This window comes from Barbus barbus, assembly GCF_936440315.1.
Source record: "Barbus barbus genome assembly, chromosome: 43".
Lineage (NCBI taxonomy): Eukaryota > Metazoa > Chordata > Actinopteri > Cypriniformes > Cyprinidae > Barbus > Barbus barbus.
The window spans coordinates 12,314,261-12,444,001 of record NC_136721.1 but is presented as its reverse complement, the minus strand read 5'-3'; the positions used below and the strand labels follow the sequence as shown (position 1 = coordinate 12,444,001).

The 129,741-nt window shown below is 36.4% G+C and overlaps 5 protein-coding genes across 12 annotated transcripts; all 5 read left to right on the top strand.

The window, feature by feature from the left end:
• Positions 1 to 12,542: 12,542 nt before the first annotated feature.
• LOC306862593 (junctional adhesion molecule 3B) lies at positions 12,543 to 43,011 on the top strand. The gene is made up of 9 exons (XM_079405484.1): positions 12,543 to 12,693; positions 36,630 to 36,698; positions 36,806 to 36,919; positions 38,209 to 38,361; positions 38,756 to 38,958; positions 40,039 to 40,138; positions 40,220 to 40,349; positions 40,595 to 40,649; positions 40,779 to 43,011. The coding sequence occupies exons 1-9, from the start codon at positions 12,645 to 12,647 to the stop codon at positions 40,812 to 40,814; spliced, it is 909 nt and encodes a 302-aa protein (XP_079261610.1). The 5' UTR covers positions 12,543 to 12,644; the 3' UTR covers positions 40,815 to 43,011.
• A 2,549-nt stretch (positions 43,012 to 45,560) lies between these two features.
• On the top strand, positions 45,561 to 52,878 carry LOC306862914 (E3 ubiquitin-protein ligase rififylin-like). Of its 5 annotated transcripts, none has more exons than XR_013783622.1 (7): positions 45,561 to 45,716; positions 46,830 to 47,005; positions 47,917 to 48,354; positions 48,439 to 48,649; positions 49,821 to 49,844; positions 49,956 to 50,739; positions 51,465 to 51,860. XR_013783622.1 is itself a non-coding variant. In XM_079406008.1 (6 exons), exons 3-6 carry the CDS (start codon positions 47,968 to 47,970, stop codon positions 50,138 to 50,140), a joined length of 807 nt encoding a protein of 268 aa, XP_079262134.1. In that variant the 5' UTR covers positions 45,561 to 45,716; positions 46,830 to 46,996; positions 47,917 to 47,967; the 3' UTR covers positions 50,141 to 52,878. The 5 variants fall into 5 exon arrangements, 2 of the variants coding, with proteins under 2 accessions (XP_079262134.1, XP_079262133.1); XR_013783623.1 differs by having other exon boundaries at positions 49,956 to 50,751; positions 51,372 to 51,860; XR_013783624.1 differs by having other exon boundaries at positions 46,830 to 46,996; positions 51,465 to 51,853.
• A 546-nt stretch (positions 52,879 to 53,424) lies between these two features.
• On the top strand, positions 53,425 to 88,376 carry LOC306862908 (dixin-A-like). 4 transcript variants are annotated; one of them, XM_079405998.1, is made up of 21 exons: positions 53,425 to 53,719; positions 61,061 to 61,190; positions 61,274 to 61,399; positions 61,484 to 61,733; positions 64,748 to 64,867; positions 74,282 to 74,388; positions 74,474 to 74,625; positions 74,716 to 74,805; positions 75,184 to 75,237; positions 76,025 to 76,075; positions 76,226 to 76,330; positions 76,444 to 76,497; positions 76,980 to 77,072; positions 78,706 to 78,777; positions 78,910 to 78,975; positions 79,058 to 79,219; positions 79,304 to 79,370; positions 85,547 to 85,655; positions 86,070 to 86,178; positions 86,903 to 86,982; positions 87,059 to 88,376. In XM_079405998.1, the coding sequence occupies exons 1-21, from the start codon at positions 53,687 to 53,689 to the stop codon at positions 87,063 to 87,065; spliced, it is 2,037 nt and encodes a 678-aa protein (XP_079262124.1). In that variant the 5' UTR covers positions 53,425 to 53,686; the 3' UTR covers positions 87,066 to 88,376. The 4 variants fall into 4 exon arrangements, with proteins under 4 accessions (XP_079262124.1, XP_079262122.1, XP_079262123.1 ...); XM_079405997.1 differs by lacking the exon at positions 53,425 to 53,719 and adding an exon at positions 55,923 to 56,189; XM_079405996.1 differs by having other exon boundaries at positions 86,903 to 87,153.
• Positions 88,377 to 89,124: 748 nt separating this feature from the next.
• Positions 89,125 to 114,255, top strand: LOC306861990 (putative ATP-dependent RNA helicase DDX10). Its single transcript, XM_079404554.1, has 18 exons — positions 89,125 to 89,362; positions 89,880 to 89,940; positions 91,826 to 91,956; positions 92,433 to 92,591; positions 92,684 to 92,804; positions 93,180 to 93,369; positions 93,451 to 93,577; positions 94,219 to 94,381; positions 94,571 to 94,655; positions 95,402 to 95,503; positions 96,644 to 96,731; positions 97,033 to 97,121; positions 97,675 to 98,011; positions 99,865 to 99,984; positions 100,058 to 100,222; positions 103,859 to 103,915; positions 107,473 to 107,621; positions 113,012 to 114,255. The coding sequence occupies exons 1-18, from the start codon at positions 89,177 to 89,179 to the stop codon at positions 113,211 to 113,213; spliced, it is 2,532 nt and encodes an 843-aa protein (XP_079260680.1). The 5' UTR covers positions 89,125 to 89,176; the 3' UTR covers positions 113,214 to 114,255.
• A 9,864-nt stretch (positions 114,256 to 124,119) lies between these two features.
• LOC306862280 (thread biopolymer filament subunit alpha-like) lies at positions 124,120 to 128,611 on the top strand (the record flags this gene model as incomplete). The annotated part of the gene is made up of 10 exons (XM_079405025.1): positions 124,120 to 124,654; positions 124,757 to 124,968; positions 125,814 to 125,874; positions 125,950 to 126,045; positions 126,174 to 126,350; positions 127,019 to 127,144; positions 127,230 to 127,343; positions 127,456 to 127,562; positions 127,636 to 127,928; positions 128,514 to 128,611. Exons 1-10 carry the CDS (start codon positions 124,130 to 124,132, stop codon positions 128,609 to 128,611), a joined length of 1,809 nt encoding a protein of 602 aa, XP_079261151.1. The 5' UTR covers positions 124,120 to 124,129.
• Between the last annotated feature and the right edge of the window lie 1,130 nt (positions 128,612 to 129,741).

Here is a 129,741-nt window from a genome sequence, read left to right as displayed (position 1 = left end):
AAATTATTTACTGCCACTTTTGATCGATTTAATACATCCTTGCTTTATAAAAGTATTAATTAAAAAATAAAAGAATATAAATAAAAACATTTAAAAATATACGATGAGTTAATTTGCTAAAACAGATAACTCCGTTTTTTAACTAGTTTCAAAAATCATGTTTTTTATTTTGCATTCCAGTTCATCTCAATCAAACTGCAGTTAGGTTATTTTGATTAGGTTAAAAAAGAAATTCAAAATACGTCTAACTAACACAATAAAACACAATAAAAACATGATTACATAATAAAAAACATGATTTTTGGAAAATTTTAAAAAAGATGAGTTTGTTTTTGCAAATAAATTCTTTATATGTATACGTACATTTTTTAAAAAGATAGCGTTTCATAATATGTATGTAGCATGTTTGCTTCCTGTATGACTCACTATTGCAACAACTGCTATTAAATGTAATTTATTCAAATATGTACCTTTTCAAAGGATTCATATTACATCGTATGGAGTTCATTTGCGTATGACGTTACAAAGCTGACCAGCTCCAGATGTGACCAGTTTCTCTTTCAAAAGAACTCCTTGAGTAAGTTAGCCTGTGAGCCTCAAACGTGGCGGGGGTTGTTTTGAAAGACACCAGTGAAACAGGTGTTACAATTCATCATCTGCACACCATATTATTACTTCTACTCGGAGAATTTCAATCCACCAAGGGCATTTTAGGGTTTGAGGAGAGCTGGCAGAGCCTTGAAAGGCCTGGCAACCTGGACAACCAGCCTGGAATTTGAACAACCGTTGGGAAACACTAAAATCCTTCCCTTACTGGGAGGCTCTTTTACAGAAAACACACTGCGGGCATCAACACACACTCAGTGGTGAATTTGAATCATCTGTGAAGCGTTATGTCAATGAGAAATCAGCAAATAAAATATAGTAATTAAGCAAAAAATTGTGGTAGTAATTGCAATATGTACAATCCGTCTGCTGTAACCTCTGGTGGATGTTTATGTAGCTATTTCATCCGTTTGTAACTGGTTAAACTCACTGTGGCAACTCAACCCCTCCAGCTGTAATCAAAGGTCTATGAGAAACTCCTCCCCATCAAGTTGCATTCTAGCTTAACACAGTTGCTATGCAACGCAGGTGTATAAATTTCCTCCCACAATGGAAATTAACTTGGGAGCTGCCAATGAACGAGAGGGCTATAAATACAATCCAGGATAATTATCATTGGTTCGTGATGTTTTCAGAAGTGTGAGTCTTTGGCTAATCTGTGCACGGGGAGATTAGACTAGCTGTAGACCCAGGTGTTCCTGTGTGTAGCATCTGCTCAGATGGCAGACATCCAGAGCCCTATCTCTCTCTCCATGCTCTCTTTTTCTGACTATTCTTTAGGGTCGGGAACCGAGATCCATGTCTTGTTCTTGTTGCTTCCGTTTTTGCAATCTATTGCCGACAGAATATCATACCAATACCATAGCAGCTTTTAGTGCTCAATAATGATGCAACACTGATAATCAATCTACAGCGCGAAACAGACATTGCGCGCAACCTATGTAGTCTGATTATGTAGTCTTAACCAATTTTTAGTTTCTTTTTAATGAATCAAAACATATAATGTAAAAATGTTAACATTTTTGTTTTGTTTTTTAGGAATTGTTTTGTATTATATAAGGACAGTTATCACACTGCATTAAAAAGCAGTGTTTCAAATTCATTTTTGTGAAAGAATGAAAGAAAGAACTAAAAGAATTGTTGATGGAACCATTAACAATAATTAAGTTCACACAAAATGAAAAGGATTTACTTCCCCTTATGTCATTCCAAATGTGTACACTGTAAAAAAACTAAAAGTTGAGCAAACTTAAAAGTTTAAGGCAACTAGCTTCAGCAGATTTTTGAGTTTTCTCAGTTTATTTTTTAGGAGATTTTTTAGTTTTCCCAACTTATTTTTTAGGAGATTTTTCAGTTTTCTCAACTTTTTGTTGTATTAACTTAAAACAACAAGTTGAGAAGACTCAAAAAATCTGATGAAGCTAGTTGCCTTAAACTTTTTAAGTTTGCTCAACTTTTTTTTCTTTTTTTTTTTTTTTTACAGTACTGTAAAAATTCAAAAGTTGAGAGAACTTAAACGTTTAAGGCAACCAGCTTCAGCAGATTTTTTAGTTTTCTCAGCTTGTTGTTTTAAAGTGGTCACACACACACACACACACACACACACACGATGCACAAAACTTGAACGGTCTTGAACGGTCAATAGCAAATACTTAAACTAATAACAAAACATACTTACAGTCACTGATTCAGAAGCGCAGATTGTCATAGCAAATTCTGAATTACCTCCTCTCCTAGGTTCACAAAACGGTCGTTCCATAAAATGCGTTGTGATAATATCTGGGTTGTGCTGTTGTAAGTAATTTTAATGATTACTAAATGCATCTACTTTCGGAAGGCCAAATAAAGTGCTTTTGCTTTCGCCTAGAAACACACAGTGTCTCCCTGACATGGCTGCATCAACACTACTGCAGTTACTGAAACCACACCTTCTTTCTTTGCGTGAACATTTGGGCGGCGTTACGCAAATATTTCCACATCTTGATGTAGACATGTGGGGGAGTGTTTGAATGAGCTGTTTTAGGGGGGTGTGGTCGAGTCTTAATTTTGATAAAGAATATCTCTTTGGTTTTGAGACTTTAGTCTTTGCAACTTCAGGAATCTATGCACAATCAGCTTGTAACACTCCAAAGACAAAAAATAAGTTGCGAAAACTCAAAAATCTGCTGAAGCTGGTTGCCTTAAACTTTTAGGTTTGCTCAACTTTTCATTTTTATAGTGTATGATTATTTTAAGAAATGCCCTCTTTAGCTCTTCTGACCACATGCACGCCTGACACGCTGGGAGCTCATGACAGCTGTAACTGTGGAGGGCCAGACAGTGCCTGAGTCTTGGCAGGCTGGATGAACAGGTGGATAAGACTAGAACTAGCAGACCCATCTGTGTATGGGGTTGGCCAAGGGCACACCTATATCACGTGCCAGGAATGTGAGACATCGTTCGGTGTTCAAGTGACTTAATCTATTTGTGACAAATACCTGGAAAGAGTAAGCATGGAGCTGTGAAAAAATGTTGGGCAATCACTGCTTCTTTTAAAGCAAAACCTGACATTTTGGTAGCTCACAAATCTATATAATTAGCTTCATAATAGCTGAATCATTCAAACTGACTGGTTTATTTATTTATTTTTAAAAAAGGTCCATTGGAAAATGGTGATATTTCTGCAAAATGATATTACATATTGCTTCTAGTACATTTTACAAAACTTAAGGTGAAATGTCCAGTGAGTGGGGTTAAATTTGAGTTCAGTTTTATCCAAAACACATGACCATAAATATATCACATTGGTTATTGTATGTAAACCCCACTCTAAACCTTACCGATGCAAACATGGGATAAAAACGAATTTTCTGAAGCAAACTTAACATACCATTTTAGCTTGCTTCTACAAGTCTTTAATTCTTTTATCAAGAGTTGTTTTTTTTCACAGGATTCAAACCTACTGTAAGTGCTCCGCATCACAAGGGACTATTTTCACATTTCCAGGGTTGATGACAGAAGCGGAAGTTGTCATAGTTGAGTAAGCCTCTAAAATGGTGTACTGAAACTACAAATATCATTTTTGCAAATTTAATATTTTCAAAAATTAATTTTGCTCCAACAGTAAAAGAATAAAAACACAATAGCATTTCTATAACTTTACAAAAGATGGAAATTTTGCTGTCACTCCCTCAGTCATTGTATTAGAAACACTCATTTACATTTACATTTAGTCAACGCTTTTATCCAAAGCGACTTACAAATGAGGACTATGGAAGCAATCAAAATCAACAAAAGAGCAATGATATGCAAGTGCTATGACAAGTCAGTTAGCCTAATGCAGTACACGTAGCAAGTTTTTTATTATTATTTTTATATAATAAATAAAAAGAAGATACAATAGAAAAAGAATAGAGCAAGCTAGTGTTAGAGGCCTATTCATGGAGTAGCGTTAACTAATTTAATGCCAGTGTAATAGAACACAAAGTGTAGTGTTATAAACAGAGATGGCAAAAGTACACACATCCTTTACTCAAGTAGAAGTATAGATACTTGTGTTTAAAAATACTCTGGTAAAAGTTGAAGTACTGACTACACTTGTTTACTCAAGTTAAAGTAAAGAAATATGGGCTCTGACATGTACTTAAGTAAAAAGTACCCATTACCACAACCTGTTTTAGTGTCATGCTGGTAACTGGACCTCACGTCATATTGGCACATTGATACAAAATAACTTACATTTAATATTTAATATTACATTTAATATTGTTAGCTAATGAATGTGACTGAACAACAACCATGTAGAACAGGGCAGGACTGGGAGAAAATTTCAGGCAAAGAAATCTCACACTCATCCAGGCCATCCCATACACCCACAACAAATTCTGAAACCACGGATAGCCTTATTTTTATTTATTTTTTTCTTTTCATAATAGCATTTCTTTTCTTTTTTTTTTGTATGGCCATCACATTTAAAAAAAAAAAAGTTTTAAAACCTTAGGCTGGGGCCATGCAAGATAATTAAAGGTTCTCTATTGAACTGCACCTTCACTTCAATTTTCCTTTTCAGTCTCTTCATTTTCCATTTTATCTCTCTACATCTCACTTTGTGTGTTTAATTTTTTCACAAATTTTCTTGTACCTGTCACTTTTCCCATCAGCCATCTACTGTCTCTACCTTGTTGCAAAACAACCACCTCATTGTATTCTGTTTGCAATAACATAACTTTATTTTAGTTCAATTTAAAGTATCACATTATGACCATGTGTTGTTGTTCTATCTTATAATGACTTAAATACTATAGATTTAACGAAACTATACTTTCTAAATGGCCTAAATGTCAAAATTAGTACAATAATAATTACATCATGACAATATCTTTAAAGAAAAATCCTAATACTGTACATGTTATTGCATTATCATGAGTCATATTTTTCTCTTAACAAAATTAACCATGGTTTATTATAGTAAAAGTTTTTTTTTTTTTTACTACACATTTCATGGTTAGACTATAGTTAGACTAGCAAAACCATGGTTAATTTGTTGTTACCATGGTTTAACTAGTAACCATGGTTTTTGGTTTGAATTTTTGTAAGGTTTGTGTTGTTATCTGTCCTAGCTCTCTCTAAATGTATTATAAAACGATGTTTTATAACATTTGTCTGCTAAATTACTACTGTAACTTAACAGTAGATAATAATGATGTTCTTTATCATATAGTATTTTGAGTGATGATAGTAATTTAGTTTAGTTTACAGTACACTATTATTAATCATCTGGCTGCTACTGCTAAGAGTTGCTAGCTGTTTAATTCTTAACTAAGTAAACAAACACAAAACTACAGCCTATTTACAGATGAAACTGACCTGCACTTGAAGTCATGAAACAGGTCAGTAGTTTTGCCTCTCTGATCCATTCCATTCTCGATTGTCTTGCATTCATTACTCTGATAGAAACCAATAGAAACCTTTTGTCAGTGACTTGTATGTATAGATATATTTGTTGCAAAAAACAGTTTGCAAAAATTTAGGTACACTGAAGAATTTTTTTTTTACAAGAAAATACTATTTCAGTCTTTCTTTTTTCTACTTTTTCCAATGTGTTACTTATTTCTTAGAATTGAAGTGAAAATTGTTTGAGAGTAAATCCTATACCAACATTATATCAACATAAAGAGATATGACTGTCCACAAGACTTCCTTTTCCAAGACAAAAATAGAGATTACACTCATTTTATTACATTCATAGACATTACCCGCACAATACAACTTCAAATTACAGTGTGAAAAGAAAGGTGTAAGAGGTTTAGTGCTTAATACCGTCTACAAAAGCTCCTCTAATGTCCTAGTATATTACTACCTAAGAAGCTCCACTCCGATCGAGAGCTTTACATCAAATAGATTCAGTGAATCTTAATCCCTCTTAATTTTATGTCTGTAAACCGGCAGTGCTTACACTTCACCTAAGTGAATTAAGCAATTAATTCCCTCACCCTGTGCTGGGCTTCACTGAGCCTACACTTTGATTTCATGTGATACCTACAGTTACATCCAGCTAGGTTCCCCACAATCATTTTTGTTGCTGATGGGGTCCGCCTGCGTCCTGTCTCCAGCCTGGCCCAAAGGGATTCAAGGGTTGTAGGGTTAGAGCTTCAGCCCCTCTCTCTTCCTCTCCCCTTGAACAGAGGCTGTAGGCACCTACACTGTCAGCTCCCATTACCTAATTGGAGTTGAGATGCAGCTGTCCTGTGTTTTTGCCTGCATGGCGTGCCTTGCTCAGCCTCACACAGATGCTGCATGTTGCAGACTTTAAAAGCGTCCGACAATCTCTCTGCGACGAGAGGGAGTTAACGGCCACTGAAAACACACCGATGGATATGGCAACAGCATTTAATGTAAACACTGGAGCTGTGTGAAGCTCTCTTATGCAACGTGAAATGTTTATGCGAGCGAAGAATTACATTGTGCTTTATTATGCAGCTGTCTTTCAAATTATGTGGAGGAGAATAACAACCACACCCAACAAGTGTCACAATCCTATCAACCGCACGTTGTGTCATTGGTTCATAATAGAAACAGCAGTGGTTGGAATTTGAATGACTGTACTCTAAATTTCAACTCGGATTCGTTACTGCACATTTTCAGTTCTCAGTATGCAGCATCCACTATAATGACTCTTATTTAGTTTCACCACAAGTAGGAAATGATCAATGTTCATTTTGAGCTGAGACATTGATCAGTCTTCTTGTTTTCCCTTGTGATAGTCCTCACATTGTTGTAGGGCATAGCTGAACTGGCTTTATTAGTGAAAATGGTTAAGTCCTATAGAATTTAAAGCTAAACATCTGTAGGGCAGGGAGTTGCTAACTTAATTATCAGACTTCCTGTTTAAAGCAGTACCCCACAGGACAGCTAACTATTATAAAAATGATATCCATTAGTGTTCTCATCCTGTATATGTAACGAAATCCGTAGAAAAATGGATAATGTGTAGCAGAAAATCACCGGTATACCTTTTACGTTACATCTAAAGACAATTCCTTCAGTCCTAAGACATAATACAATGCTATGCGAAATTAAAAATATGAGCAAGCACCAATATTTAAAAAATGAATACAGAAAATTCCTTCATATTAATATAGTGTATATGGCCTTATTTATTTATTTGCTGATTTTTCTCTGATTTGACCTCTGACCTACTGTTATAAACTATATTTAATATGATTTAAGTAGGGGCCCACTAGGGGGCCTCAGCAAGCTTCCAGAGGGGCCCCAATAACTCTTACATTTTTTAAATGTTTATTTAATTTATTTAAGTATTAACATAATATTTATTAATTCTAAATGCTTCTATTGTCCTCATTTGTGAGTCTTTTTGGATAGAAGAGTTTAAATGTTCAAATGTTCTGATTAAATGTAAATGCTTAATACATTTTTTTAGAACCCCTGGTTTAAAATGTATTTTAAGTTGGTTCAGGTGACTGAATTAACACCCACATTGGTGCTCTGCGTTGCACTGAATATCAGTGTATGTGCCTTGATATTATGAGTTTAAATTTCCTCCCTAGCTAGATGGGGGAGAGTAGCAGGATCCAATCCACTTGAGTTGAAATCCATTTTTCAAGAGGATTTTATAGTGTTCTTTTAAAAACTGAAGCCTTTAACCATGGGCCATTTAAGCTGCGTGAAGCCTGGATCAGTTTTCATATTTTTTGGCTGAAATCATTTGTTGGCAGCTTGACTAAATGTGTAATTTTACAGTGTGAGTCATCAAACAAGGTTAGCAAGAACAAAAAATCCTGAACTGAACTGTTTTCCCAATTCCTCAAATGTACTGAAAACGTTTACTCCCTATAATTGAATGTAACAAATTACAATTGCTTTGCAATGAGACAAAGAACGTTAATGGAATAAATTATAGCATTATCATGAAATTGTGTTTTTCAGTTCAATACCTTTGTCACAAGCAAATAAATAAATATATACATACAACATTAAACTGACATATATTTAAGCTTTTATTATTATTATTATTATTATTATTAGTTGTAGTACTAGTAATAATAAAAATAATAAAGTAAATAACAATAATAACAATAATCTTAATGAAAAAAGTATTGTTTGTTTAAATATACAATCATTATATGGTTGTCTTTTTCGGTTCCATGTCTGGCACAAGAAATTAAAATAATAAACAGTAATAATAATACCTATTATTATTATTATTATTATTATTACTGATAATAATAATAGTAATAAGCGTAATTATCACGATTAGATGGTAACATTTGAATGTAAAAGACTCGGAATGCGTTAATATTTGTAATGTTTATGCACATCCTTTTTTAGCGCAGTTGGAGGAAATAGCAGTGTTGATAGCGAATAGCAGTGATTGATGCCAATAGGGAAGTGGGGAAAATTGTTTAACTTAAGTGCATGACGGGAAGTGTGTTAACACGGGAAGTCAAGGAATTCTGCATGACTGGTAAAAGAGGAAAAGGAGGAACTGCACAGCTAAATACAGACAAGCATGTTTGCAGATACCTTGGTATTTACATGTATGTTTGGTGTTATTAAGTAAAACTTTTTTTAATCAGAAATGAAGGCCAATACAATACCATACCCAATACAAATTCTTTAAAAGATGTGATCTGAGATTAAGCAGCCAAGTCTTTGCTTGTTCATGTTTAATTTGTGTTTATTCTAGTGTGGAATGAATGTTGATGTATTTAATTTATACTTTGGTCTACAGTTAACCAGGCTGTTTTATCAGACATGACTACTGAGTCTTTCAGGTGCCTGAGGTTTTCCAGTAAACCATGAGTAATGCGCTTAAGAATACCTATTTAATTAAGATTCCAATGTAGTTTCACATGAGGTTCCTCAGAAATTGCCATGGAAAATGATCTTTGACAGATCAAACCTCTGTTGCTTCCCAGAATACCAAGCACATTTTCACACACAGAACTGCTCTCCTGTGTTCAGCGGCCAGGGTTTGCGGTGAGTGTGTGAAGATGTCGGGATATCTGTCTGAATGCACGCAAGCCACGCAAAGCCAGGGGGAATTCATTCATTTCCCCTGAGCTCACCACACTGTCCACACACACATCTGCCTCTCCTCTCGTGACGCACAGCTTTCACTTCTCATTTTCTTTGTTTGTGGTACAAAAAGAAATTGCATTAAAAGCCTAAAGAGGAGAAAGGTGTAACTGAACTAAAAGGAAAAATTATATTTCTATTCCCAGTTAGCTTTTATTGCTAATACTATTTTAACATGCACTGTAAAAACTTTAGAAATACTACAGTAAAAATCTGTGAATTGTTTAACAGAAAGTTCCCTGCATTTATTTCAGGTCATTTTACAGTAAAATACGTTTTGGAAATAAAAACAGCAAGTTGCATGATGTTTATTGCGTTATTTTAATGTAACAGTATGTATATTTCAATTGTATTTGACACTGCACCTTCTATGTACTTCCAACCTAATATCACGGCAATTCGTATGTATTTTATGAGGATTCAATTCGTACGAATGACCACCTCTAACCCCACCCCTAAACCTACCCCTCACAGAAAACGTACAAAATTGTTTAAGTGAGGTCATACGAATTTGTACGAATTAGATTTTGAGATAGCATTAGTAATTCTTTCTTTTTACCACGTGTTATTATGGAGGTTATCATTAATCTGTACATTTACTGGTTGTTTCAGCCCGATCTCACGGCAATTCTTACATATTTTACGAGGTGGCTAATTCGTACAAATTCGAACGACCTCACTCATACAAATTCATATGATTTTTGCTAAGTCGTAGGTATTTTATGAGTTGCCAATTCGTATGAATTTGTACGAATGACCTACACCTAACCCCGCCCCTAAACCTACCCGTCACTGGGGTTTAGACAAATCGTACTAAATCATACAAGTGAGGTCGTGCGAATTCGTACAAATTAGCCACCTCGTAAAATACGTACGAATTGCCGTGAGATAGCATTGGTTGTTTTGTAAAGATGTTTCCATTTTTACTGTATTTTTCCTAATTATCCTGGCAACCACAGCTGCCAGGGTTTTTATTTTTTCAATAACAGGATTAAGTATGTATTCATGTATTTATTTATTTATTTTTACAGCGTAGTAAAACTATGGCTATTTTTATGGCTATTTTCTAATAACGTGTAGGATAATGTCATTTTAAATCAGATTATTTTTGCTGAACATTTATGTTGACTTAATGGAGCTCTGACGGGTGCTGCACTGATTTACTGATATATATATATATATATATATATATATATATATATATATATATATAGTGATAAAAATTTATTTTTTATTTATTTTTTTGAGGAAAAATTTAATAAACAATTCAGTTTCTGGAGCTTGCAACCAGTAGTAGTAAGTAGCGAATGTGTGTAAACAAATATATCTATTTAATACAATATGTCCATATGATACTTAGTCTGTGTCCTTTTACAGCTTGTGGTCGTCCTGTAAATGTAATTTTAAATGTCTTTTTTATTTAATAATTTGTATTATTTATTTATATTTCTTGTCAAACAAGAGTGACATTGGATGTGAGTGGCCTTGACTGTTATACCCTCCATATAAAAGATAGAACATCAAGATATAAATACACTGCCTTGATATCTCTTCGTCTTCAGCCCCACTATAATCACTTCCCAACACATTGGTTTCATACTGAACGACATCTCTTAGTATGTGTCAAAGTGCTGCGAGTGGTTGGCAAAGCTAGAGTTTCTTGCTTTGAATAATGTCCTTGTAGTCGATAATGTCTGGAATTGGAAAAAACATAATGTGCCCTAAGCCTTCAGGATTTGCTCTTATCTCCCTTTGTCAGACACTGGAATGATTTTTTGCTGAAATGGTCGCACACAAACACACACACTCTATCCTTTCCATCAGACAGATTCACATAAACAGATTGTGATAACATCAGTTATTAACTAATGCTGTGGTATTTTGTGCAGATTGAAATCCTGAAATTTACTTTAAGATTATGTGTGCTTCTCAAAGTTCAATACTGTGCTTGATTTCCAACACATTGTATGGCAAAATACAATACAGACTATAGGGAAAACCCTGAACTAGACTGCCCTTGTGAAAAAGAAGCACACTTTGGCATACATTTTAAGAGTATTTATTACAGAAATAATATACTTTAAAATAATATACTTAAGTGCAAAGTGTGAACTGAAAGTAATGTTTTCAGACACAAATACATGTTAAAAAAATTTTAATTGTATTATTATTTAAGTTGAACTTAAGAATGTGTTTTTGACATACTTGTGGAAGTATAATTTCATAATCACTTGCTGTCTTAAATATGATTAAAGTGTACTGCTGAATACTGGCAAGTATATGGTAAACCAAAATATACTTTAATGTCAATTCTGTTTAAACGTGTATGCCATCTATTTAAATGACCTATATTTTTAATTATACATTTGTAAAGATAAAGATGTAACTAAAGTATATTTACACACTGGAGTACTTGATATGTGCTTTATATGTCAGTTGACAAATTAAATTAGTGTACTTTATAGCATGACAAAAGATTATTAAAACATAATGAATGAAATGTAGGCCTACTTTAAAACTAAATCATTTAATTTGAAAGTATTAAAAAGTGAATTTAAATGTATTAAGAATCAAAGTAATGAAAGTATAGTATCTTTAAGTACACTCAAATGGCCGTTTATTTAATTAATATTACATTATACATTTGCTACTTTTAAGATCTGGGGACAGTTGCACAAAAAAAGTACACTGCAAGTGCACATTCAAGCACATTCAAATTTTTCTTGGCCCGTGTTTCCCTCTTGATCATTTGTGAAATATAATAAAACAATGAGAAATTAGACTGGAAATATGTAAAGTCATTTCAAATAGTGTGTATTAGAGTTTAAAATGCTTAGGTAGTCTGTCATATGTGATATTCTGAGCAGTAATAAATGATCATAACTAATTTATGCTTCAACAATAAACGTGGAACAAACAACTATAATACACTATCCATTCACCACACTCACTAATTTTATTTTTATTTTCTCATTTCTAATTTGCACATACTTGACCTGTACATACATAGTTGTCTATATTATATATTGTGTTTTTGCTGCTTCGTACATTGCCTATTTGGTTATCTGTTGTTATTCTATGTCCTGTCCTGTTGCTGTCTTTCTGTTGCACTGTGGAGCTTCTGTCACTACAACAAATTCCTTGTATGTGTAAACATACTTGGCCAGTAAAGCTCATTCTGATTCTGATTCTGATTTGTTAGCATAACTATAAAAACATGATGCTCCAGTATAGGAACTGGAGCAACTTCAGCCATATCCTAAAAAAATCTTGAATATTCATGACGATGATGCTGTTTGTAGTCATAGAAACCCAACACAATAGGTCGACTTGCCCCTCTCTCTCTCTCTCTCTCTCTCACACACACACTTCTGTCGGTGAGCACGAGCCCTCTCCATCCTCTCCTAAAGCCCTTTACTTTGCGCATGTACAGCTAAACCGAACATTTCATCGACTCCAAGATGGCGTTAACACCACTGGCTTGCGTTCTGCTTCTCCTTTCCATGCAATGTGAGTACGCATCCCCACACTTTTATACTTTCTTTGTAGAAGAAGCAAAAGTTCTTGAAATGTGTTTCAGTTAACGTCCGTTTCAGTTTCACAGAAGTGCTCGTCTCTTCAAGCCAACTAAACTATTGAGCTAACCCGTTAGCTCTTTTAGATAAGAATTTAGATGTGGCTGTTGAATCCAAAGTGGGATAAAAGTAACATTTTGGTGTGGATGTGCCGTGTTTCGCGGCGTGAGCTTGAGGTTTTAGTTTTCTCTCGCGGCTGAGACTCGCATCCCGCGCTGCGTGTTTGTTCAACTAACCATAAATAAATCCGCACGCCTCTATAATTTTCTTATTCTACAGGTTACATGGTTAGGTATACATATTGCTTTTAAAGCTCAGCCTTTATAATCCCATAAAACTCACATAAAAGTTGTTTTCGCGCTGTTTTGATTCACTGGACCATTCGGCTCAGTTCTTTGTTCACGCTTTAAAAGTTTTTGAAATGGCATAAACAAATGAGAACTGAGTAGTGTTTTGGTGGTGGTGTTTTTTCCATTTTGCTTTTTCAAAACGGTAACGTTTTCGTTAGTTTGGGGTGTTTGTAACGATTAGAAACTGGCATGGAACAAGTAGCCTATTAAAGAGAGGGGATCAGGCGGCGCGCTTTGAACCGCATATTGCCTTCGGTCTGCACAATACTTCGGTCTTAAGTTTAGGGCTCGGGGAAGTAATTAAAAAGATGGCATATTTTTGTCCTATAATTTAATCAGAGGTTTCAGACTCAGTCTAGACCAATATCTTAATTAAGTTCAGTCAGAAGATGAGGTTTGTTTTCTTTCTGTGGACTGAAAATAATCAGTAGCTTCGATGTTGTAGCCTAAATAATTAATATTGACAGTGTGTTGAATTCGATTTTGAAGCCAGTGTAAGCTCTTTCGGTTATTCAGGTCATGTGATTTTTATTTTCCGTTTTTCTCTATTACATTTGTTTGATTTGAAAGACCTTTTTTAAAGGTTAACTTTAACCTTTAAAAACTGTGGAAACTGTTGTGGAACTTGTGGAAACTGCACATCTCCTGTGATTATTCTAGAGTGCTGATTGGCTTAATTATAGACTAAAGTACTAAATACTGCTGGTAAGTCTGCCTTGTGTTGTATACATACTCTAAAATGTATTATCTTTCTGATTCTCAATTACTGTTGTCATGACTAGTTGTCTCTTCATTATTTAATTAATTTATGTTTTTGAGAAAGGGAACAGTGTTTAAAATTTGTATTGCAAATTCAGTACTAGTAGTCATTTAAATATAAATATTTGACTAGTTTTAAAATGTAACACTTTACATTAGTGACCATGTTAATTTTTTTTAAAACATGCAATTTTAAGCATAACTCTGAGTTCCATAGAATTTTTCAGTCAGTGTAGTTTAATTTGGATTAAAAGTACTTTACAATGTAAGTCATCTCATCAACAGAACAACTGAAAGTCTATGCCAAAAGAAGTGTCTCTGTGCTTTGTTATACCTTATATGTTTAAAAGCCTCTGTCTAGTCTCTGGAGTGTATTTGTACAGTAGAAACTCTCCGGTGTCTTTTGCCAGCACATTTGGTGCCAAGATATGCTTTTCTGGATAGGATAAAATAGATTCAGGAATAGTACAAAGGTTGAGATCACACCCCATATTTTAGATGAATGCTTGGACGAGTGGTAGACTTCCATTTTAGTCCACATGCAGCGAACGCTTCAGACTTTTGGAGAAATGTGGAGTTGTGACACAGTAAAACATATTCACCATTGTGTCACCTATGAAAATCCTGATAATTGTCTGTTCATGAGGTTAGTACTTCAGATGTGATTAAATACAGCTTAAATACTGAAAAACAGTGAAAGTGATAGCTTGTCCCTAGAAGGCTGAGCGTGCTTTCTCTTCCACCCGCTGCTTCCCAGCAAATGGCTTTCTGGGGGTTCATGAAAAGCATGCTGGACCTTCTGGGCATGTCCATCAGTTACAAGCTGACATATTTGATGTGTTCAGTAAGCGACAGAGAGAAATATGCACGGAAAAGATAGCCGTTCTCTGTGTTCTTCACCCAGGGCTGTTGTGGACAAAGACATGTTGCCCTTCCGCACATGCTTATGTTTGTTTTAGCTGGAAGGTACCGCATGAGAAAAGTATGTTGTAAACAGCATCTTGTGTTTCTAAAGGCAGTTTATCATGGGAAAAATTCCAGACAGGGGGTCCCAACGTAATCCGCATGGGTACCAGGACAGGCAGGCTGTCGTGATGAAACATGCTGAGTCTTTGAGCAACAGGAAAACAGCACATGTCCGGTCAGCCAGACGGAGTAGCCCGGAGTAACGTGCAGAAACAGCTGAGCGGCTGTGGGTGCGAGTGAATGGAGGACCCCCCTGACACGAAGCTGAAATATGTCCCACTCAGCCCACCACAGAAACTCAGCATTGAGAACAAATGTGGAATGCTCACCCACAAACAGAAGCCGTCAGAATTCATTCACTTCATATGCGTAATAACAGACACGCAGAGGTGAAGCTGATGGAAAGAGAACAAAACATTTTAAGAACAAGCATTTTAAGTATTAAAAACTAAGTCATTTAAATAAAAGTGTAAAAAGGAATTCTAAGAGATTTTTATGAAATGGAAATCCCTCTGAAAGAAACATGAAAGGTGTTGCTTATCCTGCTTTTTATTAATTTGTATCTTTTGGTAAGCAGTGACAGATGTGGAAGGGAAAGCCTAGAACTAACAGATTCGCAAGTCAGGAATGTGCATTCCCTAAATGTCAATAAGAGTTCCATGTGTAAGATGGGCATTGATCAAAATAGTTCCTGACTGCTGTGCTGGATAAACTGGAGCCCGTGCAAAGGAGCAGGATTAGGACAGACCCCACTTTTATTTATATTTCGTGTCATTCCTGACTTTCTTTTTTCTTGGAGCACAAAAGTAGATATTTTGAAAGAGTGTAATTTTTATCATAAAGTGAAAGAAAAAAAATGGGTTTAATTTGTTCTCTTAGGGTCATTTTGGAATTATCCCTTGAAACAGTTGTGTCTTCCTTTTTTTATTATATTTGATTTTTGTCTCGTGACTGGTATTTCTAAAACAATGCATTTAATTATCATAATACATAATTAGTATTTGTATATTTTCAACTTCACCGATACAGTTCTTCTTTATTCATTCCAAGTTTGGGTGATAATTTGTGAATACTGAAGACTTTTTAGATAACATCCTGTCACTGATTTCTATTTTGTCACATCCTTCCGAAGGAAAAGACTGTGCAATTTTTTTCTCAACTTTGTCTTTCCCAGTAGGTGAATAGCTCCAGAGTGAATCAGTTGGATACTGTCATCTTCATGCAATAATTTCTTATTAGCCCATTTCAGGGACTGAGATAATGAGTGTCTCTCTCCCCTTCAGTTTTCATTTTCAGATAGACTTGTTACGTGTATGGAACGAATTCAAATTGAACCTTGATTTTTAATGTAATCACAAAGGTAATTATTATTGCTAAAAATAGAAATATGCAACAGATCATCTGACAGCCGCTGGAATCAAATGCTGGGCTCTCTATGGAAACTGTTTATAGGCTCACAAATGCATACGACAGTAATAGTTTGAATAGGACTGACATGATAATAACTGAAATTCTAACTGTCATATTTTCTGTTGTTTTTATATCAGTCACATATAGATTAAGGTGGTGTTCAAACAGAATGCGTTTTTGCATTTCACTGTGCTGCTTTTCAGTTATTTTTCTATGTAAACATGCTGTTGTTCTTGTGTCTGACGTCTTTGCAGCATCTGGTGCGTGACATGTCATTCTAAAAATGCACTGCTCAGATTAAAAACTTTTCTTTATTCCACTGCCTTGTGTCTCATGCATCTAATGATGTGTAAGGACAGAAAACAGTTCGATATAAGATCTTTGTCTCAGTTAAATGGAGTGGCATCTTCACTGAGTTCCTCCCAGCTAAAACATCTGCCATTTGCACACCTTGTATTTGATGTTCGCTATCACAAGTACAAATGTTGACAGATAGAACAGACTAAATCCCACGATTCACCTTGGTGACGATGATTTGAATCCCTTACAGCAGATATCAAGTTCTAAAGCGACTGCTATGAAGAGCAGATGACTTCGGTATGGTGATAACAAAAGACCCGCAAATGCATTTGTTGACTGTTTCAACAGAGGTTTTGAGGGAATAAGATGATGAGCTTGACAGATTTTTACATTTCCAAATACTGAGAAGTTCACACAAGCAAGAGCTAATTTTTGAGGTTAGTGACTGTGGGAGATGATGTGTGGCTGTACAAGAAACTCCGATACATGATACGAAACTATATCAACAAACAGCTCATCCACTTGGATTTATTGTCTCTCCATCAAATTATGCTTTGTCATTTTTATGACTCTAGTCAGACCCGCATACAGTCAATCATAAGAACAATTTATCCCCTGCTCGACAGCCCACTTTTTCATTGGGTTCGCACAGCTGTTCACCAGGAATGAGAAAATGTATTACCCTAGCCTATTTCATATCATTTTTTAACGATTTCCATTTGTAGTGCCTTTAAGCCTATATATTTTAAAGAGCAATAGCTGCAAAATGCCTGTTTTAAAATAGTGCCTCCACTCACTGTATCAAAGAATGATTAGCAGTTGATAAATTAAGGCAACAAAAATGGAGCAACCTTAATGAGAATCTTATTTGCAGTGTAACTCCACTCTGGGTTAAAACCCACCATTAGCACCAGATTTGTTGTATGCGTTTAGCCAACTGGTCAGATTGCACTGACAGATTGCGCTCAGACCATCTGGCGGGCCGGCTTTAAGGCCACCTCATAACGCTTCTCGCACTTACTTGCTAAGTTAACAGGGATGAGTTTGAAAATAAAACCAGGCAACCCTTAAAGCTGAGCTTGAACTTTTTATGACAGCCACTGGCGAATTAGATCTATTTCAAGATGCCATCTGATTCACAAAATGATATTAAATCTGAGCGTCTGTATTTAAAGATTAAGATAAAACTTAAAAGTCTTTTTTCAAGTCAGATTACCATCATTGTAGCTCCCCCATAGACTTTATGCACAGCAAAGTCAGACTGTAAAAAGCAAGTTACTCTTAAATACAAGCTTAATGGTTTGCCTATGTTTTGAAAGGGATGTTTGATTCCTCCAGTGGCCTCAAAACTTAAATGAACTTTGCAATAGTATGCGCTGAGTACAGCTGTTGTGGATTTGAGAGTGTGTCCTGAACAAGTAAGTGCCTGGGATATTTGTCATTATGCCAGACATTGGTCGAGATCTTCCCACCCAGTGGCTCAGAGGTGTGTATATAAGCCTATGTATGTATAGTATATTTCATAGACAGAATTGGTTTGTTTTGACTAATGGTTTTATGGATAAAGCTGTTAAGCAACTGTTTACTGACAATAAAGCATTTCAATCATGACGCCAATTAGTTGGCCAATGTGGCCAATGTGGTTTTTATGAGTATAGTGGTTTCCTATTTATGAGAATGAAAATTAAAGGGATAGATCAACCAAAATTACAATTCTGTTGTCATTTACTTATCCTCATGTCGTTGCACAAACATGTATGGCGTTCTTTCTTCTGTAGAATACAAAAGAAGGTTTTTAAAAAAGCGTCTGTTTTTTGTTCTTACATTGAATGTCAATGGACTGTTGTTTTGGACCCCATTGACTTTTGTTGTATTGGGAAAAACAGTTAAACCATTCTTCAAAAACACATACTTCTTGTGTTCAATGAAATCAAAAATGTAAATTTGAGTGATATTTAATGTAAACCTACTTTGTAATTCATGTTCTTCTATTATTCTATAGCCTAAGGCCCAATTCCAATTCTATTTTATACCCCTTCACCTACAGAGTGTCAAGGAGTAGGGTAGTATAGTCTCACTACTGTACCGTTACACATAATTATACGTCATCTAGCCCCTACAATACACACACCTATATACTGGTGTGCATTAGAGCCTTTGATTACAGTTTGATTACTGACACACACACGCAGAACACACAGCTCACACACCCAGGAACAAAGAAACTTGTCAACGCTGCCCCGCAAATTTTATTAATAACATAGTTTAAATACTGAATCGCTACATTATATTTTCTAGCAACGAGAGGATAATATAGCTGTTTTTGAAGTAAACTCACTCATTGTAAAGAGAGATGCACAGACTTTTATGTCTCTCTCTCTCTCGTGAATTGGCAATATTTGAGAAAAAGTTTTAGCAATTTCTAATTATTGCAAGGATTAGTCCCCCTCAATGTCTATTGTGGTTATCGCCCTGATCAGATATGAAAATATGTTGTGGCACTATCATGCAGTCAGTAATGATTTAACATTAGCATTTATTTTTGCCAACATTTCTTTGAATAACATGACTGTAAATATGAACACACGATTGAATGTAACATAAATCAAATTATTACTTTTCTTTAAAAGCTTTATTAATGCCAAAATTGCTTACATTTATGGGTCTTTTTGTTCGCTTAGGCAGCCATGTTGCCACTGTAGCCAGTTTATGCTGAGATAATTCTTATACCCCTTCATTTGACGTGTGGTCCTGAAAAATCTTAATTTGAAGGGCTATCTGGCCCCTACCCTTACCCCTACGCCTCCAACCAAAAGAGAATCAAGACACCCCTACCCCCTCTTGTGAACGGGCGAAACAGAGGGGTTGGGGTAGAAAAAGGGGTAGAAATGGGATTGGGCCTAAGTATCATGACAAAAATGTATTTTTTTTGCTTGTTTTCTGAAAACTGACAGTTATACATAGCAGTTTGTTCAGGGTGTCCCAAGGCGAACATGTTATCTCAGAGATTTGCCCTATAGCAGACAATACAGGCTATGTGTTTACATCACCGCTGCATATCAGCGTACACCAAAATGACCTTAAAAGGAGTCGCTAAGATAGGGTCCATGAGACGCTTCCTGCAGGAAACTAATCAGTCAGTAGCCTTTAAGAAGATTTGCTGGGACTTGAGACGTCCTAATAACATGCAGAGATACGGAAACAATGCCAGAATGCTGGATGTAATTAAAAGATCTTGTTGTAACCGAAGTGGAAAAGATGCTGCTGTTGTTGATGTTTACCGAAACACGAGCAAGACAGAGTACAAATACAGAAGGAATGCAAGAGTGTAGCTTTGTAACGTTGATTTAATATATACATTTAAAATTAAGTATAAGCAAGATTACAGATTGCAAGGTAGATGTTTTCCATATGCATTTTTATGCATTATCAATAGATTTAATATAGTTTCATGTAAGTGTATATCAGTATATATTAGAGTAGCAGTGCTCAGGCAAGATCTGGATTATAATTTTGTTTGTGTATCGATTTAGTATTAGATATACACTGATGTGTTTTTGCTAGCATTATTGCACTACATTAACAGCCTGTATCTGTTGTACTTGACCTCTTCATTGGCAAAGCTCTGGGAGTGTGCATGGCCTGGGGGATGTTCTCATAAATAGTAGAAATGATTGGCTGTAGCAATATTTCCTAATGCCCTATGATCATTTCTGACTCCTGAAAGTATTGAACTGCAATGGCATTTGCATAAATTGTCTTTTTAGAGGACAGAGAATTTCTAGTTATGCTGATGCTTCAATTGAATTTCTGTGAAGTTTAGTTTCAGTCATTTGCCTCCAAGCTCAAGGCACACTTAATACTTTCTCTTTTTTTCTGCTTTTGTGTAGCAAAATAAGTTTGCTATTTTTTACCATATTTTTATCATTCTGCAGTGCGCTTCTTGTGGATTAGATTATTGTGTTTAATTTCAAAGTGCTGAGCTAGAAGAGGCAGGAAGCCACATTGTCTGAGGACGTGTTGTGTAGTATCTTAAATTACAGCTTCCCTTTGTTGTCCTGTGGACTGAAGAACAAAGAGAACACTGATGTGTGGCTTCTTGAAATATTAAAACATGAAACAGTAGAGAAAGAATAGAGACAACAAATAATTTATGGCAAAAATAAGGCCCAACAAGACACACAAATAATGCCTTTTAGCTTAGTCCCTTGAAAGTACAAGCCCATTTAGCCATTGCATGCCTCAGAAGTGAAAGTTTTCCCCAAAGTTGAGAATAGATTCTTTTTTTCCTCTTTTCCACTGCACAGTGATCTTATGGTTCTGTGCACATTCATGGAATTTTCACTTGGAATCTCCATTTTTGAGCGGATGAAACTGCTATAGATGTACAGTGAAACAAATTCTCTGCTACAGAGTCATTCATGCAGAAGTGGGCAACCATGCAGCTTTATTTCTTATCAGCACCACTCAAGATCATTCCTCATATGTCTATGGGCAACATCCTATTGCTGAGGGAGAATATTTGCACAAGTCAAGACCATCAGTGCAATGGAAACACCAAATTTGGGGTAGAAAATGTAGGGTAAAGCACTTATTCTTGTATCAGTTTGCTGGATGTTTGATCTGGCCATATTTCAGGAAAATAGAGTGCAGTTGTCTATCAGAAGTAGACATCGCATGTGTTACACTTATCATGCGGGGGTAATTATATCTGCTGCTATCCAAAATGACAGATATTTTCAGCAGTTGAGGAAATACTATTCCTCTCGTAAAACTACCCTCATTAGTGCGTTTACATTGTATTCTCTCTGGACAGCAAAGGCTTAAAGCAGATAAGCGTCATGCAGTCGGGTCAGGACATTAGGAATTGGCAGGCACGCACATCTGGATCAACCGATGCAAAATGTATGCAATGTGTATAAATCCTTACAGTAAAGGTGGAGTTGTGTTACTGTAGTTTTCTCTGCTCTACATTTGTGGATTAGCTTGAATGCACCAACATTTGATGATGATAATTGTGAGATCTTGATAAAAACAGTTGAATGCACACTTTATCGGTTGTCAATCCTTTGCCAGTGTTTCCTGCACCACTTTTTTTGCTGAATTTGCAGTTTTTCAGCAAAAGTAGCCATATTTTACCTCAGTTTGCCCGCCAAATTGAATGTATGTGTTAAAATGGCCTGCTCCACTATTGTCCATATGGGTTGCAATTAATAACACCTGCGTGGACGGTATAGAGTCTTATAAACTGGTTCTTTTTAGAGAATCAAAACCATACTGCACAACCAGTGTAATTCAAATAAAAAACAAATTACTCCTTTGAGTGGGTCCTTTTGATGAGTCATTAAAAAAGCTGACGAGCTTAGGAGTTTGAATCACTCTGATGAATTCTCAGTACAACTAGCAGTTACCATTACCTCACATTACATTACCATTTACCATTTAAATTAACATTGCAACTGAAAAATACCCTTAGGAATCAGAATCAAATCAAGAAATGTGTATATACTGTATGCCCAGCCGTACTTTCCGATTCTTCTGGTTCAAGCTTCACTTGTAAGCATGGTTCTTTCCGTGATTCATTTTTTTTTTTCAACTATGCATGTTAACATCCAATACATAAACTAATGATTCTTATGAAAAGGTCCTTTTTAGGGAATCAAAACTATGCGGTACTACCATTGTACATTTTGTACCATTGTACAAAACTGATAAGCTCAGGAGTTTGAATCAGTCTGATGAATTCACTGTTTCAAACAGAGTGGTTAATGTGTCAACATACAGGTACCATTATAGTTACCATTACCTCGCATCATTATTACTTACCTTTTAAATGCACATTGTAAATGAAGTATACCCATATGAATCAGGAAATGTCTATCAATACCTATCCCTACTTTACAAAATTTAGTCAATAATTAAACCTTCGTTCATCTTCAGGATAAGATATTTTTGATGAAATCCAAGAGCTCTCTTACCCCTTTTCCACCAAGGCAGTTCCAGTGCTGGTTCAGAGCCAAAGCCTAGTTTCAAACCAGTTCTTTGTCTTTCGACACCCAAAGCACCAGCTCCGAACCAGGAAAAGCGTTTCGTAAGTAGCACCAAAACATTGCTGGGCTAGAAGGAAGAACCGCTTGCGTCAGGGGCTGGGGTTACCGTGACCAAACAAGACGAAACTTTGGACCGCCATATTTGAAATAGCAGCTAAACACAAACACGTTGGATTTGCCATGTTTGGATGCCGATGTAGGTTCGCAAAGCCATGAACATCAATAGCAACGCAACGTCCGCCATTGTTGATAGTTTGTTTAGGCTTGTTCGGGATGGATCGGCGCTGCGCGGATCGGTCGGTGTAAGGCATCGGGGTGCCTGCTTTTGGATCGCTCTCGCGGTGCTTTAGTGTGTTGTGTGCCGATCGATCGATCGTTCTGCGTGGCGCCGATGCACTCAAACAAGTCTGTTGTGTTTGGCGCTACGCTACGCTAGTGAAATGAAACGAAACATGAAATGTATTCAGTGACGTAAGACCTGGCTCTGTATTGGGTCTCTAGCCTGTGGAAAAGCAACCGGTTCTTAAAGGGCTCACCAGTCGAACCAACTAAGAACCAGCAATAGCACTGGCTCTGAACTAGCACCTGGATCCTGCTGGTGGAAGGGGGGTATCTGACCCACCATAGACAGCAAAGGTCCTACCGCGACCAAGGCACAGAAACGTAGTAAGGACGTCATTAAAATGGTTCATGTGACATCAGTGATTCAACTGTAATTTTACAAAGAAAAATTTTATACGAGAATACATTTTTGTGCACAAAGAAAACAAAAATAATGACTTTATTCAATGATTTCTTCTCTTACAGGACAGTCCTCCACCATCTACGTCAGCAGCACCATGAGCATGTGTCGATAATGGTGGAGGACTGTCCCGGAAGAAAATAAATATTTGAATAAAGTTGTTATTTTTGTGCACAAAAAATGTTCTCGTAGCTTCGTACAATTACTGTTGAACCATTGATGTCACATGGACCATTTTAACGATGTCCTTACTACATTTCTGTGCCTTGATTGTGATAGGACCTTTGCTGTCTATGAAGGGTCAGAAAGCTCTCGGATTTCATCAAAAATATCTTAATTTGTGTTCCCGAAGATGATCGAAGGTCTTAGGGGTTTGGAGTGACATAAGGGTGAGTAATTAATGACATACTTGGGTGAACTATCCATTTAAACTGGTTCGCTTTATTTGAATACTTCTGGCTAAAGCTCCATTTGTAAACGTGGTTCTTTGAAGAATCAAAAAAGTCAAACAGGCATGCACATCCCAACCACCCAGATCGGGCTCAGGTGCAGGACAACTGAGGAACTTGAACAAAGAAAAAGGAGAGAAGTCCGCACACTGAAAATAGCTGCTCCAAATTAATTTATTAACAGCAACATTTCGACCATCAGGTCTTCATCACACTCCTTAAACGTGGTTCTTTCCCTGGTTTATTCTTTTGAAACTGGTCATGTTTACATCAGATGTGTCTGTAATCTCCATCCTTAATCAGCGTGGCCTCCTGGGCCTTGATGAAGCGCCAAAGCAGTTGAAATGTCACTGTTGGTAAATCATGAAGGATTGTGAGCACTGTCCAAGTTCTAATGTAACCTCTGTGGAAAACCAAGAACATTTTATGATTTGAAATATGCTGTGTTTGTTTTTGCAAGTGTTAACGCTTCTGGCATATCTGCAAATGGGGAAAAGAGCAACAGAATCTGACTGTTGAATAGAAGTACACACCGTTGCTCCGCTGCTACAGCCACATGATATCATGTGCTTTCCTGTGGTTGCATCAAGATGTCAGTCTTTTACATCCTGGCACGGAATGTCCACATTTGTTTTAGATGTCCGGGCAAGCGGATGGGCATCGAATGCTCCACATTTTCGCCGAGTGAGCAGGAGCAAAGTGTTTCCCAAACAAGAGGGGATCTTCCTGAGCAGGTGATGAAGTGGTTCCTTTTGTGGAGGTCACTGCTTGCGTAGTGCTCAGATGGTGTGCGTCCCGATCCGTGAACCCCCAACTCTCACCCCACCTGTTTTACTGCAACATTCCCTCTCTGGCCACTTAGACGGCGTATGCGAACTATTTGAGTCTGAAGCATGCCTTTGCGAACATTTGTTGTTTCAGCCTAACTCGCTCTCTTTAAATTCCTCAGCCTTTTTTTTTAGGTGAAGCACAAGTATATATTACAGATTTATGCAAAACTCTCACTGTTTTAATTTGTGGTAGTGTTGACAATCAGTCTCTGAGGAGTGATCAGTCTTACACATGAAACTGAAGATGCTTATGCACAAAGCTTCTCAGTACAAGCTATAAAATTCTTTCTGTTTTATAATGGAATTTATATAAATATTTTGATTACATAAGAATATTTGGTCACACTTCATCTGTGCTAATTACCAACTGTTAACTATGAATTTTGCTTCAAAAAACTCCTAATTTGTTGATTATTAACAGGTTGTTAAGTTTAGGTAAAGGATAGGATTAGGGATGTAGAATATTGTCATGCAGAATATGTGCTTTATAAGCACTAATAAACAGCCAATATGTTAATAATAGGCATGCTAATAAGCAACTAGTTAATAGTGAGAATTGGTCCCTTACTAAAGTGTTAACAAATATTTTTCTAATGTGAAACACAAAAGTCTTTTTGATGCAATTACAGTGAATGGGGTCTGGAGAATTAATGCTTCAAAAGGCCATAAAAATAGCATAAAAGTATCATGAAAGTGGTTCATATGACATACAGTATGTCAGACTGTAAAGGTCACTGCACACTGAGTCCGAATTTTTCATCCAAAATTTTCGCACGTTAAAAAATAAATACAACCTCACGTTGTGTCAATCACGTTTACACACTGCCTCCAAAACATTCATATTTTTAAATTATACTCTGCTGTTCAAAAGTCTGGGATCAGTAAAGATTTTAAATTAATACTTTTATTCAGCAAGGATGAATTGAATTGATAAAAAGGGACAGTAAACATTTATAACGTTATAAAAGATTTCTATTTCAAATAGATGCTCTTCTTTTGAACTTTCTATTCATCCAAGAACACTAAATAAAATGTTTCCACAAAAAAAGTCCTGCACATCCATCTTTAACATTGACTATAATAAGAAATGTTTCTTGAGCTTCAAATCAGCATATTATAAAGATTTCTGAAGGATCATGTGACACTTAAGACTGAAGTAACAGCTGCTGAAAATTCAGCTTTGCCTCACAGGAATACATCAAAGTTTAAAATATATTAACATATTGAGCAGCTATTTCAAAATGTAATAATATTTCACAATATCACAGTTTTCTCTATAATTTTGATCAAATATATGCAGCTTCGGTGAACATGAGAGACTACTTTGAAAAAAAAAAGGTGTGTGGGTATATATAGCCATATAGGTTTAAAACAGAACATGATGATTTTCAATTTTGACTGAACAATCCCTTACAATCGGCAAACAAGGAAAGTTGCAACAGTTGTAGAAAGGCGATCCAGCCCTGAAAGTAGCTTTCCCTGGTTGACCTCTCACCTGCAGTGTCTGTCCAATCACTGACTCAACTGTTGTCTCTTGTCTCAGACCAACACACATTATCAGTGACCCTCGTGTCTGCATTACCTCTCTGGATCTGGCATGAGGATGAGCATTAATCTGACATCAAAGAAAACAGATCCAAAAGCCTTCCTCAAACAAACGAGTCGGTTAAACACAGTATAATTCATACTGAGAGTAGACCATCTCTCGTTTACATTAGAGACCCTTTGGAGATTCAAAAGCCCGCAAGACTGTCACAGTACTGTTCATGTTAATTAATTTACTCAGATAAACAGGCTTTGTGCTGCATTTTAGTGTTGCTGAAAACCTCAACGTCTGTGTTTTTGGCTGTTTTCCAAATGAAAGGCTTGCATAACCAGCTATATACAGTATTTGCACAACTGTGTTCATGGATTGATTGGGTTTGTGGTCCTGATTTAAAACCCTGTGTGCTAGTTCATCATTGGTACTGAAGCAAAGCGAAGTTGCTGGGGAGAGAAGGCATATTTTATGGTGTTGTTATAGAGCCAGAAGTGAATGTGGCCTGTATTTGCACATTTGCAAATGAAAAGAGAGAAGTGGTCATGAAGGAACATACCTTTTACTCTACTACTTGTATAGCAGCATATAAGCTGTTTTTCTATTTGTATTCGAATCCAGTTATGAAAAGTAATTTGATGTAAAGAGAAAATTGTATTAATTTAAAAAAATAAAATACATTGTGTGCAAGACATGAACAATAATAAAAAAAAGACTATTGACTACTGATACAAACCACCATTATTCTTCAGCCAATTTTCATACTGATTTCATTTTTAAATGCAATCTATTTTATAACAGATGCATGTGGCAGAGGTAAAGATTTTTGTAACAGCAGCAACAACTTCAGCTCCAACTGTTCAGAGCAGCGAGTAGCACTACACAACATGGCTTTTGTACAAGAGTGCAAACAAAAGGCAATTAACAAGAGATGCTATGGGGGGCCAGCGCTGTACAATAGACAATGAGAGTTCAGGGGTTTTTGCTTGGCTTGCTGTTTTAGCACTGATTGTATCTTGAAGAGAGGAGTGAATGCTGCTACGGGGCCAGTTTATAGGCTTCCTGCTGCTGGTTTAATGACTACTCAGTGAGAGTGTGATTCTATAGAGACCAAGATATTGTCTTGTTTACTCTATTGTTTTTATTTTATTTTATTTATTATTTGTGACCCTGGAAAGTGACCATTGAGATTGAGAAAGCTGAATAAATAAGCTTTCCATTGATGTATGGTTTGTTATGACAGAACAATATTTGGCTGAGATAGAACTATTTGAATATCTGGAATCTGAGGGTGCAACAAAAAATGTAAATATTGAGAAATCGCCTTTAAAGTTGTCCAAATGAAATTCTTAGCAGTGCATATTACTAATCAAAAATTAAGTTATTTGAAATTATAAGATTGAAGTTATAAGAAATTTGATATATTTACAGTAGGCAATTTACAAAATATCTTCATGGAACATGATCTTTACTTAATGTCTTAATGATTTTTGGCATAAAAGAAAAATCAATAATTTTGACCCATACAATGTATTTTTGGCTATTGCTGCAAATATACCCCAGTGACTTAAGACTGGTTTTGTGGTCCAGGGTCACATTTGGGTATATATGTTTTAATATGTTATATAACTTTTTTGTTAGATTATTGTGAGTAAAAGTTAGCATGCTTCATTTACAAAAATAAATAAATAAATAAATCCTATCCCAGCATTTTGGACCATACAGGGAAACACCATGGAAAGATGGCCAGTCCATTGTAGTGTTTTATGTAATTTATTTTATTTTATTAATATATTTACATTTACAATATTGTTTTAAAATGTAAAATTCTCAACAGAACTTTTTCTAATTTCTTAAAATAACCTTTTCAAAATGACCAAGATGTACATACAAACTTTTACATTTTTTCACCAAATGTTTATAACATTTGTGAAACGTAACAATACAAAGAGTCACCCCCCAGAGTGCTCTTTTCACCTACCAAGTTGCATTCTGGGGCATATTTTTTTAACAGGAAGTGAGGAGGATTATGTGCATATCCCTGCTAAATCAACAAGTCTCCAGCGACTGTGGGGTGGCATTATTCAGCTGTCAGCCAATCCGCACATGGCTGTTTTGCTACACAATTCACATGCTCAACAATAGATGTTGTTTCCAGCCCTGGGCCCTTTTAGGACTCTAACAGCTGAGAGAATATACGAGTTAATGTCCTTTAGACTTCAGCTCACTCTCGTTTTTATTAAGCCTGCTCAGGGATTTAGCCCAATTCGCCTATGTATTGGTCACAGCCCATTATTTAGATAAACACGCAGGCCGGCTGCAATGACGTTTGTATGTATTGCTCTAATCCATCATCGTAAAGACGTCATGTGAAATCCAGACGCATCACCATCTCATATTGTTTAATGTCACAAGTTAGAGAAGACAAGGTTTTTCTTTATGTTTCAACGCGCACGCTTGTACTGCCGCTCTTGAAGAAGGCTTTGGCAGAAACTGCAGTCCTAATTAGGATTAAGGAAGAGGTCAGTGTGCTTGTACTAGAATGTGAGACATTTGCAGTGAGCGGGGATGACGCCATCTGTGCTGAAAGCAGTGAGCGGCTAATTCTGGAGCTGAGTGCGAAACGATTTACAGATTTCGGCTGGAGCCTCACGGCGAATACGGGATCCTCCGATCAGCCGATTTGGTGAGCTAAATTAGGGCTTTTTATCGCTGACGGAGGAGATAAGCATAGTCTAAATAATGTGAGCATGTATGCAAATGCATTTCATATCTCTCATTATCAGTTTCTGTGGAAAGCAGTTGTTGAAATGGCATCTGAGAGCCACGAGGGTGAAAAATAATCCTCCAGTAGATCGTATCGGGGGACGGTCAGTGCTCCCAGCTGCCCACAAATGGGACTGGAGGAGATGCACAGCTCTGACTTACCTGCAAATGCAACCAATTAGTATGCCGTGCAGTCTCTGCCTGCTGTTGACAGCTGCTATAAATAGCAAAGGCTTCTCCAACGGTAACCTGTTCTCACCCCTGTGGAAAATAACTCATGGTCTTGCTACATACAACTGCCCTCTGAATAATCACTAACCTGTGTTGGGAGACGTTCGGTGATGGTGGTTAATTGAGGCTGCATTTTTACCATCAAGTTCTGAGCCGGGGTCTCTGAGAACCCAGGGCCGTTTTAATAGCTTGAAAAGCACTTAAATATCATGTTGATACATCAAGGCTTTTCTTATGCATACTTATTATAAACTAAATAAAAAATACATTTCAAAAAGTGTATTGAATTTATTGAAAAGTATATTGACTCCAAAAAAAAATCTGATTGGTGTACACACTTTAGATTTATTTTATTTAGTTTTTTTATTTTAATTGTAGTGTTTTGTATTGTATAATATTTTTATTTTATTTTATTATTCTTTGTTATTATTATTTTTATTTTTTTTCCTATATAAGGTTGAAGTGATGCTGGAGCATCTCAGACTGAAGGCAGAGAAACACCATGGAAAGATAGACAGTCCATAGTACTTTTTATTTTAAAATGTTATATTTTATTTAATCATTTATTGTTTTGTTTTATAAATATAATTATTTTTATATAATTTTTTGACTTTCACCATTTTAAGAGATAAAACAGTAAATTCAATTTTAAAAGAACTTAATTATTTTTAATAGGCCTATATATTTTAACAGATATTCAAAAAAAAAGTGAAATTGTGCCACTCAAAAGTGATCCGCCTTTGTGCTGTTGCTATCAGGAACGCTTTTGTTCTGCCGTCAGGCCCTGTCCTGATTAATTTAGTATTCATTCACTCCCACTGCCTGAAACTGTGTCACAAAACAAAGGTTTCGATTGGTGTTCATGTGGACTTCAACCATGTGATGTGTGACACTAAACAAGGGGTCTATTTTTATTGGAAAAAAAGCGGTGATATAATCAAGCCCAGTTATTTCATGTGACTGGAATGTGAGGTGGAAAGTATTTCTAATATGACATATCTGTGAAATTAATTTCCCTGTACTGCTTTTTGGTGCCAAAATATAATATTTCCAAATGCAGTCAGCTGAAGCCATACTCAGTTATTTTGACCTTCCATCACTAAATCATACCTGACTGCCAAAATCTCACCTCATTTGAAGCTTCTTGCCATGCAGAAGGGGCATAAAGCGATATAGGACAGAGATGTGGAGTGGAAGATACGCACACCGGTCCTGTGAACTCCAGTCAGCTGGAGGACAAAAGGAAAGGGGGCCTCCTGCAGTAACTAATGCTGACGCAAAGTGACATGTACTCAGGCATTCTGTGACACCGCTGCCCCTCTCTCACTGGCTCAACTCAAGCTTAGTCTTTGACCTGGCTAGATCAGAGTGGAGCTTGGTTGGAGTCTAGCCCTCAAGTACCTCCAAGAGAGCCTATAGCATCCACACGTGAATGCAAAAATTACAAATGCAAAGAGCAGAACCTCTGGCGAAAAGTGAACTGTCACAGACCACCAAATTTAGAAGTAATGCAGTAATGCATCTATCTATCTATCTATCTATCTATCTATCTATCTATCTATCTATCTATCTATCTATCTATCTATCTATCTATCTATCTATCTATCTATCTATCTATCTATCTACCTACCAGAAAGAGAGAAATTATATTTATATTTTTAAAAAGGTGTATGTATACATATATGTTTGCATGTGTGTGTGAAAACCGAGAAAAGTGGTATAGAAACAATTTTCACTCAGAAATTGCTTCAAAAAAATTACGTTAAACAAACTCAATGTGACATTTTTAGTAGAAAAACTGAAATAGCATTTTCGTGAAAAACATACTCCAATCTTCGTTTTAAAAAACGTCAAAAAAAAACATTATATTTATGTTATATATAGTGCAGTATATTTATATATAATCTATATATTTAAAAAAATATTTTAAAATATTTAGTTTAGCTTATTTTTGGGCTATATCACATATATAGTATCTATGTGTTGACAGACATCTTAAGCGGTTGCTAGCCATTTTCTGTGCGTCCCACCACAGGTGGTGTGTTTCTAAGACGCTGTGTCGAGTTAAAAATAGTCAAAACTTTAAAAAGGTGTCTCAATTCCCCTTTCTCTTTTCTGTTTCATTCCCTTGCTCTTCGTCTACTTATTTTAAAAAGTAAAAAAAGTGTTTTACAAAGGTTACACATCTTCACAATGAGAATGAACATTCCTCCTATTGTAGACCACAGCAAGTCTGTGTTGTGTTTTCATCAGAGGTGCATTTGAAGAGGAATGCCTGCTTGTCCTGCACTTGCACTTTGAAGTGACGCCTAGTGACATTTGCTCAGCAGCTGAAGGAATATCAGAGGTATTTTCGTTGTGGAGATTGCCTTATCTTTGCTGAACGCTACTATTTTTAGTCTTGATGGAACAAGAAACAAACCCATTTCTTCCATGATAGAAATCTAGCAGTTCACAACATTTAGAGTAATGGGACTTTGGGAATATGTTGTGCAACAGATTAATTTTTCTCAATTGAATAAAAACCAGAGAATACAGATAGATCCAACATGAGGGTTACAGAGAAATGAACAAGATGTACAGCCAATGTAATGACTGTGTCTAACTCCCTGAGGTACCCTCCTCTCAGCTTTCATTATTAGATGTCTTCACTTGAGATTAGATGAAACTGATGAGTCTGAGGGCAGAGCAAGAGGTCATTACTCTCATTTCTGCAGCAACTTGGGAGTTTTTTAGACTGTAAGCGACTGAATATTCAACTTCAGACCTTTACAGATGAAGATATTCTCTTTAATCTTATGTGCTTATGCAAAAGAGTCTTTGTTGAACCTTTCTGACTTGTAACACCCATGCAAATAAATCCATAACAGACCTAATCTGTAAATAAAGGAGATAAAAATGTAGACCGTTGAGGTCATTTGTTTGTGCAGCATCAGGAGAGTAAGAACCGTCCACAGCTGTAAAAACACCACCATTACTGACTCAATGCAAACCTCTACACTTCTGTTGATGCCGTTATTTTCGTGAGTTCTGAGAGGTCAGCTAAGCTACTTTCCCTGGAGCAGGTGGGATGTCCTACGCAGGAGATTATTTGTAGAGGGGGTTTAACACCGCCATGTCAAGTATTGAGGTGACTGGCTTCACAAGGAGCCTTATCTCAACAGAAATGCATTTTCATATTTGATTTTCCTCTTGTAAATGTATGCTTATTGGAGAATATTGGAATAGAGTGGGCATTAATATTTTTGCATTGAGTAAAGTGACTTTTCCTTTCCTTTCCTTTCCTATGTAGGCAGTAGGTAGCCCAATAGATTTCAGAACAGAGCCTTAATTCCTCCTGTCAGCGTCAAACAAAAACAAATGCCAAAATGCCCATGAGACGAAATGTGAATTTAAAACACGTTGTCTCCTTTGTTATTTCTCAATAGTTTAGAAATCCAACACTCAAGTTTATACCATGCATCCACACAAGTGTGCGTAGAGGCTCGGAGGGTGTAGTGTAAGAAACGCACTCCTCAGCAAAGTCACACTGGGAATATTGCTGTACATTTATCCATGTGTCAGTGGAGGAGGATTTGCGACCTCTTGCACATCATGAATTGTTCAGGGCTACAAACATGCAGATCATTTTAAAGCTGCGGGGGCAGAGCCCAAGTTCGGCTCTCCATGTGATATCGCTCCTCCAGCTTTAGAATCTATTCCAGTTGGATACGAACAACATCCAATCAAATCCCAGTGAAGTAGACCCGGGATGTGTAATGAATGGCTCTGTGGGCATCTCTTTCTCAGCCAGTGAACAGCACCCCCCCCCCCCCCACCCCCCCACCCCCCAGCAAAATGAATCAATGCTGCAGTTTAAAAATAACAAGGAATATTATCCACTTTATGCACTGCTGAGTGAACCGCATGTGTTGAATGTTCTCTGACAGGCTGCATCGGAGCAGAATGTGTTTCAGCGGTTCTGCACGCCGGTCGCAGATCACGATGCAGGGTGTGGTGGGGTTTAAACGCTGCACTGTGGAGGCTGTCCAAACAGCCCCGTGATTCTGGCCATATAACTCATTTCTCTGTGGTGTAATGTTTCTCCATAGACCGTCATGCTGAGTTAGATGTCGATGCCAAGATTAGAAAATGGCCTCCTCGTGTAGGGCGACCCTTTTGTTGACCTTTTTCACCATTGTGTAGTTTTTCAATTTAATTCCAAGGTGGTCCATTTGTGTGGTTTTGAAGAATTATTCCAGGCGCGATATTGATTACTTAAAAAATTATTTACACTTGTCCTTCCTTTTCTTTAAAAAAAAAAAAAAAAAAAAGTGTGGCTGATTTAAGAGCAGAAATGTGAAGCTTATACTTTTTTTAAATAGCACTAGCACTATTGTTCTAAAGTTTGATGATATCGTTCAGTAAAATTAATATTTCTATTTATCAAGGATGCATTAAATTTATCTAAAGTGACTGTAAAGACATTTATAATTTTACAAAAGATTTAAAAATCAGTGTATTAGAAAGATTTGTAAAGGATCATGTGACACTGAAGACTGGAGTAAAGGCTGCTGAAAATTCAGCTTTGCCATCACATAAATAAATTATATTTAAAATATATTCAAATAGAACAATTTTATTTTAATTTGTAATAAAATTTCACAATAATACTGTTTTTATTGATTGATTGATTGATTGATTGATCACATAAATTCAGCAATGGTGAGCATAAGACACTTATTTCAAAACAAGTGTGTGTTTCTTTTTAATAAATATAGCTTGATATAACTTCACACGTAAAATGTTTATAAGCATTTTTTCACAATCAAATCATGTTAAAATGCATATTGTTTACATCTTGTGGCTATACTATAGAAACAATATGTATTTTAGTGTTTACAGCCCAATTCACTTCCAATACACCTCACTGTTAGGCAGACTTTGCTTTCTTTTTTTTTTATAAAAAAGAAGTGGAAATAAAATTTTGTGATGATCAACATTGTGCCACAAACACTATCCATTGAGTTTAAAAGCATGCAGATGCATTGTGTAGATATGGAAATTAGGTTAAGTCATGGAAGCTCTCTCTGTCTATTATATTATTCAGTCCAGTAATGCCTAGGATTTTACCGGGGCATTACACTAAGATTACTGAAGAGAACCAACAGTTATGCCTCTAAAGGAAGAAGTGGAAGATTAAAGCTTGGCTAGGATTGTCATATCCATCATCCAGCTGTGTTCTCCAAACAGGAAGAGAGAGGTCAGGATATGTAGGTCATAGAGCACCTGCCTTGTTTGAGGGCTCAATTATTCTTCAAATGGCATCAGACCACAGAGACTTTACCCGACAGGACAGATCTTACATCACCGGGTGAGGTATACGGAGGCGAACGTTACTGACACAAGCTATGGTTTTGGTAGTGCTGAGCACCAGCCTGCTATTTGATGATATGATAGGACAGGATGTGGCAGGCAGAAAAAGGAGACGGGAGACATCGTCACCACTTCCTGCCCATCTAAAGTGGCCAGTGACCTTTGTGTCCTCCATATGGCTGGATGTGATTGTAGCATTTAAGCATCTGTGGATGTGTTTGTGTGTGAGGTATGTATTGTTCTTTTGGGGCACATCCTGCATCCTTTCCTGTTACATCATTGCACTTATCTGCATCTCTTCTTATAAGTTTTGAATTAAAAACTAACATTTAGTCATGCCTAATTGATCTGACTAAAGGAAATTCTGAAGACGATTTTTTATATTTTAAAGTATGACATCCATCTCATACTGTTTTATACACAATAAACAGCATTGTTTTAGCTTTTCAGTCTATGCAGGGCCCCAGTCTGTCACTACAATGGTCACAAATACAGCTAGAAATATGCGACAATTATTCAAAATATAGTCAGAAAAACTTTGTTTGTACATGCTGATTTCATCAGAGTAAACCGGTGCTGTTATTATCTAAAAATGTTAGCTGACAAACGTAAATGTATAAAAAATTATATTAAAAGTTTAAATGTTGCCTTGGCAAAATTTGACGGACTGAAATGATACAAACTAAAAATAAATGTGAGCTAAATAGAAATAATAAACTAATTAAACTAATAAACTATTAAACTAATAAAAAAGGAAAAGGAAAATATAATAATATGAAAAATGAATCAATACCTTAATAGTATATAAATAATACTAAAATAACACTGAATCCTACTAGGGTGTGTGTGCACAATGTCCTGATTCGCAATCAAATGACTCGTATGAATTGATTCTTTTAATGATTTGGTCAAAAAGACTCATGAAGCATCCTCAAACTTACTCAGTAAATCATCCCGAAATCATTACTAAGTTCAACTGAATCATTTTTCATGTTTCTGTCTGGTTTGAAATGAACTGAGAATTGTTACTGTGATGTAAACTTTGATTTGTAAGAATTACATTAGTCTGTACTCTCTGTCAATGTGTACATAAAAATGCATATTCACAACACAGTTATATTGTGTAAATTAATAATGGTATTCAGGAACAAAAATAAAAAGCTTGGATATTTCTGACAGTGATCTTCGTCATATTGTCTTTCTCACTTTTTTTACCACAACACACTGATGTGGTTTCTCAATCAGATTTGCTGCTACTTCTGTTGTATTGCTAGCCTTGCTCTGTGTTAGATGGATGAATTCTCAAGAGCCTTGGCCCAAAATACAATCATCAAAGATTCATAAAAATTATCCCTAGCAATCAGATGGCCATTAAAATTACAGTGCCCTGAATATATACTCTTTCATAAAAAACAATATTTTTGAAATTTATATGGAAGATTATGACACAAAATAACCTTATTCCAGTACCTGATTTTGAATGGTGTTTAATTGCTTATCCATGGTAGTGCTAAAATAGCTTTTAACCAACCAGCTTTTCATAGGGAGTTAACCTTTAACATGATAAGGTTTATAGGTCATGTTCTATGCAAATATAACAGTGTTTTTCTTCCTCTGTGAACCTTCATTACTAGATTCATTTAAATTTTTTCAAACATTTTCTTGATGTTGGACAAAAACGAAGAGACACACATTTCTAAAATTAGTATGAACTTCAAAGCTGACCTTTTTGATTTAGCATGTTCATTGGCGACTACATGAACTTAGCGAGCCCCCTGGCCTTCACTTTAAAGCAGTCAGCTGTTTTTCATAACAGAATGGAGACTGCTTGTCAGTCTACACAATTATTTGTGGTGGGACGCTTTTACATCAGTGATGTTTGTTGTGAGAGTGAAACTAAAAATGGCTGGTAACATATCCGTTCACAGCTCACAGTGATGCGAAGAATGTGTGCTGACAGGGTAGAGGGTTTGGCCGCTGGGCTCGACTGTTAATTGAGTTTCAGAAATCTTTACAGAAATACATTGGTACCAATATCACATGTGGTTTAGACCTTAACGACACCCCCATAATGTCAAGTTGTTAATTCAACATAAAACTGATGTTTGTTTGTCTTCTCATTGCAGGCTACATCAGCACCTTGGCAGTCATCCTCAAGACGACGAATGCTAAACCATGGGTCAATGAGTTTGAATGTAAGGCTGAGTAATTTGCTCTCCAGCAGTCATTAGCTGCTGATTCTAAGATTAAACAGGCCATTGGAACTGCTCACGATGCTCTTTCGCTTTCTCTCCCCATGCAGCGATCGAGCTGTCCTGCATGATAGAGTCAATCTCCACTATTAATCCCAGAATAGAATGGAAGAAGATTAAGAAGGGAGAGCCAAGTTATGTATATTTTGACAAAGAAATAGCAGGTAAGCTATACAATACTCTACTGAACACTGTGTTGTACAACACATTGAGTAATGCTTTATAATAAGGTTCAAGTTGCTAACATTCAGTTTATGCAATATTTAACATGTAATAACAGTACATTTCAACAGTATTTTAATAATGTTAAATTCTAAACAAAAACACTATACAACGATTTGGGGTTATCAAGATTTTTTAATATGTATTTTTTTAAATCTCTGATGCACTTATTTGATCAAAAGTACAGTAAAAACAGTAACGTTATCAAATGTTATTACAATCTAAAATAACTGTTTTCTGTTTTAATATATTTTTCTGATGGCAAAAGATGGATTCTTAGCATCATTGCTCCAATCTTCAGTGTCACGTGATCCTTTAGAAGTAATTTTAATATGCTGATTTGTTGCTCAAGAAATATTTCTTAATATTATCAAAGTTGGAAACAGTTGCGCTGCTTAATATTTTTGTGGAAACAGTGAGAATTGGTTTTTTCCAGAATTATTTGATGAATAGAAAGGAAGCGCATTTATTTGAAATAGATTTTTTTGTAAGATTAAAAATCTTTTTACTGTCACTTTTGATCAATTCAATACCTCCATGCTAAATAAAAGCATTAATTTCTCTCTCTCAAAAAAAAAGAAAATCTTACTGACCCCAAACCTTTTCTAAAATTTCAATGAAATATAAATTAAAAGTACTATACATAAATTTGAATGAGAAAAAAACAATAATATATTTGTACATTAACCCAGATTAATGTATTAAAAATATGGTACAACTAAGCATAATACATTTTAGTTTGTTAACATTTATACTAACAGTTTAACAGTTAATGCAGTGTTTATTATTTTTAAGTTAATGTTAATTTGCATGTGTACTAATACACTTTCAAAACAAAAATTATGAACAGTGAATAATGTAGTATTTATATGATATATTATTAATATTATTTCTTAGTTATAATAAATTAACATTAACTTAAATTTTATTAATGTTGTATTGTTCATTTTTAGTTCAAGTTAATTATTGTTTAACTGTTTAACTTTTACTGTTGTCAAATTGAAACTTATTATAAAGTATTCATGTGTTTAGTTTACTCAGATATTTTTAATAAATTTAAACCTATTGTGTTTTCTCACATTCTATCAGTGTTTAATAAGGATTTTGACTTTTGGAGTATAATTTAAGTCCCACATTTTACGAAAACACTGCTTTGTATCAGTGTTAGCAGCTTTTCATCCAACTGTTTCAGCCAGCTATGAATCTTCTCACTTGTATTCAATTTCTCCAGGTGACTTGGAAAAGAGAGCGAAAATTCGAGAACCTGCGACCTTAGTCATTCTCAACACAACAAGAGCCGACACTGCTGATTACCGCTGTGAAGTCACTGCCCCAAACGACCAGAAATCCTTTGATGAGATTTTGATATCACTCACTGTAAGAGGTGAGGGTTCCACTCAAATAATTCTACATCCATGAATTGCTCAGTCCACGAAGTGTTCACCCTGTAATGGGTCTCTTGAGAGGAATTTTGAATTTGTTGTAGATGTAGCATTGTTAGTACTTCCCAACTGCTACGCTGTAACGTGAGACGGAGCGGCGGGCCAACGCACCCACCCTTGGCGTACATTTGAGGATGCTTGCAGCTCTAACTCTACAGGGCGTGTTCAGGGCTATATGAGGAAACCTCTGAAACTGCATCTGAGTTTAATCAGGGGTCTAAAAGGGGAAAGAGCAGCATGCTCAGTTGGCCAGGATGCTTGCAGTTGGAGTCACTAAGGTGCATGTGTGTGAGGATGCTTTCTCTTCTCTGAAATGATCTCTTGTGTGCCTTGCAGTCAAGCCTGTCGTTCCCAGATGCTCCGTACCCAAGTCCGTCCCGGTAGGCAAACCTGCAGAGCTGCATTGCTTGGAGGACGAGGGCTACCCAAAGTCCCAGTACCAGTGGTTCCGTAACAAGGAGGAAATCCCAGAGGATCCCAAGAGCAGCCCAAAGTTCTTCAACTCCACCTACACCCTGAGCGGAGAGATGGGCACTCTGGTGAGTTCAGAAAAAGAGGCGATGGGGTAGGCGTAGGGATATTTTTGGGGAGCCAGTTGATGTGCGATGGGCTCAGCCATGAAGGGAATCTGCTGCCCTCATTTGCACATTCCAGAGTGCCATTCTCTGGCATTTGTACTCTGTGCCCTCGTCAACCTTCACACCACTTTTTAAAGTCTGACCTGCGCTGCAGTACAGCCTCTTCCCCCTGAGGAGACAACCTCTGAAGAGTTTACTGTGTGTCTTTTAAGATCTGCAAGAGCCTCGTTCAACATTTCTGTCTTATTTTTATAACATACATGTACACAAAGATGCTTCTAGGTTTCAATTTTTTTGATGAAAAGATCCATTAAATTTAGTTAATGTTTCATCACGTCATATTTCATTCATTTTAATCAGTTTTGACATCTAATTTTAGGTGACTAAAAACATTTTAGTTGATGCAAGAGTTCAAAAATAAACCAAATATTTAACATTTAGTATATTAATTTTCATAAAGTGACCACGCTTTTTTTAAGGTCCAATTCTCACTATTAACAAACCATTAACTATTAACAATCAATGAATGTCTAATTTGCTGATTTTTAATACTTAGTAAGGTAGTTGTTAAGTTTAGGGATTAGGGATGTAGTATATGGTCATATTTATAAGTACTAATAAACAGCCAATATGTTATTAATAGGTATGCTACTAAGCAACTAGTTAATAGTGAAAATTGGTCCCTACACTAAAATGTTACCAAAAACGTTTAGTCCACAGAAACATTGTTAGTTCATTGTTAATATCTTGCAGTGTTTTATCTTGTCATATTTGAGCCATAATTAAATTATTTGAATTGATTTAAAATTGCACCAAATTTTTAAAATGCACATTTTGAAAAGAAGGATAAAGAGAAATGTAATTATTATTTCAATTACAATTAAATACAATTATTATTTGAAAAACTATTATAACATTCTCATTTTTTACCAGTTTAATGCATCTTTGCTAAATAAAAATATAATTTTTTGCATTTTGCTGAGCCCAAACATTGTGAAAAATGATTTGTCAACTTAAAGCACTGTAATTTATGATCTTCAGAAATTCAGTGCGGTCAGGAAGGAGGACGCTGGAGAATACTACTGCAGAGCCAGGAATGAGGCTGGGTTCTCCGAATGTGGACCGCAGATGATGGAAGTTTGTATGTATTTTGATCGCCTTTTCACATGTGATAAAGACACCCTGCAAAGCCATGATCTCACGCTTGCCCTTTTTTTTGTAGATGACATCAACATTGCTGGAATCATCCTGGGCGTAGTGGTTGTTGTGACAGTCCTTCTGTGTATAACAGTGGGCATCTTCTGTGCCTATAAACGAGGCTACTTCACCAGCCAGAAGCAGACGGGAAACAAGTAAGCACACGACTTTGACAGCCATTTCCGTCTTGAGTCACACTCTGTCCTAGAACAGTTTTGACTCACCATTTTATGGCTTTTTTCCATTTCATCACCCAAAGAGCTCCTGAATGTTTCCAGCTCAGTCCTAACATCCTAACATCACATGTAGTCCGTTCAAATATTTGAAATACATAATAGTGACTGTCGGCTTAAAAGGTTTTGCAGATGTAAAACTGACAGTTAATATGTTTTCTCCTCAGTTATAAAGCTCCAGCGAAAGGAGATGGAGTGGACTATGTCAGAACAGAGGATGAGGTATGGGAAAATCAAAAGATGTAATTTTTTTATTAAGGCTTCCAAGAGCTTAAGAAATCTCCTGGAAAGTCTAGCAGTTTAAGACAGGGAATCAGTTAAACCTCCTTTACTCAATCTTCTCTCTTCCAGGGGGATTTCCGACACAAATCCTCGTTTGTCATCTGAGAGGAGGAAGACGGGTGATGGAAGAGATGTGGAATTACGTTGAAAGTTATTGCCGCTTTTATACCTCGCAGACATAAATCTTCAAATGAGGACATCGGAGCTGCCATTGCATGTGCCTCGATTTACGGCACGTCTGCGACAACTCAATTTGTATTTGCCAAAGGTGACAAATAATCATATCTGATCACTGTTTTAAGACACTAGATGTTACTTGTTTCTTTAATTCAACTTTTACAGCCCCTTTTTACTCAAATTAGTACCCGATATACAGCAAGAAAACGTTTTCCTCGAATCTTCTGTCATTTTTAAAACATTTGTTTTGTACTAGGTAAATTTGTCAGACTATTTTTAATGGAATATATTTTAAAATGCCTACAGACAAAAAAAAAGTTTTACTTTTTTAAATATTTGTAAAATGCTTACCTGGAAGCCAGTATTTTTTTTATTTGGTTGTGAAAGAAAGCATTTCCACCAACTTCCCATCCTCTGTTTCAGTCATTCAACAAACAAATAATGTACCAGACCACTCGATGTGTGGATGTTTTGTTTTCCATTCAGATTTCAAATCCTTTCAATTGTATATCCAGCGACACCGGCTTCAATCAAAGGTCTTATGTACTTACTACACTGCTGGGATTTTATGTCAATAGTGAAAGGACGTTCCATGTTCATGTTTGTAGATAGTCTTAGACAGCGAGTATCTTCAGAAAAACACCTGCAAAAAAGCTGGAGATTATTTTGAAAGACCAGTGCTGCGTATCCTTGATTTTAAGTGTCCTTCTATGCTAGCTGTTTATCTTGTATATAGTGAATATACTGTCTAGGTTGTTTATTTTTTTTATTATTATTATTTCTTCTTCTCATTCTCTCGCTCTACATCTTTTCTTTTTTTTATTTGAGTGAGAAACTCTCTCCATGTTACTTTTTAACATTACAGGGTTTGTTTGTTGGCTAACTGTACTGGTTGTATATAGATCCACTGTGAGCTACAATGTGCATCAGAAGTTTCTGGTTTAACCAAACGATGAATGAGGCAAATATGACACTCTTTACATGGAAAAATGAATTGGTCATGGTAGAGAGGGGATCTGCCTTATTACATACATTAAAAAAACAACAACATGGAACCATGTAAACGTACATTTTCTTCCATAGCAGTGATTGTGGATAAATTTGGACTATTCACACATGCTTTTGAAGACTTTAAAGAGTACAATCCGCTGAAACTAAATGCTGTTGATTATATTTTAGGAGTAAAACCATTTTTTATTCTGCCATGTTCTTAGAAAACTTCTGAAGCTGACTTCTGAAGAGAATCATAAATCATTCCTCTTAAGTGCCTTCCTCTGTAGACAGTGACAATAATGCAGTTTTCAATAGTTAAATGCTGTAGCAGTTAATTGGAATATGCAGAACAATTTTTCTAATTCACATCCAATTCATCTCTCTTAAACCAGGTCAATATTTAGAAAATAACAGGTGTTTGAGAGGAATGATAATGTTCTGTGCTCACTGTTTTAGTCACATAGCTAATATTATATATTTTTTGTAAATAGACCTGTTGTTGTGCATTGATTTGAGGATTTTTTTTTCATTGACGTAGATATTCTATTATGTATTAGTGCCTAAATGTAGAATGAAATCATGTTTCAGGAGGACAGAGCACTAGTGTTAATTCAGCAGATGGAATTGGAAATTCATAGTTTCACTAGACATGAGATATATGATTGATTTATATAGTAAGTTAGAAAGCGAGGTAGCCTACATTATGGGTCACACACAGCCCAATATCCCTGCATATGTCGCTAGAGTACTGTGAGGGAAACAGAAAATTAACAATTTTGTGGTTTGAAAGAAAAGAAAAAAAGCAGGGTGTGCTGTACCAAATACTGACTGCCAAAAGAGCATTTTCTCCAATTCCAGTATTATTCTGCTCCCAGTTTTCTTTTCTTTCTTTTTTTTTTTATTTTGTTTGTAACTCTTGAGCAAGATTTTTTGGAAGCTGAGTTCAGATGTTTTTCACTCATTTTAGTTTCTGTGGAGTTTGTGGTTGTTTTGGAGACAGCTGGAATTTTAAATGAAACGTATTTCATTCACTGAATTCATGTAATGTCCCATTGGTTTGGGACCGGTACAAATCCTGTGTGAATTCTTGAACAGTATGTTTGTGATTAATAAAACTCACTTCTTAAATTCATTATGTTGTCTTCATATGAATTCGTTGTCTAAATAGAAATGATTGTACGAGGTAGTAATGAATGACAGAGACAGAAATACTGGAGTTCACGCCAATAAATAACGACCGAGTTATTGGGCCGATCACTTAAAGATGCATAGTCTGCGTGTTTTACACAGAAAATCCTGTACACTCCAGACATATAAGTAGTCTAATAAAAACAGATTTATTTTACATGGAAGAGGTCACCTCATGCTGAGCTGCTATGTCCAGCAGAATACGTCTCTCATTATCTGGACTTTTTTCCTTGGTGAATAAATTCATCTTATAAATAGGTCCAAGTCGACAGCTATAAAACAAACTAAATGCTGAATGCAGCTTTAATGTTATGGTAGAGGTTCTTAGTGTTAAAGGCAAATTGTTTATTTTATCCATAGAATGCGCAAAAATAAAATAAGAATTTACCTGACATACTTGTTATTAATATTGAATGTTAGCCTTGGTAATGGTTTCAGATCAAAAGAAAATAAAGGGTATGGCCAGTCCACAATGTCAGGTTCTTGCTCCTCTTAACCACGTAACTTTAGTCTTATAAACGTGTTGAGCACAACCCACTTGTTACACCCAACAGCCGCATCAAACAGGATTTGCAGGGTAACCTGATTAACGAGTTAACCCGAATCAGCAGCCCTGCCGAAGGGTCATCACTGCTGAGGGCTTCACCTCTGATCCACTGACCTCTCTAGTCTCTAGATAAATCTAGTGGTTGTTTGGACACTGAACAGCTCTGGATCAATGGACATAAATGAAGTGCTAACCAAAGTTTGGTAAACAGCGCACTCTTCTGGTGCAGAAAGGACAATTTTTCCTAGTAGTTTTGTTGTATGACTGTATGACAGTGTACAGTATGCTGTATGGCTCCTTCAAATGATTCATTTAATCTATGTGTGTGAATGCAAGTAAATTACATTGTTCTTGATGGGATTTGCAGATAAGATTAGGATTCTCAATGTGATTTATTAATAGGCTACATTTATATACTAAGATAGATAGATAGATAGATAGATAGATAGATAGATAGATAGATAGATAGATAGATAGATAGATAGATAGATAGATAGATAGATAGATAGATAGATAGATGAGTCAAAGGAAGAAATAAAAAGGATTAATTCTGAATATAATGAATTCTGGAGTAAATATATAACAAATATAATGTCCATCCTTGTAGTATCAGGTCAGTTGATGGCAGTATAATAACTGATGATCACTAAACCATAAGAGAGGAAGAAAAATCGGTGGTTGCCAGATCCCACTAGAAAAATAGCCGCAATAATCCACAATCAAGAAAAAACGAGAGAAAATAAATAAACAAAACATTGTTTTGTGGCATTTCAAAATATTTAAAACTTTTATTTTCAATTCTTAAAACATCTGAAAAAAAGGAATTTAACTCTCTAAATTACTTGCAATAAATAGTAATTAATCTCCTTGGGGCTAATACTGTAATTTAATTTGTTTTGATTTGCTTTCATATATTATTATATGATGAAATTATTATTATAAATTAATAATGACCTGGAATGTCCTGCCCAACTTAATCCGAGGAGCTGAATCCTTACCCATCTTCAAGAAACGGCTGTGTGTGTGCCTGGTATTTATGTATATTTATGTTATGGGTACCAAATGTCCTCACAAGGATAGTAATAATACAGTAAATTTGGACCTTGTGGGGACATTTTTTAGGTCTCCAAGAGGAAACATGCTTATAAATCATACAGAATAAAAAAATTTGAAAATCTAAAAATGCAGAACGTTTCCTATGAGGGGTAGTTCTGCCAGGACCACTATCGTCAAAGATGATTGACAATTAGCATATAGTTTGGATTGGCGGTATGGTTCTGGGCAAGAACTCCCTGCGCATCCATGCTGCCTAGCTTGGATGAGAGCAGGGAGAGCAGCAATAACCCTCCAGGGTAAACAGAACAGAACCAACAACGTATTGCAAGTTTGTTAAAGTTCAGTAATTTTATGTACACATTTTTGAATTTATCTGATTCAAAAGAGAATCAGAAGGCTGGATCCTAACTGACAGGAGGAGTTGGGGATGGAGGAGCGTAATTAGCTATTGAGCAATGTGAAAACTGCTGATAATACTGACAAACTTATATATGGATGCATAGATAGGTGTCGTATTCATATAGGTGTAGGGTGATAGATAATACAGTTTGTACAGTATAAAAATCATTACGCCTCTGGAATGTCACAACATGGAAACACAACATGTGTGTACAAACACGTACATATTTATATGTTCTCTTCCAGTGTATGCTGCTTAGATTTATTGTGGTGTATTGCAGTGATAACCCAGTGACACTTTACAATGAGGTAAAATGCGTTAATAACACTTTTAAAAATTAAATTAGAATATTATGCTCATGTTATTTAAAAGAGGTTTAGCAAAGTTTTTTAATGAAAATGAATCAAATTAAGCAGACATGGCAACGCTGGAAGAAACCCTAGTTTAGGCAGGCGCCGGTTTTTCTCGCGTGATTACACGTTCTGACGTCCTACTTCTTTGCGTTAGTCAAGGGAACTGCAGAGCGATTCACCTAGCTATATTTCTGTACAGAGCGTTTTCGTTCATTTAGTATATTATCGTTTATGCGTTTCCGATTAAACACATATTTTATGGCTGTAATAGGACGTTGCAACGGATATTTCGGGTAAGATCTCATATGCATTCAGTTACCTTAATTATATTCTGCAAGAGACAGTCTATGGCTGTGTCTCAAAACCCAGTGTTCTGCCTATCTAGACAGCATTTTTGAACATAAGCGCCCGTCATAGCAAAGCAGTCTTGGTAGGCAGCTCTCTGGGTTTAAAAAAGAGTGCATACATGTAAATGTCTTACTGTGCAATCGCAGTACTACTGCACCTTACCGAGCAGGGCCAAAGTGAACGGTCATTTTGACTTTATTTTGATCATACTTGATTATGGTAAATTATACTAACGTTATAGGCCATTATAGGCTCACGCACCATATAAAACACTTGTTTTGTTTACAAATATCAACACTGTTAATAACAGTAATGTTATTTTTTTTAAATGAAACAATTAAAAAATCATATTGGTTGAAAACGTTTAAATTAAATAAAACAAATATTAGATGAAAAATAGATGAAACACTCAAATAAAAAATAAAACAGAATTAAAATAAATTTATCATAGATAGATAGAAAGATATTTGTAAGTCGCTTTGGATAAAAGTGTCTGCTAAATGACTAAATGTAGATAGATAGATAGATAGATAGATAGATAGATAGATAGATAGATAGATAGATAGATAGATAGATAGATAGATAGCAAGTAAAAAAAAAATGACAGAAGATAACAAAATTATTAGACTGAAATTAGAAACTGAAGATATAAAAATAAAAGCAAAATATTAAAACATTCTGTAATAATACAGAATTAATATAACCCTATTAAAACGCTAAACTAGTTTAAAAAAAAGTGTCACAAATGTTATAGACTTTCTGGAAAAAAAGATTACATTGACTATAATATGAATATTAAATTTTAACACTGACAATAATTTATATTTGGCTGATTTGATCTGCAGTTATTTTATTAGTTAGGCTGTCTTATCAATATTGAAGTGTTTCTTATATAAAACTTAATTTAATAGGGTCACTTCTTCAAATCCCTCATCATAGAGTGATAGAGTTTTGCTTCCTTTTTTGGAAATATTAATTTATAGCAAACACAAGCAAATATTGACTCACAGAATAAATAATCTAATTTTAGAATAACTAATACTTTATTGTATGAGCAGGATGGGTTGTGCAGACCTTATGTTATAGCTTGCTCTGTGTGGACATCACCGCCACCGTGGAAGAAAACGGCAGCTCATGGCACCAGGCCTACACAAACTCGGGCCCCAGCCCCCTCCCAGCACCACCCGAACACTTGTGCAAGGCCTGCAGAGGCCAGTTTGACACCGTAAGAACGGTAAATCAGGTTACATCTACTCCAGTTCTGCTGTTAAAGGAATAGTTCACCTCAAACTGAAAATGATGTAATTAATTACTCACCCTTGTGTCATTCCAAACCTGTAAGACCTTCGTTCATCTTCGGAACACAAATTAAGGTATTTTTGATGAAATCTAAGAGCTCTCTGATCCTGCATAGACAGCAACGCAACTGCAATGTTCCTAGGCCCAGAAGTGTAGTAAGGAGATCAGTAAAACAGTCCATCAGTGGCTCAACTTCAATTTTGCAAAGCTACGAGAAAGAAAACAAAAATAACATAGTTTATTCAACAATTCTTCTCCCCAAGTTACCGTCTTCCACCATTTTGGAGTGTACCACAACGCATGTGTGCGCTTTCCCCAGAACGTAATCGATGTAATCAGCGTTGTTTACGTTCAGCATGTAAACGTTTTCTCCTGAACGTAAACAACGCTGATTAAGGAAGATGGTTACTCGTGGAGAGGAATACTTGAATAAATAATAATATTAATAATAAAAGTTTTTTTTTTTTCTTTGCAAACAAAAAGTATTCTCGTAGCTTCGCAAAATTTAAGTTGAGCCACTATTTTCACATGGACGGTTTTACCGATGTCCTTGCTACGTTTCTGGGACTGGGAACATTGCAGTTGCGTTGCTGTTTATGCAGGGTCAGAAAGCTCTTGGATTTCATCTAAAATATCTTAAATTGTGTTCCGAAGATGAATGAAGGTCTAATGGGTTTGGAACGACTTGAGAGAATTCTATCTACTCCTTTTCTTTAAAAAAAAAAAAGAAAAAAAAAATCACTACAATTTTAATTTTTGGGTGAACTAACCCTTTAAAGCAAAAAGTCCAGATGAATTCTTCTAATTGGATTTGAACGTTTTTGCTGATTTCAATCCATTTCATAGCATGTCTGCGTGGACTGCAAAAACAACTTCTGCAGCCGCTGCTCGGTGCAGATGGACCTCCGGCCGCGGATGTGCCACACCTGTCAGCGGCTCCACTGCACCCTCTTTGAACGGGCAGAGTTGATGAGGCTGAAGGTGAAGGACCTCCGTGACTATCTCCACCTGCACGAAACCCCCACGCAGATGTGCCGAGAGAAGGAGGAGCTGGTGGAGCTGGTGCTGGCTCAACAAACTCCCAGGGGCAGCAGCAGCGCCTCTGCACTTCCTCTGCCTTTCCATCCTCTCGCAGAATCTGAAAGCCTCACGGAGGAGGAGGATGATGAGGACGAGGACGAAGAGGGTGAAGAGGAGGAGGAAGAAGAAGAAGAAGATGGAGATAGAGATGGAGAAGGAGAAGATGAAGAGGGTGAAGAAGATGATGAGGATGATGAGGAAGAGGTATGGATAAAACATGCTGTGTTTTTGTATATAGTAGAAGCCTCCTGTCCAGAAATGATCGTGTTTTATCTGTGCTTCACTTAGTCCACAGACAGTGAGGAGACGCTGGTGCACAGCAGAAGAGCTTCTCTGTCTGACCTGAGCAGGGTGGAGGACATTGAAGGCCTCAGTGTGCGGCAGCTGAAGGAGATTCTGGCACGTAACTTTGTGAACTACCAGGGCTGCTGTGAGAAATGGGAACTAATGGAGAAGGTCACCCACCTCTTTAATGATCAGAAAGACCTTCACAACCTTGGTACGTCTTTCTGCATGAACACTGTGAAACCATAATAGTGGTAGTGTTGCCTAGCTCTTAAAGACTTGGACTAGTAATGCAAAAATGGCAGTTTTGATTGTTTTACAAAAATATTATTGGTTGTTATTTAGCATGTGAGTTTTTTTTTTTCAAACAAGTAGAAATATTCTTACAAAACAAAGTATTTAAATGGACAGCTAAAATGACAGTATCAGATTGCAATAAATGTAGAACAACAACAAAAAAAATCTTACTTTGTATACACTACAGTTTGGAAGTTCAGTAAGTATTTTTATTATTATTATTATTGATGCTTAATACTTTTATTAATAATTAATACTGTTTTTCAGCATTTGATCAAAATAGATAGTAAAGACATTTACATTACCGGTCAAAAGTTTTTGGACAGCAAGATTTTTAATGTTTTTTTTAAAGAATTCTCTTCTGCTCACCAAGCCTGCATTTGTTGTTGTTGTTCTTTCAAAATACAGCTTAAGCAGTAATATTGTGAAATATTTTTACTATTTAAAATAATTGCTTTATATTTTAATATATTTAAAAATGCTATTTATTCCTGTGATGACAATGCTAAATTTTCTGCATCATTACTCCAGTCTTCAGTGAATAATATTTCACAATATTACTGCTTAAGCTGTATTTTGAAAGAACAACAACAACAAAAAAAACAAGCAGGCTTGGTGAGCAGGGGAGAATTGTTTAAAAAAACATAAAAAAATCTCACTGTCCAAAAACTTTTGACTGTTAGTGTATAATGTTACAAGATTAAAATTTGAAATAAATGTTGTTCTTTTAAACTTTCTATTCATCAAAAACAAAAATCCTGATGTAAAAATAAATCATATGGCAAGACACTGAAGACTGGAATAAGGGCTGCTGAAAATGCCATTTGCCATGACAGGAATAAATTATATTTTAAGATATTATATTAAAAAGTAAATAGAAAACAGTTATTTTAGTTTGTAAAAATATTTCACAGTATTACTGATTGTACTGTATTTTTGATCAAAATAAATGCAGACTTTGTGAGTATAAGAGACCTTTAAAAAAATCAATCTTTTGAATGGTAATGTAACTTAAATCATCATAGTGTATGAAGTCGTTCTTCAGTTTTACTGTAATTGACGTTTTTTGCACTTTCTTTTACTTTCAGTTTCAAATACAAAAACAGAAGCAGGTATGTTTTATAAATACCATGGCGATTAGTCCCAAAATGCTATATAAAAATAAAAAGTAATACAATTCTTGAATTTGTGTCTGATAATTGAATCTCTCACCACTCTTCCAGCTGATCCTGCTGAGCCCAGCGGCCAGGAGGAGAACCTGTGCAAGATCTGCATGGACTCCCCCATTGACTGCGTTCTGCTGGAGTGCGGCCACATGGTCACATGCAGCAAGTGTGGGAAACGCATGAACGAGTGTCCCATCTGCCGGCAGTACGTGGTTCGAGCCGTGCACGTCTTCAGATCGTGAAATTCGAGTGCAAAGAGACAGACTGTCCTTTACAGGTTGTTGCTTTTTCACACATTGAGCAACATTTTCTCGAAATTTCTTTGATAATGCTCCATTTTGCTGCTTTGTTTATAAGTTTACATGATTAAATGTGCACTTCTTTGTTTTTTCTTCGCAAAAGTGTTAAGGTGTGGCTTCAAAGTTGTGTTTAATTTATTTGTTGACTTTTGCACTTTTATTAATTTTTAGGATTTTTTCTTTAAATCCATCCTAGAACATTTGCATTACTGGTAGTAAGTATAGAATAAGCAAACTAGGTTTAATGGAAAAGTTTGCATCAATGATGAATGTTTATTAGGGGTTAAGAAGTGTGTCTGTTTGTATAAAGAACACATTTAAATGGGTGGAATACACTTTGGAATGTCTGGGATGTGAAAACAGGGTAAGATGGTTGAATTTAATTTTTATTTGAAGCACTGATTTTCCTGTTGTTTCTGTATTTAAGTCTGTACAATAGTTCCTCATTGCAGATCACCACTAAAAAGTGACCACTTAAGTGGTCATTCCACTCTTGGTTAAAGAAATAGTTCAACCAAAAATGAAAATTTGCTGACCCTTAGGCCATTCAAGATGTAGATGAGTTTGTTTCTTCATAAGAAGAACCGATTTGGAGAAATTATATTAATTGCTCACCAATGGATTCTCTGCAGTGAATGGGTGATGTCAGAATGAGAGTCCAAACAGCTGATTAAAAACATCACAATAATCCACTCAACCCCAGTCCATCAATTAACATTTAGTAAAAAGCTGCACATTTGTTAGTAACAAATCTATCATTAATTTGTTTTAACCTTAAACCATGGCTTCCCACTAAAATACAAGTTTTTAAGCCATCATATTGCTTTCTTCCCTAAAAAAAGTATAAAGAATTTAGAACAAGCACCATTTACAAGCAAAATCAGTCCAAAAGAGTTCTAAACAAATATGTTGGTGGATTTTGATGTGAGAGGACAACAGGGAATGGACTATTTCACTTGAGGAAGCATTATTATGGATTATGGACGTTATTATGTATTTTGACCAGAGGCAATGGTTTAACAGTTAAAACAATTTAATGATCCATTTGTTTCTTACAAGCAAGCAACTTTTCTTCACAAGATGTTAACTAAGTGACTGAAGTTGTGTTGTGAATTATTGTGATGTTTTTATCAGCTGTTTGAACTCTCATTCTGACGGCACCCATTCACTGCAGAGGATTCATTGGTGAGCAAGTGATGTAAGGATAAATTTCGCCAAATCTGTTTCTTTGATGAAACAAATTCATCTACATCTTGCATGGCCTGAGGATAAATACATTTTCAGCAAATTTTCATTTTTGGATGAACTATTCCTTTAAATTATTACGCACTCTACCAGTATTGGTACTTGTTTCTAGTGAGTAGGTGCTAATTTCCAAGCTCTGTGCACTTAGAGATCACAAACCATTCCACTATCTCATGCTTTGGTCTTGACTCCATATCTTAGGCAGAACCAGTACTTCCAAACTGCCAAGAAACTTTTTCTGGCTTGACTTTTGCTTCAGTACATTCTTTCTTTTATTACACTGGTGGCTAGTTCTCCACCATTACTAGTATTACTAACAAGTCAGTGTTAGTCACAAGGTGCTCATTACTGCCCACATTTATTGTTGTATGATAAAGTGTGTTAACCTAATAAAAAGTTTTCATGGAGTGATAAAGCCAATCATAACTGTAATTTTTTTCAAAAAGTTCTTGAAATCTCTCATTTTTAAACTTGAAGGCTCACACTTATGGAGATATGATGTTTTAATTATTCAAAAAGTTTGATTAAAATTGCAAGCTTACAAATGTATCATAATTGTGGTTATATAGGAATGTTTTCATTTCAAATCTTTATCCTTTGCATATCTCTGATTCCTTATTTTCTTGAGCTGAATGTAGATGGCACTGACATGCGTCTAAACCACTTAGCCCATCTCTAAAACACAACAGATGATCTTCTAAACAAGATATTTTCACTTATTATTGGAGACTTTTGACAGGATATGCAACCTGTACATATTCTATATTTTGATAGCTTTGTGTTTTATGTATTTGCATCAATTTATCAATCAAACAGCCACATGATAAAACTTAAAGATCTCGATTATTCACTGTCTTTGTTTCACTGGTCATTGCAAATGTCTAGTCAGTCCAAACCCAGCATGAACGTCCGTAACCTCCCCACAATATATTAAAAAGTTGATGATGGACAGGCGCGTATCAATCCAGCGATGGGTGTAAATTTCTGCTCAGTTCTGTGGTGCTTGGAGCTTTCATTTTGTGCTTTAACAGCTGTAGTTAAAAAAAATAAATTTTAATAAATGGGCAGAGTGAGATTTACATGTTAAGTCAAAATCCAAGTAATTTATGTTATGTAATAGCAAAGGTGCCCAAATATGTGTGTGTATGTGCAAAGTGGAGTTATATCCCTTGAAATATCAGTAGGTTGTGTTGCAGTCTGAAGATTTAAATACCTACAGAAATTTAGTGAAAATAAATATGATCTAAAGCTCAATTAAAACTTAAAAAATATAGCATTATTTGGAAGCTAGTGTCTTTGCAAATATAACTTCTTTGAATGCAGCGCTGAGAAATTGTGTGCAAAGAGAAAAAACTAAAACATTGGATGTGTATCTAGACTTAAAAAAAAAATTAACAATATGAGAGGGAAAAAATAAGAGCTCTGCGTGCATGAGCAAAGAAAAAGATTATTGAAAGGTGCTTAGAAATGGAAACTTTTCCAGGTTGAGAGGACACGCTGGATTCTGTAATAACTTTTGTGAATCGTTTTGTAAATTAATTGTTTCTGTTTGTTTTTAGATTCTTTGAAACTGTGACTTTCTTTTAACCTGTATAAAATATAATCAAATCAACTGATAACAAACGCTGTTCCGGATATATAACTAGCATGTCAGATTGCCAACATTGTCTTTAATATGCAGTGAGCCTGATGTGCTAAATGCTGTATTCCTGTAAAACACTACATTGGAAGGTGATAAGGTTTATAATTATTGATAAATTTATATATTTTTAAATTTTGTTACTATATATGGTTGTTCTTGTGCAAATATTTTTTTTTTTGTATCAATAAACAAACCTACAACCGCTAAACATGTGTCATTATTTGGGATTTATTTGAATAACTGTTCGGTGTAGAAATTTGTTTTCTGACTGCATTACAGTTTGCAGCTTTTACAGCAGGGGGAGACACAGGCCACTAAAACAAAACAATAAAATAAAATCATACATAACAGGGTAAAATCAGTCTTTCATCTCGACAGTGATGATTCAAAACACTTGCACTATTAATTTTGCAACCACTTTAATGTCAAATCAGAAAAACTATTTAAACCAATGGCTGTTTAGCGCACGTGCTTCTGTTTCTGGTAACCATAGAAACAATGACCGGTGCAGATTCACAACAGAAGTCTGCTGCTGTGATTTACTTTCTACTGGTGGAAATTTATAACTATATTTAGATGAATGTGGATTACCTAAATTACTAATGATATCGTCAAGAAAGCGGGAGAAACCTAAGGTAATGTCGCTCAAACTTTAAGAACTGGTTTCTGTTAACGTTTTGAATGCTAATGCTAGTTTTAACGTTCCGAGGCTGCTGAGAATGTGTTTAACAAGCCCGCTTGTCTTTACAAGTTGCAGTAAGTTGTAATATTTCTTCTCGCCTTTGTTAGCGATGTTCAGTAGGAGTCAGCAGTTTAAGTAAACACTTAAATCTTGAAATGTAAATGATGAAAATGTCTGGGAGAGGCTTGGCTGATTTTCCATCATCAGCCTGTTCGTAATATAATGAATAAATCAAAACACTGGAACGTTTATCACTTCGTAGATCAGCAAGATGCTGCATTCGCCGTCTGTGGAGAAATCTGTTAGCATGATGATCACGTATGATAAAAACCTCAGAAGTGGTAGACTGGTGTAATCCTAAAGGATTTCAGCTTGAAGTGTGATAGAAATGTGATTAATGAAATATTTTGTGCTATATATGACCCACACTCTGCATTTTTATGAGGTCTCTGAAGGTTTGAATTGTAAAGGCATATGGAACCAATTAGCCACTGTCTTAGAAAAAAAACACAGTAAACTATAAATTACACAGTTTGCACAACAAAAGCAATAATTAAAATCTCACCAGTACTCAGTGAGTATAGCTCATTTAACTGTCTACAAATTATTTATTGTTTAGATTATCTTACTTACTTTACTTACTTTACTTTTGTCATTTAGCAGACGCTTTTGTCCAAAGCGACTTACAAATAAGAAAAAGTAACTAAAACTAAAAAGTTACAACTCTATAAATACTATCTACCCACATATTTAAGAAAATAAAGAAATTAAATAAAATTAACACATGCATATAACAACAACATTTCAATAATAAACATATCAATGAAAAAATTAAATAAAAAGCTACTACTATCCCTTGCCGGTGTCCCTGCCCGGTGGAGTCTTCTGTCATGATGCTTTTGATAAAACGTTATAATAAATAGTTTTTAAATTAATGATAATGATGATGATCTTTGTGCCATTTGTACACTGCACAGAAGCTGCTTATATACCATGCATTTATTTGAAGTCTGCTTAATACCACACAAATATAGGTGTATGTTATATATGACATAAATGCCTTTACACAGGAATTACAATTGTAGAAATAATGCTTTGAGATGTATTAAATGTTTTAATCAAACTTATGAGGTTTCAAAAATTATAATAAATACTTTTTAAATAATAACAACAATAATAATCAATTGTTGTTGTTGTTAATATAAATTATTATGAATTATTATGATTATTAATAATAATAATGGGATTATTGAATTGTTGTTGTTGTTATTTAAAAAGCATTTATTATAATTTTTGAAGTTTTATTAATGTTCAGCCCAAGTATAAAATAAATATTTTGTATAGTTAAATAAATGAGCTCTACCAAGCATGTGGCTTTTTATCATTTAAAATGAAATTATCATCTTTTTGTTGTTGTGCAATCTGTGGTATGTATTGTATAATTGATCTTTTATTATTTGCTGATCTTTTATCAGTTTCATTCATCATTAAAAAAAACGTTTAATAAAATCCATTATTAAAATCCAAATGCCATAATTTGTTTATTATTATTATTATTATTGACTATTTAGAACCACGTTTTTCCCTCTCAGCTGCAGTACTTACAGTAGGGGGAGACAGATTTAATTAAAAATAAATAAATGAATAAAATAATAGACAAAATATGCCCTAATTGTACAGGTAGCCTTTTATCTCAATAGTAATGTTTCTGTAACTCAGTGTAAATATAGAAAAAAAGCTAATTGTTATTAGTTTTGTATATAAAAAGTGTTGAGGCAGAAGCAGGAAGCATGAGGCAGAAGCAGGAAGGATGTGGTCTAATGAGGCTGTACAATGAAGCCAGAGTAAACTGCGTATAGAATTTCAGATTTCACATCATGATTTTTACACATTGTGGTGTGGTGTTGGTTTTAAACAATTAGGGACTGCAGGGTGTGATATCCAGGCTAGAGCACCACTTCTGTGCTTCGTGTTCAAAAAATTGTAATTTAACTTAAAATTAGTAATTTCAATTATATAACCTAATGTGCATTTCACGGTCCCAGACCAATGTACTTTACAGCGCAGAAGCTAGAGATGCTAAGCAGCAAACATAAGCTCAAGCGTCGCCATAGCGACCGTGGAGCAGCTGCTGCGGACGCATGCGCATTACCTCTCTCCCCATCCGCGTCCACCTCGTATCCTGTTTCAGGTCTAGCGAGCTAACGGGGTGGCACATATGGCAGTCGCCGTGCTTGAGGTGTTTTCTGTAGTTTCCTTTGTTTACTTCGGTTCCTCCGATATGCTGTTAAAACGCTGTCGCTGACTAAGGACGTTAACATTTTCCACTCGCGCTCCTCTCACCTTGATGAGAAGTCGGAAGAATGATCGCATCCCTGTCTAAAGGAAATCTGTTTGACGTGCTGCAGGAGGGTCCAAATGAGGTACTGAGCTCCTAAACCCTCATGTCTGTTTACACGTGCATTCATTTCATCTCATTTGCTCATTTAGGTTCTGTTAAGTCCAGGCTCACTAAACCGTTAAAAACGGTACGTTAGCTGTCGCAACTCGTGAAGCTTTTTACGCAAGAAACTCCGAGGAGTGCGGCGGCATTGTATTGTTTGCACCTTCTGTGAGTAGTTACTCTAGAACAACAGATCCCAGGTTCTTTTGAATGTAGTATTTCATGCACTAGACCCAAGTTTGTTTACAGTCATTGTTTTTGTTTAACAGCTGAAATTTCATAGAGCACATGCGGACTAAAATCCTTGTGCCATATGCGCAGAAGCTGCATATATACCATGCATTTGCTTTAAATCAAAATACCAAATATACTGTAAAGTGTATATATTTGTATTATATAATCATATTGTACAAATGCGTTACCGTAAGAATTATAGTGACAGAAATGCTTTGAAAATAATGTAAACTTAAGATGATGACTGAAAATTATTAATAAAAATAGTAAATTATCAAATTACAGCATGCATACAATAGTTTACACAACAGAAACGATCATTTCAGCAGTAAAATGTCAGTAGCAGTGCTTAAGACTTCTAATCAGAGAGAAGGATTGTCCTGGCAGCTGATAAACAGTGGGAGAAACAGTCCTATTAATCCTGAATTTACAGAGACTGTTTAATGCCACACATACATAAATAGGTTCGTATAATGTATGTGGTTTGTGAATGCATTTACATGGAAATTACAATTACAGAGGTGATGCTTTGAAAATAATGTTTTACATGTAGTTGATTGAAACTGGTTGATTGGTTGATGACATTATGAATTAAGACTACTATATATATATATATATATATATATATATATATATATAAATAAAATACTATAAATTATGCCATAGATACCACAGTTTAATCGATAAAAGGGATAATTTCAGTAGTTTGTTTGTACTACTGCCAATTTAAGTCTATAAGAAAGTCTTGACTGCTGTTAAGCAATGTGAGACACAAACCTATTCATTCTGCATTTATAGAGATTGTTTAATGCCACACAAATGTAAATATGTATATTATATAAATGCATTTACACAGGAATCACAATTGCATAAATATTATGTTGAACATAGTGCTTTTGAATTATCAAAATGTAGAAAATATGAAATTATGAATATTGAAACAGGAAGAGATGAAAGAAAATTATAAATAAAAATAGTAAGCCATAAATAATGCCATATGTACACCCCAATTTGCACAATAAAAGTGATCATTTCAGTTGTTTGTTAGCAGTAAATGTCAGTAACAGTCCAAACGGACAAAAGGATAGATTTGAATTCCCATTTAAACTATGAGAGACACGGTCCCACTAGTGCAAAAATGTATTTTTTTAGTGAGCTGCCGAACTTGACAGCATTTTTGGGCAGCATGCTAGGCTTTGAGACCCAGTCGGCTATTGTGCTGTACATGTAGTCAGCACTCTACTGTGCTTACTTTGATATATTTTACAAATATCATTGTAGTGCTGGATTACTTTATATTTTCATTAGAATAGCATGATAGTCTTTTAACTTATGTATAATTTAAATGCAGGAACTACCTCTAAATAAGTGTTAAAGTCCTTTTAACCTGTGGAAATTACTATATCATGCACTTTGAAATGGTGATAAGTGTGGGAGGAGGTGTTAAGCATATTATGCCATTTCTGTAGCCATGTGCACTATCGTCAGACATTCCCTACTGATGTTACCTAAGACTGAGTGCTTCTACATCTGCCTGCCCTCCGGCTGTAACCATTAAACCGTCAAGCGCTCAAGTTCTCAAACCATCATTGATTTTTTTGTTATGAATCCCAGCTGTCTTAGTCTCTACAGATATTTCAGGTCCACCTAGAATATAAAGTGAGAATACATCAGAACAGCAGGCTCCAGTGATGGAGATGTATCCATCTGTTGGGTCACTGTGGGAACAGACAGCTCATTTTTACAGTTGGCTGCGCAGGACTATTGCTACCTTCCAGTTTTACAGCACTGTCAGCATCTTTACAGTGCATCTGTGCTGATAGCTCTCAGTGTTAACTGTTTTCACTGGGAAGCCTGTCACTATGGCCACTGTTAAATTGAAGTGAGACAGATATGCTTCAGACAGAGCTCACATTGTTTTTTTTTGTCGAGGTGTGACACTTAATGTCATGAATGATTGTTCAATTTCATTCAAATGTTTGTGGTCGGTAAGGTTTTTAAATGTTTTTCAAAATAACTTTTATGCTGATTTGATGCTGAAGAAACATGCATAGTCTGTTGTGCTGCTTAATATTTTTGTGGAAGCTGTGATACATGATATATTTGATGAATAGGAAGTTGAAAAGAACAACAGTTATTTTCATACCATTAAAATGTCTTTTATTGTAAGTTTTAATCAGCTTCATGCATCCTTGCTGAATAAAAAATGAATAAATTTTTCAAAAATCAAAATCTTACTGAATAGCGTATGTCGTATATGAGAATTGTTTAAAAGAGTAGCTCACCCAAAACTGCAATTTTTGGCTTAATTTACTCCAAAATTAAACTTTTCTCCCCCCAAAAAAGAGACCTTATGAACTTTTTTCATTATATTTCAATGAACAGTCTTCAGGCTTTTAAAAAGGAGCGGAAAGCATCGTCAAATTGGTCGATTGCGTTAAACTCCAAACTTAATATGATAATCTTGACATCTGTCCTATACTTATTGGTCATGAAAAAAATTGTGATCACTGACTTGTGAATGGATCAGTATTTTGTTGGATCTTTTTTTTAATTAATCAGTTATTTTTTTTTTCAAGTCAAGTCACCTTTATTATATAGTGCTTTTTACAATACAGATTGTCAAAGCAGCTTTACAGTATAAAACAGGAAAATAGTGTGTCTAATGAAAGAGGACAATAGTAAATGTTCAAGTAAACGCTTTCAGTTAAAGTCAGTTCATCATTGATTCAGTGATGTCATTGTCCAGCTCAGTTCAGTTCAAATAGTATAGTTTACAGTATTGGAACGAATAATTAATTCACAATTACACTGATCCGGTTCTTGAGATAAACTCACTGACTCCTGTGACATTTGTTAACAGCTCACTTGTGGGGAATATTATCAGTGAATAGCATGTAAATTTTGGTTCGTGTCTTGACAGAGCCATCGTATGGCTTTAGAAGACATAAAATGTAGTGAACGAGTCATATGGACAAAATTTATACCTTTATGGTGTTTTGTGTTATTTTTCCTCTACCTGTTTAGTCTAAATAAGTAAATGCTATTTCTACATGCTGTATTTTTCTGCAGCCATCCCACATTGAGTGGCTCACTCTGCTAAGCCACTCTCCCTGAACCTTTCAGGTCGTGGGTTCGATTCCCGGTTGGCACAAGCTCAGACCGCTATATGTCCTTTGGCCAGAAGCGGTGCAAACTTTCCTTTACGGGGAAGTCGTGGCCTAATGGTTAGAGAGTCGGACTCGTAATCCAAAGGTTGCGGGTTCGAGTCTCGGGCCGGCAGGGATTGTGGGGGGGTGAATGTCCAGCGCTCTCTCCACCCTCAATACCACGAACCCCCAACTGCTCCCCTGGCGCCGCAGCATAAATGGCTGCCCACTGCTCCGGGTGTGTGTTCACTGCTGTGTATGTGCACTATGGATGAGTTAAATGCAGAGCACGAATTCCGAGTATGGGTCACCATACTTGGCAGTATTTCACTTCAATTCACATTCTTCAGCATTTAAAAAAAAAAAAAAAAAAAAACATTTTTGCCAGACGAGGGTAGATCTGCGGCAAACCTCACTGCAGTCTTTATGTGTTCCTACATGTATTTGCTGAAACGTGGGGAGTTAAGCTGTCCTTTTGTGACATGGCAGAGACAGTGCAAGTCAGACTAATCCACGCTGTTGAACCCGGGTGATGCTGACCGGCCGGGGTGTATGAGGAGGGACTTGTTCTGTCAAAGCAGGCGCATCTTGAGCACTGAGGCATAAATTTCTTTTGACAACGGGTATCCTACTGGGTATCAACACAGGCATATCCTGCATAACCTCTCCACCAGGACCGTCAGCACTAATGATAACTGGGGAGGTTTGCAGTTTAACAGCACATAGAGTCATTGGCTCCATTGAGACTTGTGATTTGTGCTTAGGCTGAGTCTGAGGAAAGTAACTCTATACTGTAGCATAGATGAGGTTTTGTTTAAATTGCAAAAATGACCATTTTTTGAAGCATCAGTAGTTCCAGGAAAAAGGTGGAAGTTGCGGCTATAATTCCCAACTGGTTGCAAATTTTCTATACATGCATATTTATATACACTCCTGTTCAAAAGTAAGTTTGACGTTTGTAAGATTTTTAAATACTTTTATTCAGCAAGGATGCATTCAGTTCTTCAAAAGTAAGCATAATGACTTTGATTCAGTGTTGTTCTTTTGAACTTTCCACTCATCAAAGAATCCAGAAATAAAATGTACAGATACCAGAAAAATATTATATATATATCTATCTATAAACTGTTTTCAACATTGATAATGAGAAATGTCCCCTGAGCACCAAATCAGCATATTAGAATGATTTTTGAAGGATCATGATCATGTAAAGACTGCTAAAAATTCAGCTTTGCCATCAAGGAATAAATTACATTTTAAAATATATTCAAATAGAAAAGTTATTTTAAAGTTATTATTATTTTTTTTTACTATACATTTGACCAAATAAAAGCAACCATGGTAAAATATAACACAAAATATAGTAGTAAAATATTTGCAAGCAAAAAAATTAGAAATACAGTCTTCTCTTGAGCTGTAGACTATAACCAAGTTTGCACTAACCTGTATGAAATGTTTGTCTTTCTAGCAGCAACTGGCTGCCTATGTGTCTTGGGTTAATGCACAGCTGAGGAAGAAGCCCGGACTGAAACCTGTGAGTGATCTACGACAGGATCTCAGAGATGGTGTGGTTCTTGCACACCTCATTGAGATAGTGGGTAAGCCTGTACATCACATTCCATTTTTATTGCAGGACTGTATAATACGCCATTGTATTTAGATGTTTTATATATTTGGCAAGCTGGTGAGCTGCTGGATGGTATTCGTTATGTGCCATGTGACGACCAGGAGAGGAAGCAGAATGTGGAGAAGGTTCTGCAGTTTGTGTCATCCAAACGGATCAGAATGCCACAAACGTCTGCCAGGGGTGAGTTACAAAGCAGGCTCTTAATCATGGTTAAGCTGATAAAACTGCTTATTTAAGATCTCTTCTTTCTCTCTGTACTCAAAGACATTGTGGAGGGGAACCTCAAATCTGCCATGAGGCTCATCCTCGCTCTAGCTGCACATTTTAAACCCTCCTCATCAGCCAGTCACAGAGCTGGAGCTGACGTAGGCAGGAGTTCCACTGGGTCCTCGGCCAATCACAGACCTCATTCCACCATGGCCATGGCCCAGAATGCAGCAGCAGCACTGGCAGCAGCCAGGCAGGATGCCTCTCGCCCTGGGCGCTCCGTTTTTCATCTAAGGCAAGAATGGAGGTACATGTAGCTTCATTCTTGCGTTTATCTCCTTCTCCTTCAAAAGAATTTTGTAAATGCCAGTTCATTTAGATAGAATTGCTTCCATAGAGTAGCTGTTATTACATCTCCTTCTCGTGTTATAGGGATAGCTCACCCAAAAATGAAAATTACCCCATGATTTACTCACTAGCATATTCTCACTTACACCTACATTCTACGTCATCCGCTGGAACACCACTCTTTCGTACAACAGTTAGTGAAAGCTAGAGATTACGGTTTATAAAGTTTTAAATATGGATATTTTTCTTACACAAACGCATCGCTTCACTTCAGAAGGCCAATGTTGAGCACTTTTTATTGTGGATGGATGCATTTTTTTGGGCTTCAAAATAGGGATGCACCGATATGAAAATGTTGGCCGATACCGATAATTCTTTATAAATGAACGCCGATAACTGATATGTTGGCCAATAAATCTAAATCAAAATTTTTATATAATGTTTGATAACACTTCAACATAAATCAAACATAAAGCAGCCTTATAAATAAAACAAAGCTTAAATGCAAACAAGTCACTGGATGTCACAGATCAGCCAGACTCAATCACCAGTCAATCACAGCGCACTCCCTCACCTGAATTCTAATCACCTGTACCTGCACGTCATCAATGGCAATCATCCCGCACTCCTCAAATACTCACACCTCACAACACTCCAGTGTCCGGTCTCATTCCTACGAAGAGGACTACTATAGCTATCATATCTCTATGCTTGATGCTTACCGTCATGTTTACTTACCTGCTGTGTTCCATCCCAAGTGTGTCTTCCAGTGATCCCAAGTCTGTCAGCTCCCGAGTCTCGTCCTGATCCACTGTGTTGGTGAGGTGTGCAGTTACTCCTGTTCCGTGTCTCCTGTTTGGAAAAAGATATTAAAAGTTACCATCCCTCCTGAACACCGAATAATCCTTGTATCATCACTTACCTGATTCATTCCACCACCTCAAGTCTGTCAATAAAACCCGTTCACATTACGTCACTCAGTCTGTGTCCTAATTCTGTAACACTGGACAACATTACTTAACGTTACATGTAAAAAAAAAAAATAATCATATGCCATGGATAAATTAAACGGAATAGCTGAATAAATAAGCTTTCCATTGATGTATGGTTTGTTAGGATCGGACAATATTTGGCAGAGATACAACTATTTGCAAATCTGGAATCTGAGGGTGTAAAAAAATCTAAATATTGTGAAAATCACCTTTAAAGTTGTCCAAATGAAATTCTTAGCCATGCATATTAGTAATCAAAAAAGAAGTTTTGATATATTTACAGTAAGAAATTTGCGAAATATCTTGATGGAACATGATCTTTACTTAATATCCTAATGTTTTTTGGCATAAAAGAAAAAATTATCATTTTGACCCATACAATGTATTTTTGGCTATTGCTAAAAATATACCCCAATGACTTAAGGTTTTGTGGTCCAGGGTCACATATATATGGACAAAAAGACGCAAATGTGCAAGTGATCTTGAACTAAATTATGCACTAATAAAATGTGATGCGCTCTTTGCTCTTCCCGCAACAATGTGCTGAAACGCGACAAATTAAACCAAAGATTTCACAACATTTTATTATAAGTGTTCTCATTATAATAATATATATATGATCGTCCCAATTATATAGTTATTATATTAATGTTGTGCGCTGCTGTTTGAGCTGCATGCGCTGAGCTAAAGATGATCACTGAAGCGCTCTATTAACGCTCTTATTAGCTTAACCAAACAAATTTTATAGGCTTATGAGATAAATCAGATATATATGCATAAAATAAACACAATATTACAACTTACAATTGCACAAAAGGCTGCAAATGCACAAACAAACTTAACTGTGCTAGTCATGAATGTGTAGCACCGCTCTTCCCGTAACAACGCGCTAAAACACGTGCGCACAAAGATTCCATTAATTATTTAACAGTAAAGTTCTCATTATAATATGACGGACTTGCCCTGCACATTTTGCACTTCACTGAATTTTGCTTTTCGAAGTGATTCCAATAATATTTCAAGAAATTAAAAACCATCATGGCGGACAGTGCGCATTTGAAGTGCATCTGCAAGAAATAATGCGTTATTTACCGGCTTTAATATATCGGCCAAATTTTCTTATCGGTTCGATACCGATAACAGAAAAATTCACATTTATCGTCCGATACCGATATGGTGGCCGTTATATTGTGCATCCCTACTTCAAAATCTCATCCCCCATTCACTGACATTATAAACTTGGAAGAGCCAGGACAGCTTTTTTATATAACTCTGATTGTATTAGTCTGAAAAAAGAAGAAAGTCATATACACCTAAGATGGCTTGAGGGTGAGTAAATCAGGGGCTAATTTTCATTTATGGGTGAACTATCCCTTTAAGATGGTCCATTGATTTTACCTAAAACAATAGTAGTTCTGAAATCCTTATTTGGAGGTGCTTTCATGAAAGTTCATGACAGAAATAGCCATGTCCAGTTTATGAACAAATCGTCCTCTTAAGTCTGATCTTTCTTAAGAATCAGTTGATTCAGTTCACAAAACCAGTGAAATGTTATCAGTGAAAACATAAATTCTGGTCTGTTTGACTCAAAATATTAGTGCTAGTAGTTCTTCTTTTGTGTTTCAAGGAAGAAATGAAGTGACATGCAGTAAAAAACGATGACAAAACAAAATGGAGGAATCATTGCCCTCTTGCTGCTGTAATTAGGAATTGCAGCTCAGTTCAGAGGTAGCATATGGATAATCAGATCTACAGATCTAAACATATGTTTCATGCACAACTTAAGATTTGATGTCACCCCAGCAATAATATTTAATGTGCTCTGTTGAAGCTTTGAAAATGGTTTGCACGAGTCTGAAACGGTGCAAAATTATTAAAAATATATATTCAGAGAGAGTTGTTTAGTTTACAAATGAAAAGATCATCCATACTTGAAACAGCTTTTTACAGATTCTAATCTCACAGTATATTTTGCTCTTAGTCGTGGCTGCAGTGGCGAGGAGGACAGTGAGAACCCCTGCCGGAGTGTCCGAGCATTGGTTCAGCAGTATGAGGGACAGAGAGAGACATTTGAAGAGGAGACCGGAGCAAGATCTACTGGGTAAATTCTAATCATTTCAACACTAATATTTAAGCTCTAATATTCAGTAAATATTTAAACAAAACATTAGTGAAAATTCATATAAATAGACAAAAAGACACTGATGTACTGTAGGTAAGCGTCTTTTAGTTGAAAATGCATTCAACTGTAAATAATTTGCTTCGGTTTTGTAAACCACTTCTTGGAACCAATCAGCTTCCTAGCATTCTCATCTCTTAGTTACAAAATATACACAAACATGTTATCACAACCCCTTGTCGTTATTCCCTCTGCTTTTATGAGAGGAGAACACATAGATAGACTGGAGGAGGCTGTCACGAGGATTTTCTCACTGCTTGTTTTGTAAAGCCGGAGATGTTCCTACCCACAGGCTTTCTTTAAGGCATCATCATGCTTTTCCACTGAAAACCAGAAAATGTGTGACTGTTCTTTTATGTGGGACATCATCTATGATTTTATCTGGAGGAGCTGATTATCCAAAAGAACATAATTTGTACACGTAGTCATTAATTATGGTTTTGGAGATGTTTGTAAATGTCTTTTAAAAGTGTTATATAAGAAACCATTCTAGGACATTGTCAGGTCAGTGACTTGTTAAGAGGCACTTGATCAGTGATAACTTGACACATTTGGATAGCTCACTGCCCTGTAGGCTACATTTGGGTAATGCTTAAACTCAAATGCTTTAATAAATCATTCAGACATTGTTACCATTTAATATATAGATTTTAAGGAGAATGACTGAATATATCAAAATAGGATTCTCAGCTTCTTTATTTTCTTATAAGGTTGGTATTTCTGATTTTTCTGCCATGATTGGCAGCTTTTTGCTTGCATTGTGCGTACTTTTATTGATTTTTGCAGAAATCACTTTAAATTTCCTTTCTCTCAGAGGTGTTGCAGTGGTAGTGTGCCAGCTCTTGACATGAGCTTACGTGAGTGACACTCGTTCAAGTTTGGATTACACAATGTCACGATCATGTTCAGTTTACTTTACCACAGTACTATTCCATTATCTTTTCATGGTACTATTTCATAAAGAGTAGTGACAGACAAATATATGAGCTACGCTGATCTGTGTCTGCTCTCCTGTGAATCATACATAAAATCTTCCAGCAACCCAATCAATGGACAATACACACATTTTCTCAAATGCTGTGTGAATTTTTAGTAAAACAATGTGTAAAAATGTTTAAGTGCACATCTAAATTGCCATAATTAAATAGTATTGGCTAATACGGGCAAAAAGCAATGCCCATCCCCTGTGAAAGAAAAACTTTATTCAGCCCCATTTATTCAGGAAAGAGGCATTCATTTGTGCAAAATAGCAAAAGTGACAGTAAAGACAAGAAATTACTCTTCTATTCATCAAGTAATTCTAAAATGTATTGTGGTTTTCACAAAAATATTAAACAGCAGCTGTTATCAAAATTGTTTCCTGAGCACCAAATTAGTGTCTTATGATTAGTGTCCAGTTCACCTTTTACTCCTTAATCGCGTTCTGTACATAATAAGTCACTAAAATACATGAGTGACAACCGCATTTACAGAAATTCTACGCAGTGTGTACGGAACTGAACAACTAGTTGTTAATGACGTATTTGAACGTGCATCGGTGTCTTTGTCTGTATGTGAGATGCAAGAAAATAACATTGAAAGAAGTCTTAACTTGGCACACGGCTGGCTGCGCTTATGAGCCCTGCAGTAAAGCATCAGTGTTGCCAGAAAAAAAAAAAACAACAAACAAGGACAAGCACAAAAAAACACTAAAACACCCAAATATGTTATGTTTTATAACACCAAAAAAAAAATCATATCTCATATCCACAACAGACCACTTTATTAACTTCATAAAGTGCCTATCTTTATGAGATAAGACCAAACAACATGCTTAAAAGTGCTTGTAAATATGAGGACATGGCAACACTGCAAGACAGCGCTCTCTAAAGCCTCCCGAGCATAAACACAACGCTGCACGTCTGTCAGCGGTAGTTTAGTTAAATTCGACGGACAAAAAGAGTCTTTAGTCAAAAAATGGCACAACAAACAGCTAAACTTTTACTCACTCCCACCAGATGACAGAATGTTGCTATGGTTACAAATGCGGGAGTGAGTGCTGTTCCGTACACACATGGAATGATCATTTATGCGACTTACTCCCGCATTTAAATGGGGTTGTCACTCCTGAAACTTGTAGTGTGTATGTGGCCAATGTTATGTCAGCTAATCATGTAATTATAGCAGTTTTTTAGCAAAAATGTTCAGAAATCAGAAGTGCATTCTATGCTGTAGCTAACTGTCCAGAGCTGATTTGTGCCAACCTACAAGCCAGACAGTCCCGTACCAGCTCCCCCTCTGTTAAAATACCGGTCCTGACAGATGGGGAGAGAGGCAGGACAGAGAGAGAAGACTATATAGAGGGAGGGCTGGAGGGGGAGGATAAACAGAGGAAGGCCGGACTGAGTCTAACATCTCCTCGCAGAAAAAGAGGAGCTAGTGAGGGAGGGTGGGAGCGCAAGAACTAGACAGGGACACGCAGATCTCGGCGATGGAGAGCATTACGAAGTGAAGGAGTCGTCTGTGAACCGGTTGAACTGAGAAGAGGAATAATTATCCCAACTCCCAGCCGGAGAGAGAAGGAGAGGAGGGGGGTAGGATGCAGCTGCCTTGGTGACAGAGCAGTGCCGCTCTCTCCTGTCACTGTGGACGGATTGAAAACAGGATTTCCATATGGACAACATTGGGTGCATCTGAAGAGGCTTTGAACTCACAGATAGGATCCGCTGTCAGTTCCAAGCATGGTGATTAAGAGGAGCTAGTTAGCAAACCAGCTGTAGACATGCATGCTGAGACAGGACTCTAAAGAAGTTGTCTGTAAGAACGATGCTGATGTCTAGACTTCCTTATGGTCTATGGATGAGTAAACGTGGTGCAGAGGGCTAGAAACTCTAGTGCCAAAATGGGAGCCAAACAAATCAAATGGTAAGATTCTATCAAAGCATATTTGTGATGTTTTAAAGGAATAGTTAACTTAAGCATGACAGAATTGTAATTTTTATGTCGTTCCAAAATACTTGAATTTTTTTCTTCTGTGGAACATGAAGATACTTTGAGATGTCTCTGTTTTTGTCCATACAATAGAAGTCAATGGTCAAAAAACAGTTTGGTTACCACATTATCTTCCAAAATATTTTCTAAAATATCTAAAATGTGTTACCAATATATCTCTTCTTTCGTGTTCTGAAGAATACAGGTTTGTAACAACATGAGGGTGAGTAAATTATGACAGAATTGTCATTTTGGGGGTAAATTATCCTTTTGATAAACACTTTAACTGTTGATAGTTCTACGACAAGCAAGTTTACAAGTATTTTTTTAATATATTTTCTACATATATATACTATGTTTTTATCAGTCAATTTTGAATCATATAGATTTCAGTCACTGATTCACTTTTCTGATGCCATCCTATACTTTTTGGGGCTTCTCAGTAAAGTTTCACATTCACATGACAGTCATTAGAAGCAAAAAAAGCTATTAGAATTCATTTATTAGAAGAAGAGTTGGCAGACTGAGTTGATGTAAGCTACATAAACCATTGGCGATATGATAACATTGTGAAGGGTTCAACTTTATGCAAATTCTTAGCAAACACACGATTCGCCGATACAGCAGGAACGTCTACTTAAAGCCATCAGTACAGCGACTTGCTGATTTCCAGCGATTTAATGGTTGTCAGTTAGAATGCACCTGTGTTTGCTATTGTCTGGCTGTGAATGACATTGTCTGACCCAGTTTATTTTTCTACTATAGTTCACAAGATTTTGAATCATGTTCTCTACTGTATGTCAGTGCCACCTGTGCTGTGCTTTAGGATCCAATTTTGTGTCATTGGCATCTGTCGTTGACATACAGCACAATATTTAACTTTGAAGTGCCTTGAATGCATGTGAATTTGACAAGAAATATTGGAAGAATATCCCTCTCTGTTTTGTTGCAAAGCAGTTTGTTTTCCTTACAACAGTGCAAAGAATGCCGGATATGTCTGCTCAGCCTTTTCTCTCCAAAACAGCCTCCCAGATGTGAAATAATTCTCGAACTCTCACCCTGGCAGCCGAGAATTTCCGTTATGTTGACGTTTTGAATCTGCTGACCTTTTTCTTTAAATAACACAGGCTCCTGTGCCCAATTACTGACACTGGAGCGTATATACACTTTAATGAGCTTCCTGCCATCCCACCAAATGACTCCTGGGTTTGTGATCGGCATCTGATGAGCTCTCATGAGAATCATCTAATGGCCCTTCAGACTGACTAATCTTGTGTGAGAATCTCTGAGCAGATCTCATGTTTATTTGTGCTGGACCACTTGTTGGTCATTTTTGCGGTTTGATATGCGAGTGTGTGGGAGATGTGAGAAACGGTTTTGAGATCCAGTAATATTTATTAGGGGAGAAGACGTCTTGGGAGGATCACAGCGAGCTCTGTTAAAGAGATTATTGGGTTTGCTGCTGGTATTCTGAAGGCAGACTGAATCATCAGATCGGGCTTCACCACACAGCAACATTTCTGTATGTTCCCATTGCATTCAATCAGTGGTTATATAGAACCCAGTCAGTGCATGCTGCAGCAGCTTCTGAAAAATGATAGCACATTTTACATGTTTTTTTTGTTTGTTTTGAATTTCAAAAAGAACACTTTGTGTAGGAAGGATCTCAGTGCAGGCTCGTGTTTCATCCAGAGAAAACAGCCATAGCGGATCTTTATTTATAACTAGAAGAACGCTTTGTGGATTCGCTTTGATTCCGTCCCAGTGGAATCAGTCAGTCATTCTCTGGCTGTCGTTTTCCATCCATCTTTGCTATGAATAAAGGATGTTTCAGCAACAGAGATTGCTGATATTGTACACTTCAAGGCCATTTGAAATGCCTTAGCTGTACAGTGCTGAATGTGTTAGATTTCATGTCCTCTGGGCAGCTAGTTAAACCATACACTGAATCTGAGGGTTTTGACATCTAAAGGCCAATTCACACCAAGGACAATAACTATAATGATAACTTTATCAATTCTAATTCTGTGAGAATAGGGAAGTCCACAACAGTAATATAACAGCACAGGGGAACGATATCATTGGAATCACTTTTAGAATGATTATTTTTTCCAGCTGATTTATGTTAAAACACTAACAAACAGAATCCATTCTTCTTTAAAGAGCTTGAGCATTTAAAATCATTTTGCAGTGGTTATCTTTGTAGTTATCATTCTTGGTGTGAACAGGCCTTAAAGGAATAGTTCACCTCAAAAATGAATCATTTACTCTCCCTCATGTCGTTCCAAACCTGTTTAAGTTTCTCTCTCATGTTGAACACAAAAGAAGATATTCTGAAGAACCAAAAAGTTGTTGGTCCCCAATGACTTCCATAGTAGGGAAAGAAATACTATGGAAGTCAGTGGGGACCAACAGCTGTACCAGCATCCTTCAAAATATCTTCTTTTACGTTCAACATAAGAAGGAAAGTCACACAGGTTTGGAACGACATGAGGGAGAGTAAATGATGACAGAATTTTCATTTTTGAGGTGAACTGTTCCTTTAAACTGTTCCTTGGTTGCTAAGCATCATCATTTCTCTTGATCATACTTTTATTAAACATCCATGTGTAACCAGTTCTGGACACTAAGGGATGCACAATATAATGGTACCATATTTTAAAATGGCAGATGTAAAATATCTGTTTTGTATTTAACTATGCATGTTCATGTCTGCTAATTTTACATTTAGATTACCTTCACTGTCATCTAACACCCACTTGAAGTTAATCTCTAAAAACACTAAGGATTTAATAACAGTTAAATGTAATCTTTTGCAAATCTCAAATTAAGAAAGATTTTTCATGTTACAATGTTTTATGTAAAGTCACTGGTCGTATTTAAAATGATTATTTTTAGTGATTTAATTAAGTTATGTAGACAAAATAATAGGGTATTTTTAATATCAGCAATTTGTTGGTAAGCAGCAATCATGAAAATAATTTTAATATCTGTGCATCCTTACTTTACCTGGTTCACATGTAAATGTTGGGAATGAATGAAAATTGGGAATGAGTGAAAATTTTGGAAACTGTTGTTTTATTTTTTTATGTTAAATTCTCTTATGCTCACCAAGGCTGCATTTATTCGCTGAATAACATAACTAATTTCTTTTTTTTCTTTTTTTACTTCCTGACCCCAAACTTTTGAATAGTAATGTGCATTAGAATGATCCGAATATTGTTGAAATGTGGAGATGGGCTAGTAAACAACCACCCAGACACCTTAGAAACCACACAGCTGCACACTAAAAAGCACCTTAACAGACACTTAGCAACACCCTGGCAACCACCCTAGAACTGGTACTCTCTTTTAATAAACCCTCTACTTTAAGTCTTATGTTGTATATTGGAGTAGCTTTCACATCAATACGCACATTGTTTATAGAGTCTTGTTTTTAGACCAGTGGTTCAAAGATCAGTACACAACTCTTAATAAATTGTGAGGGGTATTACCAGTTTAGTTTAGATCACGAGTTTCAGTTCACTCCGTGTCCAATGTCCATCTATTAATTGTGGTGCTTTTCTTTGGCAAACGCAGCACTGAAAGAAGAAAGAAATGGTGGAAACTGAACTGAACAAGTGAAGGTCTTTAGTGTCTGTGTGGGTTACAAACAGGAGGGGGTCTGGATTTGGTTTTGAAAGAGAACAGTCCCCTCAATTCCCCCTCCCCACAACGTGAGAAAAATAAAACAAAGAGAGTAATGTGGAGTGCGACGGGCCATCTCTTTCAGGATCTCTGCGGTCCGCAGCCTGGATTAGGACAATGAGAGCCAGCACAACATACACACTAAACAAAAAAAGAAAAGACAACAACAAGCACTCTGTTTCTTTCGAGAAGAAGCATTGTTGCTTTGTTAAAACGACAAAGCAGATCGGCCTTGGCATATTGTCTTCATCCATCACACATAGAACACAAATCATTTACAGAGCTCAGAAATGTTTGGAGATGTCCAGACATGATATGCTCGGCCTGTTTTTTATTCTTATTGAAGCGCTGCACCAGATCCACACAATGAAATCTGGCATGGAGGACCCCAGGCCTTAATCTGTCTGAAAATAAACATGAATCCTCCAAAGGTCACCCAAGCGGGATCCATTCGCTCTATGTGTTGGTGGAAATGTCACTGTAACTGAATGGAACAAATGAGGTGGATGGGATTTATTCCCCAATTTAAGTCCAGTTTTGATAATGACAGCATCGTCACACTCCGTTTAATCTGAAGGTCATTTGTGTGGATGAGTGCAGGACTGTCCTTTTATTTTTGTGACTTGGATTGGAGGACAGTTGATGTGGGAGGGTTCAAATTTGCAAGCATCAAGATAACCGACTGAGAAAGAGTGAGGTTGTTGGTGCCTCAAGCTTTTGCTGTCCCTTCACAGACAGGTCTGCCAGGGCTGCACTTGGATTGACCCATCATGAGCTGAGTTTAGATCCGTGTCCTTCGCTTCAGGGAGTGAAAGACATTGTGGTGTCAAGGCTTCACTCTTCCACTAATCTAATGCATGTGGAAAACTGAAACTGACAGAAATATACTCTTATTCATAGTTCTCACAATTTCCTTCTTACAAATAAATATTGTGTTAAGGTGCACATTAGCTAAATTTTGTTTGGGAAAAATATTTTCCATTCTCAATTGTGACCTCTCACACAGAAGTCACTTTCAAACCAAGCAGCTTTCTGGTGGTCAGTGCTGCAAATTCACGTGATCAATACACTGATCTGGAATTTTAAGTGTAATGTTAAAGAGTTAGTTCACCCCAAAAAAAATAAAAATTGTCATGAATTCCAAACCCAAAAGACAGTTTATTTTCAAAACACAGATGAAGATAGATTTTATGAAACATTTCTGTCCCTCCATTGAAAGTCTTAGTTTCTTAGGAAAGTTTAACTTAGGGTTGCAAAGGGGTGGAACATTTTCAGAATCTTTCCAAAGTTTTCCAGAATTTCTAAAAATTTTACCATATTTGGTGTGCTCTTTATATGTGTGTTGATCAATGTTCATGTATGAAAAAACACCTAAATTAAATATTTTCTTCACATAAAACAACTGTGTCCCCTCAGGAGACTTGAATTAAACCTCAGTTCATGTGATTTGCTTTTACAATGTATTCAAGTTTTTTTGAAGCAAATGAGTCATTGAAGAGCATGTATTTTTAATACTCTATATTTAAGAACATATGTTTGATACCGATACAGAAACGCTGTATTGCATATTTCAAACTGAAGGCGTTATAATTTTCATGCATGCAAGACATTGGCTCATGATCCTGTGCCTTTGAAATGGATTAACGGTGCATTATTGATATACTTGGCTGTTCATATCTGCAAAGGGTCTCCATGGCAACTGGTTTTAAAAGGCACTTTCCTCCTTTGCTTCAGGACTGTTTATTTTTATCTAGCTCTGCTTTCTGAGAAACCAGATGCAGGACCTGATAAACATAAACAACAAAAGCATCTGTCTTTGTGATAATCTAACTCACTCTTGGAACACCTCCATGATAATCCTGCAATAAGTGGAATTAATTTAAAGGGATGTTCAAACGAAAATGAACTTTCTCTCATTATTTAATCAGCCTCATGTTGTTCCAGACTCATAGAAGAGTGTGTACGCAGCACTTTTCTTATACAAGACATAACATTTTTCAGTCTGTGACCTGAAATAGATTAAAATAAAACAACTAATCAAACAATTGCAATCAGTCTACATGCTCTATTTTATTTTATTTGTATTTATTTATTTATTTTTTGTTTTAAAGCCTGAGGTCACTTTATTTGTTGTGTTGTTGAACAAAACTGTAAACATTCTTCAAAATGTCTTAAATGAAGTCATATTATATAAAGTCATACAGGTTTGGAATAAGTAAATAATGACCCTTTTTTATAGCAAATTGTTCCTGTAAGTGTTTTGTATGGATTAGTAATTATTTTCCATAAAGTCAAATAATTTATTTATAAAGAACATTTAAAATCTACTGTTAGGGTGAGCCAGAAACAATTTAATTTAAGTTGAATTTAATTAAGTTAAATTGAATTTAATTACATTAAATTAATGAAAAATAAATGGTTATACACACACACACATAAATATAGTTTCATAGAAAGCCATGTGTTAGACACAATTTGACTTTATTAGCTCTACATTAATACATCAATAAATATAATATAATTTAATTCATGAGAAAATAAAAAGTAAATCCAAATATATATATGTATATATATATGTGTGTGTGTGTGTAAAATGTAAAAAATGCAATACAATAAAAAGTTGTCCTGTAATGTTTAGCCCTATATCAGTAACTGTATGTTTTTGTATTATTTCCACAGCCTCAGTTCATCAAGCCCCACCCACACCCCCAAAGACTCCATCAGCCTATCAGACGTGAAGGCAGGACTATTAGACACCTTGACCAGGGAGAAAACAATTAAGTCAGGTATTGATTCCTTTCAATCTGTCAGTTGAACATTGATGGTCTCATCCACATAAAACTGTCATGATCAATCTCGGTTTGCCATTAGAGGACACAGTGAAATTGGCCCTGTGTGACGAGGCCATTGTCATGCATGATGGTCTAGCTGGTGGCTGCACCTGGGAGGACAAACTGTGTGAGCAGCAGGAGCAGCTGGAAAGGGAGATGCAGGAGACGCGGAAAATGGTGTCTAACCTACAGGTGACACTAACATATATCATCTCCTAATTTAGTTTGAATTGCTTCGAGAGAGCTTGTGGCTTATAACAGATGTTTTTGTGTGTTTTATAGGCTCTCCTTCTCCACGGTTCGTCACCCGAGGATGAGCAGGAGGTGTCGCTCAGTCTGGGTGAGGGAGTTGAAAATGCGGAGCAGCAACTGGTGTGTATCTTTATTTCTGTCCCAATTGTGTTTTACCCCAAATTGGCCTCTTTTCTTCCATATCCTGCATATCCCTCCCTCTTGATAATATGTGACTTTCTATGCCCCTCCCCCTCATCTATCTCATTCTCTCCTGCTCTTTCACTAAGCTCTGTCAGGGCAGATCATGTTACTCTCATGGTGAACTTTGCTTTGTTTGTGGGAGAGACGCAGGTATCCATTTCTCTCCTTCTCTCCTACAGTGTCTGTTTCTCTCTTCCATTTCTTTTCTATTAGGTTGTCGTGTAAACTAGTTCTTTCTGTATTTAATGTAGTATGTGCTGTAGTTATGGTGGTTTTGTTTTGAAGTAGCAAAAACCCTCTGTTGTGGTGCTACAGGTTGTAATACGAAGTCGCCTGGACCAAAGCATGGAGGAGAGTCAAGAACTAAAGGTGGGTATTTTTGTTCTGGGCTTTTTCGCTTTTGTACATTGAGTGTGGCAAGATATTTATACAGGATTTAGTTTTTGCAGCACGATAAATAAATTCAACAATATGTGTAATATAAATATTACATAATTGCCATCCAAAAAAATTTGTTTAGAAAATATATGTGTGTGTACTGTGTATATTTATTATGTATATATAAATACACATATGCAAGTGTATATATTTAAGAAAAATGTTACGTTTATATATTAAATATATTTATATATATATATATATATATAATTTATATACATGTAAATATTTTCGAAATATATGCTGTATGTGTGTTTTTATATATACATAATAAATATACACAGTACACAGGTTATGTAAACAATTTTTTTTATTTTGGATGCGATTAATCGTTTGACAGCATTAAAATATATGATATATATATATATATATATATATATATATATACACACATATACATTAAATAAATATTAAAATAGAAAACATATTTTGAATTGTAATATTATTACCTTTTTTACAGTATTTTTGGTAGTAAATGCAGACTTGATGAGCATAAGAGACTCCTATACTGTATTAATGTATTTTTGAGTATCATTTCAGTTCGTTTGACTACTTTATGACGATACATAAACTCTGTGTTAGGTTTGATCTGACAGAACAAACTATGTAGTCACTTATTTATGTGCTGATCTTGTCAAGTCCTGTTGTTTTTTATAACCAATCTATGCTGTAAAATCTCTAGAGTTATTTTGTTTATTTATATTATATTTATATGCAGAGGGAACTATTGAGGTTCAAACAGGAGGCTCGCAACCTGCAGGGAGTGAAAGTAAGTCTTGCATACATCCAAACTGCACATGCCTATAAAATAAGGCCCTCACACTCACATGATAAGAATTCAGTTAGTCTCAGACTGATGTAAAGCAGAACAAGTTAGATATGCGAGTTGAGATTGATTGACTGCTTTGTCATCACTCAGGATGCTCTTCAGCAGCGTATGGCGGTGCAGGAGTCCTCAGTCCTGCAGCTCAAACAGGAACTCCTGCGCAACAGTATGGCCAAAGACGAGCTGGCGGGACAAAATGTGAGTGCATGCAACCTGACATTTTTGTTTTTATGCTATGCATATTTATTTAGTTTCAGTTATACCATATCTGAGACCAGTTGTCAAATATTGTGTATATATTTTTTTCTTAGGCCGAGCTACAGAGGAAGCTAGAGGAGCGGAACAGGCTTCTCAGCGAATATAAGGCATGTCTTGTTTTACAAAGTATAATAATGTTTATTACAAACATTTTAGAACAATATATAGTATGTATTCTAATTCTACTGTTCATCAGTGTTTTCAGTAGTTTTATTGTTATTTAGTGGTAATTAATGTTTATGCTGCAACCTTAATTGAGATCCTTGTTGTATATGCAAGATTATATTAATTTGTTCTGATTGCTAAATTAATAAACTAATATCTGATATTTATACATTTAGAAATATATTACTTTTAAGCCGCAGTCTTGTTACTAGTTTTTATTAGTAGCATGTTGTATAAGGGTAGCTTGATTGTAGTTGTGCTTTAATTTATGAGTTGATTATAGTTTCAAATTCTAGAATGTAGTATCCCTCACATTAAAGAATGCTTTTTCTAATCAAATGCTGATTTATATCATAAAGCTTTGGTAGTTACACCACATTTATTTCTATAACATATTTAAACTTACTGTCTTCATGCTGTACAGAAAGAACTGGGCCAAAAGGATCGGCTTCTGCAGCAGCAACAGCTGAAGCTGGATGAGACACTGCACAAGCTGACAGACAGCAGCAGCCAGCAGGTACAACATCAAACACAGCCCTGCAGGCTCAACTAGCATAGCAGCTGTGAAGGAGAACTGCATGATGGGAATGAAAATGCAGGATGGTTATTAATTTGTTTCTGAATTTATGCATGTCAAGTATAATGTACAGCTATTATTGCAAAACAGTATTTCATTAAATATATTTATATGGTAACACATAGTGATGGGGAAGTCGTGGCCTAATGGTTAGAGAGTTGGACTCGTGATCCAAAGGTTGTGGGTTCGAGTCTCCGGCCGGCAGGAATTGTAGGTGGGGGGAGTGAATGTCCAGCGATCTCTCCACCCTCAATACCACGACTGAGGTGCCCTTGAGCAAGGCACTGAACCCCCAACTGCTCCCCGGGCGCTGCAGCATAAAATGGCTGCCCACTGCTCCGGTTGTGTGTTCACGGTGTGTGTGTGTGTTCACTGCTGTGTGTGTGCACGTTGGATGGGTTAAATGCAGAGCACGAATTCCGAGTATGGGTCACCATACTTGGCTGAATGTCACTTCACTTCTTTACACTGTCATTTATAAACATTAGTTTATAAACATTAGTAATACATGAACAAACAGTGAACAATGCATTTATTACACTATTTATTAATCTTTTGTTAATGTTAATGAAAATACAGTTTTACATTGTTTATTCATGTTAGTTCACAGTGCATTAACTAATGTTGACAAGCACAACTTGTAATTTTAATAATGCATTAGTAAATGCTGAAATTAACATTAACTAAGATGAATAAATGCTGTAGAAGTATTGTTCATTCTTAGTTCATGTTTACAAATGTTGTTAACTAAATAATGTTAACTAATGAACCTAATTGTAAAGTGTTGTGTGTGTGTTTAATATTAATGTCTAAAATATTTAATAAATATAATTAAAAAGGCTTCTCATATGCTTCTAGTTGTAAAGTAGGTTAAATGTAAATGCTTTTTGCTAATTTGTCTCTTTATTACAGTAATATTAATATCTACATGTATAATAATTAAAAAATGTAATGAATAAAAATAGAAATATAATTAAAAACTTTAAATATGCTCGTAAATGTTAAATATAGTTTAAATGTCATTCATAAATATTTTAATGAATAAATAAGCTTTCCGTTGATGTATGGTTTGTTAGGATAGGACAATATTTGGCTGAGATACAACTAGTTTTGATATATTTACGGTAGGAAATTTACAAAATATATTTTATCTTTATCTTAATATTATCTTTACTTAATATCCTAATGATTTTTGGCATAAAAGAAAAATGTATTGCCAAACAATATATTGTTGGCTATTGTTACAAATATACCCGTGCTACTTATGACTGGTTTTGTGGTCCAGGGTCACAAATGTAAATGTCCTTTGTGTTTTGCATTAAATTTGTATTTAAAAATGTTCACTTTTTAATATCTACAATAACAATAATATACAATAATAATTAATAAAAATATAAAGGAGAAACTTAATTTAAAAACATGCTGTTTTTCCTTTTTAATAAGTGTTATTTTTTACAGACTCCACTGCCCCAGCAGAAAAAAAGGCCTTATAATGAATCTGTTTAATGAAGGCTTCTGCATTTGCTTGTGTGGAACAGTTCAGTGTCAATGAGAATGTTTGTGTGTTTCTCAGGCTTGCCTGCAGAGGGAGCTGGAGCACAAGGAGAGTATTCTGAAAGAGTTAATGAGCAATGAGACAGAGGAGGTAACACACCTATAAATAATACACAATACTCCCCACCGCTGTTTGTTTTCACACATTGCAGATTATGTTTAGTGCTTCCATTTATTTATTCAAATTTCTAGTAAAAACTTGTCACCTTGTCATCTGTTTCAGCTTCCTGGCTCGCAAAACAACGGCTACTCGCACCCACCCGTCACAAAATCAAAACCACACCATGGGGTAAACAAGCCTGAAGCCTTTTTTTTCCCTCAATTATTTTATATTATATCTATCGAGATATATGTAATTGTGTCTCTTATAGGCTGAGGAGCTGCAGTTAGTAAGAGATGCTCTCCATAGTCTGAGGAACAGCTTTGGAGGTCACGACCCTCAGCATCACACTTTGGACACCCTTGAGCAAGGTGTGGCCAGCCTGATGGATCGCCTCTACGACCTGGAAACACGCCACAAACAAGAGAGGAGGGTACGATGAATGTTTTTCCGTTCTCTCACAGCAGTTTTGCACCTGATCTACATTCTGTTCTCAAATCAGTCTGTTTCTTTGTAGACCCGAGGCAAATCTCCAGGACATAAAGCATCTCACTCCGATCGAGACTCCTGGCCTCCTACTTCAAGTAAGCATACATCTTAATCTTAAAACTACGGTGGCCCAGCACAACACAACGAAATCTCTGCAACACTATGAAATTAGCACAACACAATGGAAACAAGACGCAACACAACTAAATTAGCACAAAACAACAGAAACTAGTTGCAACTCAATGGAAACAAGCTGCAACACAACGAAACAAGATGCAACACAACGAAATTAGCTCAACACAAAAGAAACTAGTTGCAACTCAATGGAAACAAGCCGCAACACAATGGAAATAAGCCACAACACAATGAAAACAAGCCTCCACACAACAAAATTAGTACAATGCAACGGAAATAATCCACAACACAATGGAAATAAGCCACAAACCGCAACACAATGGAAACAAGCCACAACACAATGGAAACAAGTTGCAACACAACGAAAACAAGCTCCAATACAACGGAGCTGCCGCAACACAACGAAATTAGCACAACAGAAACAAGCCACAACACAACAGAAACTAGTTTCAACACAACAAAAACAAGCCACAACACAACGGAAACAAGCCGCAACACAACAGAAACAAGGAAACAAGCCACAACACAACGAAAACAAACCACAACACAACAAAATTAGTACAACACAACGAAAACAAGCCACAACACAACGGAAACAAGCCACAACACAACAAAATTAGTACAACACAATGAAAACAAGCCTCCAAACAACAAAATTAGTACAACACAACGGAAACAAGCCACAACACAACAAAATTAGCACAACACAATGAAAACAAGCCTCCACACAACAAAATTAGTACAACACAACGAAAACAAGCCAAAACACAACAAAATTTGCGCAACACAACAAAATTAGCACAACACAATGAAAACAAGCCAAAACACAACAAAATTAGTACAACACAACGAAAACAAGCCAAAACACAACAAAATTAGCACAACACAACGGAAACAAGCCACAACACAACAAAATTAGCGCAACACAATGGAAACAAGCCACAACACAACAAAATTAGCGCAACACAACGGAAACAAGCCACAACACCACAAAATTATCACAACACAATGAAAACAAGCCAAAACACAACAAAATTAGTACAACACAACGAAAACAAGCCAAAACACAACAAAATTAGCACAACACAACGAAAACAAGCCACAACACAACAAAATTAGCGCAACACAACACAATTAGTACAACACATCGAAAATAAGCCACAACAAAATTAGTACAACACAACGAAAACAAGCCACAACACAACAAAATTAGTACAACACATCGAAAACAAGCCACAACACAACAAAATTAGTACAACACAATGAAAACAAGCCACAACACAACGGAAACAAGCCACAACACAACAAAATTAGCACAACACAATGAAAACAAGCCTCCACACAACGAAATTAGCACAACACAACGAAAACAAGCCAAAACACAACAAAATTAGCACAACACAATGAAAACAAGCCACAACACAACGGAAACAAGCCTAAACACAACAAAATTAGTACAACACAACGAAAACAAGCCAAAACACAACAAAATTTGCACAACACAATGAAAACAAGCCACAACACAACGAAAACAAGCCAAAACACAACAAAATTAGTACAACACAACGGAAACAAGCCACAACACAACAAAATTAGTACAACACAACGGAAACAAGCCACAACACAAAATTAGTGCAACACAACGGAAACAAGCCACAACACAACAAAATTAGCACAACACAACGAAAACAAGCCAAAACACAATTAAATTAGTACAACACAACGAAAACAAGCCAAAACACAACAAAATTAGCACAACACAACGAAAACAAGCCACAACACAACAAAATTAGCGCAACACAACGGAAACAAGCCACAACACAACAAAATTAGCACAACACAATGAAAACAAGCCTCCACACAATGAAATTAGCACAACAAAATTAGCACAACACAATGAAAACAAGCCTCCACACAATGAAATTAGTACAACACAACAAAAACAAGCCACAACACAACAAAATTAGTACAACACAACGAAAACAAGCCACAACACAACAAAATTAGCACAACACAACAAAATTAGTACAACACAACTAAATCAAGCCACAACACAACAAAATTATCACAACACAACAAAATTAGCACAACACAACGAAAACAAGCCAAAACACAACAAAATTAGTACAACACAACGAAAACAAGCCAAAACACAACAAAATTAGCGCAACACAACGGAAACAAGCCACAACACAACAAAATTAGCGCAACACAACGGAAACAAGTCACAACACAACAAAATTAGCGCAACACAACGGAAACAAGCCACAACACAACAAAATTATCACAACACAATGAAACCAAGCCAAAACACAATTAAATTAGTACAACACAACGAAAACAAGCCAAAACACAACAAAATTAGCACAACACAACGAAAACAAGCCACAACACAACAAAATTAGCGCAACACAACGGAAACAAGCCACAACACAACAAAATTAGCACAACACAATGAAAACAAGCCTCCACACAATGAAATTAGCACAACAAAATTAGCACAACACAATTACTACAACACATCGAATATAAGCCACAACAAAATTAGTACAACACAACGAAAACAAGCCACAACACAACAAAATTAGTACAACACAACGAAAACAAGCCACAACACAACAAAATTAGTACAACACAATGAAAACAAGCCACAACACAACGGAAACAAGCCACAACACAACAAAATTAGCACAACACAATGAAAACAAGCCTCCACACAACAAAATTAGCACAACACAACGAAAACAAGCCACAACACAACAAAATTAGCACAACACAACGAAAACAAGCCAAAACACAACAAAATTAGCACAACACAATGAAAACAAGCCACAACACAACGGAAACAAGCCAAAACACAACAAAATTAGTACAACACAACGAAAACAAGCCAAAACACAACAAAATTAGTACAACACAACGGAAACAAGCCACAACACAACAAAATTAGTACAACACAACGGAAACAAGCCACAACACAAAATTAGTGCAACACAACGGAAACAAGCCACAACACAACAAAATTAGCACAACACAACGAAAACGAGCCAAAACACAACAAAATTAGCGCAACACAACGGAAAAGCCACAACACAACAAAATTAGCGCAACACAACGGAAACAAGTCACAACACAACAAAATTAGCGCAACACAACGGAAACAAGCCACAACACAACAAAATTATCACAACACAATGAAACCAAGCCAAAACACAATTAAATTAGTACAACACAACGAAAACAAGCCAAAACACAACAAAATTAGCACAACACAACGAAAACAAGCCACAACACAACAAAATTAGCGCAACACAACGGAAACAAGCCACAACACAACAAAATTAGCACAACACAATGAAAACAAGCCTCCACACAATGAAATTAGCACAACAAAATTAGCACAACACAATTAGTACAACACATCGAATATAAGCCACAACAAAATTAGTACAACACAACGAAAACAAGCCACAACACAACAAAATTAGTACAACACAACGAAAACAAGCCACAACACAACAAAATTAGTACAACACAATGAAAACAAGCCACAACACAACGGAAACAAGCCACAACACAACAAAATTAGCACAACACAATGAAAACAAGCCTCCACACAACAAAATTAGCACAACACAACGAAAACAAGCCACAACACAACAAAATTAGCACAACACAACGAAAACAAGCCAAAACACAACAAAATTAGCACAACACAATGAAAACAAGCCACAACACAACGGAAACAAGCCTAAACACAACAAAATTAGTACAACACAACGAAAACAAGCCAAAACACAACAAAATTTGCACAACACAATGAAAACAAGCCACAACACAACGAAAACAAGCCAAAACACAACAAAATTAGTACAACACAACGGAAACAAGCCACAACACAACAAAATTAGTACAACACAACGGAAACAAGCCACAACACAAAATTAGTGCAACACAACGGAAACAAGCCACAACACAACAAAATTAGCACAACACAACGAAAACAAGCCAAAACACAACAAAATTAGTACAACACAACGGAAACAAGCCACAACACAACAAAATTAGTGCAACACAACGAAAACAAGCCAAAACACAACAAAATTAGCACAACACAACGAAAACAAGCCACAACACAACAAAATTAGCACAACACAACGAAAACAAGCCAAAACACAACACAATTAGTACAACACAATGAAAACAAGCCACAACACAACGAAAACAAGCCAAAACACAACAAAATTAGTACAACACAACGGAAACAAGCCAAAACACAACAAAATTAGTACAACACAACGGAAACAAGCCACAACACAACAAAATTAGCACAACACAACGAAAACAAGCCAAAACACAACAAAATTAGCACAACACAACGAAAACAAGCCAAAACACAACAAAATTAGCACAACACAATGAAAACAAGCCACAACACAACGGAAACAAGCCTAAACACAACAAAATTAGTACAACACAACGAAAACAAGCCAAAACACAACAAAATTTGCACAACACAATGAAAACAAGCCACAACACAACGAAAACAAGCCAAAACACAACAAAATTAGTACAACACAACGGAAACAAGCCACAACACAACAAAATTAGTACAACACAACGGAAATAAGCCACAACACAAAATTAGTGCAACACAACGGAAACAAGCCACAACACAACAAAATTAGTGCAACACAACGAAAACAAGCCAAAACACAACAAAATTAGCACAACACAACGAAAACAAGCCACAACACAACAAAATTAGCACAACACAACGGAAACAAGCCACAACACAACAAAATTAGCACAACACAACGAAAACAAGCCAAAACACAACAAAATTAGCACAACACAACGAAAACAAGCCAAAACACAACACAATTAGTACAACACAATGAAAACAAGCCACAACACAACGAAAACAAGCCAAAACACAACAAAATTAGCACAACACAACGAAAACAAGCCAAAACACAACACAATTAGTACAACACAATGAAAACAAGCCACAACACAACGAAAACAAGCCAAAACACAACAAAATGAGTACAACACAATGGAAACAAGCCAAAACACAACACAATTAGTACAACACAATGAAAACAAGCCACAACACAACGAAAACAAGCCTCCACACAACAACATTAGTACAACACAACGGAAACAAGCCACAGCACAACAAAATTAGCACAACACAACGGAAACAAGCCACAACACAACAAAATTAGCACAACACAACGAAAACAAGCCACAACACAACAAAATTAGCACAACACAACGAAAACAAGCCAAAACACAACGAAAACAAGCCAAAACACAACAAAATTAGTACAACACAACGGAAACAAGCCACAACACAACAAAATTAGCACAACACAATGAAAACAAGCCACAACACAACAAAATTAGCACAACACAATGAAAACAAGCCACAACACAACAAAATTAGCACAACACAACGAAAACAAGCCACAACACAACAAAATTAGCACAACACAATGAAAACAAGCCACAACACAACGAAAACAAGCCAAAACACAACAAAATTAGTACAACACAACGGAAACAAGCCACAGCACAACAAAATTAGCACAACACAACAGAAACAAGCCTCCACACAACAAAATTAGTACAACACAATGAAAACAAGCCACAACACAACAAAATTAGTACAACACAATGAAAACAAGCCTCCACACAACAAAATTAGCACAACACAACGAAAACAAGCCACAACACAACGGAAACAAGCCACAACACAACAAAATTAGCACAACACAACGAAAACAAGCCACAACACAACAAAATTAGCACAACACAACGAAAACAAGCCACAACACAACAAAATTAGTGCAACACATCAAAATTAGCACAACACAACGGAAACAAGCCACAACAAAATTAGCACAACAATTAAAATTAGTTATATGTGTTGTGTTGTGGTAATTTCGTTTTGTTGTTGAGATTTTGTTGTACACTACTGGGCCACTGTATAAAACACCTCAGTACAGGAAATGACATAACCGTTTAAATAAATATGAATATCATTTGTACTTGTCAGGTTTCTCAGTGGGTATATTGCTGCTTATTTAAAATACTAATAAAGTGAATAATCTCCTCTGCTCTCTTACAGAAATGGCTCATTCTCAGAGCAGCCCTGCGTTAAACTCATCAACATGCACCAAAGTCCTGTACTTCACTGACCGCTCACTCACGCCATTCATGATCAACATCCCCAAGAGGTCAGTCAGACTCTGTGTTACACATATATGTGGCTTGAGTGGATCTTTAGCCTTAAATCAATATAATGTAGTATACTTTAGATAAGAGACCTTGGACCACAAAACCAGTTTGTTAGGATAGAATAATATTTGGCCGAATATCTTATTGAATTATATTATTGAATATATATTATTGAATATCTGGAATCTGAGGGTACAAAAAAATCGAAATATTGAGAAAATCACCATTAAAATTGTCCAAATTAAGTCCTTAACAATGCATATTACTAATAAAAAAAACTAGGTTTTGATTATATTTATGGTAGGAAATTTACAAAATATCTTCATGGATTTTGACTTAATATCCTAATGATTTTTGTCATAAAAAAAAAATACTTACGTGCTATGAGATTTTTCATTGTCTTACGTCAACAGGCTTGGGGAGGTCACCCTGCGAGACTTCAAGGCTGCTGTTGATCAGGAAGGCAATTATCGGTACCATTTCAAAGCACTGGATCCAGAGTTTGGCACTGTGAAGGAAGAGGTATTGCCACATAATCAGTCAACAGGATATTTTCTTGTTACATTCAAGCATCTAAATCAATGGTTCACAACCAGAAGGCCAGGGCCCATTAGGGGGCTGCAGCAAACTTTCAAATATGAAGGGGGTCTTTAAATATTTTTTTGAACAGTGGAGACTTTTAAAGAGAGAGTTCACCCAAAAATGAAAATTCTGTCATTATTTACTCATCCTCATGTCGTTCCAAACCCGTATGACCTTTGTTTATTTTCGGAACACAAATAAAGATATTTTGGATGAAATCCGAGAGCTTTCTAACCCTGCATAGACAGCAAAGAAAATGCCATATTCAAGGTCCATTGTGGTTGTCTTGTGAACGTGCATCGAAGACTGCCATGGAAGAGAAGAAATTGCCAAATAAATTTGCTGTTTTTGTTTTCTTTACGCAAAAAAATATTCTTGTAGCTATATAAAATTAAGGTTAAACCACTGATGTCACATGGACTATTTTAATGATGTCCTTGCTACCTTTCTGGGCCTTGAATGTGGAAGTTGCGTTGCTGTCTATGCAGAGTCAGAAAGCTCTCGGATTTCATCAAAAATATCATAATTTGTGTTCCGAAAATGAACGAAATTTCTTACGGATTTGGAAAGACATGAGTGACTAATGTCCTTTTTTTTTTTTTTTTGTTAAATCAAAATAATATGTTGCACATAATATATAAAAAGGACCCATGATTTCTCCCAGGTGTTCCAGGATGACGCAGTGGTGCCTGGCTGGGAAGGGAAGATCGTGGCCTGGGTAGAAGAGGATCATGGGCAAAGAGGGTACTGCACGCATCTATACAGCTGGTACATCTGTTTTTGACCATTTTAAGCTCACTCTCTCTATTTTCCTCGACAGGACCTAACACAAGTCAGCAAGAAGCTGTCTAAGAAAATGGAAACGTCTGTGCCAAAATGAAATAACATTGATTTGTAACTTCGGTGTACAGAGGATGGAGCTTTAGTGCCCTAAGAAAGTCCCACCCACCTTTACTCTATCCTGCATGAGCTGAACAGCAGAATGAAGGACGTGGAGGATCATCGTAGGAGCACCAGATGGAGAAAGTCCCATCTTGTGTCCTATCCAGACCAGTATTACTCAAACATAACTATACAGACAATGGGAGAACAGGATTTCTGATCTCTTTTAGAGGTCTTGCCATAGAACAGACACCCATTCAAATGCTTTACTATTTGACAAACTCTTCACTGTGATGGAGGAGCCTTTTTTCAGTTCACCTACTTTAAAGTAGGTTCTGCCAGAGTACTTTTTTGTTGATTTCCACAAACCAAAATTGGAAAAAAAATGCTGTGAATAGAGAGAAGTAGGTAATCTTGACTGTCAAGAATACTTGTGTGAATGTGGTTACGAATCTTAAGAAAGCAGCAGTAAAAGTATGTGAGTTTAGAGCAGAAAAGAGTTTGACGTCTTCTGTTGCCTTGCTGTGAGAATTTTTTTTTTTTCTTAGTTTCCCTAAAACATACGTTAGACATTCTTTATGAAGTTCTGCAAAAAAAGACTTTAAATCTTCTCCAAGGACCAAAGTGTTTTGCTTGTTTGATATAAGATGTCATTCGGTACGTCTTTTTAAAGAGCCCTCAGTTTTAACATTTAAAGAGATAATGATTTTTTTGAATGCATTTCTTCTAAGAGTCTGCACTGGAGATTTGACTGTATATGGCATAAATGTAGTGAAATTACAGCTCATGATTTTGACCATAGCACAACATAATATGTAGTACAGATAAATTGCATTATCACTGCAGGCTTTCAAATGTAATTATCTATGTTTCAAATGTGCCGTTCATCTGCACTGATTTGAGTTTACAGGAAAGTGCCTGGAATCTGCTAAGAGAGGTGGCCGGGGTTTGCCTTTTGTATTTCTGTTCTGTTTTATATTTATGTAAATATGTTAATATTTCAGAGATAGAGTGAGGCATAGTGCCTTTACACTGTATAAATGATGTCCTATAAATACTGAATAATATTTTAAAGATATGAAAATGTCCCCTTTGTTTACAAAAAGGCACATGATCACAAGAACCGTATTGATGGTAATACAAGCGACTGTATGCCATGACTGAAATTCTGCTTTACACTCCTGATTACTGCTGGTTGCATTGATGGTTTAAGAAGAATGTTATTTGGTTTGCAAATAAACAGTTTGAAGCAGTATACACTATGTGTGTGTTTTTATTAAATATGCTTTATTAAATGTATAATTAAGTATTTGTGTCATTTAAAAAAGTTACACAGGGATCCTTAGGGGACAAAAAGTCTGTCAAAAAACAGCATTTATTTTATTTAGTATCTTAATGCACTTTTAGATGAAAAATGTTTTCTCCAAGTGGACTGTTCTGTGAAGACTGTTTTTTTTTTAAGGTATGCATAGGTGAAATATTATCTTAGTTTCAAGTGTTGGAATGGACTGTTTATCTAATAATGCAAAATGGATTTTTCCTGTTATGATTTGGTTATTTCTACACATTGCCTAGTTTGTCTTTGATAAAGTTGACAAATGATACTATAAAGAAATCAGATTTTTCATTAAAAGTAAAAAGGAAGTGACTAGTGTTTGGCAAGCACAATTATTAAAATTGAATATGTTTTCAATAAGATACTAGAAATCATTTTTGTTAGTGAACATTTTTTTTAAGCAACAACATTCACAAAAATTGATGGAACATTACTTTTATTTAAATAAAATACAACAATAAATGTTAATAAAACTGATTAATCCTGCTACCCCATGATTTCTTCGAGTGTAGAATGTAAAAAAATATTAATAACTTAAAATGTTAGAGGTAATTATGTCATTTCAGGTGGGTCAATAAATGTTTCTCCCCGCTCCAGGTCGTTAGATGGCGCTGAGTCTCTAACTCAGAAACGCTCACTGCCAGCAAAGCATCTCGCGAAGTAAACACTCACGTGTTGTTAAGCTGTAACACACTAGCTAGTCAACGAAACAGAGTGAAAATGCAGGACAAAAAGGATAAAGAGGAGACACAGATAACCGATGACCCAGTGAAGAATTTTGAGAAGTGGAAAAGGAAATACAACAAAACAAAGAAACGAGTGAAACAAGTTGAAAAGACCACAAAGAAACGCGACTGGGAGGTGGAGAGAGAAAACATACAGAAGCTGGTCAATAAATACTCGGAAGTGAGATATGAAGCTGATATTACAAATCATTTCTGACTTCTCGTACAGTGTTTGTTTCTAGGGATTGCCACGTGTTTACATACCTGTAATGCAGCTGTTGTGGCTTCTGGCTTGACAGATTAGTCTTCTAACATTTAAAAGCAATGTTTACTACTAGTCCTTTGGATGTTGTGTGACACAACATGCTTGAAGTGTTGCTGATGGTTGTTTCAGGTCAGGAAGTCTGTCAGCACAGGTCTTCACATAAACATGAAACTGTTTTATTGGTGGTCGTGGTTTTTTAGTCCTGGGACAGAACAAGCCACGTATCAGATATAAAAGTTTACATATCAAGGTTTTGGATTCATTTGATCCAGCATGATAAGAAATCAGACGTGTTGCAGTGTTCTGCATCGTCCATTTATGTGGTGGTGTTGTTGGTGAGATTTATAATATTCCTGATATCCTTCATCGGACACCTAATCCATTTTAAAACATGCCAGTGTGACGGTTTTGACACGAGTAACTGTTTTCCCAGATCAATGCCAAAGAGGCTGTGAAATTCTCTGATTTTCCACTCTCCAAAAAGACTCTGAAAGGTGAGCAAACTTGATTATTTGCATGTTAATAAGTTCACATACAGGTGCATCTTAATAAATTAGAATATCGTGAAAAAGTTCATATTTTCTTGTAAGTTATTTAAAAAAGTGAAACAGTCATATATTTTAGATTAATAGCATGTAAAGTAAAACATTTCAAAAGTGTTTTTGTTTTCATTTTGATGATTAGAGCTCGCAGCTCATGAAAGTCAAAAATCAGTATCTCAAAATATTAGAATATTTACATTTTGAGTTTCAATTAATGAACATCCATACAGTATAAATTCAGGGTATTTCTTGTTCTTTGAAACCACAATAATGGAGAAGACTGCTGACTGGCAATGATCCAGTAGACGAACATTGACGCCCTCCACAAAGAGGGTAAGTCACAGAGGGTCTTTACTGAAAGGTGTGGCTGTTTACAGAGTGCTGTATCAAAGCATATTAAATGCAAAGTTGACTAGAAGGAAGAATTTGGGTAGGACAAGGTGCACAAGCCACAGGGATGACTGCAAGCTTGAGAATACTGTCAAGCAAAGCTGATTTAAACACTTGGGAGAGCTTCACCAGGAGTGGACTGAAGCTGGAGTGAGTGCATCAAGAGTCACCACGCTCAGACGTCTTCAGGAAAAGGGCTACCAAGCCACTTCCGAACCAGAGACAACATCAGAAGCATCTTACCTGGGCTGTGGAGAAAAAGAACTGGACTGTTGCTCAGTGGTCCAAAGTTCTCTTTTCAGATGAAAGTAAATTTTGCATTTCATTTGGAAATCAAGGTCCCAGAGTCTGAAGGAAGTGTGGAGAGGCACAGAATCCATGTTGCTTGAAGTCCAGTGTGAAGTTTCCACAGTCTGTGATGAATTGGGCTGCCATGTCATCTGCTGGTGTTGGTCCATTGTGTTTTCTGAAGTCCACAGTCAACGCAACCATCTACCAGGAAATTTTAGAGCACTTCATGCTTCCTTCTGCTGATAAGCTTTATGGAGATGCTGATTTAATTTTCCAGTAGGACTTGGCACCTGCCCAGACTGCCAAAGGTCCCAAAAGCTGGTTCAATGACCATGGTGTTACTGTGCTTGATTGGCCAGCAAACTCGCCTGACCTGACCCCCCATAGAGAATCTATGGGGTATTGTCGAGAGGAAGATGAGAGACACCAGACCCAACAATGCAGATGACCTGAAGGCTGCTATCAAAGCAACATGGGCTTCCATTACACCTCAGCAGTGCCACAAACTGATCACCTCCATGCCATGCCGAATTGAGGCAGTAATTAAAGCAAAAGGAACCCCTACCAAGTATTGAGTACATTACAGTAAATGAACACACTTCTCAGAAGGCCAACAGTTCACTAAAAATGTTTATTTTTATTGGTCTTATGAAGTATTCTAATTTGTTGAGATTGAGTGAATTGGTGGGTTTTTGTTAAATGTGAGCTCATGAAAGTCAAAAATCAGTATCTCAAAATATTAGAATATTTACATTTGAGTTTCAATTAATGAACATCCATACAGTATAAATTCAGGGTATTTCTTGTTCTTTGAATCCACAATAATGGAGAAGACTGCTGACTGGCAATGATCCAGTAGGCCAGAAGGCCAACAGTTCACTAAAAATGTTTATTTTTATTGGTCTTATGAAGTATTCTAATTTGTTGAGGTAGTGAATTGGTGGGTTTTTGTTAAATGTGAGCCTAAATCATCACAATTAAAAGAACCAAAGACTTAAACTACTTCAGTCTGTGTGCACTGAATTTATTTAATACACGAGTTTCACAATTTGAGTTGAATTACTGAAATAAATGAACTTTTCCACAACATTCTAATTTATTGAGATGCACCTGTATGTCATCTTAATCTTAATGATGCTCTTGATCATGCCATCAGGTCTTCTTGAGGGTCAGTACAGGCAGCCCACAGAGATTCAGAGGCAGACAATTGGCTTTGCTTTGCAAGGGAGAGATGTTCTTGGTGCTGCAAAGACTGGCTCTGGAAAGACTTTGGCCTTCCTCATCCCGGTAAGCAATAGACCAGTGGTGACAAATTTTTGTAGGCCAACTTGGAAGTTAGCATCACTCTGGGTCTCTTAACAAAAGCTCAACAGTAATGGGTTTTGGCCAGAACAAAAATAAAACTTTTTGAAAGAAGTCTGCATTTATTTGATCAAAAATATAGTAAAACAGCAATATTGTGAAATTTTGTAAAATATTTTGAATAAAAAACCCATTCAGAAATCCCATTGAATTCAGAATAATGGAACTGAAAGTGCAATGACAAGATTGTTTTTTTTTTTTTCTATTTTATATTTGTCAATGTGTAATATTTACAATATAATATAGTATGATATTGAGTATATTATATTTATGTAAATATGTAATAACCTTTTAGAGCAACATGGGGTGAGTAAATGATGACAGACTTAATAACACTGCAGTGTTTTTCCAAATTCAAACATAATTTTAAAGCCTCTCTAATGCACTGTGACTCTCTCCAGGTTTTGGAGTGTTTGTACCGTGAACAGTGGACTTCGATGGATGGCCTCGGAGCTCTCATCATCTCTCCCACCCGAGAGCTGGCCTATCAGACCTTTGAGGTGTTGAGGAAGGTCGGCAAGAACCATGAATTTTCTGCTGGTCTTGTAATTGGTGGAAAGGTGTGTCTCTCTTGTCTTTAGTGATTGGTATGGTTCTTGCATATTTTTTTGTCAAGGTGTAAAAATTGGTTATTCTTTTTTAATGACTGCAGGATCTGAAAGATGAATCAGAAAAAATCCATCGGACCAATATCATTATCTGCACTCCAGGACGTCTGCTGCAGCACATGGACGAGACTGCCACCTTTCATGCTTCAGATCTGCACATGCTTGGTAAGGTGATGCTTCGAGTTTTAAATACACTGCCGTTCAAAATTTTGGGGTCAGTAAGATTTTTATTTTGATCAAAGCATTTATTTGATAATTACACCTGTCTTCAGTGTCACATGATCCTTCAGGAAACATTTTAATTGGCTGATTTGGTGTTCAAGATACATTTCTTATTATCAGTGTTGAAAACTGCTTTGCTGCTTATTATTTTTGTGGAAATCGCAGTACATTTTTGTCAGAATTCATCAATTTATAGAATCTCGTTGACCCCAAACTTTATACACCAAACAGTGGTGTTTCTTATTTTCTTATTTCATATAGTTCTTATTTTCAGTCGTTTACTTTAAATACCATGACATACTTTATCTTCCATGGTAGTACTTGATGAAGCCGACAGAATTCTGGACATGGGTTTCGCCGACACACTCAATGCCATTATTGAAAACCTCCCAAAAACAAGGCAGACCCTTCTCTTCTCTGCCACTCAAACCAAGTCCATCAAAGATCTGGCCAGACTGAGCCTGAAGAACCCAGAGTATGTGTGGGTCCATGAGCAGGCCAAGTTCAGGTAAGATCATTGATTTATAGTGTCAGTACCTTTAATATCATGGATGGACATGAAGCTCTTAAACCCCGATCTTCTCTGCAGTACACCAGCCACTCTGGAACAGAACTATGTGGTTTGTGAGCTGCACCAGAAAGTCAACATGCTCTTCTCATTTTTGAGGAGTCACCTTAAGAAGAAGATCATAGTCTTTTTTGCCTGCTGCAAAGAGGTAACAATTTCTGTAGTACATCTCAGTGTCTGTTTTCAGAGAATGGAGTGGGTTTAAAAAGTCTAAGCACTAGTAAAATTATATTATTCTTTTTTTTGTTGCTAATTAAACAAAATAGAATTAAGCTTTTTTCACATTATATGAGCATTATTTTTTTATTGTTTAGACTTTCAATCAAAAATGTCTTGCACTACTGCACTTATGCTCACCAAGGTCGCATTTAGTTCAAAAAAATATTTTGCATTTATATAAAAAATACACTTAAAAACAGTAACATTTTGAAATATTATTTTCATTTACAATAACATCTTTTTTTAAATTTGAATATATTTTAAAATGTAATATGTGATTGCAAAGCTGAATTTGCAGCATTACTCCAGTCTTCAATGTCACCTGATCGTTTAGAAATCATTCTAATATGCTGATTTGCTGCTTAAGAAAAATTAAGTTAGAAAGTTCTTAGAAAGTTAAGAATAATAGAATTTTTCTAACATAAATATTTTCACTGTTTAATCAATTAAATGCATGCTTGCTGAACAAAAGTACTGATCAAAAAAAGTTTTGAATGGTAGTGTGTATATGTATATGTTATTAGTAGTGTAATGATGATGAAATGCATTGGTGTTGTTCTGTATGTGCAGGTTCAATATCTGTTCCGGGTCTTCTGCCGGCTGCGTCCGGGTATCTCCATACTTGCTTTGCATGGCAAACAGCAGCAGATGAAAAGGGTGGAGGTTTATAATGACTTTGTCCGCAAGACCTCAGCCGTCCTCTTTGCCACAGACATCGCTGCCAGAGGACTTGGTAATGGAAATTTATTATGTGGAAAAATGCACATATTAGATTTGAACGACTTAAAAACAAGTGTTGTCAATTTAATATTTTATTTGAGTACAAATCTCAGCAAATGAAGCAGCATTTCCTGTAAATAATTCAGTTTGATTGACAGCCATAACTGAAACACATTTAATGTGTTTTTGTTTGTGGTCCTAGACTTCCCTGCAGTGAACTGGGTTCTGCAGTTTGACTGTCCTGAAGATGCAAACACATACATCCACAGAGTTGGCAGAACAGCCAGGTACCACTGATAAATGGTTTTAATCTGTTAATTTTTCAAAAAGCATTGTAAGAATCTTAACAGGAATTTGATATTTGCATAAGAGTGTTTTCTCTGTAACACTAGATGGCAGATTTGAACTGTTCCTCATCACTTCCATGTTTCTAATACATATGGAAACAATGTTGACATTGGAATTAAGCTCTTATATAAAATCATATTTAAACACTGTACAGATTTGTCTATTTACACTTGACACATGATGGATTAACAGCAACTCAGCTATTGAGTTTTTCCATTTTTGGACTCTGGCTTGACTTGTTACAGTCTCACCTTGAGGGCAAGTATTAGGCACTGGATAGCTACAGAAACATGTCAAGTTTCTCAGCGCTTAGAGCGAGACAGCACACACCTGCCATCCACGCAGCTGCCAGCTTCGCTCTCTTTTCTTTGTGCTACACTTGTCTTTTCAGTGTGGAATGGATATTCTCAGTAACTCCCCTTCATAGATCATCACCCTCTGCAGAAAGCTCATGAGCTTTAACACAAACACTCACAGAGCTGAGCATTTAAAAAAAGAGAAACGGTTGTGTGAGAGGCCTGTATTGCAGCATACTTCCTAGTGTGACCTTAAAGGGATAGTTCACCTAAAAATGACTTCATGTATTCACCATCGTGTCATTCCAAACCTCATGGCACAGAAAAGAGGACATTTTGAGTGAAATATTCCTTTAACACACACATTCTCTTTCTCTCTTTCTCTGCAGGTATAAGGAGGGAGGCGAAGCTCTCCTTATCCTATTGCCCTCAGAGGAGAAGGGCATGATTGCACAGCTTCAAGAGAAGAAAGTTCCCATTAACAAAATCGAGTGAGTGCATCTCTCCTTTCCTGTGTGACTGCATGCAGTCAGATGTGCAGGGAAAATAAGATGAGCTAGGAAATAAAGTGTAGTTTTGTCTGTTTTAGTGTGTGACATGTTCATCAGTTTTAGCAGAGACTGTATGCATGGGCTTTGTGAATCCACACGCATGCTGAGAATGAAAGATGGCAGCTTAATGCATGTGATCATGTGAGATCATTATGATCAGTGATATCTACTGTGAGAATGCAGCTGCAGTCACAGTCACCACAGGCCTGATTTTATGTTTGCTGTTAGTCAGTGTTACTGTATTCATAGAAATGTCCCAATTTAACCAGAATGCTCATTTAATTTAGTTGCATTTGCAACTGCATTTACAAAAATCAGTGCCTGAATGAAATGGGCAAAAAATTCCCACAGTTGTGTTTAAGACGCAATGCTTATGTAAGGTGTAATGGTCAGGTGTCCCAATACTTTTGTTTATTTAGTGTATATTCCATAATTAGACACATTTTATTTAAAGCAAGTTATGTCACTATATGTTCAGCAGCCATTTTTATCATATTTGGACAGTTGTTGTTTTTCTCAAAGCAGCATTGATGATTTCAATTTCAATTAAACATTTCACATTTCATATCATATAAAATATAATAATATGAAATAATGCAAAATATAAAATATTTGGAACTGTGTTTTTTATCATGTATTTGTTTATTTATGTGTATGTTGAATGATAAACCATTTCATTGTTAATAAACTTTCAATTTTAAATAAACTATTTTTTACTTTGGCTACACTTTATTTCAAGGTGTCCTTCTTACAGTCTAATTATACATTTAAGTACTGTACGTTTTAAGTAAGTATTTATGAACTACATGTGCTTACTATATGATTCGAGAGAGGATTAGGCTTTGGCTTAGGGTTACTTGCATGTAATTATGCATAATTAATTGTTATTATAATAGTAAGTTCACGTAATATGTGTAAAAAGGACACCTTAAAATAAAGTTTGTTTTTAAAAGGTTTAAATTTTCATCCAGTTACAAATACATTGGACCCTGTTTACACCTGCACTGACCGCTTGACAGATGTTAATACCAGGTTTAAACAAGGCCATTGACTTAATCATTTGTTTGAATTCATTTACAGGGTGAACCCAGAGAAGTTGTTGTGCGTCCAGCAGAAGTTGGATGCCTTCCTGGCACAGGAGAAGGAGCAGAAGGAACGAGCACAGAGGGTAAGGCCTGAGGAGACCTGACTTCCTGTGCAGTCTGTCACACTTCGTCAAATACTAAAGGTTGATGTTGTACTGTAGAGCAGAGCCATGCTTTTAGGATAATCTGATTGTCTGCCTCACGCTCAGGGCTGAGCTTTGTGAGGCTCATTATAGAGAGAAGAACAGCATGAAATGTAATCGGGCAAATTGCTGCCATGAAACGCCTGCTTGTGCACTCTCACTAATGTGTTTATCAGGGATAAGTTTTCAGATTTTATCCTCCGTAATGCCTCTTCTCTTTTTCCCCTCCTCTCAACGGCAGTGTTTTGTGTCCTACCTCCGCTCCGTCTATCTGATGAAGAACAAAGATGTCTTTGATGTTTTCCAGCTCAAACTCCCAGAATATGCCATGTGAGTGGATGCTGTGAAGTAATGCCCAGCTGTCCTCTGTGTAAATGTGTTTGTATGTGTGCCATGTGTGTCCACTTTGAACACAGTCTTGAAGACTTCAAATGACGTGCCATTGTTATGCAATTAAATCTTCCAAAAAGGAACCAAATGAACCAAAACCAAAGGTTTTGAAATCAGAGACCGTTTAATACAATTATTTTGTTCATAATTCATTATAGTCTCTATTAGTGGCACTGAAATAGTAAAAAAAAATATTCAGTAATCGTTTATAATCATATTTGAGCAGTTCCTTTCTTTTAAATGGCATATAACTGTTTTAATTGTTTTTAAAACATTTTGAGTTTTTTTAATGCACATTTTATATGTTATAGATATTAAAAAATATATATTCTATTTTAAATGCTTTATTTTTTACAAACCATTTTATTTTTAATATACTTTTTTTTTTTTTTTAACTGTATAAAAAGTTGAAAAAAGAACTAAAATGGGATTTTAAAAAATGCATTTGATTTGATGTCAAGCTGACAAGTTTGTATGGTCTTGTCGCTGTCAGGTCACTGGGTTTGGCGGTGGCTCCGCGGGTCCGTTTCCTCAATAAGGCCCAGCAGCAGAAGAGTGGAGTGACGCAGGACAACCGCGGCGCTGCAGGACATGAGTCTGAAGATGAGCTGAAGAGTTTCAAAGCCCAACTCAAAGGAGAGCAGTCTAAGTCTCAGTCCTCACAGTCTGAGTCTGATGATGATGATGATGATGAGGAGGAGACGTTAAAGCCTGCAGCTCTGCTATGTGGCTTTAATGAAGAGGATGAGGATGACCAGAACGATCAGGACCTACTGACTGTCAAGCGTAAAGATGTGTTCAATATCAATGAAGAGAGCCAGGATGATGAGGTAAATAAACAACACACATCTGGTGTAATTACAGTTATTGCACATTTCTGATGGACCGTGCTTTGTGAACACAGGAATTATTAGCCCTTAAGGGGTCCCATTTCAATATATATGGTTGCCTAAGGCAATTTCATGGCTGTATGTTTTATTTTATGCACCTGTTAGTAATAAGTGTGACTGAAATAGCTCAAATTATTAATTAGAGGAAACTGTCCACATACTTTTGGCTTTATAACTGAGTAATAGTTACATTTTGCCATGCAGAAACAGGATGTTCCTGAATGCATCATTTGCATCTATTTTAACATTACTCAGGACTTCAATTAATTGAGAATACAGAATCACAAATAATCTATAAAAAGGTATGAATACAAATGAAACGCTTTAACTTTATCCTCAACTTGAAACATTAAATCTTTGATTATCTTTGTAACTGTGGGTAGATTGTGTCCGTGGTGCTTGAGAAATGGACATTTTTTCAGTCGTCTTCCTCCTAACGTCTCGGCTGTTGTGACCCATTGCACTGTGATTCAGAAGAGCTTCTATTCGAGTTCTGTGCGCGTTGTTTTAATAGGCCTCCAGATATGACGACATGCTAAATTATGTAACTCTCCTCTGAATATGCTTTTGAGACGCAATTAACATGACTCCTGTGCAGACATGGCAGGTTTATGAGAGACGCGGACTTGTGAGTCATGTCAGAATTGCCTGATATGGGTTGAGGCTCCACAATCAAATACTGCAGTACAGTCAAATATATATTTTAAATAATATCAAAATAACTGTAAAACTTTCCATATAGCTACTTAGCCAAAACAATGGCTGTCAGTTGTGTTAATTTAGTCCTTTAATTTATTGTTATTATGTTATTATTAAAAATTATTAATTACTTGGTATTGTTATTAGTATTTTAAAGAATACTGATTATTTAAATTGCCCGAACATGACAGTAAAAAAAAAAAAATACTGTTCTTTTGAACTTTTCATTTGTCAGTCACAGTTTTCACAAAACTATGACACAGCAACTGTTTTCAGCAGTAAGAAATGTTTCTTAAACACCAAATCAGCATATTAAAATGATTTCTAAAGGCACGTGCCACTGAAGACTGGAGTAATGGCTGCTACAAATTCACAGGAATACATTAATTGTAAAGTATAGAAAACAACAATTATTTTAAATTGTAATATTTTACAGTATTACTGCTTTCACTTTATTTTTGATACATACATATAAAGAATTAAATGATGAAAAAGCAACAACTCCATTGCATAATAATTTATAATTAAATAAAATATGGAAATAAAACACAATGTATAGAGTTCTAAAGACATTTTATATCTATTTAATTATTATATATTACAATAATAAATGTCTCGGAATTATCATCTTTTGCTGGCTTTTCTTTGCAAATGTGGATATATTGATTAGTCAACACCTTGCAAATGAGGACACCTTGATTTAGATTTTTATAGTCAGTTGAGTCAACAGTTTTTGTTCAAATTTGATGCACAAGGACTAAAGGCTGTTATGGTGTTACTTAACACACGTCTGTTAAAGTGCAGATGAGTAAGTATCTTCGAGTTTGCAGAGTGTTTAAGTGGAAAGTGATTTTCCTCAAGATCTGAACTTTTTCACATCTCATCAGCAATCAACTTTAATGACTACAGAGGAGAAAGTAATATTGTGGAGTGGTGTTGGGTGTCTCAATGCCCTGGTTGAATGACCGGATCAAATGAACTGCTTTCGGAGCTCCTTTATGAATTCTCTTGTTTAATCTTGGCCCCAGGGAGGTAAAAAGGACAGCTTTTATAATTACATCTGGTTATGTAAAATACGTTTTCTCTTTCTTTAGGACACAGATGCTAAGGCCAAGAATAAGACTCAGAAGGAATCCAAATTTAAAGATGCAAAGAAAATACAGAAAAAGAACTTCAAGGTCAACACTAAGAAGATCTTCACTGTGGAGGGAGAGGTTTGTATTATCAGAAACGCATTACTGAGAGTCATAAAAAGCAGTGTAAATTAACTGTGATGTATGTGTGCAGGAAGTGCAGCAGTGGCCTCCATTGCAAAGGACTGTGGTACCAGATGAAGAGGAGGAGGAGGAGACGTCTGGCATTAACATGGAAGCAGCCAAAGAGCGTCTTCGCAAGGAAGACCAGGAGTTCGACAAGAACGAGTACCGTCGTAAAATCAAGGAGAAACATAGGGTGAGATCAACTACCATCATATTTTCCAATCCTCCTGGTTCATGCCAACTTTATATAGCTCCTCCTTGAATCAAACGGCTTCTTTGTATCACTTTATTTATTGTGTTCAGCTCCAGGTGTTCAGATTAATGTAATATTGAAGGAGCTGAGGGCAATGGGCAATCAACTCTGGCCCTGTGGCTGGTGCACTCGCAGGTTCAGGCAAATGGAAATAACTGAGATGCCTGTGCAGGCGGCGTGGCTTGAAGCTCCAGGCATAAGTGCTGAGATTGGGCCTCTGACTTATTACTGTAGCTCTGAGTATTGGACAAGCTTTTAAAGGATTGCTCTCCGGCAAAATCACACCATTTGCAGCGTTCCAGCAAAGAGTGTTTTCTCATTGAGAGTCAAGTATGGTGAAGTTTGTTCCTGATGTAGTTTTCAGTTTATTTATTTTTCTTTCAATCGATCGCTGGGAGACTGTAGTTCAGTGAGAAAGCACAGAAGTAATGGGATCTATTTCTAGAATGGGACATGGAGCAGATATTCCAGTTATACCTAAACCTAGTTTTTAGTAGATTTTTGCTGTTTTCCACTTTTATTTATTTATTTATTTTTATTGTTTTATAACGATAGAGTACAGAAGGTAGGAATTGATTGGAAAAAGATTTGAACTTGTAGCAATCACATGAACATTATGGCTTAATATGTCTTCTAACCACTAGACCGGTTTTTTTCAAACTGTAATTAAGTAAAAACTAGTAATTCAATAAAAATGAATAATTAAATCATAAAAATGTAAAATTTTAAAGTAATCATTTTTAGAATAAAAACTGTCAGAATAAAATACTTGCTCAAAATATTGAATGTTTTACAGACAAATAATTAATCATAAAAACGTAAAATGAAAGTAATCCTTTTTCTTTATACAAACTTAAAAACTCAAAAACACTTACTAAAAATAATAAATTTTATTTGTTTACCTGCATGTCATGTGACTAACCTATATCAGTGAATCATGAACATAAATTTGTTGTTAAATTATCCAAATAATAAATTCAGATCTCAGATGTATTTCAAGCAAATATTTGTCATATAGCTTTGACTTGGCTTGGTTTTTACCAAGCATTTAACCAGATGAGTCATCCATTGAAAAACAAACATGTGACCCTGGACCACAAAACCAGTCATAAGGGTCAAATATTTTGAAATTGAGATTTATACATCATCTGAAAGCTGAATAATTAAGCTTTCCATTGATGTATGGTTTGTTATGATATGACAATATTTGGCCAAGAGACAACTATTTTAATATCTGGAATCTGAGGGTGCAAAAAAATCTAAATATTGAGAAAATCGCCTTTAAAGTTGTCCAAATGAAGTTCTTAGCAATGCATATCGCTAATCAAAAATTAAGTTTTGATATATTTACAGTAGGAAATTTACAAAATATCTTCATGGAACATAATCTTAATATCCTAATGATTTTTGGCATAAAAGAAAAATCTATGATTTTGACCCATACAATGTATTTTTGGCTAATGCTAATGTCATTATACCCGTGCTACTTATGACTGGTTTTGTGGTGCAGGGTCACATGTTAAAGTCAACGTAAAATAAAATGCAGCAGCATTTAGCTTTGTTGTCGCGTGGTATTTCATTGAATAAAAACGTTGTTTTACATGTTATATGTAATGTTCCCCATTAGCCACACAGCTATTTAGCTCATGTTTTGGCAAACTCTCATTCTGGTCAGGCTCTATTTTATTATATAATAGCCACTTTTTCCAATCAATACAATCACTATTTCTTTTTATCTATTATCTTTTATAAACTATTTTGCTCAAATACATCAAATTGTGGAATTAATTGTGTTATAAACTAAATTCTCTTTGATTTTAATAAGCAGAAACTGAATATTTGGCCCTATTTTTTGTAAACGGAGAGGTTATTGTCTGTAAACCCAGCATAGTACATTTTAAATCTTTCACTTCTCAGCCAAGCAAAAACTAAAATAAAACATTCTGGTGCCAGTCTCTCATGCCAATTTCTCCTGCCAGTTCTGTCAAGTACTGACATGCAGACTGGCATACAGTAAAAACTATTTTTTTTTCTTCTATTTTTTCACTCAAAATCACGAGGCAGAAGACATTGTCTTGTGTCTGAACATTCCTGTGACAAGCCTAACCATCCTAATCCATTTTGATTTAGTATTTTGTGCTGTCAGAGACTTTGAGAGGCAGCTACCCAGTAATCCATCAGATACGTGCACATGCTCATTAATCTAACTAGGCTCGCTAGGCCCGCTGGTGCCTTTGTGTTTCATATTCTCTCATGGAGTCTTTATTACTTCAGCAGAACAACATTTGTAACTGAACCCTGAGACTAACATCATGCATAGGTATTTTTTTTTTGGTTCTTTTAAAACTGCTGATGAATTTTGCTGCATATATGACGTGTTCCAAGTCAGCAACTCAAGATGTGTCAGTAAAGTTTCACTTTAAGGGTAGGCTGAGTCCTTAGACCTCCTAAGCTATTAATATCAAACTTCTGCATTTTTTTTAATGAGAATATAGTTTTATACAGTACCACAGTGTTCCTTCGGATCTGTGGGAGGATAATAACCTATTTATAGAATTATTAGAACGATGTTCCTGGCTTTCTCAAATATGCTCAGGTCAAATTCGCACTTAAACTTTATTCATTATAACTTTTTTATTGATTATAGGACTTACGAAACTGTTATAGTTAACTGAAACTAATAGCAAAAAAAATTCAGATGAAACTAAAATAACACCAGAAGAAACACCTGAAATACTTTTTAACAAGCAGTAGTGAAGTTATTTGAAATTAAGTATTTTTATAAAAGAGATCTCCAGTGATCTCTATCTTTAAAAATTGTTTAAATGTTTTGTTACACTTTATTATTACTAGCATGCATATTAATAGCATATTGGATGTTTATTAGTACTTATAAAGCACATATTGATGCCTAATTCTGCATAACCATATTTTAGATCCCTTAATCCTACCTTACTGTTAATAAGCAGTAAATTAGGAGTTTGTTCAGAGAAAACTCTTAGTTAATAGAGAATATTTGTTCTGTATTCTAAAGTGTTTCCAAATGTTTTATGCAATATATTATGACATATTTAATGGCAACCCACTACTGTCACTGACTTTGATTTTGTGGCACTGATATTTGTGCAATGACGTATCCAAGTGAACCGATGAATATGTTTCCACATTTAGCATCATTTGACATTTCGAAAGTAATGAAAAGCCAATGAAGTGCAATTGACATTGAGTTTATTACACTCTCAGCGCTCTGATTTCCATTCAACCCTCAACCTCTTAATATTTTCCGTCTCCCAGACATCTGTGAGTCATTAGTAATGTGTATAGTTGTGTCTGGTAGTCCAGTCGCCCCTTCATATTAGAAAGTGACACAAGACAAACATCAAGTCCTATTCATTCTCCCTCCGAAAGAAATGCAGAGCACTGAAGTTAAATTGTGCTTTCTTTTCCGAGTCTGTGTAATCATTTCGACCCCTTGCTGTTTGACATGTTTATGAGATTGTGGCGTGACCAAGTATAAGTACCTGAGCACCTATTTATTAAGTCGTTTTTTTTTTTTCTCTTTCTCGCTTTCAACAGGAGAAAAGACTGAAGGAGAAAGCAGCTCGGAGGGAAGCGAGCAAACAGCATAAAGAGGTACGTCAACCATAGCTCAAAGTCATCTTGAAAGCTGGATGTTAATGATGAATTGATGATAGACAGTATTGTATGTGAATTAAAGCAACAGCACATTTAAAGCAAATGTGAGGTTCATAAAATGGTTTATGATTTGAAATGAGGAATTCCTGTCACAGGAAGTCAGAGGGGAAAGATGCCTCTCAGTTTCTGGTCTTTCCCTCCAACTGACAACGCATAATTCACAGGAGGATGGCAGCTGTCATGTGTCCCGTCTCTCTCTGCCTGTCCTCGCTGGGGGATTGAGCTCTGTGCATCCATATGGAAATGCAGCTGCTGCTCTCCTCTCGTTTGTCATCTGATCAATGCAGCGATCTGTCCAAGAACGCGTGACTATTCATCACCACCCTAACAATGAATCTCAGCACTCTTTTAGCATTCACTCATTCCTTCGACTTAACAGCCCGACTGGTGGTCGATCTGTCCGTCGTTACACGTGGTCCAGATTAATTTAGAGAGCTATTGAATTGCCCTTTTGACAGCATATGCTGTAAAAGATAGCAGTGCCACTTCATTTCCTGTCAGTTTTGCTTCTTTTGGGGCTCCTCTCGAGACATTTGAGAAAATAGATGGACCCTACAGAGTCTTGTTGCTCAATCGGTGACAGTCATTACAGAGAAAATTGTTAATGTAACGCCATTTGTTTACAAAAAATTTCAAAATGCTGTTTCCTTTCCTTAATTTCATTTGTAGAAGGTTGCCACAGCCACGGAAATTATGCCTAAATTCACTATTCACAGCATATATACACTACTATTCAAAAGTTTTTTTTAAATGTTTTTGGAAGAAGTCTCTTATGCTTACCAAGGCTGCATTTATTTGATCAAAAATGCAGTAGAAACCTGTGAAATATTACTTTCTCTTTTAATATATCAGAAAGTGTAATTTATTCCTTTGATGCAAAAGCTGAATTTTCAGCATCATTACTCCAGTTTTCAGTGTCACATGATCCTTCAGAAATCATTCTAATATGATGATTTGCCACTCAAGAAACATTTCTTATTAACAGTGTTGAAAGCAGTTTTGCTGCCTAAACTTTGTGGAAAAGAGATACATTTTTGTATAGTATTATATGATGATTTAAAGGGGACATCAGATGAAAAAATTCACGTTTACATGGTGTTTGAACATAAATGTTTGCTGGCAGTGTGTGTACATAACCACCCTATAAAGATAAAAATCCACCCAGTGCTTGTTTTGAAGCTGTAGCAGGGGTAGACAAGAATGGCTCCTAAGCGATTGAGGTGTTCTGTTTTTGGAAGCAATAATGAACATCAGTCATCATTTATTCCTGACATATGAGCTGCTGAAGACGCAGAGGATTACATTTGTTTTTGAAGTGAATGCGCCCCCGATCTACCAAAATGTGTTTGTTCGCGCGAATCATTCGTGATCCAGCCTCACATACAGAGAAGTGAATATAAGGTTATGAATCTTTCAAATCACCTTTCCTAATACTGTGCTTGTTAGCAAGTTCCACGATGAATGCAGCTAAAGTTTACAGCCTCAGAGAACTGCTTGTCACCCCACGGAAGAGACGCAGTTGCTCATTAGCATTTAAAGGGACATGCACCGAAACGGGTCGCTGTGAACAGAGCTGTTTTTGACAGGATAAAAAAGGTGTTGTTTTACACTACCATTGAGAAATTTTAACCAAAGTATGTTATATAGACCTTTCATGGAGACATATAGAACCATACCAGCTTGTGGAAAATGAGCATCTGATGTCACCTTTAAAAAGTCCAAAATTTTTGATCATTTTAATGTATCCTTGCAGAATAATTAATTTATTTTTAAATAATACTGACCAGAAACAATTGAATGGTAGAGTACTATTTATTGTCATTTTAGTGTATTTAATTTATTTTTTTTCTGATTTTGTTTTAAGTAATTCCAGAGTCTTTTATACTGATCCCCGTTTATAGCTGTTCTCATTCTCTGGCGTTATTCAGCGCACATCTGTTCAAAGCACAGGTCTGTCGGCAGAATTCAAATGTGTCTTACAAAGCATGATTAGATTACAGCACAGGCAGAAGCAAAGCTGAATACAGAGTATCCTGTACCTGAAGAAACCCCATATCAGGTCCAAGCACAGATATACACGGTCCCCCTAACCAAATCTTTGATGGCAAAAGGCTGTTCTACAATGTAGATTATTCAGACAAAGTACCACCCACTTAGACATGAAGACGTCAACATGTAAATTGACCAAGCACAGTTCATTTTATATGATTTTCATGTTGTTATTTTATCTGTAATATATTATACCACAATATTACCCTGGCACAGACAATTCAGCCTCTACCAATATGGGCAGTCTGTTTAGATGTGCATAGTACTGTAGATCTGCGAATTTACACAGTGTGGGTGTAGATTTATGGAGTGTATGAAACAAGGTAGAAAAACCATTTGGCCACAGATATTTGTTTTTCTTTGTCTTAAACCAAAGAAGTAAAGGTCAGAATACGGGGCCAGGCTGCACACCATAGACCTTATCAGGATTAAGAATCTTGCCTGAGGGCACAGCAAGTCAGTCCGTAGGTAGAGCAGACCAGTGGGAAAAGAAAGCTGGTTGTGACCGGCACAAGGTCTGAGTTGTTAGGTTTTTGAAACTTTTAATGGACAAAGACAGGGCTGGAATCGATTCCTTCACCACTATCGCTTAAGGAAACGGACACACTTTGGTTGTAAATGATCAAAGACCGGAATATTTAGGGAGATGGTATCCATTGAACAGGATGTGAAGTTCCTCTAATGGCCACAAGTGCATTTATAATACCTAGAGAAATCTATCCATTAGCTTTCTCAATGGCAGTTGCTCAGCTGGTGCAGTACCCCCTCAGATGCAAAAACTTGTACCTTTAGGGATATAACAGCTCGTCACTGGGACAATAACCTCAAAAGGACATCTTTGTACCTTTATGTACCCCTAAAAGGTTCGTAGTAGTACCATAAGGGTACATATTATTACTCTAAGTACTAATATCCAGCTTTTAGGGGTAAATGTGTTAAAAGTTACTACATCTTCAAAAATTAATAGGATAGCCCACTCAAAAATGAACCCTGTCATCATTTACTCACCTTCATGTTGTTCCAAATCTATATGACCTTTTTTCTTCTGTGGAGCATAAAAGATATCTTGAAAAATGTTGGTAACCAAACGGTTTTGGTTCCCATTATCTTCCATTGTACAAAAAATTACAATGAAAGTCATTAGGAATCAAAACTGTTTTTTAAAATATTTTCTTCTAAATATTTACTTCTTTGTAAATCATGAGGTCGGCTTAGTATTTACACTACAAATACAATATGTTCACCTGAATTTCTGACCACAGATGGGATCACAAAACATTTAGCACTGTTTTTGTCCACTGAGATGGTATCACAGGTGTAAACGGGCTAGAGTTAATGGGGAAAGAAGATATTAATTGCAAAAAGTGCCATCGTATAAGATATCAGATAATCAGTATTAACAATGCATTAGTACATGTAATTGAAGTATTCTCTCTGTTACACAGGAGAAGAAAGGTGATGATGATGATGATGACGATGATGAGGAAGAGCTGGTAGCGTATCTGTCAGGTGCCGATGAAGAATTTGACCCCAGCACACTTCCTGACCCCGACAAAGTGCGCAACTCCGAGTCCTCCTCTGAGGAGGAAGAAGGGTAAGAATAAAACTTTTGCAAACAACATGATGACTTTCATAATTTTCAAAGGTTGTGCAGCAGTTTCATCCCTCAAACCTCTGATTCATCTCAATGAAGACCAATTTAGTTTTTTGTGAAAAGCTAGGAGCGTTAAAAAGGCACAGGACGTAGCCTAAAGGATAATGATCCTCTAAAATACAAAACAATAAGTTTCTATGCACCTCTTCAAATTGAATGCCTATATTTGAGCGTTGAGCGAAATATCATATTTTCCCCTTATCAGTGCAATGTGGAGGTATGCAGGGCTTTGTGTTAGTGGAAAACCATTACACCAGTAAATCAAGCCAATCAGTCCGACACCACATCACGAGGCCGTAATTATTCCGAAATGAGAAATTGATCCATCTGATACTTAATTACTGCCTCGGTTTTCTCAGCTCTCTCTGCTTGTATTGAGTTTGTAGCATTCGATTAGGCTCAGGCATGCTGATCCGGTGTCCTTTTTGTACTGAGGTCTGCTGCAGAATTGCCTCTCGGAGGAGGTATCCCTCTACAGGGGAAAATGATTCATGATGATTCATTTTCCCCATGGCAGCATTAAGCACAGATCCTTTAGTTAGCTGCAGATAATCTATAAAATGCATAATTGCATCCAGATTTAAAGTGAGAGGCAGGACCATACGTTAACGCTTTTTCTTTTTTTTGACACTCTCTCTCGCTTTTTGTCTTTCATTCGATCCACTCTTGTAAAACCTGATCACGTCCTCTGTTCTCATTCGCCTTCGGTCTTTCCATCTTTCGGCCCATACCTTTATGTCTCTGTTTTTCTGTCATTCACTCATGTACGCACATTAAGGACGCTCACGACACACACAAACACTTGGAGTGTAGCAGTGCAGGTGATACGGCATAGACAGCAGCAGCAGCTCTGATTAATGACTTGGTGTGGTTTGTTTACTGCATGGCTACACTTACTGAATGCAGGAGAGGCTCCGGTGCTGTAAATCTGATAAATCTCTCTTTCTTCCTCTTCCTTTGACTCGCTCATCCATTTTCTCTTTCGTCATATCCAGTGTTGGGGGTAACGCATTACAAGTAACGCGAGTTACGTAATAATATTACTTTTTTCAAGTAACTAGTAAAGTAACGCATTACTTTTTAATTTACAAGAAAATATCTGAGTTACTTTTTCAAAAACGCCAGTTACTTTTTCCCCATTTATTGACTGACAGTGCGCTGTGTGAGCATGCTGTTACTATAGATCTAAATGTGAATGTGCATGAATTCATCCCACTCGCAAAAAACAGATTTAGTATTCATCTAAATGAATTAAAACCGTGAAATGCAAACTCAGAATATGACGCAAACCTGCAATAATTAAATATGTTAACACAAATGTATCTAATCCCATTTTATTAACCAATGTCTTTGCTGCTGACCTTTGATGATCCAGTTCAACCATACTAAGTAAAAATGACTTTAGATAAACTAGCAATTGTACTTCATTGTTTTTTTATTGCCGAAGAGTGTTAAACCTTCTTATCCTGAGTTTTACTTTACAGACGTGAATTTACTTTTCCTTCACAAGATACAGGGCTTTTACATTTGTATTAATGTAATTTCTTGTATTAAAAACAATCAAGCCCTGCTCATATTTTAAAAGTAACGCAAAAGTAACGTAACGCATTACTTTCCATAAAAAGTAGCTAAGTAACGTAATTAGTTACTTTTTTAGGGAGTAACGCAATATTGTAATGCATTATATCGAAAGCTGGTGTTTGGGACTGGAGCCAGAGGCTTCACTAACCCCGAGCTCTTTCCTGTTGCGGTACCTGTCTTCCTGTTTTGCTGTCTTGACAGATACCCCCCTCCCATAAATCTAATGGTATCTTATTGGCCCTGCCTCACCTCTGCCCCTGCCAGCGCTTTGTGTCCAGAATAGCTAGATGCTGTACAAATCTTTGGAAATATTCCTTAAAGGGAGAGTGTAGTTACAGTGAATGCTGAGTGATCCATTTGTAGAGGTTCATGAGAAGTTTTTTGAATGATGTATCCGTTCAGTGAATCAGTCGATCCGGTCAAAAACATTTCTGAATTATTCATTTACGACCCTCTTCTCAATGATTCTGTCTCAGGTTTAACTAACTGTCTCATCGATCCCATCACAGCAGATCATACGGATTTCATTTATCGAAATAAAATGCGATATGCAATATATATTAGTGATTTATCAAATTGTAAAAGCTGTGGTTTAATTAAATAAATATTCACTGCGTGAGTGAAGTGCAGTACTGAGTTTACACTCAAATAGCTCATGATCCTGAGTTTACAGATGCTAATCCCTACAAACTCATCTCTGGATCTTCTCTGAATTTAAGTTGCTTAAAATAAAGCGGCTGTTGTCAACAAAATATACATTTTGGCCTTTCTTGCATTAAAAATAAAAGCTTAATGATTTAATGTTGAAAGTAAAGAAATTAAGACAAATGAGTATTGTAATTTTACAATTATACTGTAAAATTGTATATATATATATATATATATATATATATATATATATATATATATATATTATTATTATTATTATTATTATTATTATTATTATTATATTTTTTTTTTTTTTTTTTTTTTTTTTTTTTTTTTTTTTGTAATACTTTAGTATAGGGACCTCTTCTCACTATTAATTAGTTGCTTATTAGCATGCCTATAATTAACATATTGGCTGTTTATTAGTACATAAAAAGCACACATTCTGCATCTACATCCCTTATCCTTCCCAATACCTAAACTTAACAACTAACTTACTAACTATTAATAAGCAGCAAAATAAGAGTTTGAGGCAAAAGTCGTAGTTAGGTTTGTTAATAGCGAGAATTGGACCTTAAAATGAAGTGTGACCAGATTTCCGTACATACACAGTGTTCTTTAAGTGATTTTTTTAAATTTTGTCATTTACTCACCCTTACATCATTCTAAACCTGTATGACTTTTTCTTCTGTGGAACACAAAAGGAGATATTTTGAAGAATGTTGGTAACAGTTTTATTGCCTATGGACTAAATAAAAAAACTAATTTTAATTTCTGGAGAGTTTTCCCTTTAATTTTGATATTTTTACCAGCGGTGCTTTATTTAGTTAGTTGATTTGCACATCCCTAATCCTGAGTCATTGAGCTGGTTGGACCAGCTAATTTGAAGCCAGTAATTTGAAACTCTATATGACCAGAAGCCCTTAACAACTTAATGATGTGTGCTAGCTACAACCCTGCCTGCTATAGACCAGAGGATGGATTTTCCCACCTCTAGGTGGTCTCTGGACAGACCTTTTAATGATATTAGTTGTCCTGGATGTACATGAGTACACCATTCATGTTTTAACTCACTTAATTAAGTTAGGATCATCTAAAACCTTCTAAATTAAACGCTGTGCTGATCTGTCATCCTTCCAGGTTTCTTCATGGATTTATTATGTGAAGGAACTGTGCAGCAACCATAAGATCCCTAATAAATAACTTGGGCACAAATGCACTGATCCTTCCCTCCAAGTACATATCTCATTACATATAAAACCTTATCTGTTGCAAAGAGTTCAGGAAGGCACATAAAGTTCTCAACAAAACATGCTTTAAACAGTCTAGCACTCACAGTGTGCAGCGAAAAACTTGCCACCTTTGATATTTAAGCAGCTCAAAATAATTGTGCTGTTGATTCTGCACAACTCCAAAAATGGTGGAAGTCCAATAACTTTTCTTTACAAAACAGCTGAACTTTTGTTCTTGCTATGAATGTGACTGTTATAGACCAGAGGACAGCTTTTCACACCTCAAAGTCTCTTGACAGGACCTTAATAGTATTACTTGCCCTGGATGTGCATGAATGCACCATTCCAGCCTCATTTAATTAAGTTAGGAATTGTCTGCATTGGCTATCAAGGTCACCCCCATGGGCCGGTACATTAAAAAACCCATTCACCTCAACAGCACATGGATGCCTTTAAAATGCAGTGCGCGTTGATGATAGGAATTGTCAGCGCCTCCTAGATGCATCTCAGATGATTGCTTTTGCAAGCACTTTAGTGCATCAGTGGTCCTGTGGGAAATGTTCAATGCCTTGTTTTGCAAATACACGTTCTCCATAGACGTTTTGGTCAGCTCAAGGAAAGTCCTTTCCTTTCTCAGTGCATATCTATGCTCTGTGGTCTAAATAAATAATACATTCCGCATTCCCATCACAGGAATAAATTGTATTTTAAACTATATTAAAATAGAAAGCATGATATTCACAGTATTCCTGTTTATGCTGTATTCCTGATCAAATAAATATTGATGACTACTTTTAAACATTTAAATTTTGAAAAATATTGGCAGCGGCTATTTGCACTAATTGCAAATAGCGATAGATGCTATTTACACTAAGTAAATAGCACACTAAGTGTAAATAGCAGTTAGATTCTATTTACACTGTGCAAATAGCATTTTCTTAGCGAGAGATGCTATTTGTACTAAGTGCAAATAGCAATACAAGCTAAATAGCATATTTTCTTAACAATAGATACTATTTACACCGTGGAAATAGCAGTATTTTTTTAACAATATGCTATTTACACTAAATGCAAATAGCTATAGATTATATTTACACTGTTAAAATGGCAAGATTTTCTGCTATTTATACTACTTATTGCAAATAGTGTCAATTATCTGCACCTCAGTATTGTAGTAATTTTATTATTATTACTAATTTTATTAATAATACTCACTCATTATTATTATTATTATTATTATTATTATTATTATTATTATTATTATTATTATGACTATTTTACTTTCATTTAAAGCACTTTGAATTACCATTGTGTATGAAATGTGCTATATAAATAAACTTGCCTTGCCTTCATTTTTATTCAAAATAAATGCCTTTCCGATGCGATGTGAGATTTGAAAAAGGAGAAAAAAAAGTTTGGCAAAAGGCGGATTCGAACTCTGGTAGATCGCGTCAAAAAGCACGTACCTTGCCATCTACGCCACTGAAACTGATGTTGAATGGGTGTCTTTTTGCAGTGTTGAAATCACACGTAGATGGGCGGAGTTGGTGTAAATAGCCTTTGCCAACAAGGCAGGCTATTTGCACTTAGTGACCCCAAATTTTAGAACAATAGTGTACATGAAGACCTGAGCTGAAAAACAAATTTTACGTGACATGTAGAAAATTGACTATTTTTATCATAAAAATGTTTATTTTTCTCATGTGCATCTCTGACTCGCAGGCAGCAGCATATGTATGATTACATGACAAAAATGTGTGCCTGTGGGGCTGACAGTTTACCCACTGATGCATCTTGCCCCGCACTAGCTTTTCTTCCCTTTGTCTTCTGTCTTCACATCTGTGCATTGACCCTTCTTTGTATTTGCAGCGCTTCATCAGACCGCGGTGGCAGGAAGAGAAGTTTCAGCAGCGACAGCAGTGAGGATGATGATAGTGATGATGAAATACAGCAGACACAGGTGGCCAAGAAGAAGCCCAGGAAAGAGTCCAAAGTAACTCCTCTGGACACTGGCCTCTCGCTGGCCGAAGACGAGGAGCTTGTGTTGCATTTATTGGGCAGTCACAGCTAGGTCCCTGTACCCACCTTCCCCCCGTTATTCATTGTACTTGTATGTCGAGTTTATAAAATACCCCTTGACTAATAAAATTTATCCTGATTGTGATGGCAGCTTTAAGATTCACTGCCGCACAAATCTTTGTGTGATTTATTGTGGGAGTGTAGGTTATAATTTCCTTTCGTGCCTCTTGCCTTCCTTACATCCTCTCCTCTTCAAAACAGGAATTGAATTCTCAGGTGGCGTATTGCCAGACAGCCTCAAATTACTAAAAACTCCTGATAGAGAACCACTGTAAAGTCCCAGGTGCCATCTATAACCTATTACTGTTAAACTGCTCTCATTATTTCTGGTTTGAATATTGCCTTCCTGTCACATTGAACTGTCACTTAATGTGTGATTTACTCTTCCTCATTTCTGTGGCAGAAATGGAAATGGAGGGTTCTCGAAAAAAAACTTTGGTTTTGTGACTATTGTCCCTTATTCAACACAAATCCATCTTTCTGAATTGTCTGGTTGTCTGCATTTAGCTGGCTCATGTCAGGTGGGGGATTGTATTGGGTTTATATATAGCCACCGTTTAGCACCAGCATAACTTTGCATTGTGCAATGGTGACCTTATCCAACCCTATTTTATCAGACACTTTAACAACTTCTCAAAGTTCTCTTAATCACTCGCCCACTCTCATTTGGCATCTGGTTTTCCATAATGACATGGGTTTGAATGCATATTATGTTATTACAGTCACTGTTTAAACATGGGTATACTTGGTCATTCCTGTTATACAGTATGACAATGAGTTTAAAAAAATAATTAAGCTTGGATCGTAGTTTAAAGACATATGTCTAGGAAACCTTTAAGAAATATGTTCTGGTCAAGTTTACATTAGTTGTGATATATATGAGCAATGTCACATGAGTAGCAGTAGAACTGCTTTTCGAGTGATATTGCGTTGTACAAAAGTTTGATGGCACGAGTGTGTAAATACAACCAAAATCCTGGAAATGTTGTGTGTTTTAAATTTGAATAAAATGAAAATTAAAAGAATTTCAAATCACACGAGCCAATATTTTAATCACATTAGAACGTAGATAACATAAATGTTTAAACTGAGAAATTTTACAATTTTATGCACAAAATGAGCTCATTTCAAATTTGATGCCTGCTACAGGTCTCAAAATAGTTGGGACGGGGGCATGTTTACCATGGTGTAGCAACTCCTCTGCTTTTCAAAACAGTTTGAAGACGTCTTGGCATCGAGGTTAGGAGTTTTGGTGTTGGAATTTGGTCCCATTCTTGCGTGATATAGGTTTCCAGCTGCTGAAGAGTTTGTGGTCATCTTTGATGTATGGCATACCATCATACCATCAGAGATGCTTGCTTTTGAACTGAACGCTGATGACACGCTGGAAGGTCTCCCTCCTCTTTAGCATGGAGGACACATCGTCCGTGATTTCCAACAAGAATGTCAAATTTGGACTCGTCTGACCATAGAACTCTTTTCTACTTTGAAACAGTCCATTTTAAATGAGCCTTGACCCACAGGACACAACAGCGCTTCTGGACCATGTTCACATATGGCTTCCTTTTTACATGATAGAGCTTCAGTTGGCATCTGCAGATGGCACGGCGGATTGTGTTTACCAACAGTGGTTTCTGGAAGTATTCCTGGGCCCATTTAGTCAATGTCAGAATCATGCCGATGAGTGATGCAGAGTCGTCTGAGGGCCCGAAGACCACGGGCATCCAACAAAGGTCTTCGGCCTTGTCCCTTACGCACAGAGATTTCTCCAGTTTCTCCGAATCTTTTGATGTTATGAACTGTAGATTATAAGATTTGCAAATGCCTTTGCAATTTGACGATGAGAATGACCGCAAATTTATTTTTTAAGTTATATTTTTGGGCTATTTTAGGCCTTTATTAGATAGGACAGTAGTAGAGAGCAGACAGGAAAGCACTGGGTAGAGAGTGGGGGCGGGATCGGCAATGGACCTTGAGATGGGAATCGAACTCGGGTCGCCGTGAGCACAGTTGTGCTATCTGTCGGCGCACTAACCACGAGCCTATTGGCGCCAACAGAAACATTTTTAAAGTATTCCACACACATTTTATGCACTCTTTCACAGATTGGAGAGCCTCTGTCCATCTTTACTTCTGAGAGACTCTGCCTCTCTAAGACATCCCTTTTATAGCTAATCATGTTACAGACCTGATGTCAATTAAATTAATTAGTTGCTAGATGTTCTCCCAGCTAAATCTTTTCAAAGTTTCTTGCTTTTTCGGCCCTTTGTTGCCCCGTGCCAACTTATTTTTCTCTGAAAAACAGCCCCACAGCATGATGCTGCCACCAGCATGCTTCACCACTGGGAAGGTGTTGTGCAAGTGATGAGCAGTGCCTGGTTTCTTCCAGACATGATGCTTGGCATTGAGGTTCATCAGACCAAAGAATCTTGTTTCTCGCAGTCTATCAGACCCAAAGAATCTCGTTTCTCATAGTCTGAGAGTCCTTTGTGTGGCTTTTTTTTTCTTTCAAATTTGCAAGAGAACAGCTCTAGGAAGAGTCCTGTATGTTCCAGACTTATTCTATTACGGATTGTGGAAGCCACATGCTCTTGTCAACCTTTAGTGCAGCAAAACTTTTTGTAGTCTTCACCAGATCTCAACACAATCCTGTCTCTCCGCTCTGCAAGCCATTCTCTGATATGCGTTTTCAACTTAAGACCTTATATAGACGGGTGTGTGCCAGATGTTTTCAACATTGATAAGAAATGTTTCTTGAGCACCATCTCAGGATATTAGATTGATTTATTAAGGTTCATGTGACACTGAAGACTGGAGTTATGGGTGCTGAAAATTCAGCTTATTTTAAATTGGAATAATATTTCACTCCATTAATGTTTTACTGTATTTTCGATCAAATAAATGCAGCCTTGATGAGACTTCTTTCAAATACAGTAGGCTAACATGGAAATTTTATTACACATTTAATTGTGCTGTCCAGTATACTGTACATACATAGTGAAGGCATGATAGGGAATGGATCTTTTCACAGTGGGCTTGTTTTTACTCACTTTGTGTAGTTTGGAGATGACTTGTTTATTTTTCTTTGATTCTTATCACTTATCGCGTTTACCAAACAACTGCAGTTGTACTCGTAGTGTTGTGGTGGATGTGACCGGCATGCACCTTGATGTATTGTGTTTGTATATGACTGGGTTGCATATATTTTCTTTGTGTTCTGGGTTTGTGTGTGCAGAGTCATCCATCACAGGCATGAGTTTATTAGGCGCCTTCATCCTGCCTGGAAAGCTATTTCCCTTGGTGCTATTTCTCCCCTCTAATGACCGTTTCAGCACTGAGGAGTGTGTAGCCCTTCAGTCATTTCTCTGTAGCATTGTGCACCCAGAGCTTAATGTACATGCACATGTCAATGATTATACAAATTCAGATTGCAGCTATTGTTTTGCTTAACAAAGAAGGATTGTTAAAGAAACTGCTTACTCCAAAATTGAAAATACTCATTATTTACATTCTTATGTCATTCTTAACTTCTGTGCCTTTCTACTTTGGAACTTTAGCAGTTCTCCTCAATGCAATAAAGATGGAGACCAAAAGAAGTGAAGTGAAGTGAAGTGACATTCAGCCAAGTATGGTGACCCATACTCGGAATTCGTGCTCTGCATTTAACCCATCCAACGTGCACACACACAGCAGTGAACACACACACACACAGCAGTGAACACACACACACCGTGAACACACACCCGGAGCAGTGGGCAGCCATTTTATGCTGCAGCGCCCGGGGAGCAGTTGGGGGTTCGGTGCCTTGCTCAAGGGCACCTCAGTCGTGGTATTGAGGGTGGAGAGAGCGCTAGACATTCACTCCCCTTGCCTACAATCCCTGCCGGCCGGAGACTCGAACCCGCAACCTTTGGATTACAAGTCTGACTCTCTAACCATTAGGCCACGACTTCCCACAAGAAGACGACAAGCACCATAAAAAGTACATTAAAAGATGTATGTGCTACCATGGTGGTAGTCTATACATCTTGAACACTATATTCCAAGTCTTGAAAACGCACAATAGCTTTGTGTAAAAAATGGAAAGAAATTAAGGCATTATTCACTGAAAATGTTGCTTTCAAAAAGCCATGGGAACCATTCACGTTCAATGAATAGCAAAAACAAGCTGCTATTAATATCTTCTTGCGTGTTCCACAGAAAACAAGAAATATCACTTGCTCACCGAAAAATACTCTGCAGTGAATGGGTGCCATCAGAATGAGAGTTCAAATAGTTGATAAAACATCACAATCCACTGGTAATCCACACGACTCCAGTCCATCAATTAACATCTTGTGAAGTGAAAATCTGCATTTATAAGAAACAAATCCTTCAATGCACTTTAACTTTAAGTCGTCGTCGTGACGTATTGTCAAGTATGGTGACCCATACTCGAAATTGGTGCTCTGCGTTTAACCCATCCAAGTGCACACACACAGCAGTGAGTAGTGAACAAATGCACACACACCGTGAACACACACCCGGAGCAGTGGGCAGCCATGTCGTGGTATTGATGGTGGAGAGAGCGCTGGACTTTCCCTCCCCCCACCTACAATTCCTGCCGGCCGGGGGCTCGAACTCGCAACCTTTCGATTACGAGTCCGACTCTCTAACCATTAGGCCACGACTTCCCCAAACTGTCGCTTCTGGCCAGAAAAAAATAATCCATAATAACACCACATCAAGTGAAAAAGTCTAATCCCAGTTGTCCTCTCACATCAAAAGAAAACGACATATTTGTTTAGAACTGTTTGGGCCTGTTTGCTTGTAAAACTTTTCATTGGAGAAAGCAATATTATGGATAGCGGACTTGTTTGAGGTTCAAAACATTTTAATGCTTCGTAAGATTTTTAATTGATGGAATGGAGTCGTGTGGATTTATTGTGGATTATTGTGATGTTTTTATCAGCTGTTTGGGCTTTCAATCTAACGGCACCCATTCACTGCACAGAATCCACTGGTGAGCAAGAGGTGTAATGTTAAACTTATCAGAATCATTTCCAAAGAAACAAACTCATCTACATCTTTGATGGTGTGAGAGAGTAAATGTTTGGCATATTTTCATTCTAAGGTGAACTATTCCTTTAAGGCTAATGGAAGCAGAATTGATGGGTATCATTTTATGGGTATCTCCAGTACACCTCAAAGATGAAGCTACAAATTGGTTGAGTTGATTCCATGCTAGTTGGTGTCTCTTGTTTGATGTTACCGTGGTTCCTCTGTCATAAAGAATGGATCGACTGCAGTGCCTTTTGGCAGAGGATGAGATGTGCCATGTTGTCATTGGTGACAGAAAAGCTTATATTTATCACAACTGGTGTCTCTGATCTGGTGGATGTGTATGAGAGCAGCTCTCCATATGCTGTAGAACACTGAAAATTATGATCCACAACCTAGATGTAATGAGATGCCCAAGGTGCTGTTTATCTCTCCTACTCCCTGGATTGTAGCTTTCTATTTCCTCATGGTGACAGTATTGTTGTAAATTATAAGGATTAAATTGCCCTTTTTTTCTTTTTACTTAGAATGTATATTGTGGCTGGGGTGAATGGGTTCGCATCTAATTATAGAGAATTGGGAGGTCAGCCAAGTGGCTGAATTGCTCATTGGCTCTTAGTCCAGGTGAAGATTATAAACCAATTTAGCTCTAGTTTCAAGATGTGTCCAGAGCTGTCTGACCTGTGAAGAGATGGGGGCAGCTGTCACTTGACTTCAGATAAGGTAGGCAGGACCACTAGTGACAAAATGTCTGACAATCACTGGACCATTTTGAGTTTAAGGGTCAGCATCTTTACCCTGCTTGAGGTTACAGATTATAAGAACATCTTATTAAAAGTTTTGTCCTGTGTCAAAGAAACCCAGTGCAGACAGTGAAGAGCCTGAGGTACAGATTAGATTCCATTAAAGGGACATCAGCATATCTGTATTTATAACATTGCTTTCTGCAGTGAAAAAGTAGTCTTGTCTGAATCAGGAGAGAAATATGCACAGATCTTTCACCGTTTACAAGTAAAAGCAGTTATAAACTAATATACTGGTGGATTTTAATGTGAGAACAACAACATGGAATGTACTTTTTAATTTTACGAAGTTTCATTAAAGATTATGGAATCGTATTTTGGCCAGGAGCAATGGTCAAGTTAAAGTTAGCTTGACTTAGTATCACTTAGTGATGGATTTGTTTCTACAAATGCAGGTTTTAATGTCTTTTCATTTTAATTGATGAACTTGAGTTGTGTTGATTTGGATTATTGTGATGTTTTTATCAGCTGTTTGATCTTTCAATCTGATGGCACCCATTCACTGCAGATGATCAGAATTTTGTTTTTTTACACTGGAACTTTGTAGAATATTTTTTCTAGCAAACAGCTGTAGAGTCAAGACTGTGGTTGCTAGCAATGAAACTAAAACTGTCAACCCTACAATGTTTTTTAAAACCCTAAAGAATTTTACATTTAAATGACCTATTCAAAAAGAAAATGCATCCTGATGCATGCATGTAATTTACAGCCACAGGATATTTTCAGCACTGGACAGCACCTTCCATCTAGTTTATCTTTCTGGGGATTTGTTATTGTTGGCTGTTGTCTCATTTACATGCATGTCCACGTGTTCCCTCTCTGTGAAGTGTTTACTAGAGCTCTTCATTGATTCACTAGCCTTTGGTGCTCCAAATGTTCCTTCTCGTGGGCTTTATTTGGCCGAGTGAGCAGTCGAAAAATGATAGGGGAGCACGCTCTGGATCGCGAGATTAATGAGAACGCTCTCTTGGGCTACTGTTTACCTGAAGTCTGAATTAAACAATTCTAATACACACCTAAAAGGCACATTTAAGTCATTTTACCACGACTGCCAGAGATTTCACTTAAGTAAATTGTGGTTATTCTTAAACGTGAATGAAAGAGACTTTCAATTGGACGCGCACAGAACGGCTTTCTGAGGTAAGGCACTTTTACCTCATGACAAATATCAATAAAAGTAAAGTAACAACGACATAATGTTGTAGGTTACTATAGTTCTATATACCTAGCCTATATGTTACGGATATCCTTAAAACGCATTTTTATCATTGCATTTTAAAACGTGAAAATGATTTATTACGTCAAAAAACGACATCTGTCGTATTACGCACCTACGATGAAACGTTAACACCCTTTCTAAGGTTTTGCGGCGAAGGCTTGCTGAATACGTAATGAATACAGGCTACGTCAGAGATCTGTGGGAAGTCATCTTTCCAAACCAATACCTTTTTTCCACACCAATTCAGTGAACGGGACCGGGCTGTTATATCAGGTACGGATAGGATAAAACGTTTAATTAGTATACCTTATTTTCCCTAAGCAATTTTGTTGCCTGTGAAGTCCATAAAATGAAATATTTCAAGTTTCGAGACATTCCTCCTCATTCTTCTCCTTTTTGAATTATTTTCAGGGCTGTCACAAGAGATGGCTAACTGGCTGAAATAAATCCAACGGCAAGCGGATATTTCTAATCAGTTCTTGGAATTGTAAAGCTGAATTCACGGATTGTGAATAATGAAGACGTCTGAGATTGCGTGGGGCGCTTTTAAAGGAGCGGCCGAGACTAACGGGACGCGCGCGGAGAAAGTTCAGCACGTGCTCCAGCCGCTCTCGTCCACTGTCGCGCTTCTGGTGCTGGGAATGGTCATTATAGGGATTATATTACTGTCACTGACCACCTACCACTTTCACAAAAGCAAGATGAAGAAGAGGAAGATGCTGAGGGCGCAGGAGGAATATGAGCGGGATAACTGTGGCTCCTCTATCCCGGTCAGAGTGAAGCCCGCGCTGAGCCGCTGCGTGATCGCTCGCCTCGCTCCACCGCAACATCCACCGACAAACACTGACGCTACACTCCGCGAGGGAGTCGTTTTGGACGGAGTTGCTGGCTCCTCATAACGGGACCAATGAAAACTGTGGCTTTTGTAAATATGAGCAGGCATCTATAATCGCTTTGTTCACATTGGGAGATGTGACTGGCCTTTCCTAAAACCATCGTATGGTGGACTTTACAAAGTATCTGAATAATGACTGCGTTAACTTAAGAACAGCTGAGTTGAATGCGTAATAATTGGAAATCAATTGATGGTGAAATACAACAGTGGGCCAGTGCTTGAAAGGAATCTTGATTTGGGATTCTCTCTAGATGCTGTCCAAGGTGCTGATTGTTATTCTGTTCTCAATTAATCCCTCAAATTACATGTACTTTTGAGATGGAATGGTTTCAAACGAGTAGTTGAGGTGTTGTACACACAGTAAATGAATCTGCAGACATTTTTACATGGCTGGTGGAAACTGTCACGTGACCTCTGGTTTAATTCCATGTTTGGTAATTATAGTATTAAAAAGCATGTTATTAATGTAGGATTTGAATTGCTCTTTTCATACATGCAAATGGTCACATATGTCCCCGGTGGGAAACCAAGAGCCCCTTTCGAATAACTGATTAGAATCCAATCATAATAGTGTAAATGTCAAGGTATTGTTACATTAATGAAACACAAAGTAATATTAATTCATTCATTCTTACCTTTCCTTTTACAAAAATACCTGATAAAAATATATTTACTTTTTTATGGTAAACATTTTTTTTGCATGCCATTCATTTCATTGGCCTATTCAAGGAGTGTAATAAAATGTTTGGGATGAAATGGGTTAACATTAGAAGGGGGATGATATAAAACTAGAGCTTTACTATTCTACTGTTAGAATAGTAACTATTAGTATTAGACTATATATTTGTTTGTAATTGAAAATGAAAGAATATTACAGCGCTTAGACAGGAGGTCAGTCAACTTTCTGTTTGTACTATGCCCTTGATTGTTCCATATCCATAACAAAGCATTTAGCATACCCATGTACTAATCATACCAATATTAAAGCACATTGATCTAAAAGATCATTGGTAAGATGTTTCTTTCAGATTTATACCTCTGACTCTGTTATTAAAACATGTACTCTAATGCTTGTGATGACTTTCATGTAAATAATAAAGCTTATTTGACTACTTGAATTGAATATTGTTGTATTTTGCCACATTTCCTATGGGATTTTATTTGTGCAAGGTTATTTTCTGTATTTCTGGAGTCTTCTGTCATTGAGCATGCTTGGACACTCATGAAAGCCTTTGTTTTTCCTCTGGCAAAGTTTCAGCGTAATCCATGCCAACCTGCAAATCATTTTATAATCATTTGCATCTTGTTATTAGAAAGCATGAAAAAGCACAGTTGAAGACCATTTCAAGACAGAAATCTGTTATTTTCTTATTAGCCTGGCTGTTATCTTTAAATGAGATCACACTGCATATCTGATTGTTTATAAATGTATGAATCTGTACAACTTTCATCAGTAATCACATAATTACAATTTTCTGTAATATACATCTTCTAATACTGGTGAAACAATGATTAAAAAGAGGCTGATTTTCTATCTCAGTGAACTATATCTCCAAAGATATAAAAGCATGGTATCTCCCGAATGGTGTATCAGGGTCAGGACAATAACTTAAATCTTTTTGATCTGGATGCAGCTGACTTTAGCATATTCAACTGCCAACTATTGTAACTGTTTATTTTAAAGGGAAAAAAAGTTGATTCCTGTAACTAAGATACAGTTAAACTGATTAAGTAACAGTTCAAATATAGCCTGACCCAGCATTACACTCTGGAAGCTGTTACAGCATGCTGCATACCTGTCAGCAATTTTGCAGCAACTCCAATTTAAAAAAAAAAATATATACATTTCACCTGCCTCTCACTGTCACAGCCATCTTGATTTATGACAAGTTCCTCTTACAGGCTTGTCAGCTCAGAAACATGAAATCCACGGTTTATCTCCCATGCACGCTTGAATAAGACTAAACACGAATATGAAATTACTTTCAAAATGTCAATCATACGATGCGCTGTTGTATTAAAGGATGCATTAAATTGATCAAAAGTGACATTAAAGATGTTTGTAATGCTGCACAGGAAATCCTGTTCTTTTCAAGTTTCTTTATCAGTTTCCATAAAAATATTAAGCAGCACAACTGTTTTCAACACATTATTATGATAATAATAATAGTGAGACTATAAAATGACTTTCAAAATGTCAATCATATGATACTCCATTTAAACACAAACAAGGATGCATTAAAATGAGCAATACATTTTAAATTACATTTATAATGTTAAAAAACTGTCCTAAGAATGTCATTAATGTCCCCATTATGTTATGAAAACATTATTTCTGAACATATAGCTTTTTTAAATGTTTAAATGACATTTTATTTGTTTATCTACAACATTAATGGAACATTCCATTTAATAATTTTACAAATATTATGGAAATGTTCCCTAAACCTTCTGAATCACCATTTAACAAACTTTAAATAAACAAATCCAACTAAAATGTTTAAGATAGACTTGAAGGAACAGTCTATTAATGTTAATTGAAGAATGTTTAAAGAATCCTGAAAAAATTGATCAGTTTCCAGTTTAAAAATATTAAGCAGCAAAACTGTTTACATAAATATAAAAACTGTATAAAAACTGTATACATAAATATAAAATGAGTTTCAATCATATTATAGTCTCTTTAAATGTGCAGAGTTGCTGCAGGATTTGTATTTCTCTCAATCCCACATACCAAGGCTGTTAAATTACCTCAGACATGTTGGAGAGAAATCAGTGCCTTCAGGGGGGACGCTTGCCTGTGTCCGCCGGGACTTTCACTGACAACAGCAAGCCTTTCTGGGAGGCCTTTCAAGAAGCTGGGTATTTAAAGAACAAAGTGTGATCGAGGCATCCTGACTGAGCAACAGGACTCCTCAGCAAGGACCTGAACCCCAGCTCTGAGTGCAGATATGACAGAGTCAAGCTTGCGTATCAGTGGGGGAGCCGTCAGATTTGGAGCCACCTATGGAGGCAACCGTCTGTTCTCTGGAGCCAGGGGCGGTGGAGGCGTTAGCTCTGCACTGTCCCGTTCGCTTGGCTTGGTGAGAAGGGGTGGAGCAGGAGCCAGTCTCGGCCTGGGAGGAGGTTTGGGTGGAGGTTTTGGAGCTGGTGCGGGAGCTGGACTGGGTCTCGGCGGAGGTGCTCTTGCTCTCGGTGGAGGCCTCGGTTTGGGTGCCGGCGGAGCCAGAGCAGCAGGGATCAGGGTTGGTTTGGCTCCATTGAGAGCCCGTCTAGGGGGCCGAGTCTTTAAAATCGGAGGCTATGGTTTCAACCCATCCTTCATCAGCTCTACCACTACGGTGGATGCAGGTGCCGGTCCAATGCCAAGCATCGACCCAACACTCCCATCACCGGACACGGTGCAGGTCACACGCTTGAAAGAGAAGGAGGATCTGCAGGCCCTCAATGATAAATTTGCATCTTTCATTGACAAGGTGGGTAAAAGTTGGGTTTATTTACAAGCATTTTTACAAATATCAAGCTAAGTAATTAGAAAAGGCATTTACAAATAGGTTCTATAACTTGTTGTTTCACAGGCCAGGTCTCTGGAGCAACACAACGCAGTACTAAAAGCCAAAATTTCCATGTTTACTAACCCAGAGCAAGGTGGACCCGCTAGCACTTCCATCCTTCTGACCTCTGCCATCGGAACGTATAAATCCCAGATTGACAGCCTCACTGCTACTAAAGAGGCCATCATTGCTGAGATTGAGCACTATAAAGGCATTATTGAGGATGTTCAGGCCAGGTGAGTCCACAGAATCTGAAGAAACGTACTTTCAAGAATTTAAAAAATTTATATTAATGAAAATTATACTCTACCTTTCAAAAGTTAGGGGTCAGTAAGATTTTTTAAAAATAATTAGGACTTTATTCCGAAAGAATGCATGATGTTGATCAAAGAAGACATTTATAATGTTGCAAAGGAAAGAATCCTGAAAAAACAAATATCGTAGTTTCCTCAAAAATATTAAGCAGCACAACTGTTTTCAACACAGATAATATTTTTTCTTGAGAACCAAGCTCATCAGCATTTTAGAATGATTTTTGAAGGATCATGTGACACTGAAGACTGAAGTAATGACTGCTGAGAGCATCTTTAATAATCTTTCACAATATTACTGTTCTTACTGTATATTTGTAGGAGACTTCTTTCAAAACGATAAAAAAAACCGACCCCAAACTTTTGAAAGTTAGTTTAAAATATCGCATCAAAGAAACTTCATTGATTACCTGACATTAAAGCTGATTTTAGAAGCACCTTTATCTTTCAATAAAATTTTTCATTACATTTGAGAACACATTTGTAATTATAATCCACTCAACTGCTGCTCAACGATATTAGTTCTGCCTTCTTATTGGCACTTTGTGGTTTGATTTTAATATTCTACATGAATAGTGCTCATCTTTATTGCCAAAGTAATAGTGCAAATGAGTATGTAAAGGCATTTCAACTTTCTCAAATTAGACTTTATATCTCTGACCACCTGCTTAGGTGATTGTCACAGGTAAAATATGCCCTTTGGGTAAGAAGGGACCAGACAAGAGGACAATTACTGATGTACCTGCACATTCTCTCCTTTATTGTCTCAGGTATGATGAGGAAACTGCTCAAACCAAAACTCTGGAGCTTGACTGGACTGCGCTGAAAGAGGTATGAAACATACATCATCAGGATGGTACTTTTAGGCTTACAAATAAATGACTCTCACAAATTCTCCTCCATTAGGAAGTGGATAATCTCTACCTTTCCATCTTTGAGTTGGAAACCAGCATCGGTGGACTGGAGGATCAGATCTCTCTGTCCAAACAGGTGTATGACGCTGTGAGTCTGCAGGATACCTTTATGCCTTCATTATTTCAACATACCTCTGTTTATTTCAGCAGTGTTAAAATGGATCATTGATTTCCCAATGGCCTAAGCTTGTGTTTGTCTGTCTGCATGTGTGTTAGAAAGTGAAAGAGGTGAGGAACATTGTGACTGGTGGTGTGAAGTCAGCAGTGTCTATCTCAGTGGATAACGCAGCCCAAGCACAGGATCTGACCTCAGCGCTAACTGAAGTCAAAGCTCACTATGAGGTCCTGGCTCAACGCAGCAAGCAGGACGCCCTCCTCTCAGTGCAGGACAGTGTAAGAAACCTTTGCTCTTTAATAAGCAAACTGTACTAATTCCCATTTAATTTTATATATTATAATTTTATTTAATTATTCTTATTTAATTGTATTTATTAACATATATATTTAGATTTAGATGTGCGTTTTTTTTAAATGCAATTATAATATGACAAATATTACAAAAAATATTATTTATGTAAATTAAGATTAATTCGAAAATGTACTCAATCTTAATTTATCTAGTGCAGTTTTAACATGGAACCTAGTTGTAATGTGATGCCAAATACTAATATGTACGTTATATAAAACTTTCCTAATGAATAACATAAGTCTAATGCAGGGATCTCCAACCCTGCTCCTGGAGAGCTACCGTCCTGCAGACTTCAGTTCCAACCCTGCTGCAACACACCTGTCTGTAATTATCAAGTAGCCCTGAACACCTTGAGCAGCTGGTTCAGGTGTGTTTGATTGGGGCTGGAGCTGAAATCTTCAGGATAGTAGCTCTCTGTGAGCAGGGTTGGAGACCCCTGGTCTAATGCATCCTTGTACCATTTCACAGTAAAACTCAGTTCATCTTTTATAAACTGCCTCCGCCAAGTGGCAAGTCCATGTATTGCAGGGCTAGTAGCATGCTTTGTGCAAAGCTAAGGCAACAACCTGTTTTCTCTTTTTTGGCTATATAGCTCTCCATGATGTCTGTATCCTCGCAGCCCACGTCTCAAACCCTCACCTCAGCCAAAGAAGAGCTCAGAGTTTACAAACTACAGATTGACTCTGTGCAGAGAGAGATTGAGAGGCTCAAATCTCTGGTAAGCACTTACTATGCTGTCACAAAGGGTTAAAACCCCCTAGATTAAAGTTCTTGTGAATAACTGATGTCCTTTCCATTGACAGAACCTCCAGTTGGAGTCTCAGGTGGAGGAGGCAGAAGTTCACTCCAGCTCCCACACGGAAACATACCAGGATCAGGTTCTTACTCTTAAGTCCCAGCTTGATGATCTCAGAAAGGTAAATATATAAATCAGTGAAAACTTGATGATAAACACTAATAAACACTAATTACTGAATAAAACAATGAAATAATGTAGTTTGTCACAGACTCTAAGTTTTGTTTCTTCAGCAAATTGCTCATTATGGTCAAGAATATCAGGAGCTTCTCGCTAGCAAGATGTCACTGGATGTTGAAATCACAGCCTATAAGAAACTCCTGGACAGTGAAGAGAACAGGTGAGGTTGTTTAACATGGGTGGATGAGATTTTGTTCACTCAACAATCACATTGTATATGTCTGGTGGACCAGGTTGAAATCTGGAGGTGGTATTACCGTGCACATGTCTAAGACTGTGGTCGGAGGAGGAGCAGCGGCTGGAGGAGGAGGTCTAGGCCTGGGTGCAGGAGGTGCAGGCTTTGGTGGAGGTGCCTCAGGCCTGGGAGGAGGTCTTGGAGGTGGATTTGGGCTGGGCGGAGGCCTAGGAGGTGGTCTTGGGGGTCTAGGACTGGGACTCGGTGGAGGACTGGGCTTTGGAGGAGGTGCAGGAAGCTCCTTCGGTGCAGGGAGCAGTTACATGTCCTCCAGCCTGAGCAGCAGTGCCTGTAAGTATTCACAAATGTTTTCATACAAACTGTTCGCTCCAATCCAAGGCCTAAAACTGGGATTTTAAATCTAATTTAAAGCTGTAAATGAAATGAAATTCATGAATATTATGAACATTTTGAAACAAAGAATAGAAGATGAGTAAGAAATATTTATGATTCTGTTTTAGTGTCAGTCACTAATCAAATAATAATAATCAAATAAATAAAAAATAATATGTTTGGTTAATACATATATTATATATAAATAAATCTGTGACATTGATAAATAAAACAATACACTCTTTGGATCTTTCAGGTTTGAACCAAACATGTCAAACTAAGACACTTGGAATATATAAACTTATCAGTTTATCTTCTCCCTCAATTGTTTCTGCTGATAATACAGTATAAATGACAATGAAAATAGAAAAGCAATTTTACTAGTGCTTTCAAAGGTCCCACTAACATGCTGTTCATCACTGAATCACAACTCAAATGGCAAAAATGACGTTCACAAAGGAATATTTAGCAGTGAAATGTCACGTTCGCTTGTAGTCACACTTTCCATTGTTTTCACTCAGTGTCATCCACTGTTTACTGAAGATTCACAGCCTCCACTCTTCAAGCCACAACAGAACGCTGAGCTTCCACATATGGGGCAGCAAGGAAGCTTCATGAAGAACACCACCCATAAGTTTTGACATTATGACTGCACCATCACGTACATTTAAAATAAAATGATGGAAGATCAGTTCCCCATCTGTGGGGTGATGTTCGTTGAGTCTCCAAATTCTGTACTAATTTAACACCATATCAAAATGTTTATATTTCCATGCATCACTTCCTGCTACAATAATAATAAAAAATTCCATTCTGGTTATTACTGAGGAAAAACACAGTGGTCATCAATCTTTCCATGTAATAACATCAATGACATAGTTCTAATAATGATGAATTAAATTGACATAATTTAATAATAATGATAATGTATGTCCATGAAAAAAGGTAATATGTGACCATACACCACAAAACCAGTCATAAGGGTCAATTTCTTTTAAATTGAGATTTATACATCATCTGAAAGCTGAATAAATACGTTCTCCATTCATGTATGGTTTGTTAGGATCAGACAATATTTGGCCGAGATACAACTATTTGAATATCTGGAATCTGAGGGTGCAAAAAAAAATCAAAATATTGAGAAAATCGCCTTTAAAGTTGTCCAAATGAAGTTCTTAGCAATACATATTACAACTCAGAAATTAATATATTTACAGTAAGAAATTTACAAAATATCTTCTTGAAACATGATCTTTACTTAAAATCCTAATGATTTTTGGCATAAAAGAAAAATCAATAATTTTGACACATACAATGTATCGTTGGCTATTGCTACAAATATACCCATTCTACTTATGACTGGTTTTGTGGCCCAGGGTCCCATATATGCAAACTATAAAATTTACATATTATTTTTAAAAAGTCGGTAACATTTTACAACAAAGTTCCATTAGTTAATGTTAATACATCATCTAACATTAAGTAACCATGAGCAAAACATTTGTTACATTATTTATTAATTTTTGTTAACATTAACATTAGTTAACAAAAACTTTGTTCATTGTTAGTTCAGGTTAGCTCAGATCCAACAAATAATAAAAGCAGATACAACTTTTAATTTTAATAACAGATTAGTACATTTTGAATTGAACATTACCTTAGAGTAATTAATGCTTTAGAAAACTTTTTTATTGTCAGTTATGTTAACTAATGCAGTTAAATAATGTTTCTAAATGGACATTTATAGTGAAATGTTATTAAAATATTTATA

Bases quoted from the DNA above. Each gene is read 5' to 3' on its own strand.
- LOC306862593 (XM_079405484.1), top strand. From the start codon at position 12,645: ATGGCGTTAACACCACTGGCTTGCGTTCTGCTTCTCCTTTCCATGCAA. The intron at 12,694-36,629 runs GTGAGTACGCAT...TTCTCATTGCAG, and splicing joins GCTTCTCCTTTCCATGCAAT to GCTACATCAGCACCTTGGCA. The intron at 40,139-40,219 runs GTATGTATTTTG...TTTTTTTTGTAG, and splicing joins ACCGCAGATGATGGAAGTTT to ATGACATCAACATTGCTGGA.
- LOC306862914 (XM_079406008.1), top strand. From the start codon at position 47,968: ATGGACCTCCGGCCGCGGATGTGCCACACCTGTCAGCGGCTCCACTGC. The intron at 48,650-49,820 runs GTACGTCTTTCT...TTTTACTTTCAG, and splicing joins GAAAGACCTTCACAACCTTG to TTTCAAATACAAAAACAGAA. The intron at 49,845-49,955 runs GTATGTTTTATA...CCACTCTTCCAG, and splicing joins AAATACAAAAACAGAAGCAG to CTGATCCTGCTGAGCCCAGC.
- LOC306861990 (XM_079404554.1), top strand. From the start codon at position 89,177: ATGCAGGACAAAAAGGATAAAGAGGAGACACAGATAACCGATGACCCA. The intron at 92,805-93,179 runs GTAAGGTGATGC...CTTCCATGGTAG, and splicing joins TTCAGATCTGCACATGCTTG to TACTTGATGAAGCCGACAGA. The intron at 93,578-94,218 runs GTAACAATTTCT...CTGTATGTGCAG, and splicing joins TTTTTGCCTGCTGCAAAGAG to GTTCAATATCTGTTCCGGGT.
- LOC306862908 (XM_079405999.1), top strand. From the start codon at position 56,130: ATGATCGCATCCCTGTCTAAAGGAAATCTGTTTGACGTGCTGCAGGAG. The intron at 76,498-76,979 runs GCATGTCTTGTT...CATGCTGTACAG, and splicing joins GGCTTCTCAGCGAATATAAG to AAAGAACTGGGCCAAAAGGA. The intron at 85,656-86,069 runs GTCAGTCAGACT...TTACGTCAACAG, and splicing joins ATGATCAACATCCCCAAGAG to GCTTGGGGAGGTCACCCTGC.